General features: G+C 38.5%; 3 protein-coding genes across 3 annotated transcripts; 2 read left to right on the top strand and 1 right to left on the bottom strand.

Annotated features, from left to right (window-relative positions):
• The first annotated feature begins 23,018 nt into the window (after positions 1–23,018).
• On the top strand, positions 23,019–82,880 carry si:ch211-246m6.5 (von Willebrand factor D and EGF domain-containing protein). The gene is made up of 35 exons (XM_066656490.1): positions 23,019–23,082; positions 31,334–31,518; positions 33,001–33,229; positions 33,909–33,974; positions 34,336–34,568; positions 36,499–36,588; positions 36,856–36,997; positions 37,161–37,378; positions 38,229–38,302; positions 39,516–39,789; positions 42,357–42,559; positions 44,156–44,443; positions 44,700–45,079; positions 45,332–45,463; positions 52,477–52,613; positions 54,912–55,073; positions 57,418–57,522; positions 61,646–61,760; positions 62,402–62,655; positions 65,695–65,914; positions 69,154–69,291; positions 69,730–69,888; positions 72,010–72,174; positions 72,712–73,271; positions 73,470–73,674; positions 74,723–74,818; positions 75,012–75,107; positions 76,662–76,757; positions 76,907–77,002; positions 77,139–77,234; positions 77,349–77,444; positions 78,079–78,174; positions 78,769–78,864; positions 81,937–82,034; positions 82,357–82,880. The coding sequence occupies exons 1-35, from the start codon at positions 23,019–23,021 to the stop codon at positions 82,375–82,377; spliced, it is 5,685 nt and encodes a 1,894-aa protein (XP_066512587.1). The 3' UTR covers positions 82,378–82,880.
• Positions 82,881–88,619: 5,739 nt separating this feature from the next.
• Positions 88,620–100,906, top strand: si:ch211-246m6.4 (transcription factor 15). The gene is made up of 4 exons (XM_066656489.1): positions 88,620–88,712; positions 92,280–92,479; positions 93,360–93,771; positions 100,819–100,906. Exons 1-4 carry the CDS (start codon positions 88,620–88,622, stop codon positions 100,852–100,854), a joined length of 741 nt encoding a protein of 246 aa, XP_066512586.1. The 3' UTR covers positions 100,855–100,906.
• Positions 100,907–104,896: 3,990 nt separating this feature from the next.
• On the bottom strand, positions 104,897–114,646 carry bzw1a (basic leucine zipper and W2 domains 1a). Its single transcript, XM_066657952.1, has 12 exons — positions 114,562–114,646; positions 111,217–111,289; positions 110,963–111,139; positions 110,624–110,718; positions 109,164–109,229; positions 108,551–108,686; positions 108,283–108,392; positions 107,963–108,133; positions 107,554–107,700; positions 106,886–107,024; positions 106,428–106,550; positions 104,897–105,910 (listed from the first exon to the last, which is right to left on the bottom strand). The coding sequence occupies exons 2-12, from the start codon at positions 111,278–111,280 to the stop codon at positions 105,879–105,881; spliced, it is 1,260 nt and encodes a 419-aa protein (XP_066514049.1). The 5' UTR covers positions 111,281–111,289; positions 114,562–114,646; the 3' UTR covers positions 104,897–105,878.
• Positions 114,647–119,774: the final 5,128 nt, after the last annotated feature.

Raw genomic sequence — 119,774 nt, 5'->3', positions numbered from 1 at the left:
AAGGCTAATAAATGTATAAGTGTGTTTATCAGTGTAATAACATGCCGATGCTGGGTTTCACTGACAGTTAGCGATGTTGTGCATACAGTCATGGCTGAATGTACCAGACACACAAATCACTGTAATCTCTCTTTCTTTTCTGTTAAGGTTTGCGGTCTAGGTTTGATCTCTGTCCTCTCTGTCATAAACGGTATTGGTTTCATTTATGACTGCTGTTGTGAGGAACAAAATGGGTATATATACTTTTTTTTCATTTCTATATCTAAACCCAGTGCTTAATTTGTAAATCATGATGTAAAGAAACACAGGAGTGATCCAGGAAGTGCACATGGAGGTTAAAGAATCTAGAACACATCTAGAAAAAAACAAAATAATAATAATAATAATATGTAAATTCAGTTGTTGATGTTTTTTTTTTCAGTAACATCAGATCTTAGTGTGGTATCAGTAAAAAACAGCTGTAAACATCCATCCATCCATTATCTGTAACCGCTTATCCAATTTAGGGTCGCGGGGGGTCCAGAGCCTACCTGGAATCATTGGGCGCAAGGCGGGAATACACCCTGGAGGGAACGCCAGTCCTTCACAGGGCAACACAGACACATTCACTCACACACTCACACCTACGGACACTTTGGAGTCGCCAATCCACCTACAGCTGTAAACAGTGTATTCATTTTGGTTTGTACCTCTCAGTAAGAGATTTTAGCAGATTAATTAGCTGCATCCGTTCTCACTGAATCAGAATGAGGAGAACCCGTTTGGAGAACTGAAAAGAAGATTCTGGTTGGCTACAGAGTTTGACTCTCCAGTTCACACGGTTTAAGGAGAGTGCATTTCTTTTAATAAGTGACTGAATTAAATCATTCAGTTGTTGTTGAGAACGGTGCCAGATCCAGGCATGCACTTAAAATTTCAGACTTCAGCACCCGCTATAGTGGACAGCCAACGGCCGCGTGCCGCGTGGTCCCGGGGGCGGGGCGAGAAACCACCCGCGTCTGGCGGCGGATAAGGGGCACAGCTGTTGCTACTTTCCCAGGCTGAGGCGGCGGCATTAAAAACAGGCAATACACGCCAACTGCATTGAGTTGCGCTGATCTAAGTGATATTTCTCTCTCTCGCGCTCTCTCTCTCTCTCTCTCTCTCTCTCTCTCTCTCTCTCTCTCTCTCTCTCTCTCTCTCTGTGCTCAGTCATTTTAAGTTTTGTTGTTAACCTTTGTTGTTTGTTGTTTTTCAACGTTAAAACTCTATCTCTCTATTTTTCTATTGAGTTATAGACAGTTTTTAAAAAGTGAAAAAAAGCTTTTAAAATTTGTAATAACTGAAGCTTTAAAATAAGTTTGATGTGTAAAGGCCATTGCTTTGAATTACTTCAGCACTGTAATGTCTGGGATTGATTTTTTTTTCACACTTATTTCCTTCCCTTTCACACTTCAGTAGGTATAGGGGGATAGCCATATCTTTATCACTAATGATTTTTCAGAGATTCTGGGTCAGGTTCAGATCTCTACTGTGGGCTGGTTATTTGATTATTCCTGTATTAATAGCTTCAAGGAACAGCATTTTGCAATGTGTCAAGGGGTAATGTCGTAAATAAGCTTTTCTGGTTGATTGGGAGATATTCTCAGAAGGAAATGCATGTTGCTGAAGGCTGATAAAGCTTCTGATAAATATAGTGCAGATGAATATGTTTTAATCATTTCTAATAAAAAATTTGATTTTTGGGACTTTAATACTTAAACTTTCAAATGGTCTTCAGAGACATCTCCATTTCACCCAAGCCCAGATGGGAACCGAGCAGAGATGGATCATAAACCACACTCCAGGACGGTTTATGACCCAAGGTCTCATAGGGTCAAGAGAGGAATCTTTGGTGATAGCAGAGAGACACACAGACTCAGCCTTGATTAAATGTCCTCTCACACATCTTGAAAAACTCTTAAAACCAAAATAATCACACATTCCTTGTTCCTTAGTTTACCTGGTGAACAAGTTGCCTATGAGTACAACTGTGTGAAATGAATTCCATTTAGACAATCAAAACCGGTGGAATAAATTTATATGTGTTTAAAGTCATCTTTTTATATGAACTTATATAGGAACCAAGGTAGCCACATGCACTGTGTGTTATTTAGTTAAGCATGATGTAAAACATGGTTTGTCTGAATGATATTACTTTGTGTTCACATATAATCTCTTATTTTGCAAATGTATGATTCAGAATCCTGGGATATTCATTCAACAGGAACCATTCTTAAGTCTTTGTCTTGTCAAGTGTCAGGAAACATCCAATCAGGAGCAAGAGATGCTCCTATCCTCAGTCCCTGAGGAAGAATCACACCTTCAAGGTGGGTTTCCTAAAATCTGGTATAAACCACTGGCGAGAAAAAAAACTCACTCAGGAGAAATTGAACTCAGAACAGGAGAGAAGAACAGAAAGACAGAACAAGAAGAAATGGAGAAGCAAGTTTTTTTTTAGTCAGTTAGATTTCAGGGAGAATTCCCAGTTAAGGGAGAGCACCAGTTCTCATTAGAGCTCTCAGTTCAGAGTTCAGCTCTTCAGCTCTCTTCAGTCTTTTTCAGAAGCTTTCCAGACTCTGTTATGGCTCTCTCTTAAACAGTCTTGTGCTCCTCAAGCAGAACATAGAAAGAAAATGTAAAGAGAGGAGAAAAGAGGAGGGGTGGAATGAAGAGAATTCACTTCCAGCCTGGAAGCTCAGCTAAGAGAGCCCAGAACTTCCAACCACAAGTTTATTTTTATTTCTAGTAGAAAAACTATAGTTTAAACAGGAGCTATAGTTTATTCCAGCAAAGCCCAATGCCACACCCAGAGCAGGAAGAAGACCTCAGACCTCTGACCCTCAAAGTGGTGACAGGAGCTTCAGGATCAGCGACGGAGAAGAAGGCCATATGCTCCCTCAGAATGATCTTCTGAGCAAAGGCCCAGGAGAGACCTGCATGGACATGTGTTTCTCACGAGGAGGCAGATCAGCGATGACTGAGAATCCCCACAGAGACCTTCAGAACGCCACCAAGTCCGATGGAGTGGTCACCGTATCTTAGACCGTGTCTCTGGCCAAAAGGGAGAAGAGGAAACGGCCGCTGCTGCAATGCTACAAGACCTGTGTCTACAATGGTCCTGAAAGCCCCACACTGGAAAGCACCGCGCGTCAGTCACATACTCCCAACTATTTCAAGTCCACCTCCAGGGATACGTAAAATCACATGGTTTAATTTCTTTCATAGATCCAGAGAGCCTTTCTAGAATTTAGGGTAATTATCATAGAGAAATTTCCTCATATATTAATCTCCCTGCTCCCTCATGTATCGCTGTAATCGATTTCATTATATGAATGTATAATCAATTTTCATTATTTGATATTACAATTAATAAACCAGTTGTGTGATAAAACCAATCTTTGGTTATGTGTTTGTGTGTGTGCACTTTTCTTGTACAGATTTATTGCTTTTAGTTAAGATTCAATTTTGGAGCCAAGAACCTACAGCGGATCAATGAGCATAATTCATTAATAATAATTAATTCTAGCTAATTCTGCTGTATAATACGTAAAGTCATCTAACATGATGACCTACATGTCCAAGCTAAAATGGGACAGGGAAAGACACTACATATTATTTATGACTCCCAAACATGGAGCTCAACAAATGAATTAAATCATTAATTATTCATCAAATAATAATTAACACGTTACATCTAAACAATGTTTAGAACAATGTTAAATTGTTCTTTAAATCGGACCTATTCTATATAATAGTGCCTGGCCAATAAATGCACTGCAGTTGTGGTGGTACAAGTGGATGAGACACAGAAGTGCTGTTAGAGTTAAACTCAGGTTCCACTCACTTCAGGTTCCACTCTGTTAGACACCGCTTTCTCATTGGCCGACCTTGTAGATGTAAAGTCAGAGACAGTAGCTCATACGTTTCAACACAGTTTGTGTTGATCATTCTCTAGTCCTTCCTCAGTGGAAACAGGACACAGTTGGCTGGATGTTTATGGTTGATGGATGATTCCCAGTCCAGCAGTGTCACGTCAGTGTTACTGAAGTACTAATAATGATCCACCATTCAAACAATACTTGTTCTGTGGTAGAGGTGTTGTGATTCTTATCATTGAAGAAGCTAATGAAGCATGGAAGAGATGGACTACAGACTAATTTTAGAACTACACAGTGCACCTATATAATTAGTGAAGCTGAGATAATGGACATTAAGTGTAGAAATTAGTAGCTCATCTTAATGTTATGACAGATTAATATATACATAGATTTGTATACGTTTATAAAATTATATTGAATTATATAATTTCTTAATAAATATAATACATTTGCTTAATTTGTTTACAAATCTTTCCACTGTTCCCAGGTCAGAACCAGGCCTGAGGACTGCTGCCATACAATTTTCAGCTATGTCCTGTAAAGACTAAAATGTATTGCCTGACCCACAGTCAATCCCTTCTCCTGCCTTCTGGTCAGTCATAGCACAAGTTTTCTTTTTTACCCCATGATGTCACCAATTTGCACTCTCCACGAAGTTTTCTGGGTACACATGGGCCAAACCTTGCTTAAATATACACTTGTTTTTATGCAAACTATTTCTTTATAAATCACAGTCTCTGCATGAGATGTGTCATGAGATGAGTATAAATAAGGCCTGTAACAAACAACAGTTTGGAACTTTCTGTTTTGATCTGTTTAAACCAGACTTTGCAAATCTGATTGTGGCAATTGATTTCTGAGATAATGCTGGTCTTCTCTGATATGCTACATGACAAACTTTGATCTTGATGCAATGATAGTGACGTTCAAGATGGCGGCCATGTTGGGCCATAGCCTAAAAGATAGGCCCCCTCACCCATTACTTGCTAGGGTATTCAGGATTGTCATTTTCTTTTTGATTTTTGAAGTAAAAGTGTGTCCTGCAACTTTTGACTCACTTTGTACTGTGTCCTATACAACACCAAGAAAGTATGTTCCTGTATATTACTTAAATATACACTTCTTTTTACACAAACTATTTCTTTATAGATCACAGTCTCTGCATGAGATGTGTCGCACTATTGTGAGTAAGCACTCTTTATAAATAAGGCCCCACGTCTCAAAAACCGTGTAGAGTCAAGCCAAGCCGAGTCAAGTTGGTACCATGCAGTGGAAAAGCACCCATATTTATATCTGGTTCAATCCTCGGTTGGAAGTCCTTTTTTTATGCTCATCCTTGTGTCCTTTCCTTGTTTTGTTTCTTTGAATTTGGCTCCTCCCCTTGAATAGACATCCATTAAGATTTTGAAGTACACCTATGGTTTCTTCCCCCAGCTCAGTTTGTCTCTTTAATGTTCCTGTTCTTGCCTCTTTTTCTTGAAGGTGAGTTGCGATAGCATGAATTATGGACAACATTCTGGTCACGCCAGCCATTATCAGTGAAACAGACACCAGAGAAGTTTTCTTTCATTTCTTTTGTGAATGGTTACTGTGTGTAAGAGTTTAAGGTGAAAACAGACCAACAGGGAAGTCACCAATTTCTTATAGGAGCCTGAAGGATAGATAAACCTGTAGAGACAAGCACACACAGACAACATCTGCCTTATCTACATTTTCATCAATTTGCCATAGCATTAAAATAACCTACTTACCTAAATATTTTTTGTTTGTGGACTATACTCAATCCAGCAGTGACATTGAGATGTTAAAAAACTCTTACAGCACTGATGGGTCTGATCCACTAGTACCAGCTCAACATACACTAACACATCACCACCATGTCAATGTCACTGCAGTGCTAAGAATGATCCACCAAGTTGTCCACCACAAGTATGGTTCTGGCCATTGAAGAACAGGGTAAAAAAGAGCTGACAATATATGTAGAGCGACAAGTAGACTGCCCTGTGATTGTACAACTACAAAGTTGATCTATATGGTCAGTGAAGCTGATGTAATGAACAGTGATTGTAGAAACAAGAGGGTCAAGCTTAATGCTAAGTCTAACCGTGGTATATGGCGCAGCTATATTCTTTGTCCTGGTCCTGGTGTACCACTGCCCTGTGTGTCCTAAAGTTTATACTACCATAACATAATCACAATCTTTAAGAAACAGACTGTTTCTAAATTTTTTGTTGGATGTAGATTTGGGAAATTAACATTTGCTACAAGGCATCATTCAGACTATCACTTTTGGCAAAAAAAAAACAAGCTGGGTTTGAAAAACAAAGAAAGATTTTGAACATGTTGAACATATGAAGGAAATTCAAATAATGTTAAGATTTCTAAAAATCTTATGGGTTTGTCTCATATAGACAATGTATGATCATGTAGATTCATTATACTTTAAACTCCAAAACTCTCAAAACTCCTGAGACTGTGGTTTGATTAAAGATCAACAATGTGCAAAAAATGCAAAGATTTCCAAAGAATCCATACATTTTAGAACAATGCACTTCAATACACAATTGCAAGGATGTTAGATTTTATAAAGCGATCCTAATATTCAGGAAAAAAAGAGAAAAGTCCCTGTTGAATTGTATAATTTAGAATTGCTCTGTGGACTCGTTCCTTCTATAGCCCTGGCAGTCCAAGCCTCAGCTCCTGCACCATTCATGGGGCCCGTCCTGGGAATTTGTGTTTTTGAAGTAACATTTGAGAGAACTCCAAATTTCAAGCCAATTTGGTCCACTCAGATGTTTTTTTTTTTCAGGTGATTTTAGAGTTTCCTTTTTTAATCTGTTCCCTGTTCATTCAGTGGTAGGCTTTTAATAAAATATTTTTTTATTAAAAGAGAAATTTAGCCCATATTACATTTACTGCAATAAAAAAAGTAAAAATATCAAATAAAAGTCTTACACTCAAGTCATTTTACAGTGATGACTGATGTAATGTTAATCTTGAGTTTATATCTGTTTCGTTTGTTATTTTAGGTAATATTGTCATTTCATTTACAAACATTCATTCATTCATTCATTCATCCATTGTCTGTAACCGTTTGTCCAGTGTAGGGTCGCGGAGGGTTCGGAGCCTACCCGGAATCACTGGACGCAAGGCAGGAACACAGCCTGGAGGGGGTCATTTACAAACATAAATAACACAAACATTATTCATAAATGATGTAATATGTGTCTTAATGTCATCATAATTTCTAAAATTTCTTTCTAGATTTTGTTCAGCATAATTTCTTATAACATTTCTTAAGCAAATCCTATCGCTGGGGAGATGATCAGATTGAATATTTTATTGTTTCATTAACGATGACACAAATATTGCTGTCTAAGCTGGAATAAACACTTTTGTACAGGAGAATATTGCAGAAAGACTTGCTTCCTACAGAACATGCTTACAGGCTAATCACCACCAAGAAGCTGATTTATGAAATTATGAAATGTATTAAATTATTTCAACATTACTGAACATTTCTCAATAGTGATCTAGCAAAACAATTGCCTCTAAGATTTTGCCTGTTTTCACTTTATTAGTCAAAATCTGCTTCAGCTCTGTTGATCATTCTGTAGAGAACTGGCATCAAATATAATATAAATGTAGCAGAAATATTAACTATGATTTGTTGACTTTACAATGAAAAATTTTCAAAGTAATGAACATATTTTAATCTTAATTGAGTTTGTCTAAGAAGCTCTAGGTTTATGGCTCTCAATGAAAGATTGAACAGAGAGAAAATACTTTACACTTTTAATTCCAGAACATTTTATAAGAAACCCCTTCCTTCTAATTTCACACACTTGCCACTTTATTTTAAACACTTAAAATATTTCTCCCTCTTGTTTGCCCTCTGTGAGTTGTTCCCATGCTGCAGAACTTTAACTGGAGAACTTCAAAAGACCCCCAGTCTGCCAGTAATACCTGTACAGGTGTGACCATATAGAAGTTACAGGTTGTGTGAATTCAAAGCTTTTAATTACCAGAGAGTTAACTACTCGAAAATAGCTCTTTAACTCTTTAAAAATATCAGATGCACAATTGTTTTACTCTCAACTGCAATTACACCATAATGAATGAACATTCTCTCTCTCTCTCTCTCTCTCTCTCTCTCTCTCTGGGCTGTTAGTAGGATCTTCAAACACTTTTGCCACTTTTTTCATATATATATATATATATATATATATATATATATATATATATATATATATATATATATATATAATTTTGCTTTGAAATATCCATTTAATTCACTTGTAGCAGTAATAGGAGACATTCCAGGTCAAAACTTCAAGTCCAACACATTCAGCTGGTGCACAAAGTGAATGATGTGGTGTATTTGAGGCTTTAAAGTTCTCATTAGAATTGCTAGAAAGCTAAAATCTAAGTTAAAACCATTTGTCTTGATGGATTTGAAACCTTTTAGACTTTCTGCAAAAGCTGCATTCAATCATGTCCCGAACTGGGTACAAGAAGTCTAAAGAAGAATAATGAAGGGATGAAAAGATGGAAACAGAAGCAAAAAGCCTTTCTTCAACCAATGAAACTATCCATTTGTCTTTGTTTACACTCTACCTGACTACCTGCTTTGCTTTCAAGTGTAACCTCAGCATTCATTTCTGCAGAAAAGGCAGAGTCCCAAAGATAGCATCTTAAACAAAGACTGCTGAACACTGTGCCACACACAGCATCCCAAACACGGAATCCTGAACACTGTGTCCCGATCACAGCGTCCCAAAAACAGCATCCAAAACACAATGTCCTAAAGAGTCCTGAACCCAGTGTTCCAAATGCAATGTTCCAAACAAAACATTCTAAAGAGTCCACAGTGTCCCAGTCTCTGCATCCCAAACACAGTCTGAGACACTCTGCATCCCAAATTACAACATTCCAAACACAGAGTCCCAATCATAGCATCCCAAACACAGCAGCCCAACAGAGTCTCATATATGACACACCATACAGAGCCCCAAACATAGTATCCCAAACACAGACTACCAAACACACAGACCCCAACCAAAGAGTACCAAACAAAATGTCATTAAAAACCTTCCCAAAAGCAATGTGCTGAGTGAACCTTCACCAACAATGTTCCAAACACAGCACCAAACTGTGACCTAAATGGCTCCCTAAATCTTCATTGGTATTGTGCTATACAGTAATGTAAAAACGGTGTGGTTGGTGTTGTACAGTGGTAATGCCATTGGCTCCCAAGTCAGAGGCCTGTGTTCATTTCCAGGTCTAGGCAACCAGTCTGTGCTACACCATAAAGAGTCCTTGGGCAAGACTCCTAACTGTGGCCTACGTGTAATACCAATAACCATGTAAGTCACTCTGGGTAAGAGCATCTGCCAAAGTGGCATAAATATAAGTAGCGATAGAATCTAGAGGTGGGGAATATGGTCAATAATGCTATCAAGAAAACTTTTTCTATTGATCAATCTCAATATTTATCACAATATTAACATTTTGACACATGAGTGGCACGGTGGCGCAGCAGGTAGTGTCGCAGTCACACAGCTCCAGGGACCTGGAGGTTGTGGGTTCGATTCCTGCTCCAGGTGACTGTCTGTGAGGAGTTGGTGTGTTCTCCCCGTGTCCACGTGGGTGTGCTCCGGTTTCCTCTCACAGTCCAAAAACACATTGGTAGGTGGATTGGCGACTCAAAAGTGTCCGTAGAGTGTGTGTCTGTGTTGCCCTGTGAAGGACTGGCGCCCCCTCCAGGGTGTATTCCTGCCTTGTGCCCAATGATTCCAAGTAGGCTCTGGACCCACCGCAACCCTGAATTCAATAAGCGGTTACAGATAATGAATGAATGAATGAACATTTTGACACACTGTGACAAAAATGTAGGCTGAATACACCAAATGTTCATTACTATACAATATTTAAATGTATATATATGCATATAGTATGCACATTACTAAATTTCACAAGGAAAGATTTAACTAGAACAATAAAATTTTCTTACCACAAAAAAGTATAATATCTATGTCTACGCACCTGATAGCGTGCAGCTGGCTGTGCTAATAGAGAGAATAGAAATGAAGGTTTATTGAGCTCTATTACCCAAAGCTTATCATCATTATAGAGCAAAACTTAATCACGAAACAAATCAATATTGTTTTATCACCCAGCACTAATAGAAACACAAGTGAATTCAGACAGTGTCACCATTGCTTAGAAACAAAGAAATTTGCAATGTATTCTGGTCCACGTTCAGTCCCTGTAGCATACTTCTGTATTTATAAATTACGAGCACATTGTGGGAGATTGGAGTGCCCCCAATGACATGTTTGAATTTGACTTGGTTTTGGACACACAGAGAAAAATGGTGATGCACTAATATTGTCCTGAAATCTAAATAGGGAGCCATTTTGGACACAGCCTAAATATTTCAAACGTTTTAGTATTCTTATTAAAAAATCAGCCCTCTGCCAAGTCTTGTCATGTTTCTGTCTGTGATACTGTGTTTTGGGGCTTCATGTCTTCTTGTCTGTCTTTAATGCATTGTGATAGACATTTCTCCAAAACAGTAACTTTACAGCAGAATGAAAAAAAATGTAAATAGGTTTTATTCTTCAATCTAGATACATGTTTTTCTTTGGACAGTGACAATATAGCGTCTTTGAGTTCTTGAAAAGCTCTATTTTATTATTATTATTATTATTATTATTATTATTATTGAATTTGGATTCAATTTAGGCTTTCCTCCCACTGTGTCTTGTGACTTAATTCACACTCTGTACCCAATTACTATTGACTTGACTCAGACTTTCTGAGTGAATATTGACTAAACCCAGACTTGATTCCCACTGACTTGTAAATCCACCCTGACAGGGGCTCAACTAAGATTTACATTGTAGTGACCCAGACTCGACTGGAACTTGATCCCCGGTGACTCGATTCAAACACAATTTGCACTGACTTGTGACTCAATTCATACTCGATTCTCAATGACTCATGACCTGCCTTGGATTAACTTGAATTATGAACATCATTTAGCCCCACCTCAGAGAGTCTGCTGGTAGGGCTGTTTGTCTTTGTCTGGTTTTCTCTGACTGACCACCAGTATGATTTCCTGTGCTTTTGGCCACAGCTGGAGAATATCACACTGGAAGAGTGAAAAACATCTGGAGGACCTATCGGGACATCCTGCAGAGTATGAGATCAAAGCTTGTGAAGGGTGTATGTGTATGTGTGTGTGTATCTTTTCTGTCCCACAGAGTTGCTCTTGGCTAGGATACACAGACACAGAGACACACACACAGAGCCCATTGTCCTGATGAGTCAGTGGGTTTTCCTCATTTAGCAGCATGGAACAGACATTTAAAATCTCATTAAAGACTTTCCCATAGAGATACACACATAGATAGATAACCCCTGAAAGGTTTTTTCTTAAGTGATGGTTATTAATGAAGTTTTCCCCTTTGCTGCAGTAACACTCTTTATATGTCTGGGATGGGTAGAGCGTTTCTGGGAAAATTTACACTTAATGATGGAATATTGCTGTTAGGGTTAGATGGCATTAAGCCACATACACTTTAATTGGGTACGGTAGTGATTGGAGGTTTGTTTCTGGATCACAAACACCATTCGAATTCATCCCAAATGTACTGGATGGTTCTGGGTGTATTAGATGGATTGGACACAGCTTCATTGCTTCACAAACTGCTAGCAGGCTTTACACTGTTCTTGTGGACTTTTGGCATTGGGCACCATGAACTGATGGGTCATGTGATGCAGCTACAGAATTTCCCTTTTATATTCATGTTTTCACTTAGGTTCACAATGTGTGCACCTTTAAGTATCTGATTACACTACCTAGAAGAGACATCTGAAAAAGTCATGTGTGTGTTGTGGGCATTGTCACAATAAAGAAATGTCTGAAGTGATGATCAAACCTGTAACTCAATGATAAAACATAAAAATAAAACCTAAAAATATCAATGTTCAGAACAGAGAGAGCGACATCACTGACACACACAAAACCCTTTAATCTCTTAGTTTTCTGCTTATTTTTGACTTAATTCCAGCTGTCAACAGCTGCGTCTCATTTGTGAAATGTTGCACTGAGGTGTGCTGACCTTATCCAGGAAAAGGTTTTAACCTTTTTGAGAGAGAGAGAAAGTGAAGGAGAGTGTGCAGATTTTCAGTTACCCACCTTCAAGTTTTAATACACTTTAAATTTCAACTTTTCACTATAAACTTAGGAGTGGGATCATTTTATTAGTTAAATAATTGAATATATCTTAAAGGAACACTAGGTAGTAATTTACATTAAAATTACAGCTTCAAAATCAGTGATGCTCATTATAATAGGGAGAATAGAGCTATGTACATTTGGAGGTGGCATGAACTAGTCAAGCATCAGCAGTGTGCTTTTTTTACCAACATATATTCATAATTTTCTCTGAGGGGCTTATAGAGGACGATGTCTGGTTCTATTCACTACCACTGCCAATGTCAGCAATGTTGGCTCAGTTTCTGTGTAGAACCAAACCACTCTGAATTAGTTTAAATAATCAATCACATAATAATAATAATAATAATAATAATAATAATAATAATAATAATAATAATAATAATATAAAGTTAAAGACAACAACTGGAGTTCCAGTTTATCAATTGGAATTGAATCCCTCTTTAATGGTTTCTAATGTTGTCACCTCTAACATTTTTAACTATAATTTTGACAATTTTATATAAATGCAGATATACCTCTTCCTCAATTAACTTAGTGATGTTGAATGTGTGTGAATAATTAGACATTATTTCCGCCTTTTATTGGTTCCTGCTGAGGTCTGCACAGTTTGAGCAGTGGTTAATTGGTCTTTTTCTCTATTGATTATTGGAGGTTTGTGCTGAGGATGCTGGGATATTGCATCTCTCAAACAGTGAATGTCAGACAAGCACTGTCTCACTTCTAAGGACTCTGAGAACTCAAGAGAATGTGAGAAAACACACTGTGGAGTCTCCTATGGCTTTATCATCCAGCATTCCTTCTGAACAGAAGGAGATTTGTAGAGAGTTTGCCCCCTATTGCTGCACTAACAGAATCAACTCATCTGGAAATGCTTTACGCTATATGTAGGAACATTGCTGTGAGGGTTTGATGGTATTCAGCAAGCCAGGTACGGATATTGGAAGATTGTTCTGGATTCCAAATTATACCAAAGCTATTGTATGTAGGCCCATCACTGCAGATATTACATTTCTACAGCTCCACAGTCCAATGCACAATGCTGGGGCGCTTGATTTTCTCTGGAATACACTTCGCAACAAGCATTATGACATTAAGCTCAGATGAGTGTGCTTTAGGCAGCAAAGGCTTTTCTATGGAGATTATAGAATGAGTGCACCAAATCGTTGAATTCATTTTTATACTGCTAGCTTTATCTTAGAATACTATGTTATAAAGGAAATTCAGATCCAGATTTTGAGTGCACACAGAGTTTAGCAAAGCTAGCAGAAGGTTAGCGATCCTCATGAGGGTCAGGGACTTCTGCTGAACCTCTGACCTCGCCAGCCAAACCAGAAACAAAACCTGTTTACCCTGTTCTGCTTCTGAGATTTATTCAGATTTACTAAGATTTCCTCAAGCGTCTTCTGGCTAAAGCTCAGGTTTAGCAGAGAAGCCTCTCTGCTAACACCCTTGCTAGTTCCTTAGTGCTAAGGGAATATTGTCCAGGCCAAAGGCTTTGACATTACGACCTCAGTTCCACACTCATGCCAAATGTTTTGGAGTGTGGACCTTTAAATAATTTATACATTTTTATGTCCAAAGACATTAGGCAATACACGTCCTGTTGTGTTGTAAATGTAATGTGTTGTAAAACATTTAATGGTTAACAGATATTCCACATAATATCACTCATCTCTATGGCGGTGTTGACAGCAGGCCTCAAAGATACACTGTACACTTTCAACTTACATTTGATTACAGATTAACAGTTAATAGAAGCAGAGGAAAAAATAGAAGGGGATCCTCTGGACCAGCTAAGCTTGAGCCTGAGACTCTATGCCCAATGTTGAGAATCCTGTTGAGAATAAGGGGTATAAAGCAAATAATTACATCTGCAGAAAGATTCACTCATTTCCTCTAAAAGGTTTTTGAACTTTGGCTAAATTTACATCACACTTAAACTAAGGTAAAATTTGTAGCTTTAAGTATATTCAGGTATTATATGGTGTACGAATAATAATGTGGAATTTCGGATGAAAATAAAAATAACATTGAAATGAATTCTTCAGAGTGTGAGGATCAAAGGTTCAGACATTAGGCCAAAGATCTGACACTGACCAGACTACTCAGACCCCAGATAAACACACAGGGCATTAGAGCAGGATCTACAGGATAACTGCTCCATATGAACATGTTGAGAGTCCAGGAAGAGAGAGAGAGAGAGAGAGAGAGAGAGAGAGAGAGAGAGAGAGAGAGAGAGAGAGAGAGAGAGAGAGAGAGAGAGAGAGAGAGAGAAACTGTGAAAACAATGTCAGATGGAGATAAAGTCTGGAGAGAAATAGATTTCCAGTGAGAGAAGGAAAGTGAAAGAGAGAAAGTTACAGACAGAAAGAAAGTCTGCCAGAAGGGTTTAATGTCTGGTCTGTGGAGCAGTGGAACTGTGTTCTCTGGAGTGATTGGAGCTCTATCCAGTATCTTTGGGATGAGATGGAGTTGTTTTTCTGATCCAGAACGCACATGAGTGTTCTAATATCTACTGTAAAGCCTTCCCTGGATAGTAGATATGGTCATTGTCCCAAAGAGGAACAAACTTGTGATACATACCCTTTATTATGGAGGAATGCTGGATTAGCAAGTGACCAGAAATCATTGAGCATATATAGTGATACGGTTGGTTCTTTCAATGGTGAACAGTAATTATTCTAAATAGCTTCAAGCACTTTAATGATGACTTTATAATGCAATAGTGAGTCACATTTGTTCAAAGCTTCTTTACAATAAAGGAGTGAGATTAGCCTAGAAGCCCAGAATGTGACCTTTAGCTTCCTTTTAATTATTGCAATTTTGTTGTTTTAATTAGGAAATCATTTTCACAAAGAGAAGGCCAAAGTCTACTTCAGTATCAGGGGATTTTAAAAGCCCTTAGAGCTGAACCCCTGGGAGTCCTGAAAACAATGGTGTTTAGGTAATTTGCATTTAAAAAATAGGCTACATAAATATAAATAAAACACTTTAAATACTATCAAGCCTCTGTTTAGGTATCAAGAGAATTAACTGTTTCTGAGATATATATATATCTCAGAATGAATCTGCTTTTCCAGTTCAGGGTTGTGGTGTGTCATGAGCCTACCCAGAATCACTGGGCGCAAGCAAAAACACACTCTGGAGGGGGCACCAGTCCTTTGCAGGGTCACACTCACTCACACGTTCACACCTATGGACACTTTTGAGTAGCTAAACCACCTACCAAGTTGTGTTTTTTGGACCATGGGAGCTAAATGGAGCACCCAGAGGAAACCCACGCAGACACGGTGAGAACACACCAAACTCCTTTCAGACAGTCACTTGGGCTCAAACCCACAACCCCAGGACCCAGGAGCTGTGTGAAAGCGACACTACCTGTTACACCATGTGCCGACTTTTTTTTTGTATTATTATTATTATTATTATTATTATTATTATTATTATTATATTCAGTTTTATGTTCATGAGCGACTTGCATAATAACATTATCTGTTACCAGTATTATTAATTTATTTTAAATATTATGAGCTGCATTTAACTCAGTTTGCTTTTCTGCTTTTGCACTGAGAAGCTAATTACACAACCAGAGGGGGAGGCATGGCTCAAAATCAGGGCGTGGCTGAACTAGAACACCTTGTTGATCTGAGATGCTGGTGCTGTAGTGTGACCTCTGGTGTTAAAATGTCAGATAGTGCACATTTAATTAATAACAATTAACCACAAGATTAAAACAACAAAAAGTGAATTGGATAACTGACCGTAAAGATTTGAGAAACTTTGACATAAGTCCAAACTGTGATTGCCATCAATGTTACTATATAGCACCCATGACCCTGTTTGTGAATCTTTGGTTGATTTTCTTTAGAACACTTATGGTAAATAACCAATCACATATCAAAAACACACCAAAAGACTAGCAGTTTTGAATATGCTCTGACCAAAACATAAAGATCATCACTGTTTAGCTCTGGTCAAAGTCGTCCAGCTCCTTACGCCCAATCACTGGACACTCAAAATATATTTTAAACAAGTCAGTTAATTCGGGCCAAAAAAATTACATCAGTGGATGTCAATAATGCGTTTTAAACAAGTCAGTTAATCCAGGGCCTGTTAATAACGTCAATGGAGTTCTTCCAATATGCATTTTAAGTTATTTTGGGACCAATAAATAACGTCAGTGGACCTATGTTAAACAAGTCAGTTTGGGACCAATCGCTGGACGTTTGAAATGCGTTCAAAACAAGTCATTTATTTTGGGACCAATTACACAGCAAATTCACCAGTGTTAAATCAACACTATTAGTGTTACATTTTTACACTAATGGTGTTGATTTAACACTGGTGAAAGCTGTGTACCCAGCTAACAGGGAACGTTCCACAACTTTGGCTAATATTATGCAAAGGTTATCCTAATGTTAGAAGCAAACATTCTTACAGTGACGTCAATGTTCTATAAACGTTACTTGACCTTAATAAAAGTTCTCCTAATGTTAGTCTGAAACGATCCATGTGAAAGTTACATGAACGTTCTTTTATATAAATAATCTAAAGGAGTATATGTGTGGTATTCTTTAGACACATATTAGGAAAGAGTCACCTGTTTTACATCAATGTTTGAGATTAAGGCACACCATTGAAAGATGTGGATCCATTGATTGTGTTCAACAATATGAACATTTTTTTGTCTTATATTTAATTCAATAATATATTTAAGATAATCTATTACTTTTTCTATTTTATTTACTTTATCTTTTATTTTTCCTAACTTTTCCAAACTGAAATTTCATAACAAATGCACAAAAAAACTGCTGTAAGGAGAACATTTTTCCCACAGTACAGTTTGCATACTGCTGCCAAGGTTACAGAGATGGATATATATATATATATATATATATATATATATATATTTTTTTTTTTTTTTTTTTTTTTGGTCAAAATATACCTTGTCAGGAAAGTTATGAAAAAATATTAGTGACAGTATAGATATTCAGATCTTTCACTGAGCCAAATTTGATTCAACATATACCTATAAATAATGTGCAACTATTTGTATAACCATCCCTGGCACGCATTCAGTGCCTTTGTCAAAGCCACTTCAGCCAGGGATGTTCCTGCTGGTCCCAGGGATTGAACCAGCAACCTTCCTGTAACAAGCCTGGTCCTCTAACCCCTAGGCCAAGGCTGCCCCTTATTATACAGGAGTTAATGAGCAGACTTTCTGGATTACGGGGATATAAGCAATTATACTTTAAAATGACTAAGGAAAAATAGTAGAAAGAAAAAGTTTTCCACTTCCACTTTCTTACTTCAGAAAAACACAAAAAAAAAAAAGAACACAAAGAGCTACCTGATTATATTCTTGCTAAGTAATGTCATTGCATTGCTCTTTAAACTTCTGCTGTACAGTGCAAACTTATCACAAAAGAGTAATTTAGTCATGAATAAAGAAGTAATAAAAAGCCACAGACACCCCTTACACACGGATTACTTGTAAGTCAAAATCTGCAGTATAAAGTAAAAAAAAGCTTTGTGTTTTAGCTGCCCTGAATGGCTTGGGTAGACTGGAACAATTCTTTACATGAACTGATAAATAAGAAAAAATACTTAAAGGCTAAGCACCACTTAATGGACCTTCATGAATATTTCACATTATTTTAGTTACTGACATATATAAGTATGAATTAAAATGAAAATAGCTTACTTAATGAGCTACAGATAACGGAGTGAGCGGATGGTCGTTTCCAAAGTGCCGGTTTAAAGTTGACAAATTTAGTCAATTTTCTGGATTTTTTGGGATCTTTGGGCCATTTGTGCACAGATGTCCCACTGTTCATTGAATTATTGCAGCCAAAAACAACACACCTTTTCGTCATTTTGCATTAAATTAAGTGCAACTTCTAGAGTTGTTGTCCACCATCTACGTCACATGCAAGACTCCTATTAGTTTCCGAACAACGTTGGGGGGACCAACGGTCTTTTAAACCTTATTCCTTGAATTAGTGAGAAATAACATGTTTTCTGACTATCAATAAACACAAGTTAGGAACTCAAATTCCACTGTATTTATTTGTTTGACACTTTCATATAGCTGGTGCTTAGCCTTTAATAAACCTGTTTGTGTATTTTGCAGGGGGAACATACAGAGACCCCTAAAATGTTTGGATTTTTGACTTCACTTAAATGTGATAATGATAAAAATAAACTAATTTTAAATTCATTTATTTAAATTAATCTTACATTGATTATGTCTCAGTATGTCATTATATTATATTGAATTAGACCACCATAGTAAATCAGAATTATTTGGAGAAAGGTTTTTTTCATTTTTTAACAAATGGAAATGTTTGAGTCCTCTTAAGGGGGGTCAACATAACTCCATACTGAGAAAAATTAATGGAATATTAAAAGGAACATCATTTAAAAACATCTCAAGTTTTGACACTGCAGACAAGGGTTGACAAATAAATCACTTTAACATCATTCCGTATTTAGACACTAAAAGCTGTGTCACATATTGGACTGATACGGGACGTGTTGTTTTCAGTATATTTGAGATTGGACAGTTAAAACGGCTGATTTGTTTCAGACAGGCAAATACTCTCCTTCAGCTGGAGACAGGGCAGATACCACGGCTCCTAAACAGAAAAGGCACTTCTCATTGGTCATCACCTTAATTTAGCCAATTAGCAGCCAGAGGTAGCTGTCCATCATTACTGCGGTAGCCAATGGAGTCACAGTCCCGCCTACAGGAGGTTGTTTTGCTGTGGCCCTGAGAACAACAGGTCAAGTCCTGACCTCCCCCTCCCTTTCTCTCTCTCTCACACGCATGCTCATGGAACACAGCTGACAGAAGGCGGGGAGGGGGACCCTTCAAACAAACTCCCATAGCTTGAAATCTTTTCCGAATAAATATGAACCAAACATATCGTAGCGACAAGGACAGTCAGGGGATCGAGTTGGTGTAAAAAATTTCAGTTTGAACAAGAATTGATGGAGTAATGAGGAGTTAAAAACATTAGAAATTTGTTAAATTCTTCTTTCTGGACAAGTGCCCTTTTTGGGACCTAAAAATGCGTCGGGCAGGGTTTCTAAATAAGCAGAAGTGTCTGGGATTTTGCTGTCTGCAGGCTTTCTACTGTCCCATTTCTTGCCATAAGCCCTAAATCCTTCATTAAAGTGTTAAATTTTATGACGTTGTTGAAAGGTGAGCAGAAGGCGTGAGGGTTGAAGTGTTCAAGGTGTCAGAGAGTTGAGGGCTGCATTGGGTTGCACTAAAGCCGCTTCATTCCTGTAGGTCCTCCATCCACCGCTGTGCAGCTCAGTGTTTTACTCAGTGTGTTGAAAGTTGTTGAGCTAATATTTATCATAGTCTCTTCTTTATGTTTGTAGAATGTTTCTGTGACCCAGCCTTTTGGTTTCTACTATATTTTTAACAAACAGAAAGTCAGGTTGTCTGTCCCTATAACCACACGAATACACATCTCACTGTTACTGACTTTCTGATGACTAAATTACATCTGCACAGCTTTTGTTTAAATTTACACAAAAACGGCAAAGTCTTTGGATTATTAAAGCACTATGAACCTATGGGAATGATTGAGAGGAAAGCTGCGTCTTTACCAGTGATAAGAAGCTGATTCTGAACAAAAGTTGAGCGCGTTGTAGTGCATATTTATTCAATGACATGTATACACATCAGTATATATTTGATCATTTATTTTTTGACATTTTAGGGGAAGCTGAGCTTCCCTTGCAGTCTTAGAGCAATCGCCTCTGATCTTAATATAGCGTTAGTTTTACTCATTCTGGTAAAGTACAATTATTTAAATATGTTAAGTACATTAGCTTTTCAGTGAAGACAAGTAGAGTAGAGGAGTATAATAGTTAACAATTCAGCAATAGGTCTGGGTTGCGGTTAAATGTAAGCCACCTTGCTAACAATGCAAATGTAAGCCAAATATCAGAAGAATAGCTGGTCTGGAAAGTAAAATCATACAAAATCATCATTTGCACAGGCCACATTTGTGTTATTCAAAATATGTGAAAATCATCAGATGAATGGTACTTTAGTCTGAAATTGTGCGTATTGATGTATTGTACTCTATTATTACTTGTACTTAGAAAATCAACTATACGTATAATTTGATCAGGTGCATCAAAACATTTACATATGATACAGTATTTTGTTAGACTGACAATTTTTTTCCTACACAGGTATCCAACTAACATGGTTCAAGTTCCCAAAGATTTAACTGTGAAATATGGATGTTGTGGGGAACACTAATGTAAATATGTATTTTATTGCAGTGATCTGATTATTAATTAAAGCATACGTGTTTTGACTCAATACTATTCATCTTTCAATACACCTTGCATATGTCATTCAAGCAAAAGGTAGGAAATGTGTCACTTTGTACAGATCATAATGACTGGCATATTAGATCACACATATATTAGTATATTACTGCAAAACCGTTATTAATATTCTTATGTCTAATATGGTTTCCTTATTCTAGCTTATTTGCACTACACTATTGTCTATGAATATATTTTATTGGAATATTATAATGAAGCTTTAATCTATTGTGTGTTTTCTGCTTGGTTTTTACAGATGTCTGATGAGGTTGATGGAGTCTATATTCTAACAAAAGTCTGTATTGGATTTACAGCTGTACTCCCTAAAGCACACATCGCCACACTGATGTTGAGATAAGAGAGGACTTCAACCAAGCTTGCAGGTTGTTATTTGACTTAAATAAATATGTAACAATTATTGCATCAATGTGGCTTCTGTGCTTTCATTCAATCATCCATTCATTCATTGTCTTTAACCTCTTGTCCAGTTCAACGTTGTTGTGGGTACAAAACATTTACATATTTATGTCCTACCTGGAGTCACTCTGCACAAGGTGGAAACACACCCTAGACAGGGCACCACACACACACATATTCACTCACACACTCACGCCAATCCACCTGCCAACGAGTCTTTGGACTGTGGGAGGACACCAGGTGCATGCAAAGGAAACCCATGTAGGCACAGTGAGAACACACCTAAGTCCTGAGGAGGGCCACCAGTTAAAATAGATACTTAATAGGTATGGGATAATGATTAAAGCTTTTTTTTTCATGATATATAGGCATTGACTTCAGGGATTCAACTTGTTTGCTTGATCTAAAATTCTGACCCCCCCCTCATTAAGCATGAGGCAGTAAACTTGCCACACCAGCTGTAATAGACACAGTCAACGGAAATTCAATATTATGTCTTAGTCTGTCATGCCATTTCTATTTATGTTTCTTGGTAGGTTGAACCTACAACATTATATCCAATAATTCAGGTATAAGATCAGGACTGGCTTCCTCAGGAAACACCAGTTTCACCAGAGTGTGGAGAAAGCTGAGTTGTGGTTTGCTGTCATACTGCAGAAGGTGAGGCCTTCTTCACAACCTGCTGTATGTGTTATGCCTTCAAAATCGAATACCCTGCACACCTGAAAACACAATGACATTTCTCCAGAGATGCATTTTAAACATGGAGTGGCAGAGTGTGACTCGAGTGATCAACCTCCTGTACTAAACCATAGAAAGTTTACCTTTGCCAAACTCATACAACACTTTGGCCTGTGCGTGAAAATGTACATTGTAACCTGTGGTATATGGCTGCCAGCACACTATTTTCAAGTTTCATTCTTAGAGAAAATGTGTACTGAAAACACAAGCAATATTTTTCTTTCCACTGACATATTGTTATTAATTAAATGTATTGGTTTAAACAGATACAAAAAAGTCATACCTGATATATATTTTAAAATGTCAGGTGCTTATTTCCTTTTCAGGTAGATTTTTATTCATTTAAAAATTGCTATGTTTTTGACATTTTGCCTTTTTACTTTGAACTAATTGTTTTGTACACTGCTGAATATGGAAGCATATCCATATTAAAATGAAAATGAAAATGTAATGTGCAAAATGGCAATATAATCCTAAGTTAAACTTCCGTTTCATACGTGCAAGTTTGAGTTCAAAATTCCAATTCAATAATTCCATTTACATTTGCAATTTCTTAGACTTCTATTGACATTCCATTTTTAACTGATGCTACATTGTGCTTGTTTACAACTAAATAAACAGCATAGAAATTCACTATGAATATTTGTGTGAATAATTCTGGTACACTTTAGTCCCTACAGGGTCCAGAATGGTTTGTCACTGGGATGGTACGTATAAAGCTCATGTTGGTATCTTTTGGAAAGGGTACTCTATGGTACCAAAATTTAATGATACATTTAGCCCCTTAGGGCTTAGGTTTCTAGTATATTAAATATGGCTACATAAAATAACGTACACTGAAAGGTACTGCATTGTACCTAAGAGGGGTACAGCCCCAGTGACAAGTTTTGTACTCTCTGTACTTTGTTCAAATCTGTGCTTCATTTTTTTAGTATGTAAATTGTTTTGTTTCATTTACAAGCGTAATTAATACAGAATATTAAATTTTTATATTTTCAGTAAGTATATATTACAAAAATTTTCAGATATGTTTATAAATATTTTGCTTTACCTATTGGTGATTTCTAATGTTTTTTCAGCAAGTACACAGAAGTCAACAAACTTAACTAAACAATGTTAGGATCGAAATAAGCTCTCTCTCTCTCTCTCGCTGTGTGGACTCAGTGTGGAGTTCAGCTCAACATCTCTCTCTCTCTCTCTCTCTCTCTCTCTCTCTCTCTCTCTCTCTCTCTCTGTGTGTGTGTGTGCGTGCGTGCGTGCGTGTGTGTGTGTGTGTGTTTAAACCCGGTGCTGACTACAATGTGTGACATGAGCGGATGAAGAGCGCGTGCTGGAGTTTCTGAGCGCTCGTGAACATGTTTTTGCGCACTTTTTCACTCTGCGTCTGTTTCCTGCCGCTAAAGTTGCTCGCAACCTCAGGTGAGTTTAGAAGCTTTTCTGAAGTCGAGTTGTTTATTTTAAATGACGTTTCTGGAGTTTAAACACTGGACATAAAAACATTTGCACAGACATTTTTTGCTTGTTTTTTTTTTTCATGTTAAATTGAGCAGTTAAACAGTAATTGTGCATTAAAATAATTCCCTGGCACTTTTTTCTGCTAGTGCTCGGGTACACAAACTTTTGCACAAACACTTTGTTTTGAGAGTTTTGATTGAAAAAAAGTTTGGCTTGTGGGTTCATGTACATGTTTTTTTTTCGTTGCTATAGCAACATTGGTCTGTTTAGGCGTGTTTCTACTATTCCAACTGTTTCCCAAAAAACTTTGCCTTGTTTTGACTGGTGACTGGAGCCAAACGTGTTTGTAATCAGTGAGTTTTTCCCCACCTGTTTTCCGGAAAGCCACGCCCGGCCAGACTTATGACTGGCCAATAGAGTCCTGCCTTCTGTGCGGTGACTGGCCAGAGTTGTGTGGACCATTTCACAATCCAATAATGTGATGAGTGCAGTGCAGATGTACAGAAAAAACATGAGTTTCATTTCACAGAGTCCAACTCTGGGTGAGTGTATTGTGTAATATCCTCTAATATCCAGCATTTATCAGCACTGAAACTGAAACATACACACCATGACTTCTGTGGTATATTCATTTATTAATTTATGTATTTGTCCATTCATTCATTTATTTTCTGTAACTGCTTCTTCAGGGTCAGTTCCAGGTCACAGTGTTTCCAGAGCTTACCTTGAATTGTTGGCAGGAACACATCTTGAATAGGGCATCACACTCTCACACTCATAGCTGTCAACAGGTGTGTTTGGACTATGGGAGGAAACCTACATAGACACGGGGAGAACAGATTAATATCCTCACAGACAATTACCTACCTAACAGCTAGTAGTCTTTCTTGCTTTTTCTGCCTCCTTTATTGTTGTTTATTGTTTATGTTGGCAGTATGTAACATAATATCAGTTGTCTTAATATATATTTACAATCAATATCCATTATTATTATTATTAAATAAATGCATACTGGTAGACTGCTTGCGAATACTGCTGCTTATGAATTACAAGCCAATCACAGCCCAGTAGGCGGGGTTTGCCTGAAAATGGGTAGGGAATAAAGCCCAAACCCAGAGCAGCTGTATGAGAAATCTGAGTGAGGCTTCGTCTACACCAGCTGGAGTGTGTGTGTGTGTGTGTGTGTGTGTGTGTGTGTGTGTGTGTGTTTGCGTGTACGCATGTGTAAGGTTCTCATAGAGCTAATGGAGCATTACCCCCTCTCCCTCCTGTCCAGATGTTTTCAGAAAGCATTAGCTTCTCCCAGGAAGCCCCCCGGGGGGCTCTAATTATGATGTTGTGATGTGTCTGGTGCCATCACTGTGGAGGTCAGACTGATTAGCAGGAATAAAACAACACCCCTGACCTTTACCCCTCTCACAGGGGTCATGCTCACTATAGAGCCAAAGTTTTTGGAAACTTGCTTGTCTATTTGCTTGTCTGAAATGAGTTTGTTTCTCTTTGTTGCTGTAACATCCTCTCCTAGGAAGGCTCAGCATTTTAGTACATTGCTGTGAGGATTTGATGGCATTCAGCTCCATGATTTCAATCAATATTCATTATTATTATTATTATTAATGAAATGCACACTGGTAGACTGCTGGTGAATACTACTGCTTATGAATTACAAGCCAATCACAACCCAGTAGGCGGGGTTTCCCTGAAAACCAAAGCCCAAACCCAGGCTTCGTCTGAAGTCAGGAACTGATTTTGGATGATTAGTTCTGGATCTCAGAGAATACCACGGAATGCAACAAAAACATATTATATACGCCAGTTAACTATATTGCCTTGTTATTGTTGAATTAGGAAACAGGACGGTATACTTCCACACAGGTGTCAGGGGGCTCATTTTGTGGAGAGACAGATCATCATGCACCTCTAAACCCACTGTTTCGTACAGTTTCTATAATGGCAAATGGTATTTTAAAAAAATCCACATTATCTAAAATGTAACAATACATTTATGTGAAATTGTGCTTGCTGGTTTAAAACGCTACATTTATCAACATTGTAGGATGAGCATACTGTTACTTTTTTGGCTCTGTCATATGTTGAGAGGACATATACAATTATAAACAGAGTTTCCGCATATAGAAGTTTAATAGAAATGTAGGAAATCTGGTTTCACCAAAGCAGGATTTTCTAATTTATAGGGGATTGGTGGCAGGTTTTAGCACAGTTCAGTCATTTATATTGATTAAAAATAAGTTAATGAATGAATAAATTAATTAAAGCCATGGGCCAATGGAACCTTGAACAATGATGCTGCCAGTGTGTGAGAAAGCTATTACATGCTGTTAGCAGGCTAATACATTGGTGTATGTAGCTGCCTGTTAGCTACATTAATCTTATGTGTAAAATGTGCCTATGTGTAAAACTAATGAAATACAATTCAGATATATTTTGGATAAAGGGGGAAATTTGATGCTTTTGGCTGAACTGTGTCTTTATGAGAATGAGAAGCTTGTAACTGCTGTGTGAGTTTGTGTTTGTTTGGTCTCGGCTGATCTTACCAAAGGGACGGAAGTCTTTATTAAAGGGTTTTACAGCTGTGTGTGTGTGTGTGTGTGTGTGTGTGAGTCACACACACATTCTTACAACCCTCAATCAAGGGAGGTGGGGGGAGTGAGTGTGTGTGACTGTGTGTGTGTGTGTGATGGGTGTGTGGGGGGCAGGATGTCAGGATGAGGATCAGTGTTTTTCTGGCCTTGTAGTGTCTCAGGGTTGAACTAGAATCCTTCAGTCTGAGATGCATTAAAGCTGCACTTTATTTATCAGACTTAAGAGTGACCTCCTTAATCACACAACCCCAAATACCCCCATAACCCCACATACAGTGCTTGCATCAAAAACATTTGTACAAATGTTAAACTATGATTTTAAAAAAAGACATTATTTGTTTTAGGCAAATTAACATATTAACCTTTGTGACAGATTGCAGTAAATCACTGCAACAGCTGATAATTGTAAATATACATAGATTTTTTTTTGTAAAAAATACTAACAAGTAATATTCAAACATTGTATGTTATATACAACACAATTTAAACAGCCTTGGCAAAATTATGAAACATGTAATTTCTTGGCAGATTTAAAAGCTGTTTTGAAGCTGAATCTTAACTATAAGCTAAACTACACAGGCCTGTCTTTAGTGTGGAGTTATAAATCATAGATTCGGTTCTAAGACAGCTGAGTCTGAAGGGGTTAAAATGATTGAAATACACTGGTGTGTTAACGTCAGATAAAATCAGTGGCCTATATTGATAAAGATGTAAACCTGAGGGGCTTTAGGTGAGACAATCGCTTCTTTCCCTGTTTCTCTCGGTTTCTCTCTTTCTCTCTCTCTCTCTCATTCTCTTTCTCTTTACCCCTCTACTGATGCATTTTTAAACACAGTGGGGGATTAAAGGAGTGAGATGGAGAGAGAGATTAGTGCTGTTTCTCCCTCCTTCTCTTTAATCACTCCTTCATAGGGCCCAGAGGCGTCCTGTCCAAACACATTTTACAACACCTCACTGGCCTCCACTCTCTAATCCTGAAGATGTGTTTTTACCTAACACACACACACACACACACACACACACACACACACACCACAGACAGGCGTAATGATTTATTTGAAAGAATAAATATGTTGTAAGGGGAAAAAAATTACACCGTAGATCTTATAACCACAATGTCTAGGTAGTTTACAGCCAAGCCCCACTCTTAACAATGTAGTTTTAAAGTAGAAATACTTAGCCATGTCATTGACTGATTATTTTGCTCATATTCTAGCAGATTAACAACAACACTCTTGAGGTGTTGTTTATTGTTTAGTCTTTTATGACCAAGAATCACTAAGAATCACTTTAAAATGCATTATAAGACAGGTTAAAAACTGTGATGTAATCCCATGGGACCCGGACTGAACTGGACACGAACTACGCTGGGAGAAATGTTATAACATCCTTATGTTGTATAGTTTCTGCCCTAACTGCAAATTGAACACTTGTCTACTGTACAGAGGGGAGCAGTGTTATCCACTTTGCTATACAACATACAATTGTTTTACAATTTAAAGGAGTAATGAGTCACCACTGATAGTAGCAAACAATATTTATGAATATTGATTCTTTATTATTTTAAGTGTGAGTTTGTCTCATGTGAGACAAAAAACCATTTACATTGTAGTTTATTCTCCATAGAATGGGTCTACCAAATACACTTCTAAGTGTCAGTACAATGACTGCTTTTGGCACTGGAAAAAATACTGATTGCTCCTTTAAGTATAATACCTGAATTCTAAATATACAGGAAGGTGTGAGTTTGCAAGTGCATTGGTGTGTGTGTGAGATTGCAAGTGTCTTTATTGGTGTGTGTGTGTGTGTGTGTGTGTGTGCACATGCATTTTAGAGATGAACAGCTGTAATACAGGTATGTGGATTATCTTCTTTTTGGTTTTAACATTGGGGTAAGTTTTAAGTTAGGCTTGTAATACTATGAATAAATTGTGGGGCCTCAACAAAATGAATGGACTCAAGAGCTCCACAACGTATGAAAATTGTATGTGTGTGTGAGAGAGCGAGAGAGAGAGAGAGAGCGAGAGAGAGAGAGCGAGAGAGAGAGAGAGAGAGAGAGAGAGAGAGAGAGAGAGAGAGAGAGAGAGAGAGAGAAACAGCTCAATATGATCCTAACACATTGTTTAGTTACTTCAGCTGTAAACCCTCCATGTGTTGGAATGCTTCTGTGTAGGTCCCCCTTCTCTTCAGTAAACATGTTAAATGCTCAGTTTGAGTGTTTTATGGCCTCTTTTGAGCCCTGTCCTTTGTTCTGTGGCCGAGAACAAGGCTATTTGTCTGGCCTTTGACCCCAGTGGCTTCTGGCTAAATGCAGAGGGAGTTTATTCACAGCATGTTGAGAACCAGAGACACAGAGACTGGGATTAAAAGAGTCATCAGTGTTTTTCTTCAATGCTCAGTCTTTTTTGCTTTCATTAATACTGCTGGCAATTTTTGCCATACTTTTTGGCACACTTTTTCATTCTATCAGATTCAGTGGATTAGTACTGAAATGTGACTTATCAAATTAATGGAAAATGTCTCTTGTGAAGATAAACCCTGAGAAGTGAGGTGAATATATCTAATATAATATATAAGTAATTCTATGTAATTTACTTTATATATTCTTGTTATTTGTTGTCGTTTCAAATTAGCGCATAAGTGTGCCAGCGGAAAATGATGGCAAGGAAGATCATATGGATATATGGAAGAAAACATACACATGCATAATGAGATATAACCAGTGTCTTTGTTCCTCTGGCAGATTGCTAAATAAAAATGAAATGATCAGTTGTATATAAAAATAAATCAAATACTCAACCAATGTAGTAAAACAATTTTACTGGATAAAATAATTTAAAGCAAGTTGAAACCAGTCTAGTAATATAAGTGAATAAGTGAAAAGTCTCATTCATTCATTCTTTATCTATGACCACTTTTCCAATTCAGGGTCGCGGTGGGTCCAGAGCCTACATGGAATCATTGGGCGCAAGGCGGGAATACACCCTGGAGGGGGCGCCAGTCCTTCACAGGGTAACACACACTCACACACTCTTTTTTGAGTCACCAATCCACCTACCAACATGGGGAGAACACATCAACTCCTCACAGACTTTCACCCAGAGAGGGAAACGAACCCACAACCTCCAGGCCCCTGGAGCTGTGTGACTGCTGCGCCATCGTGCCAGCCTCATAATATACAACATTCTCATAATGAGAAGCATTAGATTGTTTAGTTAGATTTAAGATAATTTCACTTTCAATTTTTAGAGTGTAAACGTATAAATCACTTTTTTGGGAAATGATTTAAAATATTTTTACAATAAAGCTACTCACACTATACACCCATGCTTGTTGGAGTGCAGTTGTGTTTACCTAAAGTTACATTAACTTCTGCAGAAGGAGAGGTGAATATTTGTACATTTTCATAGCAGAATTTTTTTAAAACAGAACATCAAAATGAGAAAATCCTGGAGTTGAAATGAGGTGTCTGAAATCTATGCAACTATTAAAATCTACAATTGATATAGAATATACATTTATGTTCCCAAACCATAGGTACTAAAAATATACTCTTAAGGGTACTACCTCAGTGACAGTGAAAGGAGAGTGTATAAAGCATCTAAAATTCATGGGTCAGTACATGGATTTATGAAATAACTAAAGTTGTTAGAAAGACCACCCACAAAACTCCTACATAATCCACACTCTATAAATCCCCCTCTCTCTCACATCACACCACCACCCAGTTGCCTCCCTCTCTTCCATGACAGCTTTCATCTGCTGAGTGACAGTGGGATCCAGCTTCTGTGCCCATAGAAAATCCACCTATAACTCCTTCTCAGCCTTCACAGAGAGAGACCTACCCTTTATAAGAGATCAACAGAGCAACACCTGATCCAGATCAGATAGAAGAGGAATGAAGAGCACAAGGACAAAGATATATAGAAGTTAAAAACAAACAAATAAAAAAAGAAAAATAATTTTATAAAACACGGGAAAGGTTATATAGGAAAGGTTTTAGCTCTGAAAGTGTCTGAACTATTTCAGTGATTGGGACGAGCCCTAAGGCCTGAGAAGTGTTCGGACTCGCTGACCTCTGTGTGTGATATTTTTACCCTCTATATTTAACCCTGGCATGTTTTATCATAAAACTGACAGACTTTTCTGAGTCTTTCTCATGGCACAATTTCTGACCTTTTTCTCTCATTTTATTTTTTCCTCCTTCATTTCTCTTTTTTCGCCCCCTGTGATCGCTGACCTGCGTCTTTGCCGGAAGGTCCATTTAAAAAAAAACTTTCCATGAATATTAAAGTGTGTAACGTGTGGGGTAGTGTCCCAGGTGATATGAGGTCACTGCTCAGCCTCTACCTTTTGTATAATGAATATAAATACATTTAAGGGCCCAGATGCTATGATTTTCAAGTATTTTTTTCCCCAGAGACCTCCATTGTTTTGTTTTCCTACCTCGATTTATATTGATTTCCTATTAGACGTTTAAGACTATAAGACATAAAAATGTAACAATGAAATGACGGTATTATAATAATATTTGGGCGGCTGTCAAACAGCTCCAGGGTCCTGGGGTGGTGGGTTCAAGCCCTGACTTGAGTTACTGTCTGTAAAGGGTTTGGTGTGTTCTCCTTTGATGTGCATGGTTTTCTTCCGGGTTCTCCGGGTCCCTCCCACAGTTCAAAAACACGTTAGCTTTTCAAAGGGTGTGAGTGTGTGTGATTATGGTGCCCTGTGATGGACTGGCACCCCATTCAGAGTGTGTGCAAATACAGAGTGTGTTCCTTACCAGCACCCAGTGATTCTTGGTAGGCACCTGGTTACAGTGTTTATGGATAATGACAGAATGAATCTTAGTAAACATCTACAAAGGCACTGCTCTTGACTGGTTCAGTTCCTACCTATCTGACCAGAACCATGTTCTTGCTGTTTATATCTCCTTCACATCAACTGTCACCCTCAGTGTCCCTCAAGGCTCTGTACTTGGACTCTTGCTGTTTATAATTTACATTCTCCCCCACTGCAAAATCATCCATAGATTTAATATGGATTTTCACAGTTACATGGACAACACCCAAATTAATGTAAGGACTATTAGTCTATTATTAACCAATCTTTTCATAAATTAATATTGTGTCTCTCAGAAAGTAGATATTGGCTGAATAATATCTTATTAATATCTGAAAAAAACTTATAAAAGTTTAAACAGCAATAAAGCTGAAGTAATTCTTATTGGTTCAAAGGCTTCTCCTAAAAGAATCAATTCACTCACACTTTCTATTGGAAATGTTGTTGTGTCTCCTTCCAGTGCAGTTCATAACCTGGGGGTCATCCATGATTCTACATTTAAACTTCATTTAAATGTTAACTTCCTCGTTAAACTCAAAAATTAAATTAAACCCCTTAAATAATTGCCCACATAAATATTTGTTTACATGTTTTTTTTGTTATGTTGTCTATCTATTGTTATATTGTTCATATTAAATCTAACTTGTAAACGTCTGTCTTTTTGAAAAGTAATGTAATGTAATAAATGTATTATTATTATTATTATTATTATTTATTTATTTATTAATATTTCTATAATTACAGTGTGTTTAAACATTCTGTGTATCATACAGCTCCAGAGTGTTATCCCGGAGGACACAGAACATTGAGGAACCCTTACAGAAGTGTAGATTTTGACTCCACAGAACTTCAGAACACAGCCATTCAGGACCTGATCTGTGACCACTCACTTCAACCAGGATGGTACAGATTCAGCATCAACAACAAACCTGCCGAGATGCCCACCAGCTGTGTGGAGGTGAGGGACACAACCTGCTCACCTCTGACCACTTATAGATTGGCAATGTTTTGTTTGACCATTAAATTATTAATCAGAATTGTCCACAGTGAAAAAAAAAAAAACAGAAAAACAGATGTCCAAAAACCCATAAGTTAATGATGATTAAGATATAAAAAAATTATAGAGAGTGGGTTTTATTTGTTTGATGTAAAGCGATCCATCGTAGAAAAACAAAAACCCACAAATTATTCACTGTGGTGATGAATAGTTGGTATATCTCTACAAAAAAAAAAAGTAAAAAAAGAAAAAAGGTAGATATTTTGGAGTAGCTGCACATGAGCCTAAAGTAAAGATCACATTGCCCAATGGCATAGGACTGTTGTTTTGGGGGCAGTGTAATATGTCCACAAACGTTTGACCATAGTGTGCTCTAAATTGATCTGATGTTGTGTCAGTGTATTGTACTTGTTTTACCTGTATTTGTTTTAGATTATCTACCTATATATCGTTGCTGTCCAAAGTAGAACATTTATCATCATTATTGTGGCTTTTCCGTATACTACATTATTTGAACACAGCGGCTGTCCACATTGTGGGAAAATTTCATGAAGAATGGACCAATAGAAATACTCAAAACTTACTTGGAATAAAATTATTTTTTACACTGACATCCATTACAGTTAAATTGTTTTCCTTCCTCTCCTAAATTACTGTTTTGGAGATGCATGTTTGTTTTGGGGGCGGTACGGTGGCGCAGCAGGTAGTGTCGCAGTCACACAGCTCCAGGGACCTGGAGGCTGTGGGTTCAATTCCCGCTCCGGGTGACTGTCTGTGAGGAGTTGGCGTGTTCTCCCCGTGTCCGCGTGGGTTTCCTCCGGGTGCTCCGGTTTCCTCCCACAGTCCAAAAACACATGTTCCAGATGGATTGGTAACTCAAAAAAAAAAAAAGTGTCCATAGGTGTCAGTGTGTGAGTGAATGTGTGTGTGTCTGTGTTGCCCTGTGAAGGACTGGTGCCCCCTCCAGGGTGTATTCCCGCTTTGCGCCCAATGATTCCAGGTAGGCTCTGGACCCACTGCGACCCTGAACTGGATAAGCGGTTACAGATAATGAATGTTTGTTTTGGACATCAATAGTATAAAATATAGCTAGTTTTAATGTTTTGCAAGATTATTGTCTGATCCATTCATTCCAGTGCATCACACACTATCACACCACCACCACGTCAATGTCACTGCAGCGCTGAGAATGAGCCACCACCCAAATCATACCTGCTCTGTGGTGGCCTTGTGTGGGTCCTGACCATTGAAAAACAGGGTGAAATGGGGGAATAGAAAGTATGCAGAGAATCAGATTGACTCACTCTCTAATTGTAGAACTACATATTGCTCCTGTATGGTCAGTGAAGCTGATAAAATGGACCATGCGTGTGTGTTCATGGTGAGTGTTCCTAATCCAGTGATCATTCAGTGTATATAATAATATTTATAATCTCTCTGTAGATAAACCGGTGTGGTACTCAGGCTCCAGTGTGGCTCTCACTGAAAGATGTCTCACTGCCAGCTGTAGGAGAGGTGAGGCAGATATCAGCTTGTGCAAACTGGCAGTTTTTCCTTGGCGGAATTAAAGACTGCTGTCTGTTCCGCATTCCCATCACTGTACGCAATTGTGGACACTTCCTTCTCTACTTCCTGCAGCCCACACAAGGGTGCATGGGATACTGTGCACAAGGTAACTTAATTTTTATTGTCTTCATCTTTTTTTTTTTTTGCAAAATCCATAAACATGTTCTAATATTCAGACTTGTTCCACCTAGAGATAGGGTTTTATTTTATGCTGCAACTGTGAAATTCTGTTGCTTCTGTTCAACTAGTACAGCAGTTGCATTCTGGGACTTCCAGATCCATCTTAAATAATACAGAAATTTTATTCTAGTTCATTCATTCCACATTACATGGGACAACAGTTACATTCGGGTGCCTTAGTTCCTGCTTACGTGATATAGCAGGTAACCTCTGGTGCATCTGTTCCACATCAAACAGTCTCAAACAGCCTCTACCAGAGAAAACCTATTTTAACATGGTCACCCTATGAATGGAAGCCACTTTTTGGATCATTAACTGATTCATTCAGATATTAGAATGCTAATAATAATAAAATAAATTAAAACTTTCTCTTTTCTTTTTTTGTGAAAATATACTGTTTGTTTTTCTTCTGCAACAGATTTTCTGTCTTCTTGTTTTTCCATTAAGGCTCAGTCATATTCCAGGATTTCCCTTTCCTCATTCCCGTTGAGGGATGCATCAGAAAATGAACTGTTTCTGTGATAAATTAAGGATGTTAGCATGTATATGAAGCTGATGAGAGATGCCTGGAGTTAATTATTTCTGGTTCTTTTTTGTTATTTCAGTGGTTTCAGAGTTTTCTTCTAAAGTCTGTCTCCCCGGAGAGGTGCGAGTCAGTGGAGTCTGTAAAGGTAGAAAACAACAATAACACAAATGAGATTTCTCCTTTAATCCTGAGGAGTCTCAACTCTATTCATAAAGACAGAGATAGTTTATAAGAGTGAGTTTGCGTGCTTATTTATTTGTGTAGAAAACAAGGTTTGAATACCCCCCTAGTCTAGCACTATATTGCAAAAGGTGCTTTATAATAAAAACATGGCAATAGCCTTAGCAACTTCCTTAGCAATCTGGATGCTTACCACATTATTGTTGTTATTATTATTATTATTCACATTTGTGTATATGACATGCAGCTAAATAAAAAAAGAGCATTTTAAACGCATTGTAATAATTTAGAGTCATATTTATTTGTTGAATGCCTTTTTTCTTTAGCTGTTGTCCCTGCATTGTCCTCAAGGCCAGTGGTTAGTGCTGAGCTTGTGGGGAGCAGCATCCATTTGCGATGTTCGTACAGTGCTGAGACAAGGGGCAAGGGGCTTGGGTACGAGGTGGTGTGGGGACGGTATTCTTCCAACAACATGAAGGTGGAGGTGAGAAGAGAGAAGACCACTCAGCTTTATGCTCATGTGGAGATGGACGGACTTCATTTCAGACTTGGAGAAAAGGTACCAGAAATGGGTTGCTATTAATAAAGAAACTCTAAGCAATATTTTTACCTAAAAATTACAGTTTTAAAATAATTGTGACTCCTCACTGACCTGTCATTGCTACTCTGGGCTCAGTACTGCAGAAACTGCACTATGTAGCTTTTGGAGGAGGGTAGGAAACCACCCACCCATTGATTTCATTACAGTGCTGTATAAATGAATTACACTAGGGGGAGACCCAGCAGCAAAAAATGCAAATCTTTCCTAGTGTTCCTTTACAAATTCACCCCATTATTGTTAATACCTCTTTTCCAAAGCACCCAGGACAGTCTGTGAAATGCAGATATCCAAGGCTGTTGTTAATGTATGGCTAAACTTTTACAATTGTCAGGTTGTTCAGGTTATTCAAGGTGATGATAGTCTGTGTTGTTGTTAACACAAGTTGTTGTAAAGCCATTGCTAGGCCATTGCTTTGCTAATCCAGGTTGTTGCTATGTTATCCCCAGAGTGTACTATAATATTGTAGGTAGTATTCCAGTTGGTAGTATTCCAGGTGAAGTGCTTCCAAGCCATTAATATGTTACTACTGTAGGTTGCTGTGCCGTTGTAAACCACATGGCAACATTTGTAACATTTACATTCTAAAAGCATATGTTGCCTTCTAGATGACATCTTTTTCATGACATCAATTAGTGTGTTTGGCAGTTTCTAAGACAAACTCATTAAGAATTTACATAATTAAGCGTTCTTTCTGTATTAATAAAAACCCCTAAACGTGTTTTCAGAATCAAAAAGTTCAGGATACGCATTTGTGTTATAGTGCATTCTATTAGCATTTTATATTCAGTTCCAATGCATTTTAAGAAACATGTTTCCTTGTGGAACCGAGTGAACAGTCTGTCATATGGATGCAGTTATGTGTGTTTAAAATGTGTTAGTAGTCGAGGCCCAGTCTGACAGAGAAGTTGTGCAGACCTGATGTGGGTTATGGGGTCAAACATGTTCTACAGCTGGACTCAGTCAGCATGTTATCTCTACACACACACACACACACACATGTTAACTCTGCACAGAGCTGTAAAATGTACTGTACATTCAACACAAGATATACCACATGCAGAGCAGTCTGCAGATAATTAGACTCTGACTAAGTTTCCATAACAATGACTGAGTTTAAAGAGCTCTTAACCTATAATTTTCTTTGATTTAAGTTTTCCCCTGAAGCCCAATTTCAGTATTTTATTTGCTTGTTGCAAAAATGGTCATTTATTTATTTAATTTCATATTCCAACTTCTATACTGTAAAATGAAACAGACTGGGTCTGTTTATCTAATCTAACCATGAACAATATGGACTATGACAACATATTCAATTTTGGTTACCATAAATGGACTGACTGGAAGAGTGAACTATGTGTTTAAACATGTGAACAGTGTTTACAGACTGGGTCAAAACCTATATTTTAAGTCAGAAAATATTTTTTTTCATGATTTAGGCTATTTAAAATGTCCTAGCACTTCCAAATTTCCCACTTGTTTCAACAATGAACAGTGAGCGAAGAATAATTAAAATAACATTACAGCATGCTTTACTGCAGCTTCTAATCAGATTGTCCAGTGTGCTGGGGTACACTCTGAACATTGTGACACTGTCCAATTACTTATGGCGTGCCCTGTTTCAATAAGGCATCTTCATAATTACCCCAAAAATTCATCCCTTAATCTTCTTATCCCTTAGCTTTCTCCTCAGCCGAAGTTGTTTCAGTAGCTGCTAGTTTCAAATCCTGCTGCTATGCTAGCTGTGCTAATCAATAGCCACACATCCCTATGAAATTAATTAGTGTTCATAAGCTATAAAACTTTCCCCACTGCTCTATAGGTTCCCCGGCTTCTGTATATATTTGCAGTGTCTGTTTGTAAGCTGTGATTGATATGGTTTGATTGACAGTTCTTCTGCAGCGTCTCTACATTTCTTCTAAACTCCTCCAGTGTCCAGTCACCTTCCAAAGAGAGCCTTGGATTCTTTGCTGGGATTAAGGTGAATCTATTTTTATTTCGTGCTTCAGCATTCAGCATAATCTGCTGTCCTTCAAAGTTACAGAGTTCCTCTAAGTGTGATAAGCTGATTTAACAGAATTAGCATTTAGAACAAGATCAGTTGTGATATAAAGGTTTCCTGCATACAGATGGCTATGCCATCGCAAGAAATCAAATTCACTTCCACTACAGAGCCCTTGATATTTATTTTCAATTACTTACATTTAATTTATATCCATAAATATAAATATGGTATTTTTGTTTGCAGTTTGTTCCAGATTTCCTGCAGATCCGTGAAGATGGTAAAGAACACACTCTCACTGTACACAGTACAGTTCCAATCTCCTGTTTTGGGTCAGAACCAAACCACCGCTGCAAATTAAGATTAGAACTCGGTGTAAATGAGCCAGGTGTGTGCCCAGCAGCTCAAATATTTCTCTCTCTCTCTTGATTTTTCCTCAATATGATTCTATTCACACTAAGTGTCTGTCTCACTTGCTCTGTTTTTCTCACTATGATTCTTTTCACACTATGTGTCTGTTCTCTCATGTTCTCTCATTTTCATGTTTTCAGACAGTTTAGTAGCTGCAGCTCCAAATGTGGCTTTGTCATCATGTTACCTCGAGTTGGTTTCACAGCCATGCCGTGATGGTGTTTGTGCTAACGGTAGCGTTATTGTTACCGCCGTAACGGACTTCACTCGGGATGGTAACCGTATGAGCTTCGTGACCGCACGACCAACTGGAACCAGCCCCAGGCTTTGGAGAAGATACACACCAACACCCGTAAAGGTCAGTGTAACAAAAGGCCTTTAGTATATAGCAGCAACATATTACTATGAACAAACAGCCACAGTCTGAATTATGAGCTGGACATTGCAAAATGCCCTATGGTATCATACAATCACATCATATTATTTCTGTGCAATATAAAAATTTGTGATATCATAAATGTCCAAACATTTGTAGACACCCCTTATATGTGACATCAGCTTTTGTAGGTGCACCCAGTGCTGCTGAAGATGTTAGATTTGAGTGAGACTGTGCTGTCTGGACTGGAACTTCAGCCAAAAACAATAAAATGCAGCCTATCTCAATGTGTAATGTGCATCTGGATGTTTGTGGACACATGTTTTTTGATGAAGATTTTAGAACACGTGTCCACAATGGGATGTCCTTGAAGTTGTATTATAAGCTGTGTTGCAAACATTTGGACATGTGTGATGTAAACCTTCAGAATGAATGCATACTTTTCAATTCACTTTGAAGCTTAGTGAATAGTTTCCTTTTTCTTCTTTCTTTTTTTTTTTAACACAGGATCGTATAGTCTGTAATAAACTCATGTTTATACACACACACACACACACACACACACACACACACACACACACACACACACACACACATACTCACACATTTTTGTGTAACTTTTTGAGGCCCCCTGAGACCACCATCTGTGTTTTGGTGTAAATATTAGCAGCAGAGGGTCCTTTAATCATGATGGAAAACTATGGTGCCTTATGATCAAGCTTCAGATTTATTACACTAGATTGCTGTTAGACAATCTCTCTCTCTCTCTCTCTCTCTCTCTCTCTCTCTCTCTCTCTCTCTCTCTCTCTCTCTCTCTCTTTCTGTCTTCTAGATCACAGTTCAGGATGTTCCAACCAGCAGTTGTTATTCTCTCACAGATCCTCATATCATAACATTTGATGGCAGGTAACACACACACACACGCGCGCGCATGCACACATTACCTCCTGTTAATGCAAGGTGATTTTTCAAGGTGTATTTGGTCAATACATTTTATTACTTTTTGTAAACAGTAATGCTTATGAGCACTAGCTGTTCAGATGGTTGATTATCCTTTCTTTTCTTTTTTCCTCTGTATTTTAATTGATTTACTCAAGTTGGAGGTCATTATACTATGATCCTGACATTTCTCTCTCTCTCTGCCCTTTATGTGAGAATGAAGAAACCCCCTAATGTCTATTTAAGTAGATTTTAAAGGTCACTTTTAAAGAGGCTGCTGTTAACATGTCTTTTATTCCTTATCAGTTCACGTCGTGTCCCGTAATGGCGCTCATCCAGATCAAAGGAAACTGCAGCTCATTTGCGTGTAACCTTTAACGAACACACTTTTAATGCAAATATTTACGCTTTTTGATTGTTTTACTTGTTAACTAAATGAATGTTGAGATGCTGCATTTAGCCCATTCATATTGTCATTAAATCATGAGATTGTCCAAATATATATGGAATGTGAATACACAGTGTTATATGGAGCATGTTAAGAGTCGAATGCTCCAGGGCCATATCAGTATTATTTTAACTTTTTACATTTTATTATCATTTTATTATTTCTCTATTTTTTTGACTGTGGGAGGAAACCGGAGCACCCGGAGGAAATCCACGCGGACACGGGGAGAACACACCAACTCCTCACAGTCACCTGTGTGACTGCGACACTACCTGCTGCGCCACCATGCCGCATATAAATGCATTTGTTATTATTATTATATTATTATCAATAAACTGAATCCTGGTTCGTATCATATTAAACTCTTTAAATGAGTCAACTTTTTTTTTCTTCGATTTATTTCTGATTTATTTCTCTATCCCACCCAACAATAACAAACCTGACAAACTCAAAAATAATAACAGGGACACACATTTTATCTGGTAATTTTTAACATTGTACTAATGAATTACAATGCTCAAATTTTGTTTCTGGCATAATTTGAACACAGTATTGATCAAAATAATACTTTTTCAACATTTGAACATGCTTGGATAAGGACACTAACTGCTCAATCCTATTATTGCAAATAGATAGCTGGCTAGCATTTAAGTTTTTTGGGATAGGGCATTCCAGAGTTGGTTTATTTTGTTTATTTGGACTGTGGTAATATATTTTGTTACATTTTTTCAGACACTTTGAGAACCAGGGGATGGGGACGTTTGTCTTGCTGGCAACAGTACGAGGGTTTGAGGTTCACACGCGGCAGTGGGATTGTGGGAGTCGTCTCTACACTGTGTCCTGTACCTGTGGCATCGCAGCGAAAGAGGGCGACCTCATCGTCACCTTTGATATGTGCCATGGGCAGCTGCAGGAGACACGCCCTCAGCTGTCCATCAGGTCTTTTAGACACACCCCCAACAACCATGTCAGGATTCACGAGACACATCAGGGCAAGAAAATCACGGTAAGAGCACACAAAGTTCCCTATGTAAAGTTTTAAGGGTGGACAATTTTACAAAACATATCATACATCTGGAGGCCCTTATTTTAAATACTAATATTCATAATATTTAGTATACAAACATAGTCAATAATGACAGGTTTTACTGAAGAATGGCAGCACAGAAACTAAATTATTTTTTTTATAACAATTAAAAACAACAATAGTTCCTACTACTACTACTAATAGTAATAATTTTTTATTCATTTATATACTTTTAAAAAGCGTATGAAGTGCTTTACAATAAAATAGTAAAAGAGGCAGCAAATAAAAGCAAGACAAAGAAAAAAATTGAATGGCTACAAAAATTGAAAAAAGGAAGCAGTTACATTATTATGGACAGTAACAATATTAATAGTATTACAAATAATAATAGCAATAATAGAACAAACATTTTTTCTTTATAGTTCAATAGCAATAGTGTATTAATTCAAATACTGATTGTTGACCTGAGGGCAGCTGAAACTGATTTATTCTTTTTGTTTTATTATTATTTTTTTATATTTATTTTTTTAATTGTCTGTTAGGAAGACTGGCTCTTGTTCTCACTCCTACTGAGCGAAAAATAATTTGGCTCTTCATTCGAAGCTAATTGCTTTGTGTTATTGAAAATTCAGCCAGATTTTGAGTATAAATAAAGTAAATGTAGTACAAAGTGTTTGGACGGCCTACTTTCAAACTTCACAGGTATCTAGAGACATTAGGCATTATTATAAAAAGCAAAGCTGCAGTTGGAGTGACTTAATACAAAGATATTTTCAGTTTAACACTTCAGTAACATTTTGAAATAAACTTGTGTCAAGGGAAAAGTCTGAGATGTTTCTTTACTTGAGCCAAATTTAGAAGTGAAGAACATGAAGAACTCGGGTTTCACATGAATCTTCCATTCTCCCACATGGTGTAAATGCTTCTGCTTACACTTAATCTAATAATTTTTGACTTGTATAGTAGCCTGCAGATGTTATATTATGAATGATCTTTTTATAAATGAATAAACTGTTTCCAAAATAGTTAGTAATTCAATGATAAATTATGTTCAATTACAAAAAAACACAACTTTTAACATTTTTCCTTATCCCCAAATTTAGAAAAGGCCAGTGTTTACCAGCGTTTATCCATCACATTTCATTTAATCAGCATGTATTTAATCTTTGGAGACTAATGACATTAAATAATGCAGTTTTAATATCAGAACTTTTTGCCATTAATTTTGTCAAATGTGTCTTCAGCTGCACAAAATGCACCACATTTTCATCATTGTATTATACTTCTTGATTATTAAACACAAAGATTTCTCCAGAGTCCCTGAAACCTTTGATTATACATGATGGGAAGTTAAAATCCCCTAAAATACCGGCAACCCTGTTTTGCACTGAAGCATATGGGTTATTCCGTCATGTACATTTAGAGTTATGAAACATCCTCAGTCAAAGAATGCTGTGTTGCTGTTTTAATCTTAATTTTCATCTTAACCCTTTAAAGCCAAACGTATAAAATATGATACATGATTTTGGAGGTGGCTCTTTCATCATCTACTGAAAGGAAATACAGAAACAAACTTCTATCCTTTTGGGACAAGTGTTCTGAGTTCTCTACTGAATTATGAATGAATTGGAAGCATTTCCATGCATTTACCAAACCATTACAAAAATTGTTGCTATCATCATGAAAACACAGGAGAAAATCTCAAGATTACTATATAATTTGTATGATGTTACTTGAAGTAAAACTAAGCATTTTTGTTACATTTCATAGATGTAGTGTATTCTACCTGCCAAATACTCATTAATTATAAATATTCAGAAAAGTTAATCTGTTCTTTACAGCACCAAAACACATTTAAGTTTACCATGTATTTTTATGAAACTAAAATGTATTTTTAGTTTTCCAAAAACCTTTGTGTGCAAAATGTGTTGGCTCAGTTGTTCACATAGATTTTGGGAGACAGATTCAGAGGAAGATTATGATGATACAGATGAGTGTGAGAGGTCTGCTAAATGACCTCATAACTCAAGCCAAGTTTCAGACAGTTACAGAAACAACTGTAGTTCCTCTAAATATGGAAACACTGTTGTGCAGATAAACAATAAAAAATAGCCTTTGTGGTTTTGGTGTTTTTATTATCACCAGTATATGAAATGTAAAAAGGTCAGAATGAAGAACAGAGTACTAATATGTCTAGGACATATTAAAAAAAATATATTTTATTATTATCATCTCATGTGTCAAGCTTTAAAGAGTTATTTTAAATAAATTTGAAGAATTCCAAAATGATTTTAGACTGCAAGTTCAATTATTTTTGAAAATGCTAAAGGCATCAAGGTGGGAACAAGTGAATATTTATAAAAACAATAAAGCTAAGAATGTAAAATATTAAATATAGTGACTTTGCATTGTTTAAGTGCACGTACAGGTCAACTTAAATGTGCAAATCATTGCTTTCTGTTTTTATTTGCATTTTAGCAAAGAATGTATAGCTAGAAGTGCTGCTAAAATATTTTTGATCAGTTTCTATTATTTCTTCTTCTCAGATCCTGTTTTCATCTGGAGCATTTGTGCGAGCTGATGTAGCTGACTGGGGCATGAGTGTTTCTGTCAGAGTTCCAAGTCGAGACTTTAACAAAACCAAGGGACTGTGCGGCACCTTTGACAAGAACACACACAATGATTTCCACAGTCCAGAGGGGAATATCTACAAGAACAGGGAACTAGAACACTTCATTCAGGATTGGAGGTAAAAAAAAAAAAAAAACATGACTCATTGCCAACATAAAAACCCTTACCCTTAAATCAGGTTATTTATTTGCACGCTTAAATTGTAAACCTGTTGTTTTATGCCACCCCAAATAATCAGTGAATTTGGTTACTTTACAGTGTACCTACTGTATACTCTCTTTATATTCTGAAACACAGAACACTCAGTGGATTAGGAAAACATACCTTGTATCTATACTCAGAGTACATTTTATCAGCTCCACTGACCTAACAGGAGCACCTTTTAGTTCTACAGATAAAGGCTGCTGTCAGCCTGCTTCTCTGCATACTTTCTTATCCCCGTTTCACCCTGTTCTTCAATGGTCAGAATCCCCACAGGATCACCACAGAGATAGTGTGATAGTATGTGTGTTGTGCTGATTCTAGTGGCTCAGACACAGCAGGGCTGCTAGAGTTGTAAAGCCTTCAGTGTTACTTTGTAACTGAGAACAGTGTCGTGTGGGTGGCATCCTGTGTCCACCGATGAAAGACTAGAGGACAACCAACACAAACTGTGCAGCAACAGTTGACCTGCTGTCTCTGACTTTATATCTACAAAGGTGGACCAATGAGGTAGGTGTGTCCAGCAGAGTTTACAGTGTGCATTGCTGTGTCTGATTCACATGCAGAGAATGATCCTCTATGACCCTAATTATATCTGCACTGTGGTGGTCCTTACCATTGAAGAGCAGGGTAAAATGGGGATAAGAAGGTATGCAGGAAACAGGTGTACTACAGGCTGTAATTGTAAAACTACAAAGTGCTCCTTTATGGACAGTGGACCTGATAAAATGGACAACGAGTGTAGATACAAGGCAGTTTTTCCTAATCCAGTGATCATTCAGTGTATTAGATATGTAATATATAATGAATCTAAATACATAACACATCCCATGCCAAGAGACTGCCAAAGGGTATAAAGCCCCCAGCATTTGGCAATGGAGCAGTGAAACTGAGTGATTGTGCTACATACAGTACTTCTGAGATGAGGTGGAGACTATGTAATACAGATCTAATCGTCCAACATCAGCACCTGACCTCACCATTTTTCTCATGACTGATATCAAGTCCTCACAGTAATATTCCATTATCTAATGTACAGCTTTTCCTGAAGAGCAGAGGCTGTTACTGCAGTAAAAAGAGAACAAACTCTCAATTAATTCCCTTCAGTGTAAATGAGCAGGTGCAATTATTTCTGCTCACGTATTCCACACTTTTTCAGGGGATATTGCTGACCCAGTGAAAAAGTGTACAGTAGACAAGGCCAAAGATTTTATGTCAATCTCAGTTTTTTTCCCTAATCCCTGAGAAGCCACGAATGACACTGAGCTGAGGGAACGGAGAGAGAGAGAGAGAGCTGTTAAGATTCAGATTTGTGTTCTTATCTCCTCACGTAACCTTGAGTTACTTGCAGATAAAAGAGGCGAGAGGGAGGGGGAGGGTTTGGAAGACAAATTGAAGGGCTAACCTTTATCAAATCCTAAATCCTCTCTAGATTGCATGTCTTGAGGGCTTAATTCCAAAGGCTAATGCAGAAGCTCATTTCCTGGGGGCTGTATTTCTCCGGCTGTCTCAGGTTGGAGCCTGGGGAGAGTTTGTTTGACCGGACACCTGAGCTCTCAGAGGCCGCAGAGATCTCAAGAAGTTTTTGCGCCTGTCAGAAAGAATACACATCCCCAGACGACCAGGAAACAGAAAATTCTCGCTGCCTCTCTCAGGACCACGTCGACCAGACCTCACTCTTCCCCTTCAGAGATGCCACAGCAGAGTTTACCATCCTTAAGCTGGACACTTCAACACATATCACTACCGAGGAGCTAAGGATGGACTCATTATTTGAGCCTATAGCTCCTCACTACAACAGGTGATGCTCTACCTATAGACGTGTTAAATTAAGTTTCTTTATGTATGGTGTTAGGCCAAATAATAAATTCTAGGTTTCCAGATTCCAGATTGAATAGAGGTCTTTATATATTCCCATAGGGAAATTCAGCTGTGAACTAGACTGCTTAATATGGACCTAACACTAATTATAAGATGTATTCATATATGTTATCATGTAGCAAAGATTTCATATTTTACAACCTATCTCTCTGTTAACTTTCTACCTACCATCACAGAAACAAGAGGCAGGACCCAGTTCTGAGTCCATCTGCTGATGAGATGTTGCAATATTTTTTTCCGGGTGGGAGCAGGGGTCCACTGCCAAGTTCTGCAAGCCTCTCATGGCCAGACGGGCTGAGACAGAGTATAGTAAGCCCCTTATGGCCAACACCCGGAGGCCTGGGCTCCTCAGATGCATTAGAAGTGTGTGAGGCGGCATTGGCAAACTCTTCAGTGGGTGCTGTTTGCCGGACATTGCTGGGCCGGAAGCTGGATGAGGCAGTGAAGCTGTGTGTCCTGGACCTGCAGCTGAAGGATGACTTGGAGTGGGAGAACGCTCTTCTGTCCTTCATTGAGAACGAGTGTGAGAGACGCTGGCTTGAGAACAGAGCCTCTGGTAAGATACAAAATTTCTTAAGATTCTCAAAGTACACATGTATGATGATCACATGATGCTTCTTACATTTAGAAGCAGAAACAGCACAAATTACAAAAATAATTTGTGGCATATGTCCAAAATTGAGTATAATAGATTTTTCACTAAACTATTACATTAAGACATATTGCATATACGCAGCTATTTCTAATTTGTATCTTAATACAAACATAAATTCAGAGACAAACTGTAATGCTTCTGTACCTTTCTCAGTGTCTGCAGCAGCAGAGGAAGTTGCCATGGCCCTACGGTGTCCAAATTTGTGTAACGGAAATGGGAAGTGTACAGAGTGGGGGTGCCAGTGCGATTCGGGACACATCCACTATGACTGCAGCCTCCCTATCAGTAAGACTTCATTAATAAACTTTCCAATTTGCTGAAATAAGACCTTCTTATCTTTTGGGATGGCCCAAGTACATAGGACATTGTTGTGAATATTTTTTGGTAGCGACACAAACATTAATAAGGTCAGGACGTTGGATGATTTGAGTTGCAATTCCAACCTAATAATTCAACATCACTACCGGATCTCACAAATACTCATGTGGTATACAAAGGATGTAGTTTCTTCACACCAGGGAAAAGGATTCCACCCCTCTGGATTTATACCCCTCTGGCAGAGATTTGGCATAGTGAACTTATGCTCATGTGTCTGATCTACAATGTCCCATTTCATTTCAATTTGTAGTTGTCTATAGAGATCATACAAACAATATCCAGTTGGATGCAGGGACAAGAAAAAAACTGCTGCACTATGTAAGGTTGATCAGTAGATTCAAGTAGACACCAAACGTAAGGCTTTTGGTTAAAAAAAAAAAACAGAAACAGAAAAAGGATTTAAATTAGTGATGTAAAGAATTGATCTTGTTAATATTGCATTAATTTTGTACCCAAAAACACTTATATTTTGGGATGCTATGTATAAAAAACCAAACCAGTAGATTTAAAAGTCACAAAATCTGGATGTGTGCCAAGCAGATAGTCGCATATTCTGTTTTTGGCAGGACATACCAAACCTCAAATTACATTTACTGCATTTCTGAGAATGCAAACAATGTGCAGAAATTTGAGTAATTCGAAGGCTCACCCCATTACAGAGACCCTGTGCTGATAATCAGTTTTGGATCAGAGCTTCCAAAGACAGTCTTCAGGGAACTGAGCTTTTCCAAGCAAACGCTTAGATCTAATTACAGCAGGAGCAATTAGCTAATTAAAGAGAAAGCTGATTGAAGCAGGTGTGTTTAAAGCTGGATCTGAGCCACTGTGGGATATTCTTGAGTTGCAAAGCATCAGATTCATTGCCATATGAAACAGTACAAGAACGGATACAATGGGGGTGTGTTCCCCAGTCAGCTGTCCCTCATTACACAGTTTCCTGTGAAATGGAATTAAAGTGCAGTCATTATTAGTATAAATACTGTAAAATATGTATAGAAACTACAGTAACCTTTCCCAATGCTTAATGCCCATAATATAGTCTAAATATATGTGTCTTAAGAGTACCTAAGTCTATTTTAGGGACTATATACTTTAAGTGAAGAGCTTTAAGAGGTGGATCTCTGGTTCCATTCACAAGCACCGTGAACAAATCAGACTTTTTAGAACCGAGTACTTCACAAAAACCAAGCCCAATCTTAAATCACATTGTTTACTTATTCATTATTTATGCAAATAATTAAAATGTCTTGTTGGACCTTACCTTTAATGACTTGGAACAGAAAAGTTATTTCCAAAATGTATACTTAGTTGCCGAATTACAGCACATTTTCTGCTTTAAAACCATTAACATACAGAGTTCTAACAAATTAGCGCTGACCTGCTGTAATGTTCTCTCTCTAAATGAGACAGCTCGGATGAACAGGAGCGGTGAATCCTGAACACTCCCTTAACGCAGGTGTTTTGCTCTAAATTTATCTGCTTTCTTTTGTGTCTAATTCTGGGACAGTATGTTTTTTTAAAGCTTGTTGGAAGCCAAAATGTGTTTAATTAAACGGGCACAGGGATTCTTTTTCACCGCAGCTGCTTTTCACAGATGGCTTTAGATCAAATTATTTTTTCTTTTGGCCCTGTTCTTTTAATCAAGCCCAATATCTCTGCTATCTTACCTCATATGCCTAAAATATTGTTCTTAAATACATTTTCCATTGGATCGCGTTATCTCCGGTCCCTAAACTCATTTCTTGTAACTCGTGTCTGAGCCTGTAGAGATTGGACAGATGGTGTATTTTTAGTTTTTTTTTTTTTTTTTTTTTTTTTTTTTTTTTGAGAATTTGTGTTGAATTTCACCTCTTTGTCACAAAGTTTTGGAAGTCCTAGAGTGGGATTTTATCTTCAAATATGGCTTTTAGCTCTAACAGCCACATCTTGTCACTGAGACTTTCATATTTTCCTATGCTACCAGAGTTCAAGACAGGGATAGGGATTTGAGTTAAGAGTCTGAAGTGTCGACTCAACACTTCACTTAGACTTGAGATTCAGAACTTGAGTGTAATAAGTATTCTTAGATTTACCCAGTTTCCCCAACATACAGTCAACCAGCTGCATTTGTGGTATGTGGTATGGTTTTTGGAGCAATTAGCATGATGCTAACTTTTGAGGGGTACAAACTGGAGTTTAGAGAATGGCTTTTTTGTGTAAATAAAATACATGTTTTTCTTCATTAGATTCATATTTCATTACTATCCTTGCTGTAGTTTAAACAATTGTATTTCATTGTTAGGCTTGGCTTAGATCCCAAAAGAAAAGCATCTAATCAGAGCTGTTTTCTCTGTGGTATCTAGGCAGATTACAACTAATATCCACTCCCATTGGTCTCCAATTGCTTAGGACGTCAAATTTTACTTATGAGATTGCCTATAAACACATTTAGCATAGAGAAAGGAGAGGAAGCCTTAACTATGAGATTAGGAAGTATTAAACAGATATGTAATAAGTGGGTATTCATGTAATATTAGGTTTAATTCATGATGTTCATGAGTTACTGCAGTTTTCACATTAGATGATAGTAGCAGTTGTTACTTATTGTTATGGATTTCTTATCCTCTTTGATCGACTAAGAATAAGATGATTCAACTAGGTCAAAATTCAAAAGTACTGAAATAAAGTTTTGAAAAGGTGGTGAAAAAATGGTGAAAATTACTGGATGTATATTCATGTATGTTTTTCTATTAATAATAATAATAATAATACATTGTATTTGTAATGTACTTATTCACTTATTGGTGGAGAGAAGTCAAGTTACAGTAATTGATTTTCTCACCCATTTGAGCTGTATAATGCAAATGGAATGCACTTCTTCCTCCATCAAAAAAGAACATCTTTTAAAATTCTCAGGTATACTATAGGTCTTGGGAAAATCTTGAGAAAAGAGCACTACTTCTTTTAAATCTCATTCCACGTGTCTCACCTCCTTTTGGGTACCATTACTCCTAGCCACCCAATAGACTAAACAAATTCTGGCCACTTGTATACACAGTCTTGTGCTTTCTCTCTTTACCCAATGCTAATGAGCATAGGGGAGGGTGGGGAAAATGTCAAATTATAAATTGAGAGCTTTGTTTTATGGCAGAGCTCCTGCTTCATTACTGTGGCCTAGTATATTGACCACATAATGAAAGCTGCCTCACTAAACCTATGGTGGAGCTCATGATCCCACTTTCACTCCATTGTGTACAAGACCCAAAGATGCACTCTGGGTAGGTCCTCACCCCCTACCTGGAGGAAGCATGTCATCTTTTTTCAAGGAGATTACCACAGCCTCAGACTTGGAGATGCTGTTCTGCATATGACCCCTTCACACACAGCTACAATACATTCCAATGCACACTGGGGGCCTACATATAAAATATAGAAAAAAACCACCATCTGCAAATAGCAGAGATGCCATCTCCCGATCCCACAGACAGAAACTGTGATGTCCTTGTCTGTACCTTGCCATGCTGTCCTTGTATATGTTGAACAGAAGTAAAGATAAGGTGCAACCCTGGCAGAGTCCATTACCAGCAAGGAACAAGCTTAACAGCCAGAATGTGAACACAGCTCACATTCCGTTCAGGACTGAATAGCTTGCAGCCTTGAAAAAGGTCTCCCTATTGAGCTTCCTCTACCATTACATTTTTTTCCATCTTTGTTTATCATGGCATTAACACTGCAGAACTCAAGAGGTGGATATGAGCCTTACATAACCTTGAATTTCCAGGGTGTTCCAAATATGTGGAAGATGGCTTTTCCCCCAGTTTATTTCTAACCTCAGTGTCAAAATCCACTTTATGTATGTCACAGAAGAACTTAGACATATATTACCTCAAGAAATTTTTACATTGTACATTCTCTTGGTGTCTGTGACCATCAGGATCAAGAGAAAATTAAACTGATATTCACTCCTGTGTGTGGTTTTTGCTATGCACTTTGTAACAAAAATTGCACATTTAATATATACAAAGAACTTCTTACAAATTCTTGATTATATCATTTTTCCATGAACATTATTTTGTAATGAGGCATTTTGATATTTTGACATACAAATACCAGTTTTATCATCATCATTTTGGGATGCTGTGTAAAGTGTAAATAAATATATAAGAAGACAAAATGTCTTTATATATTAAATGCAATTATTTGCAAATCTCAGACATATTCACAATAGAACATAACTGTTAAAAGTGAGACATTTTGACATTTTATGTTAAATATTAATTCATTTAGGACTCATCCCATCGCGTTTTAAAGTCTGGTAAGAGACATATTGCTCAATTTTTGGGAGAGTTTAAAAAGCTCTTTAATATCAACACTGGTAGCCACAGTCTGCCTGTTAGCTCTCAGGTAGCTTAACTATATAAATCTTTTGTAGTCATATATATAGCTCCACAATCACAAAGCAAAAAAAAGTATATGGAAAGAAAACAATAGAGGACACTGGGAAATGTTACCATTGTTCAGTAAATAATTTTGGGATGGTCAAATAATAACACACCTGCATAAGAAAAGAGAAAATATCTGAACAGATTGGAATTTTAGATAAGTAGATCCCATAACAACCACGCTAGGCCCTGGTACCAATTACTAAAATAGTCCACATCAGATTAACAACACATGGCTCTCATCTTTGAATCAAGCTCCACACTCACTTCAGATCTGAAGAAGTCCACAGTTGTTGGTGAGTCTGTGGGTCTGAAAGGATGTCAGTTTCTCAGAACAATGGAGTGACCCCACCAGAGTTCAGTACTCACCACTGTATGTGTGAAAAGTGTTTTTTTAAGAAAATAATAATAATAATAATAATAATAATAATAATAATAATAATAAACACTCTGAAACGGAACTGTGGATGTATGGCTGAAGATTTCATTGGTAAATGTAAAGAGAATCTTCAGAAAAGGAAGGAAGCTGGAATAAACTGGAAAAAAAAAATTGATAGTTTAAATACTGAAAATGTGATGTTCCACAAAAATGAAGAACCAAGACTGAAAATAAGTATCTTTATTATTTTCAATAATATGTATATTATTTTTAATTAGCTGGCTTGGTGTGTAGCCTTAACTCTTCTCTTTCCTAACATAGCTTTTATGAGTGCATTAAAAACCATGCCATCTGGAGTTAGCCTGGAGAGAGAGAGGGAGAGTGCTCATTTACTTCAATATCACTCACCTTCTTCTATCCCCTGGAAAAGCAACCAGTAACTTTGCTTTCAGCTATTTTGAATCTATTTTGAATCAGTGTGAATTTATTATAGAGCAGAGGCTTGTGCTTTGCAAATGAAGTGAAAAGATTTCACGGTTAATGGTGGCACAGTATTAACTAATTCCTAATGCAAAATTTACTTACATTTACTTAATAAAATCTGCCTTAAAAAGTTATTAATTTAAACTAATGTTTACAGAGATTCAGCCAGCGCTGAGTAAACTAGAATGTGATAGACGTTCTGCAACAGAATATAAATGCACAAGTACACAATAGCATATTGACATGTAACACATTTACTTCAGTGTGTGGATTTATTTTAGGGGAGATTTTATGTCCTTGAAAATGTCCCAGAGTTTTTCACATATTGCCATGCTTCACCTCTGTAATTTTCTTTCAGCGAAGAACTATGAGATTCGGTATGGCAGTCCATGGAAAGTTTGGTAACCTTTTGGGTTCTGACTAAACCTGACCCATACGCCATGTCCTGTCTCATGTCATAAACAGCATTTTGGTCAAATCTTTCCTTTTAACTTTTCTAGACCACTAGTTCATGTTTGACAATTTGGACAAATATGCTCAAAGCCATAGAAAAGCAGATAGAAACTGCAAATAAGCATATGTTCTCCGTGTCCAATGACAAGCATCAGCTAAAAGGTGTATAAGTACCTCCAGCATCAGTAAGTGGAGTAGTTTATCATTGTCGTGGCCCTCTGCAATTATGCTGAGAACCCCAAGAGGTTGGAGACCTCCTCTGATATAGTGAAAACCCTTCCCAGAAGTTTAGAGACTGTTACTGCAACAAAACCCATCCTTTCATCTATCCATCCATTTGTCCATACATCCATCCATCCATCCATCTTTCTGTCCGTCTGTCGAATTGTATTCAGAGTCACTGCTGTGTGTGTGTGAGTGTGTGTATTCCAAGTTCTGGTGTATTTCTGGACTCAGGTCATGCCACAAGAAACAAATGACATTTAACACGAAGCGTGAAGAAGCAGTGAGTTTCAGAATCGACCTTATCATAGTGTGTGTGTGTGTGTATGTGTCTGTGTGTGTGTGTATTACCCTGTACTTTCTTTGCTGAGGTCAGATCCCCTCCAAGTAATCAGATTCGTGACACTGTGGGCACATTGTGAAGTGGCATTCAGAAAGAATGGTATTCCACACACATAAATCTTATTTACATGTAAAAACGTTACCTTTCGGTTACTGAGTTTAGGTGTAAATTTAACATGATGTAAGACTGTATGTGACTGTAGATGGGCTCATGTGCTTTTTTGAAAAATGACCAGCATTAAATGTCTTGTGTTTTGGGCTTAAGCTGTTTGAGAAACAGCTTAAATTAGATTTAAAGGAATACATTGTTTCAATTTGTTCTTTACTGTTACAAGTCAAGATAAAGTCACCAATTGTGATCAATTCACCAGCATTCAAATGTTTAATTCAATACCAAATGTTTATACCTTAACAATCATATGAAGGTTAATGAGATGAAAGCTTCATTTCTCTCATATCCTCATTAAGCCACATTCATTTCTAGGGCCTTACACTAATTTCTTAGATATGGGACACCCACTTGAATCACTCATACTCATTTTTGAGATAAGCCACATCCATGTCCAGCATCTCATTTAAAAATAAGAGTTTAATGCCATTTAATGTTTGTGTGTATCTAGGCCAGCCAATCGAGCTGACAGACGTGGAGAATGGAGGAGTGTGTGATGTCCGAGCTCTTGACTGTGACACCGTGAGAGTTTTTGGACTTGGATTTATTGACTCTCCCAAACTGACCTGCATCCTCAGAAAACTCACGGTCAGAATGTGTGTGTGTGTGTGTGTGTGTGTGTGTGTGTGTGTGTGTGTGTGCGTGTGCGTGTGTGTGTGTGAGTTTTGACTACAAATGTCTTAAAGGGAGCATATTATGAAAAAATAACTTTTTCAGTGCATGTGGACGTTAATTTGGGGATCTGAAGCTCCTAATAACCCACTCAGTATTTTGTCGTTTCTGCCAAGTCAGTAAACATTGAATAATATGTACTGATTTGCTCCATTTTACATCAAGTACAGAGACTTTAGAGTTGTTCTGGCTCCTTGTCTAAGTATGTCTAATCACACTGCTAGACCAACATATATGTGACAATGCAATGGGGCGGTTAAGCGGAGCAAAGATTTACTGAATGAATATGGTGAAATGAAGCGTGGAGAAAGAAGAGAAATACGTGAAAATGACTAGAAACACTGCTCCTCGCTCTTCACTCCTGGGTTCTCACACTGTTCTCACATTCATGATTAAAGGAACAGATACTAAAACCGATCGTTCTGAGCAGGGCTGTTCAGACAGGAGAGAATGGTGCTGTGTTGTTTGTTCCTTGTGGTATTTTGACCAAACTGGGTAACCTTATGTAAAATGGGTAGGATATGTGATATATTTAAATGTTTCCTATAAATTGTTTAAAACTCATATGAGATATGGATTGTTTCATAATCCATGTGAACCCGTTTATGCTCTATATAGCGAGTCCCCCCCCACATTGAAGTGGCTGTGTTTGACATAGGTTTAGTACAGAAGTGCTGATGCATCGTGGCTGCTATGTGTCAATGTAATGGATTTTTCATAACGTGAAACAGACAATGACAGATTGCCCTTTCAGCTACTTTAAACATATAATTTATAACTTATAAAACACCCGGATAGGAGTTTTTATGTTTACCATAGGACATAATAGCAGTGATTTTTAAAGATCCCTTTCCTTTCTTACAGCTTAGACATGGAATTCCGTATTTGGGCATAGCCACATGTTTCAGTGGTCTATCCCCTATGCAGTCTTTTATAATATTCCATTAGAGAGAGTTTATGGGTGGTGACGCGAGTGTGTTTATTATCTACCTGCCATCTGTCCCCATTCATAATTAACACACTGAGATGATGAAGAGGAGGAGGAGGAGGTGGAGGAGGAAGAGAGGACGTCTCAGGAGAGAGGGTTATAGTGAGAAAATATTAGAAAATAATTGTTAATTAAACGTAAGCATGCTCAAGGTCCGGTCACTTATAGCCTGAGGCATGATAATCACTATCTGTCCTTTAATATAATGTAAAATACAGTACTCTCTCTCTGTCTCGTTCTCTCTCTCGATTGCCAAAGGAAGACTATTCAATGTACTTATTTATTTCATCATTTTTATGAATAAAACTTGTATGAATAGTAACAAAAGGCCATAGATTACCACAGGCATTGTCATTTGTTTAGACAGTAGGAATACACTCATCTTTAATGTATTCCCTTATGATTATTAGATTAGAACATACTGGAGAGGAATGGTGATCAAGGCGCAGACTTTTCACATTCAGGCTCCAGTGAACAAACCATTAAAATATAATCCGTCATCACTGCTTCCTCATGTTAGCATTACAAGGGCAAAGACATAGTTATGTGCTCTCATACATGCGATCAGACATTTTCACCACCAAAACTGAAAAGGAACATCTACGATTGTGGGGAAACACAGCTCTAAGCTCTGCATCTTTAAAGGTGGAACGATGTGCTTGAGGGGAAAAAACGAGTTGTTTGTACATGGCTTAAGTTTAGCTTGTCTGTGAGTAATTCGAGTTAGTTTTGTAGCATTTTCGTTAATGCAGTTAGCCATCTCCTAAGTTTGGAGACATTTCCAACTTAAGTTATCCGTAACAACAAAAATAAGTCAATATTACCCACCTATGGAGTGGGAATAGTTATCTATTATATATAATAAGTTATCTCCGTTGTCTAATGGAATGATGTGGACTGAGACAGCTCTCTGCATGAATGTAAACACAGAATGAAAGTATTACAAAATTAAATAACTCAAGTTACAAATAAGATTTTGTGGTAATTCAAACAGTTAATAAAGTTAAACTTAAAACAACAGTCGTTTTTCCTCAAATGTACCACTCCACTTTTAAGAAATAAAAACAAACAAGAGAAAACAGCACTTCCCCAAAATTGTTGACATTGTTTTTAATATATGTATAAAAAATGCAATGATTGACTGATTGCTTGATTCACTCTTAACGGCTATGCTATGATATACTATATTAACTATATTAATATTACACCTGTACTGTGTTTCTAAGCATATTAATGGAGAGTGGATTGGTGAAGATGAGCAGATTACTAAAGCCTCCTTCCTGAGCTCCAAGGCCATTGACTGCTCCGTCCCACGCCTCAGCACTGCCACCATCCACTCTATGAACTTCCTCGCGGACCAGCAGCCTTACGCCAGATGGGAGATCAAAGTAGGTTGGACTTTAAAGGGACACTGGACAATGTACCTTTTTAAACAGGAATAGCACTGTTTTTTTCTAATAATACAGTACAGAAAAGTACAGAATCAGAATAATTTGACAGTGGTGGTAAATGAAACCAGGCCTCCACTTTTAAAAACATCTCACAGAAAGTTACCATATGAAATGGTTATGAACACACTGCTGACAAAGTAGTTTATTTAACTCCAGGTCCAGATATTATTGGCTTGGTGGAGAGATTTCAGCCGGGGCAGATGTTTATACCTACATAAACATCTATAAAGACATATTCCCACAAGCACAAGGCTGCTGTAGTCAGCTTTACCCTAGAAAATATTATATTTGACACACTAAAACAAAAATCCTTTATAGATGTTAATGTAGGCCTATGTCTGCTGCCTTGAGGGGCTCATGTCACAAAACAATAAACAACAAAACAGCTTAGAGGTGGCCACTGATGCTATTACTAGTCATGTGACGGACTTACCAGAAAGGCTGGCTTTTTCCGCTTAAATAAATTCATTTTCCATGCTATTTTTACAAAGTCGCATAGCAGAGTTCGATGGGAGTTTAAAAGGTAGTTTGGAGAACACCTTCCAAACATTTTCAGGTGAAAAATGCTCGCTAAGCCTTTCTTTATCACTTGCAGTGTGTGATTAAAGGGGAAAGAGTGTGGGTTTTGATGGGGAAATAAACGGAGGGCTATAAAAGTTAGAGTGGCTCTGATTTAAGGTGGACGACGCAGAGGACGAGTCCCCCTCCCCTTAAGAGCCTGAAGCATTCAATTCCTGCAGCAATGCGCTAGTCTCCTTCACAGCGGCAGCTTTATTGGCGACAACTCTTTGAGGGAAATTTCAACAAAATATGTGTGTGAGAGAGGGGATGGTGTTTTAAAATATGACATCATCACCAGAGCGATGAGGCGGGAAATAAGGAGTTTTCCCGTTCGGAATGACACAGATCAGAGTTATGGATCGGGACATAGTTTAAGTACATCATTGACTTTAGTGAAAGAAAAAAAAAGTTGTTACAAAGTTAATCTTTTAAAGGGGCAGAGTCAAATTCTGAAGAAATCTAAATGAAATTAATACCATCACTATATCAGTTGTAAATATGCATCCTTTCCTTGTATATTTGTCCTGCAGTAATATTTGGAGTGGAAGTTCCACCTTTATAGATAAAAAACAGTTTCTTATTATGTATCTTGGACAGGGGAAGAGGTCATATTGGACGATTAATTCTGGATCACAAATCAAATTCAGATGTATCTGATAGAGCTCCATCACCGCAGAGAACATTTCCTCAGAAAATGAAATGTGTAATTTCACATAACACAATTCCTCCACTCTGCAGTCCAGTGCTGGGGGATTTTAAACCGACAAACTCTTGATATTGGGCATGGTGACCTTAGGGCAGAGATCATCAAATCCAGACGTTTGATCCAGGTTCCAGGCCAAGATTTTACTGTGGCCCGTCACTATGACACTAGACCTGGTCGGATGCATTAGCAGTTGTAGCTATAATGTCATACCAACCGGCCATTTTAAAATGTTTTTAAGGGTTTAAATTACAGCTCTCCAAATGTGTGTGTGTGTGTGTGTGTGTGTGTGAGAGAGAGAGAGAGAGAGAGAGAGAGAGTATGAGTGTTTCCGAGCGTGTGATTGTATTGCATGGTTTCTTGGGGTGGTCTCTGCTGTGCTCAGCAGATTATTGAGGCTCAGGAGAAGGATGCTGATTTTGATGGTGATGTGGTGATGATAATGATGATGATTCAGAAATTAATTTCAGCCAAAAGCCCTGACTTTAACTTCTCCTTCAACACACTCCACACAACTTAGCTAGCGTGCACACACTCACACAAACACACACACACACACACACACACACACACACACACACACACACACACACACAAAATCACAGACAAATACTCACTCGTTCCACATGCCTTTCCACACACACGTTCTAAGAGGTGTAAGGAAAGCCTTTATAAATATAAACCATATGTGCAAATGGACTTGGATAATGAGTAAATGCCTATTTTAAGGTTCACCCACTGTGGACAGAGTATGTATAATCAGCATTGAACAGAATGAGAAGAAATTTGACACTCTGGAGCCCAGTGGCAAGAGTAAGCCCAAAGGGTATAACGCCCCCCAGCATTGGGCAATGGGGCAGTGGGACTATGCTCTCCAGAATGATGGAGCACAATTAAATTAATTTGCCTCTAATTGGAGTGAGAGCAAATGATCCAACATAAGTATCTCCCTCATACTGTCGTGCTTGCTCTCTCTCGTTGATTCACTCTCTCTCTCTCTCTCTCTCTCTCTCTCAGGTGTCTAATGATGGTATAGTTGTCAGTAATGTGAAGGTTTTGACACTGTACGATGGTGTGTGTCAGGAGTGTGTTCCATCTTCTTCTGGACTCTGTAAGTTAAAGGTAATATCATACACATGCACATGAACTCAGAGACAGGCACATACAACTCCCATACTCTGAATTACTGGTGGGCGATATGGCAAAAATACATTATCACCATATTTTTGCAGGATCACAATCACACTCCAGGTATTTCTTCCATCTTCTGCCTGAAATTACATACTCAAATCTTGAGACGTGAATAAACTAGAGGCAATTTTATGAAGTAATGTTACTTGAAAGCCTTCAGAATTTTTAAAGATATTGAAATGAACCTTTAGTGGTCAAAATATGAACAAAACAACAAAATATTTTAGGCACTTTTCTAAGTTTAATTTGGAATCTTCTTTGAAATCTTCCTTTGGAATCTTCAAAGACCCCAACCTCTCCATAAGGAGAATTATTAATTTTACTGCAGAAAAAAAATATATATTATCTAAGCTGAATGGCAACATTTTACCTTCCTTGACAAACTAATCTCATGTCCTTCTCTAAATGGCTTTACACCCTCACCAAACAGGAAAAAAGCTCTGACTCACCTAGATTTATTCTGATATTTAGTCTTGTTTCTAACACAGTACTCTTCCCCTTTAAGGCCAGACGTGTTGGAAAGACGGAGCTTTTCCTGATTGGCTGTAGACTGAGGCCGCCTCCCTCACTCCCCTCCTGTGTTTAATTGGTCTCAGTAGGGAAAGGGCAGACAGTGAAAGGGATCTATGCTTTGAAAGCTTATTTATTGTTGCTTATTTTGATTGCCGTTGCCATATAAAACTGTGTGTGTCGTCTCTCGCGGTGTGCGTCTGTTAGGCATCAAAGCATGGTTGCTTCCCCGCCTCCTTGGTTGAGCATCGCCCCTGATTGGTCTATAGACTCGTTAAAGCTGAGAGCCCAATATTTAAACTATTTTTTTTTATTATTTGTTGTACTTTATTTTGAACTGTTGTTTTTCTTTCTTTTTGCAAGTACTCTTTAAACAAACATGATGATAACTAATGAGTGGACTGACACAAATTTGGTCTTGTTTTGAAGGGGACAACCTACGTAAGAGCTGGTATCTTTTGTGTGTGTTTGTGGGCTCTTCAGGCTTCGTGGCGCCACAGTTTTTTTTTTTTTTTTTTTTTTTTTTTTTTGCGAGGAAGAGATTTCATGTATGGAATAGTGAATTCTTTTGGTTTTAATTCATTTTAGAGTACATTATCCATGTCCCGAGAGTCTGCCCATTCGACTGATGTGTAATATGTACACAGTACGTAAACAACTTATAAGAACTGCAGCGGATTGTATGTGCATTAGCACGATCCAACGATCTCCCTGTTATGGGATCTAAAATCATCATATCGCACACCCCTACTCTGAATACTTTACACTTGTGGGAATGTAGCATTCTAATAGTAATAATAACCTAATAATAGCATTTCCATATTCCAGACATTGAAAGTATAGACTATATACAATTTGAAGAAGTAATTCATAATATGTTATGTTTCTATTTATGATGCTGAATTGTGAAATTCTGTCATTCATACTTTTAGGATTATTTAACATGGGAAAGATATATGCTAAATGATACATACAAATTTAAATAAGCTTTCCTTCTTTTTATTATTTTTATTTTTTATTTAAACTGATTTGAACATGGGCGGCACGGTGGTGCAACAGGTAATGTCGCAGTCACACAGCTCCAGGGACCTGGAGGTTCTGTGTTTGAGTCCCGCTCCGGGCGACTGTCTGTGAGGAGTTTTCCCTGTGTCCACGTGGGTTTCCTCTGAGTGCTCCGGTTTCCTCCCACAGTCCAAAAACACACGTTGCAGGTGGATTGGCGACTCGAAAGTGTCCGTAGGTGAAGGACTGGCGCCCCCTCCAGTGTGTATCCCCGCCTTGTGCCCAATGATTCCAATTAGGCTCTGGACCCACCGCGACCCTGAACTGGTTTTAGATAATGAATGAATGAATGAATGAATGAACATGCAAGGGACCTGCTCAAAAGGTCAATCCCATTATGAATCAAACATTAGTGGTCAGTAATCTGAAAACCAGCTTCCAATGAGGCATGGGTATTTTCTGTTCAGAGGTTTCCTAACTATCAATAAGACACAGTGAAAAGGAACACCACAGACAAACTTCTCGTGAAGTGAGTGTGGTTTGGAGCTGTGAAGTAGCAGGAAGGCTGTAAAAGCAACTTAACAGTGAACACTGGAAAATGATTAACTCAACAGGTAGGCAAACGCAGTTTATAATACTAGTCAAATGTTAAAATCCTCCAGAATGGAAAATATGATGTTAAAATGTAGTAAAACACTCAACTTTGAAAATCTTCCCAATCTCATTCATATAACAATGCTTTTCCACCCATTATTTTCTGACAGTTGTGTGGGACTATTACTACATTTACTAGGAATTTGATGTCCACACACAGCATAGGTCACACGTGTTAATCTTGTGCCACTCTGTGAGCTAAACCTGGTGCAATTAAACCTTCAAACCCTCTTCAACATGGTAACTCAGTCAATGATTCAGTCAGGTTTATATGGCAAAAGCCTCTTCTAGTCAAGAATCCTGTTTAAATTGACCAAAGCAATGGTCACAAAATTCACAATTTAATGTTTTTCGGAAATCTTTCATCTCCGTCCATTTGTACCAGAGTCACCTCAAAACTGACAGCAATTCATCTCTGACCATCTTTATTGTCCACCATTTTAACTGCATCTTTCTATCTATACATTCATCTCCATCCAGCTGTCCTGCTGCAAATTCCCCCATCCATCTGTGATTGCATTAATCCCACCATCCGTGCATTCATCTGCTCATTTCACCATCTATCTAATCATCTATCCATCAATCTACCCATCCATGAACACTCTGTCCATTTCATCATGGACCTTATGATTATTTATTACTGCTATTACATTGTACCATTATACCATGATTATATAACTATTTATATCATATTATATTTATATTATATAAAATTATTAAATATAACTGTGCAAATGTCCAACTTAACCTAGACTTTAATTTATGTATACAACATTAGATATAAGATAATCCATCTTTCTAAACTAAAACTTTCTAAAAGTTTCTCTACCCATAAGATAATCAGCAATTAAAGATTTCATCTATGAGAAAAAAATAGCCTCACACTCATTTCAGACAGTAACACACTATCCACAGCTGGTTGTACCCATCCCTCCACTGTAAGAAGAACATTTGTAAACACGTTATGGGTCTGAAAGGACATGGCGCTGTATATTATTGTGAAAATTAAACAGACATGAAAGCCAAAAAGTCAATGGACTGCTCAGATCAACATTCAGAGCTGAACTTAATGCTGGATGTGTGGTGTGTGTGTGTGTGTGTGTGTGTGTGTGTGTTCGTGTATATATATATACATATATATATATATATATATATATATATATATGTGTGTGTGTGTGTGTTTAGTTTTGTGTAGATGTGGAAAACAGAACAGAATGTTGTTCATGTCACGACACGAGAACAGAAATAAGATCTTGCTTGACCCAACAACACCCCCCCCCCCCCACTCTCTCCTGAGCTTTCTTATAAAATTTTATGATGAGGAAAGAGCATTGGAGCAAAGTATTTTTTTACTTTATCACAAAACCGTCTGTGGACGTCTTCTTATCCAGCATTTCTTCTGTAATGAAGGTTGTTCATCAGAAACTTGTTCCTGTTTGCGCAGGAAAACTCTCTACTGTTTTGGGATGGTTTTACACTAAATGTTGGAACATTGTTGTGAGGATTTGATGACATTAAGCCATGAGAGCACTAGTGATTTCAGGTAGATTTTGGATGATAAATTCTGGATCACTAATCAAACTCATCCCAAAATTATTCGATGGAGCACTTTCACTTCAGAGGACACAGTTTGACTGCTCACCGTCTCAGTGCTGGGGGCTTTACTCCCTTTTAACTTTAGATTATATAGTGGGTGAGGTGTCTAAGGACCTTTGAACATATAGTGTACCATGTACCTGAAACTATGGGCCTTGTAGCTCCTGTACAAAACTAAAACAACAAACTTCAGAAACGTTTCTCAGCTGAGTGACTACATTAATATTTTTGTGCTCTCTCTCTCTCTCTCTCTCTCTCTCTCTCTCTCTCTCTCTTTCTCTCACCCTCTCAGAACCAGACGTGCAATATAGAGGGCATGTGTTTTTCGGATGGAGAAACAAACCCATCCAGTCCCTGTCTCCTGTGTAACTCCACAGCTTCCAAATACACCTGGACAATTAATCAAGGTTTCTCAAACTTTCCTGTTTGTCCAAACACATCTAGCAACTAGTGTATTAAGCTTGAGGTTAAATTCAAATATAGATTGTAGTTCTGACCTGTTGCAACAGAATAAGCTGGCCATTCCTAAGCCCAGTTTCTATTATTTATCAGTTTAAAGTAACACTACGTAAGGTTTTGCTATTTTTATCTCATGGACTTGCACTTGCATGCTGCATAGTATATTTCGTTTTTACAACACTGTCCTGAAATCAAGGGGATGGGGAAGGGACTGAAGGGAGGTGTGGTATTTTTCTACCCTCCTCCAAATATTACATACTGTAGTTTCTGCAGTGCTGTGTTATTAATAGCAACAACAAAGTCTACACTCTCCTTATTACAGGTCAGTGAAACATCACAATAATTTTGAAGCTGTAATGTTAAGGTAAAGTTACTACCTAGTGTTTCTTTAAAATATTCTATTCAATGTGGCATACCTTCGCACAGGTCATATTTTAAGTTTAATATTTATTGACAAAGATTTATTGGCTTAGTAAATGAATGTAATATGTTGTGATTTTATAATTATTATTGTTACATTATTATGATATGTTCTGAGAAAAAAAAAAGACTGATACAAATGTCAGATTCGTCCATGCTCTTTTCCCAGACAATCGTGCTCCTGTTTTCCTGCCTCCGGGGGGTGCTCTGCGGGCATTTTTGGGTGAGAGGTTTGTGTTTCCACTGGAGGGGACGGACCCCGAAGGCTCAGAGTTGCTGTTTGAGCTGGTGTCTGGACCCCCAGGGGCCTCAGTCACCCCTGGGGGTTCTCTCACCTGGAGAGTGGAGTTTCCAGAGAAAACACACACTTTCACATTCACCATCATGGATGAGTGTGATGCCCACAGCACACACACTGTACAGGTGAGAGAGAAAGAGAGATAATCCTACATCATCCTGCTTACATAAGCCCTTATAGATGTTAATTTGTAGGTTTATGTCAGTTGTCATGAAAGGCTTAGGTCTTATGTAGCTTTTAAATATGATGATTTGATTTTATGGTCTTAATTTGACAGTGTTCCACATTCCAAGTAACTTCTGTGCTGAAAATACCCCTCCTGCTCCATACAAAAAAAATTGGACAGACATTGATTTTGACATATTCTTCCACTCTTTATGCTGATAATAAGCATGTGTTTCTGCCTCCTGGAGCTTATTAAAGTCTGTGTGTGTGTCTCAGAGCATCACTGATTAGCTCCAGCTTCATCCCTAATCATCTGGAGCTGGACGGATGCTAACGAGCCGAGCTCCTGAATCACTAATGAGCTTAAAACGTAAAGAATCTCATCACAGAGAAAAAGAGGTGAAGCTTCGTGATTAAGGTCTGATTCACTCTCTGAACCTGGACCCAGGTTAAAGAGCCTCTTCAGAACATTTATACAGCAAAAATAGAAAACTAGATTAATTAAAAATGCAGCAAACATATTGAGTAAGAATGTTCTAAAGGTCAAACAGTTTTTCTTTGGGTCACTAGAGGTTCAGGAGCTTATTACTTTAAACTTCACCTTACTTACAACTTTATTTTTCATAATGTGATGAAATTATGCATAGTTTTAGAATCAGCTGAGGAAGGTCAGACAGCTTTTAAGAACTGTAATTTATTACTTCACACATAACTACATTTAGATAAAATAATTTAACTATTTTAATGTCAAGCATTAATGGGTAAATACAAACCCAATTTCTAGAAAAGTTTGGACACTTAAAAAAAACAAACTAAAATATCATTTGCTAATTTGATTTGTTGAAATATTTTGTTTAAAGTAACACTACTTAAGATTTAATCCTGGGGCTCCCCTAGTAGTGTAGTGTAATTGTCTTCAATGCCACACTTAAAGGCAATGTTTAATCCAGTACACTTTTTGTAACATCCAGAGGATGTTTCCATTTGGTAGTTCTCCGGTCTGTTTGCACACTGGAAAAAGGTCAGTGTTTGTATGCAGCTCTCGCTTGTCCGAACTTGCTCAGGCATTCAGCACGGCTGAGAAAATCTGGAGGAATTTGGATGGTGGAAAGACCTCAGAACCTTGTGGGTGTTGATCTAACAAAAAAGCTACAAAATTAAAAAGCTTGAGGTGCAAATGAGTTTCTGTGGTAATTCAAACAATGAATATATACTTGAAAGTTAAACTCCAACAACAAACAATCAACAGTCAGCTTCTTACTCAAATATACTGTTCTATGTTAAAAGTTGCAGAGCTCTTGAATGAACAGAAACTAGAGGGAGGAGTTTGTTTGCTTTGAAAACAGTAATTCTCCAGAAACATCTATGTTGCCTTTAATTGTTAAATATAAAGAAATTTTGAAACTGATGTCTGCATCACACCCAAAAAAAAAAAAAAAGCTGGGACAGATGCATGTTTACCATTATCTTTTTACATCATCTTTTTTATTATACTTTTTAATCTTTTGAGACTATACTAAGAACTGAAGTTTTACAAGTGGAATTTTTGGCCATTCTTGCTGTATACACGACTGAACTGCTCAAAAGTCTATGGTCATTGGTGTCTCCTCTTCATGATGTGCCATACATCAATAGGAGACAGATCTGAACAGCAAGCAGGCCAGTCAAGCACACACACTTTGTCTATGAAGACATGCTGTAACTCGTGCTTGGTGGCAGCTTACTTCTCTCCAAAATACCAATAATATTCTCCACATCAATAGTACCTTCACATATATGCAGATCACCCGTGCTATGGGCACTGATGTATCCCCATGCCATCACAGATGGTGTTTTCGCACTTTTCGTTGGTAACAGTCTGGATGGTCTTCAGCACGTTCAGCTTTGAGTCCAACATTAGTTCTTTTCAAAAACAAGCTGAAAGTTGGACTTGTCTGACCAGGAAACATGCCTACACTATCTTTCTGCCTATCACAGACAAATTGCGGTATAATTAACATATGGCATCCTCGTTGCATAACACAGTTTCACGTAGCATTTCTTTGATGCAGTAGCCGATTGTGTTACATGACAATAATAATTTTTTACGTACTCCCCAGCCAATGTGGCTATGTCCATCACAGTAGCACAATGGTTTCCCAAAGAATACAGCCTAAAGGGCTCAAAGGCCACATTCAGCAGCAGTTTCCGGCCTTGGCCATCGAGAAACTTTTCCTTGAAACTTTTCATGATGCTATAAACTGTAGATGGTGAATGACCTAAATTCTTTGCAATCTTGCACTGAGAAACATTATTTTTGAACTGCCTGACAATTTTCTAACAATTTGTCACAAAGTGGTGTCCACCCTTTTATTGCAAATCCTGAGTCATTAATGAATGCTTCTTTTATATCTTTCATATTCACCTGCTTAAAGTATTCTGCTACAGAACAGTGTGACATGAATTTTTCACTATTATTTTGCCCTTGTTCCAACATTTTTTGGAGTCTGTTAATACTTAATGTGATTATGTTTAAAGAGCACAATGAAGTTGGTCAGTGAAAACACTCTAAATCTTTTTCTTTGTACATTTGTCCATTAAAAAGTTTCAAAAGAATTGAAAAATAAGAGATTCATATATTAATTGCATTTTATGAATGTCCCAGCAATATCTGGATATGGTGTTTGTAACAATAGTAACCTCTTTTTTCTCTAGTGGAATAATCAGCTGGCACAGTTTGCTGTTTTTCCAGGTTTAACTTTGCCAACAAAGGAATCACAGTTAAGAGTAAAATACGAGTTGTTTTACCATGTCTCATATCACTGTAGAAATGATGCAAGGCTTATTTCTTGAAGGTTTTTTTTTTCTGAGTGCAGGGAGCTTATTTAGAAGATTCTGGATCTGTAAAAATCTGTTTGATCACAGTAACAATACATGCACACAATGATTATTACACTATTATTCTTATTTTTTTTTTCTGAAAATGGACACAAACACAAAAAATTATATGTGTGTTGTAGGTGATTGTGATGCCCTGCGAGTGTGTGAACGGAGGTTCGTGTGTGACAAATGTGGACCGTCCTCTAGGCAGCGGGGAGTATGTGTGTGTGTGCCCTCCAGGATTTTATGGAAACATGTGTGAGGAGAAGGCAGACTTGTGTGAGTCAAATCCTTGTGGAGCCGGAGTGTGTGTGAACACTGTGGGAGGATTCAGGTGCAAATGTCCCTCTGGACTCAGAGGTATGTAAAAATATAATAAAAACAACAAACTATGTAAAAAATTAAAAAGTGATCATTGTGTGGAATTAACAGTGGAAAGTGTTTCTGATAAAGCGGACAGTAAGTGGAAGTGGTAGGAGGTATTTCTGATAGTGGCCAGAGACCTTTCAGTTGTCTCTTCAGTGTTTAATATTTTTTTCTCTCTAGTTTTTCGTGTTATGACGAAGGCTGGTGTGAGTTTAATAATGTGGCTCAGTGGGGGCTGAATACCTCACTTTTCCAGACTGTTATTTCAGCTTTTTAATCATGTTATTTTTGTGTTTTTCACTCAAGAAGAAAAATAAAGTGAATTTCTCAAGCATTTTAATGCTGTTTTTCATTCTCAGTGAGTGACATGGCTAAGCACATGTTTGTACGCTGTGTTTTCTGTTTTATAAAAGAAAAAAGCTCCAGAAAGCTCCATAATAACAACAACAACAACAACAACAACAACAACATAAAACAGCAAAAGCACAAGACATGAGCACTTTGCTGTGGGCAGTCTCACTTCATAAAAATGGCATAGGTTTTTTGAGTGTGTCTGGGACAGTCTAAACTGTCTCTCGTCTCGTTCTACCCACAAGGGTCGTTTTTTTTTCCAAACTTCAGTCTGAGACCACTTTCTAGTTAACAAACATCTTTTAAAGAGATGTTTTTGTCAAAACTGATAATTATGCCATTTTCAGTCTGACACTGGAGCTATGAGGATAATTATAAGGTTTGTTTAAGTGAATGGCAAGAATGTACCATAAAAAATGGACTGTGGCTTATGTTAATCTTTTTTTTGTATTTTACAGGATGTGCATGTGTTTATGTATGCGCATAATTTATGACTGCTGTACACAACCATTTCAAAAGGTTATTTCTGCTACTGCCTATTTAAGACTGATTAATCTACATTTCTTTAACAAATTAGGTGCTTAATAATGCAGTATATTGGAATGTGAAATTCTCTGGAGTTATTGTGTTACTCTAGTATTTTTGTGGACTTTGCTACGGTTTTGGATCAGCAGCTGTTTTACACATTTCACACAAACTCTGTCCTTGGCTTTCCCTCAGAGGAGAATAACACACTCCCAGTCACTAAAACACAGAAAAAAAACCCACAACTTGCTGCTAGCACAAACAGAGGAACAAAACAGTTTGAACAGACCAAGACATGATGATCATCTTGTGCATTGTAAATGCATTTTGTGCTCTTTACTTGTTTTATGGACAGTGACAGATTGAAGATGATGCAGTTGTTACTACATAGAGAGATTGATACAAATCCCAAAAGTGCCTGTTTTTCCCTGTGTGTCAGAGAAGTGTATTTTTGCAGAATGGAATTTTGGACACGCTGTATACATCTGAATAAGAGCAGAAAAGTGTTAGAGCTGGAGCAGATTTCAGATTTTCCTGAATATTGGCTCATTGTCTTTGGCCATACTGCCTGTTTTCTGGCCTGTTTATTACAGATTTCATATTAAAAATGTATGATGATTTTTACAACCACATATCCCCCCCAAAAATCTGAGACAATTTGTAAAATTTAATTAAACTAATGGGCAGCAAGGCAGCACAGTAGGTAGTGTCGCAGTCACACAGCTCCGGGGTTCCGGGGTTCTGGGGTTGTGGGTTCAAGTCAGACTCCGGCTGACTGTGGGGAGTTTTGTGTTTTCTCCCCGTAGCCATGTGGGTTTCCTCCAGTTTCCTCCCAAGGTCCAAAAACATGTTGTTAACACATGCTGCGACCCTGAACTGAATGAATTAATTAAAACAATCATTTGTGAATTGTTTGCTCTCCTGAACAAATTTACCTAACCCAATTATAAAACTATTTGGGTATGTTGCAATCATCAAATTATAAATGGGCTAATATTTACAAAATATAATCAAGTAGGTAATAGGATATACTCTTTACCTACTTGATTAAATTTTGTAAATATAAGCCAATTTATTATTTAATGCCTGCAACATACCGTATTTTCCGCACTATAAGGCGCACCGGATTATAAGGCGCACCTTCATTGAATGACCTATTTTAAAACTTTGTCCATATATAAAGCGCACCGGATTATAAGGCGCATACAATAGACGCTACAGTAGAGGCTGGGGGTTACGTTATGCATCAATTAGATGGAGCTGCGCTAAAGGGAATGTCAACAAAACAGTCAGATAGGTCAGTTCAACTTTATTAATAGATTACAACCCAGCGTAGTTTAAGGTAAAACATGTAGTGCAATGTTAATATACCCCACATAGTGGGGGGGGGGACTTTTCCTCGATTCAATAATAATAATAATCACAATATAGTAACACTCGAAATAGTGCAAAGCGATAACAATATATCAATAACTCAACGTTGCTCAAACGTTAAAATCACACAACACACAAAATAAACACGTAAAGCTCACTTTACTAAGTTATTCCTCTATTCCCGTGTTCTTCTGCGTGACTGATCGCCTTGAGTTTAAACTCTGCGTCATATGCGTGTCTCTTAATAGGAGCCATTTTGGGGTCTTTACATAAAAAACAAATGGAAATGAAATATATATACCGGTATATATCCAGCATGCAGCGCGCGCGGAAGAAAATGAAGTAGGCGGCTGCTTACCGTAGTTGCGAGACCTGTTGTGGCTCAATATAAAACTAAGGAGTGTCCAACAAAAGGCCACAGCCATGAGGTGTCATCGTTCAAAACCAACTGCTAAACTTAGTTAGTGAATTGTCAAACTGTTAAAAAGGAACATGTCTCATTGTAAGATTGCAAAGAATTTTGTGGAAAAATTAGAAATCTCAGTTCATGTAAAGCAAAGACACCACTGTTGAATGCGAGTGACCTTTGAGACTTGAGATTGAAGAAATCATGCTCACTGAGAAATCACTATGAAGAATTTAGCATTATGGACTCTGGAGATCTTTCACATGACACAGTCCACTGTTGCAACAAAAAGAAAAAATATTACACAAGGAAAAAGAGATACCTTTGAAAGTTTTTTTTTTTTTCAGAAATCCTGCCTAGTTAACTGGGCCCAAGCCCATCTCAGATGGCCCTGAGGAATCTTGGAATATTGTGCTGTAGTCAAATAAGTCCACATTTTAGCTTGTTTTTGTAAAAAACTGATTTTGAATTCTCCATATCAAAATTCCCTAACTTGATTGATATGAAGTAGTAAATGAAACTGTCAAACAGTCAAAAATGCAAACCAGAGCCCCCACATAATTTTTGTGTGTTGCAGGGTTGACATGTCATGAAGATGTGAATGAGTGTGAGGCAGCAGTGTGTTTCTCTGGTGTCCGCTGTACAAATTCTTTTGGCTCGTTTGCCTGTGGCAGCTGTCCTTTAGGTACACATGGAGACGGCATCACCTGCACAGGTAAAACACTGTTACATTATGTACAAATGTAAGATACCTGCATGTGTGAAAAAAAACTCATAAAACAATTCACATGAGCAAATTACACGCACAGATATAAACATAGGTAAATCACCTGTACAAGTAAAAACACAGGTAAATTTTCCATACAGGTAAAGTCTCATTACAAAGATTATAGTCCATATAATCTGTCCAGCAATGCATTCTGTTATTATATACTACAGATAAATCACCTGTACATGTAAATTATACACTGCTAATTTTCACATTGATTTCCTTTTAAATTGTTGTGGATGTGTGTTGTTTTGTGTGTGTGTTCAGCATGTAGAGAGAGAGAAAGATTATTTCAGTGATGTTTAACAGTGCAGTTATACTGTTATAATAAATCTCTCTCTCTCTCTCTCTCTCTCTCTCTCTCTCTCTCTCTCTCGCCCTCAGTACAAGATGTCAACAGTACCGTTGTTCCAGGTCTGTCCAAACTGTCCCTTAATTCTCCATCACACACTGGACAGACTCAAAACAGTCAAGACAATCAACACACTCAACGCACCGACCCTGCACTGACTATCCCAGTGTCCAACAAACAACAGAAATCTGGTGAGTCTCACCACCTCCAGTACTATCCAAGCCCTCCATTCATATCAGTTGCCTTCAGTTGTAGATTAGGACTGAATTGTTTATGTTTACACTCTATTGGACAGTTAAAATCTGAGCCACAATAACACATATCCATAGAGTGCAATTTAGGGGAAACTATGTAAAGTAAAGCACATGACTTCAAAGATGAGTCAAAGATCATCATATTTAGCCATGCTGTACAGAAGTTGAACAGTATTCTATGGAGTGATAGAGCAAAAACACACAGCAGTAACATTTTCTTCAGTTACAAAGCATAACTAAGGGGATTAAGTTAAGAAAATTTTAAGGTGGCTTGACAAAGTTGTTGGCCAATGTCATTGTGCTAAGCTAATGCCTGGTTATCCCTGATGGTTGCTAATGTTTTGCTAAGCCATTGCTAGGTTATCCCAAGAGGTTGCTGAGGTGTTGTAAGGGTGGTTGCTAATCTGTTGTGGGGCTATTACTAAGCTATCCAATGTTCTAATTCACTGCTAGACTTTGCTGTATTATCTCATTGCTAATTTGTTTCTAGTCAGGGTTTATTTTAATAAGTGATGTTTATGTTTATAGACCATATTGCAGTATTGTAACTTTGGAAAAAAATCATAATGTGTGTGTTTGTGGATTTGGATCTATTTTTTTTTTTTAAAATCTATTTATTTTTTATTTATGAAAACTCTGGATCCTAACCAATATGAATAATTTAATAAATGAACACCACTCACTGTAAAATGAGTGATTATCTCTGACTCACTGACATTAACATGGTCTTTAGTAATAAATGACTATCTCTGAACAAAGGTTTTGACTAATAGGCCAATATTGATCATTTCTCACCCTGTACGTGTGTGTGTGTGGGGGGGGGGGGGGGGGGTAAGGGGTTGGATCAGGCTTGAGCCAGCAGCATTGTGGGTATTTAGAGGTCAAGGTGAAGGATTGAGAAACAGTGTGGGGTCACTCACACACAAACGTACACACACACACACACTCTTATCCCACCAAAGTTTTGTGGCCAAGCCAGTGCTTATGCAGTTCTTCTTCTGAAATTAAGGTTATTTGGATTTTGTTCCACTTTTTTGAAATAACTGGTCTCTTCACTTCCAATTCTGCTTTACATTAGATTCTAGAAAATTGCTATGAGGATTTGATAGTATTCAGCCACATAATAATTAATGAGGCCATGTATTGATTTTGGAGGATGAGTTCTTGGCCTCAGATCATCTCATTAGATTGCCCTCTATCTTTCCACAGAACCCATAGTTCCATGCTAAAAATGTATACCATTCAGACACAACTCTTCACAATGGGCATTTTAACATTAGTTTCATGTGCAGATGCAACAGAGCATCCCATCCGTTTTACACAGTAATAAGCAGGTTTTGTGTGACACCTCACTGATGGCTCTGAAATTACACTCATTTTTTATGCTTGTTATCCTCGTTATAGAGTGTTAATGGTGTAATTGGCTGTGAATGTGTGTTGTGCCTCCAGCTCTTTTTTGGAGATGGTTTTGTAATTAGCAGCTGCCTCTGGAACTTTAGCTTGATGTGCTCTGTGTGTGTCACTTCCTGATGTTTACCTTCAGCGTCGGTAGTCTGTGTGAATAGAAGCAGGTTTAAAGTCATAGTTTAGCAAAATTAATTTAATTTCCTTCTATTAGAACCTTAGTGAGGTCAGATACTGATGTTTGATGATTAGTTCACTATCATAAATCATTCCTTAGTATTGGCCGAATTACCATCACTCAAGAGAAAACAGTTCCACCGCTCCATAGCCCACTGCTGTTAGCAATGTGATAACTGCATTCCTAATATCTTAAAGAGTGTTGGATTATTAAGAAATTTCTTGCAAAATCGATTATCATTATTTACGCATAGATAACATTATTGTTATTGGTAGAGTGACTTCCATTACTTATTAGCAACTTGTTGCGCCAGTGTAAAACTAAAGCTAGCATAAGACACTAAACGTGTCAGCTGATTAGCAACATTTGGAATAAAGAAGAAGAAAATTGTGAATTCTATGAATTTTATTGTGTTGCTACTTTTATTGTGTTGCTAACTGCTACTTCATTGTTGAGAATCCTTATTCCCTGTCCAGGAATGCCCGATGGGCGTAACATGTCCAGCTGTATGAGCCGACCTTGTTTTCCCAGTGTTCAGTGCATCGATCTGAGGCCGCCCTACGTGGGTTTTGTGTGTGGCAGATGTCCGCCAGGTTACCACGGCAATGGACGCACATGCACCAGACAAATAAAACACACAGGTGAGAGGTTCAACATCTGTCCAAAGTTGTTGCTGGAAACTGAGGTAAACAAAGGATTAATTCATTAGTGATTTTCTACAATGACCTGAAGTTTAACAACAAGAGAGAGAGAGACAGAAAGAGAGGGTGGGAGGAAAGAAAGATTATAACATGAGAATTGCTATAAATTGAGTTGAACTTATTAATTACTTCATTAACTGTGAATGAGAGAAAATAAATAAGAAAAGAAAGAAAGAAAATGAAGAAGTACGAAATAATATCACATGGAATGAAAAATGTAATATCACTGAACAACTAAGCAACAAATAACATGAAGAACGAATTAATACAAAGAAAGAAAGGAATAAGAAATGAATAATGGAAGGAAGCAAGGGAGAAAATGTACAAAGAAAAAATCAATAGAAATAAGAAATAAGAAAAGAATCAAAGAAAAAAAGAAAGTAAGACCCCACTCTCTTTGACTTTAATTATGTGAGAATTCTTCCTTTAAGGTTTCCTTTAATGTTAATTCACTTATATATTTTTTCCACTCATTAGCTCCTCATCTAAACCACCTCAGAGACTCCAGTGGCTCTCTAAAATCTCCCACATCTCCAAAATCTCCTCATCTTCACCTTCACCTGGCCTCTGATGCTTTTGCCCAAATTTACCAGCGTCCATCCACAGCTGTTAAGACCACAGTCAAACAGATAAAAGAAAACAAGCCCCTCTCACTGACACCTGCACCAGTCACAGCGAGGAGAGACACACGCCGACACACATCTTTCAGCAGGAGCACAATTACGTCACACACTCCAACACATACATATACAGACGCTCACACACACGGCAACGCCTTGCCCCCTGACAACACCAAGATATTTACAGGTGGGTTTGTAGGCGTTACACCCAAAGTGACCCCGAAAGTGACCCTAAAAATGACCCCACCTCGCCAGCAGCTGCCAGAGAGACTGAGCCTAGTCACTTCACCTCGCTCAAGGCCAATGACTGCCGCACTCACTGCCGTGACCTTTACCCACTCAGAGACAGAGTTTTCTGCAGATGGAGATTTGGGTGTCCATCTGGAAGAGGTGGGAGACCCTCAGCCACTAAAGCAGGCAAGTTGAAAACAGAAATATATAACCCTAAAATTGTTATTTTTTTATTATTATACGAATAGACCCACTACAGATGAGTGATATAAATCCTTTAATCTACACCTGTATCTTTTTCATAGTTTTAGGAGACACAGTGCATCCAACAGTAAAGGAAGGTTCAGTCATTTTAAATATCCCTGTGTCTGAACACTTCTACAGACTGCTTTCACCACAGTGGGGCGACAGACCACTGCCCAGCACAGTGTCCAGCACAGCCAGAGTGCCACATCTGCACAACTGAAGGACAGGAGGGTTACCTGTGGTGATGTCACATGTTTTCCAGGTGTCCAGTGTGTTGGGGAGGGGTCATACAGATGTGGCAGGTGTCCATTGGGCTATACAGGAGACGGGATCTCATGCAGAGGTAAACACATCTATTTGTACACTGCAGGAATTAAAGTAATATTTCTGTAAAAAATTTCCGTCTACTTAAATGTAATGGAAAATGAGTAGAAACAGTGTTTCTAATAAAGAATCCATTGGAGCAGTTATTGGATTGGAAGGAAAGCTTGGGTGGCTGCTAGAAGTGTGCTTGTTAGGACAAATGAGACACTGTCCCTGTGTGGGTCCTGATGTCTGAGTGCACTTATGGTTACACTGTACTGAACAAATGGTACCATCGATCAAATTCTCAAAACATAAAAAATAAAACAAATCCTCTAAGAGAATAGGGGTGTTACCATGATGTCCAGCTAAATCTATATAGTGCTTTTCCACTGCATGCTACCTACGTAACTCGATTCTTCTCTTCTCTGCTTTTTTGCTTTGCCATTAGGCAAATTTAGTACCTGGTACCTGGTAACAGGTACTTTTTTTAGTTCAATGCGATCTGAGTAGGGACTAAAATGTGAGGTGTAAACCGTGTAGTGTGCTAATAGGTCAGAGAGACAAAATATGCAGATCTCCATCACAAACTAGCCATTTGTAAAATCGCATTTGTTTTTGCTAGACAAATCAGCAACACTTAAAATTACACTGTGGTGTTTAGAAAAGGTACAAATGTACTTTGGAGTACTTTGAATGGTGCAACAGCGAATGGAATATCTATATTAATTTCTCTGAACTGATGCATGGAACGTCTGTTCAGTCCCAAAACAAAAAGAAGACATTAATAGAAACGTAATAACATTTAACGTTTCTGCTGGCCTTGTTGTGGTTCCCAAGTCCATGGTTCCCATTGATGGTGCTTTGTGATGTAACCAGCTACATTTCAAGTGGAAGCCATTATAACTGAAAACCTACCAAGTCCCAAAATGCCTGTAGAGTGAAGTAGAATGTGTACCATGCAGTGGAAAAGCATCACAATTGTGGCTGGAATCACTGTGCCAGGTTTAAATGTTATTGACAATGGCCTTTGTGATATGTGTGTGTGTGTGTGTGTGTGTGTGTGTGTGTTTGTGTTTGTCTGTAAGCTGTGTGTAGGCACCATTGTGCCAGGAACATGGAGTGTGCAGCACCCAACATCTGCCGCTGCAAGAAAGGATTCACAGGCCTTGACTGCCAGACAGGTAAACACACACAAACAAACACACACATACACACACTCACACATCTGAAGTCCAGCAAGGATACACTGACCTCTCTCTTTAGTGATGTGTGTCTCTAACCTCCACACACACAACATTACTGAGATTAGGGACACAAACATGACATTTTGTAACAAAACTCAATAATGATCATTTGACCACCCCCCACCCTCAGCTATCTGCAACCCTGAGTGTGAGAACGGAGGACAGTGTATAGCTCCTGGAGTGTGTGAGTGCAAAGAGGGATATCATGGAGAGACATGTGAGAGAGGTAAGATATTGTGTGAAAACACTTCCACACTTACCTTATACTGTCACTGAAGGACCTCTGGTTTGTTGAGCTGCCACAGATCTAGCCCCTCAGGCTTTGGAAATCTCTTAAATTCAAAATGGGGAAACCACTGGCAAGAAAAACTCTGACTTGGAGGACCAGTGTGGCCTAGCCCTTGGGGAACCAATGGCAAAAAACAGGGAGACAACTCACCAGCGGTAGGATGTGCACCGGCTTTGAACAGTTGGTAGAGCAGCTGTCTGTGATGCAGTCCAGACCCAGTAAACATCCCATCTCTGACAACTCGATGGTTGTTCTGCATAATGTGAGACACTCACTTGCTTAAGGGCAAGGCTTCCCTGCTCCCCCAGGATACGTTTGAGATTCCACAGGAGGATTCAAGGCATTCCTTCACTTCACTTTCTCTCACCAGCGGAGGTCCTTTAGAGTTTGAGAGTTAGTGAAACACCGTTCAGAATCGAAAAAAGGATTTGTGATCCAATACTCCAAGACCAGTACCTAACCTTACTAAAAATATTCATGCATCTGAATGCCATCAAATCCTCACAGCAATAATTCATCATCTAGTGTGAAGTCCCAAAAGAGCAGAGAGTCTACCTGCAACAAAAAGGAACCCACTCTTGAATAATTGCCTTCATTTCAGAAGTGTTGCGTGAGCAGGTGTCCAAATACTTTTGGCATTTGCTGACCAAGTGTGAGAGGGTGGAGGCCGATCTGAGGCAGGTTTGATGTACGACTGTGTTTTATGTTTTCCGCTGTTGTCTTTATTGTTTTGTTCCCTATATTTTTTTCTGAAGCTCTGTGAAATATGAGCGGTCAGCACCAGCCTGCTGTGGCTAATGCGTTTTGTGATGATGAGTTACACACCATAGATACCATAGACACACACACACACACACACACAGAGGCAGTGTTCTGATGAAGTGCTCCGTTTTGAGTGTGTGTGTGGTTGAGAGTTATGAGGTGCAGTGTGATGCATGGCTGCATTTTGTCTCTCTTTTTCTCTCGTTCTCTCTCTGTGTGTGTTTGGATGTGTGTGTACACAAATGTCCTGCAATAAACCAAGAGACAAACACTTCTAAATATCAAAATGTTCCTGACTTTGTAAAGTGCTTTGACTAAGGCCCAATATTTTATTTTTCAAACTTAAAGAGCAATGCCATTCTCCTTTTTCTCCTTTACTCCTTAAGTAAGGCATTATCTTAGATTTTAGAGCATTGCTTTGAGGCCACATCATCATTTGTGAGGTCATGTTGAATGTTATTTCTGGATCACAAACTCCACTCCACTCCAGCTCACCCCAGAGATATTAGATAGCGCTCCATAACTTAGCTCATCGCAGGACTGGCAGACCCTTGCTGTCAAACAAGCATCCCTGATGGTGTATACTGCCCTGCCACCTGTCAGCTCACATGCACATAAACATCTTGGAAAACTCACATAAACCCCTATATGTGCCCTGACATAGCCATCGTCACAATATATTTGGCCTCATGTTCTGACATGTTCACATGTGTTTGTCTGTGTGTGTAGCTCTCTGTACCTCCCCGTGTCTGTTTGGTGGATCCTGTGTGGGGCGGGACACATGCTCCTGTCCTTACGGCTTTGTTGGACCCAGATGTGAGACCAGTGAGTCCAAACAACCATAAGTATTCATGGATCCATTACAATTAGGAGAAAAATAGATTTAGGCTCAATCTAAGAATATATATATATATATATATATATATATATATATCCCCAAGTTTCTGTTTGATGTGTAACATATTTGTTTGCAGTGGTGTGTAACCGTCACTGTCAGAATGGAGGAAAGTGTGTATCACCAGATGAGTGCGAGTGTCAGCCAGGCTGGACAGGACCATCCTGTGACACAGGTGTGTGTGTATGTGTGTGTTTATTTGTCCTTTGCTCTGGCTGACACTGTGAAGGTGGAGGTCACGCTTTAAACCTGAAACATTTTTGTCCACTCCATTTCTACATCACTGTGTATGTGTTTGTTTGTTTCTGCAGCTCTGTGTAACCCAGTGTGTTTGAATGGAGGTGTGTGTGTCCGACCAAATTCCTGTTCCTGTGAACATGGTTTCTATGGAACATGGTGTCAAAATGGTAATTCACACATAAGCGCATGTGCCCACACACACGTACACACATACACACACACACTTTTCTCATATATATTATTTATTTTGTTAGTGGCTGACTTTCTCTCTCTTTCCTTAGCTGTTTGTAGCACCCCCTGTAAGAATGGAGGTGTGTGTGTACGTAATGGTGTGTGTTCATGTTCAGAGGGATACTCTGGCACACACTGTGAGAAAAGTAAGGATAATTTTTTATCCGTAATACTACTTACTAAACTACTAGTGTAATAATAATAATTATTCTAATACAATATTTTAATTGTAATAAGCATTGTTTGGGGCGCCACGGTGGGGCAGCAGGTAGTGTCGCAGTCACACAGCTCCAGGGACCTGGAGGTTGTGGGTTCGATTCCCGCTCCGGGTGACTATCTGTGAGGAGTTGGTGTGTTCTCCCCGTGTCTGCGTGGGTTTCCTCCGGGTGCTCCGGTTTCCTCCCACAGTCCAAAAACACATGTTGGTAGGTGGATTGGCGACTCGAAATTGTCCGTAGGTGTGAGTGTGTGTGTCTGTGTTGCCCTGTGAAGGTCCCTGTGGTGCCCCCTCCAGGGTGTATTCCCACCTTGCGCCCAATGATTCCAGGTAGGCTCTGGACCCACCGCGACCCTGAACTGGATAAGCGGTTACAGATAATGAATGAACGAATAAGCATTGTTTGAAGAAAATGCACAGCTTATGTAATTCCCAGGTATTGGTAATTTGTTTGTTAGTGGTCCCTGTGTTATTCCTTGTGTTCCCAAATGGTCCCAGGTGGTTGCTAGTGTTACTAATCGTGTTGAAAATAATACTAATTATAAATGCTCTGTTTACTGCAGGTGTATGTGAACCAATGTGTATGAATGGAGGCAGGTGTGTGGGTCCAGGCATGTGTGACTGTGTCTCAGGTTGGAGAGGGAGGCGCTGTGATAAACGTGAGTATGAAATTCGCATACCTCCAGAAGCTTAACAATAAGAAAAATATCTGGATAATTTGGAGAATAGTATGTATCAGATTGTCTTTCCCATATGTTGTTTATTAGGGGGACTTTTTTATTACTTATTAGGTCTGACCATTACCTTGTTCATACAGGCAGTTCAAATCTGATCTACTCTTCATTTCTGATATAAGCAGGACAGATGTTCTGCAATCCAATCAGCAATAAAAAAATAAACTAATTTGATTCAAGCCACATTTTGTTTAAAATCTGATCTGAACATGATACAGTTTGACCAGTCACATTGGTAGGCAGAGCTTTTTACCTTCCCACACTTGGCATACGCACACATAGATTGTTACTACTACAGCCAATGCAGCTATGAGTCTGATCAACACAGATCTGATTTCTTCCTTTGTAACCTGCAATGTTGAGACTCTTTTTAAAATAATGACTTAAAAACATATCCAATTTATCTGCCTTGTGAACAAAGCCTAGTTGTTTACCAAACTAATATTTTTTCATTTATATCAAAGCATTTTATCAGTTTCGATATTTACTTTTTTAATTGTATGAGGATTTGTGTTTCAGCGACATGCCTTCAGAAGTGTCTAAATGGAGGAGAGTGTGTGGCACCAAACACCTGCCACTGTAGTCCAGGTTGGCAGGGAACATTGTGTCAAACACGTGAGTAAAACATATTCTTACACACACACATTATATAGAAGTTACTACTTTTTATATTTGATATAAAAAAATCCACTTACATAAGTAGAAAATTCAAAGAAAAATCATTACAACTGGAGTTTAAAAATGGTCTAAAAGCTACAGTAAACCTGGAACCCTTATCCGCCATGCAAGCCCAAATATAAACAGCACCTAATGGCAATGTTCACAATTGAAATAAAAAACAAAATACTGTTTATAAAATTCTGAAGAGGTTTCCTCACTAAGCTCTCCAGTCTGTTTGTGCACTGGAAACAAGTCTAATGTGTTTATGAAGCCCCAGTGTCAGTAACCAACTAAAAAAAAACAAAGAGGCTCAGTCAGGTATGCTAGGCTTCTTTTCTCTCTGCAAAGAGTCGCTCCTTAGGTGGGTAATAATGACTTATTTTTGCTCTTTCAAATTACTCAGGTAGAATCCCACTTGTAAATTCGGGAGGCTGCTAACTTTATGAAAGTAAAGTGCTAAAAAACTAAACAACTCTAGTTACTAATTAGTTTCTATGGTAATTCAAACAGTGAATTAAAACATACAGACAAGTTAAACTTCAGCCACATAAAAAAAAAAATTTTTTTCCTACACACATACTGTTTCACCTTAACTAAGCCTCTGAACATAAACAAGAGAGAACAGCACTTCCCCACAACCATAGATGTTCCCCTTAAAGCTTTCATCTTTGAGAGAAAGCGGAAAATAATGCTTCAAACTCACTTCAGATCTAAACTTAGCCTCAGCAGTTTATGCCCATCTTTCCACTGTGAAAAGAACTACCCAACACAATGGATCTTAAAGAATGTGGAGATGTCGAGAAGCCCACACTAAGAAAAAGAAATGGACACAAAAGTAAAAGATTTGCAGATCGCACAGAGAAGCTGTTGGTGTTCTCTAAACATAGTTTTTTCTACTCTGTATACTTTGTTGACAAAGGCAAACTGGAAAAATCTAGTAAAATCTATATGTTTTCTACCTGAAAAACTAATCTCTGTGGCTCAGTTTATCTGTGATAGTACTCATCTAGAATCAAGACAGTTTAAGGAATACAATGTAAGAATTGATGAGTGATACCCCTACCTGCTGCTGGGTATAATTCATGTTTACGGTACTGTCGCGAAATCAAGCCTCACACACATCTCTCTCTCCCTTGCACGCTCGCTCACTCACTTAAACACGACAGGCTCTCGCACACACTCTTCCTGCCTCTCTCTCACAGACAAGCACCTCTCTAACATTCTCTCTCTTTTACCCACTCACTCATCAAGTGATGTTTACAAAAGTAGCAAACGGCTCTGGGGCTCCAGCTGATTTTGAGCAGGGGGAATATGTGTAATCAAAAAAAAAATAATGTTGATTACATGATAAAACCCATATATTGCTCATATTACACACTGGGCCATGTTATTACAACCATAAAGTTAACTTGGGTGGTACACAGGCTGTTATAACCACAGCAACTGACAGTAAAGCACTTATTACTAGAATCGATGTCCAGTGCTAAAAACTGAGCTAATCCAGCTAAAGTAAGCAGGTGCAAGCACTCATCCTAGTTCATCAGTAACTCTCAAAACCGCATTATAACACTGTCCTCAACAAAGCTTGGGTTCCACCAACACGATGTGTAATTTCAGTCATTTAATCCACATAGCAACCGGTGAAAAGCATTTATTGCAATACGCAATACGGAGCTAGATACTTCTTGTAGCATAGGCAACCATCGACCTGTAAGCTATGTGCTGTGAAGCATTACCCATTTCTTAAGTTTTCTGCTCAGTGATTCAGAAGTTGCTTAGTGCAGTAAACCAGCAGAGGATCCCCCGTAGCCGCAACAAAGGCTCTTTTGTCCCTATTACAGCCCCGTGGAACATTACAATCATTTAGAAGCTGTAATTTTAAGGTTGGGGCGGCACGGAGACACAGCAGGTAGTGTCGCAGTCACACAGCTCAAGGAACCTGGAGGTTGTGGGTTCGATTCCCGCTCCCGCTCCGGGTGACTGTCTGTGAGGAGTTGGTCTGTTCTCCCTGTGTCTGCGTGGGTTTCCTCCAGGTGCTCTGATTTTCTCCCACGGTCCAAAAACACACGTTGGTAGGTGGATTGGTGACTCAAAAGTGTCCGTAGGTGTGAGTGAATGTCCCTCCAGGGTGTATTCCTGCCTTGCGCCCAATGATTCCAGGTAGGCTCTGGACCCCCATGACACTGAACTGGATAAGCTCTTACAGATAATGAATGAATGAATTTTAAGGTAGAAACACTACATAGTGTTCCTTTAAGACTACAGGACCTGAGGTTAGTCTCTACTGCTCTGCTTAGACTTAATTATAAACCCAATCACTAATTGAGTGAGTTCCTTGACCCTGCAAATAACACAGCAGGAGTAACAGAGACAGTATACAGTTCATTATAATGAATAGGGTTTGTTTATATTTTAATCCACCTCATTTCTTGTCTGTTTAGAAAAATGTGCTAAAAAGCTCATTTGAAACAGCAGCAAATATGAAGGCCATTAGTTCACCTTCCAAATCTGTATACATTTGTGTTGTGTGGGTGTGCATGTCCTGTAATTGCTAGCATTGTTAGTATAGGGTGTGGGGTTTCTTGGACACAAAGCTTGAACACCTTCCCCCTCCATTAATGATCTGCCATAAATATTACAAATAACCAGCATTTATTTATTCATTCACTGCTCTCTTTCTTTTTCATCCCTCTATTTACTCGATTCCATTAAGCTCCTAATGGGCTTCAGTGAATCTCTCAGTGTGTACAGTTGTAAATCCTTTAATTTCAAACAAATAATCTCTCACAAGGACAAGCAATCCCCTACAACTTCCAGTCAAACTTCCATTTTAATAACACCCAACTTGTGCAGCATAGTTTCTGATATAGTGGCCAGGTGTACAACGCATGACTCTTCCAGTTGGGTGTTAATTAATAAATAATATGAAATGCATTTCTATTCAAATTCTTTAAACCTGATCTCCACTGTGAAGATAATGTAGTGTTGTTCTGATTATGTTTGCTCTTATTGTGTGCTGTTTTACAGCAATCTGTGAGCAGAAGTGTGTGTTTGGTAGTCGATGCATTAGGCCCAATGTGTGCGCCTGCAGGACGGGATACACAGGCTTACTGTGTGATAGAAAGGTAAAGCAATTCTGCTCTCTCTTTCCTTCCTACACACACACACACACACACAAAAATACATATACAAACATGCCACACAAACACTCTCAATCACATTTTGAAATATGCAATTAGAAGTAAAATAGGCTAGATAGGAATTTTTCTTGTATATATATTTTGCTGTATTTGGAGGAAAACAAAAACTTTATTTCTTCATAGACAACTATGTAGTGTACTGTTCTTTAATAATTTATTTTAATGTATTTTAGTAATTGTATTTTGATTATGTGGACCTCACAGTCACGTAACAAGCCTAAATAAAGACCTCCTTTCTTCCCCCTAGCTTCCCATTCGTCAAGGGTGACAGAGGGGACAAAGCCTGTAGTGAAGACACTGGCCACACCTTGTTGCTTAGCAACTGCAACTAGATATGACAACTCACCTGTAAATACCTGCAGCCTATTTACAAATATTAATTTATGTATAAGTATATATGTTTTTGTACATTACTTTTACATCCGGTGAGGTTTACTGTTTATGTGTAAACAGCTAGTGTAAGCAGAAGTAAAATGTTCTGTAAGATTTTTTAGAAAAGCAGTGAGATATCTCTCCTGAGAAGAACACACACAATGGAGACAATTTAAATTAGCCATTCACTTGTAGTATAAAATCACACACAAAACACACGTTACAAAATGGTCTTCAACATGTTACATGTGTTTCCACATTTCCACTAGAAAGACCTTTAAAACCACTGAGTTTGGAAAATTAATTAAGTTCACATTTGGACCCAATCCTTGTTGTCCTCTGTTATCTTGGAATTAAACTTATTTTTTAACATTTTATTTTAAAACAATCATCTAATGTTTACACTGTGTCAAAAGCTTATGATGTGCAGACCAATAGAAATGCTCCAAAGTGACCTTGAACAAAGTTGTGTTGCATTAACCCTCTTCCAAAGATACACAGATTTGAAAACAAAGAAAAGTATAAACATTGATCCAGTGTGTATTTAAAAGGTTTCAGACAATTAATACATGTATCTCTATCCCCACACACAAACACACAGAGTGTAATGAGTGTAGGTAATGGAGGATTAATTGAAGCAGTTTCTGTAGGATTATCTGGGATTAAAACAAACATAGACATAAACTGAGCAACAAGACATTTCAAATGTTTAAGATATTTAAGTTATTGTTTTCTGTTCTTTAAATGTATGTGTTTATATTTATGTACCTTTTTTGGACCTGTATCTCTTAATAAACTACAGAATACATTCATTCATTATCTGTAACCGCTTATCCAGTTCAGGGTCACGGTGGGTCCAGAGCCTACCTGGAATCATTGGGCGCAAGGTGGGAATACACCCTGGAGGGGGCACCAGTCCTTCACAGGGCAACACACACACACACACCTATGGACACTTTTGAGTCGCCAATCCACCTACCAACGTGTGATTTTGGACTGTGGGAGGAAACCGGAGCACCCGGAGGAAACCCACGCGGACACAGGCAGAACACACCAACTCCTCACAAACAGTCACCCGGAGCAGGAATTGAACCCACAACCTCCAGGTCCCTAGAGCTGTGTGACTGCGAAACTACCTGCTGCGTCACCGTGCCACCCCTACAGAATACAATACACCAGAAATAAAGACAAGACATATTTAAACATTGGTGGAACATCTTAGAATATCCAGTATCAGTTAGCACAGGAACCTAAACATGCTTTTCCACTGCCTGGTACCTTCTCGACTACTAGGCTCAGTTCTATTGCTTTTGCTTGCAGAGCACTGATTGGCCAGAGAGACTTGTCAATTATGATGAAATGCAGATCTCCAGCACCAACGAATCTGTAAGCTCATAAAATTGTCATGATCTTTTGATGAGATTTAAACTCTACTTGGGTTGTTGGCCAATGAAAAACTCCAGTGAGACACGGACATGCAACAAGGAATTAAAAAATCTACTACTATGTGAAATGGGGTTTTGCCATGTCACCAGAGCTGTACCTAATGGAAAGGAAACAGGGACCAGGGCTAAAAAGCATGTTGAGGCATGCCAAGCCAAGTTAAGTAGGTACTATGCAAAGGAAAAGCACCTGAAGTGTGTACCACCCTGTTCGTTATTTATTTGATCATGTATTTGAGTAAATGTAATTAGTTCCTATCCACCACTGACTATAACCGTATGATGAAGATGTGCTCAGATGTGATTTGGACCGTCCACTCTGTCAACAACGAATGTATGTTTAGCTGTCTGACTAAACTCTTAAAAATAAAGGTGTTACTGATGATTATGTGAGTGAATCCACAGAAGAACCACTTTTGGTTCTATAAAGAACCATATTTTTTGGTTGAAAGGTGTGAATGTGAAGAACCATTCAACGGTTTAAAAACCCATCACTCAATCTTAAGGTTCTTTTCCCATTTAGATTTTATTAGCAAAAGTGGTCCTCCATTGGCATCACTCAAATAACTCTTTGTAGCACGTTTATTTTTGAGTGTGGAAGACAGTAAAAGTTCTCCAGATCTACACTATATTTGAAGCTACAGCTGGGTCTGGACACACACATTCAGAGGAGAACACACCTCATTCTCTATATTTAGTAACACACAGGCAGATGATGGTTTTCCTAGCATTCTTCATCACTGAATCACAGGTTTAAAGGCTTAAAGGCTTAACGTCATCTTTGTATATTAAAGGGCTCATATCATGGAATTTGTTTTGCTTTTTTGAAATTAAGTTTGACGTAGTATGTAAACATTGTTAAAGCTTCACATATGGTTCACACCCCAGTCCATAGAGACAATGTATGGAAAATAAGCTGCAAAAAACACGTTTTCAGTTTGGTTTGTTTGTGATGTAAAAATCATAATATTTTAGAATTGGTTCCTGTGTGTTTCCTTGTTTGAGTCTTGTTTCCTTGGTTTTGGTTAGGTTTAGTCCTAACGTGTTTTTACGTTTATTGATTAAGATCAACGACTCACTGAAATATACTGATTAAGATCCCTGGGGTTAATATTTTTAGATCACTGAGATCCAGTGATTTAGGTTTTTTTTTATTTTAGATCACTGAGGTTCAGGTGATTTAGTGCAACGATTTAGATCAGTGAGATGTATAGATTTAATCCCTGAGATAGAATCATTTAGAGTTTGGACCATAGATCATTGAGTGTTACTTATTTATATAAGGTTCAGTGCTTTAGATCACTGAGATTTACCCATTTAGATCACTTCCAGTTCCATGCACACATTTTTAGTGCTTGTTGGAGAAAACTACAGACATGTGACTGAAAGGAAGCTGTGACAGTGGCCTCATGCTGAAGCATGTTAAGCAGAGTTACAGAGTTTGGGTTGATTTCCTACTGATCTGAGATGAGTTTTTCTTTTCCTGCTGTGAACAAAAAAGTAAAGGTTACATTCACAGAAACTAACGGAGTAATCTCAGGCCAGATTTCCCAGCCAACTGCTGTATTGGAACTAGTGGTTTCTGTCTGTTCTGAAGCTCACACACTCACTAAGAGATCTGCTGTTTTATTTAAGGCTGATTTGTTCTGATGTCTTCCAGCAGGACGCCCGCCTCCGACAGCCCTCTACCCAGCAGGCCTTGCTGCTGCGACCAAGCTATCAGTGAGAGAGAGAGAGAGAGAGAGAGAGAAAATAAGGAACAAGGACAGCTAAAGAGATAATATGCACTCCAGACAAAGTTATAAAGGATTTATTTTGTTGTAATTTAAGTTGATCAGCAGATACAGGGTTGCTGTCTTTAAGTTTGCTTCTTTAGTTTAGGCTTTGCAGCTAATACTGCCAACAATACACAGAAATTCATACCCATCCAATTAGCATTAGCATCTCCTAAATCAGCTTTATCATCCTCTACCACATGATTCTACCAAGCTGGAAGGCTGAAACCCAGCACAAGCATCCTTTAATACAATCGCCACCAACACAACTCGCTTGAAGGGGAACATTCATTCATTCATTCATTCATTCATTCATATTTTTTAAACATGTCATCCTGACCAAGGCTGCGATGAATCCAGAGTCTACCCAGAATCATTGGCCACAAAACAGTAACACACACTGTACAAGGCACCACTCCAATATATAGCTTCAAACACACATCCATTTGACCAAAAACATGGTTTTGGACTCTGGGAGGAAACACAAACAGACACACGGGGAACACATACTTTGGAAGACATGATCTGTGAGAATTCCTTCTATCTATGAACGCATGCACTCAAACTAAGAGCACTTCAGCCATGAGTGTTGAGGATGCTGATTATGCTGCATCAGCTCAACATGCTTGGAGGAGAACAATCCTATTTCTAGCTTGTGATCTTTGCAGCAGAGTAATACTAAGATCCCAAACATGTCTTGGCTGATTTTGTTTATGTTTTTTTTTTTTTCTGGAACTATCGCTTTAAGTTTCAGAGCTTCAAGCGAAACGGTGTGTTCCTTATTCTTAAAAGGCAGTTGGATCCTTAGAATGACTGTGCAGGTGAACCAGAAGAGAGAGAGAGGAAGAAAGACAGAGAGAGATCCTAATTTACAGCAGCCATTACTACTGTAAAATTGAACTCTTTGCAAGGGAATGCTTAATAAAACCTGTGAGGTTAAAAAAATGTTCCATATTTATAAGTCTAGTGCTTCAGTATCTGCTTAAATCTATTGTAGAATATATATATATATATATATATATATATATATATATATATATACACACACACACACACACACACATATACATGGTTAATTTATCAGTAGATGAGTGATAACTCATCGAGCAACAAGGACAAGGAACTTCACTCGACTGGAGTCAGAAGGGTGAAAAGATCATCTTCAGACTGAGAATGAGGAGAACGAGGGAAAAATTGCTTTTTGGCTTCATATCAGATCATCCTTCACACGGCAGGACGTACTGTAATGCCTTCTGGCATCTAATCCCCTCATCGCAACCTCAAAACATCTTCATTTGCTCCTTCATCTACATCTTCCACACCAGTTCCTTTATTTTACAGTGTTGCAGTGCTCACGTTTTCCTTCCTCATATATGTCTAAAGCTAATGTACAAACTCTTTATTAAGTATGTTAAAGAAACAGTACACAGTATATTTTACAGCCTCAGAATCATTGTGATGCTTCACTGGTCTGTAATAGGGAGAAAAGAGCCTCTGTCACTGCCACTCTGGACTCAGCCCTCTAGCAACTGCACTATGTAACTTGTGGAGGAGGGAAGGAATCCACTTGCTGCTCTGTCTGGTTTGTGTACATTCAGATTCTCCCACTCATTTAAGGTGGAATGATATGTTTGATGAAAAAAATGACTGTTGTTTTACGTGGCTGAATTTGAACTTGTTTAAGTCATCAGTCATTCTCTGTAAGTGCTTATCCAGTTCAGGGTTGCGGTGGGTCCAGAGCCTACCTGGAATCATTGGGCGCAAGGCAGGAATACACCCTGGAGGGGGCGCTAGTCCTTCACAGGGCAATACACACACATTCACTCACACACTCAGACCTACGGATACTTTTGAGTCGCCAATCCACCTACCAACGTGTGTTTTTGGACTGTGAGAGGAAACCGGAGCACCTGGAGGGAACCCACATAGACACGGGGAGAACACACCAACTCCTCACAGACAGTCACCCGGAGCGGGAATCAAACCCACAACCTCCAGGTCCCTGGAGCTGTGTGACTGTGACACTACCTGCTGCGCCACCGTGCCCCCTTGAACTTGTTTAAGCGCATTCATAATTAAAAATGTTTAGCTTTGTAGCACGGTCTGTGTTTACTTTCATGTAGTTAGCGCCCTCCCGAATTTGTAGTTAGTTCCACCTTAAAAATGAGTCAATATTACTCACCTATGGGGCAAGAAGAGAGCAATATCCTCATCTCGATTCATGCTTTTCAAAATGTACAAGTCTCTTCATTGTCTAAACTGTTTCTTTGTCAAGACCCATTTTTTCCATTTTTCTGACACTGGGGCTTTGTAAATGCATTATAATTGTTTCCAGCGTGCAAACTGGAGAGCAAACAAAAGATGACAATGAATCCTCAGAATTTGATAAAAAGTGTTTTTGTTTTGTTTTGGTTTGGTTTGATTTGAACTAAAATCGTATCCTTTTTAAACCAAAGACACATACAAACAATTAACTGGACTTCTGTGATGTAAAATTGCCAATGATTAAGCTCATTGAGATCCCCTGCTTTGTACCATTGAGATTGATTGATTAATTTAGATCATTAAGGTCCAATGGTTTAGATCACTGAAGTCCATCATTTAGATCCTGTAGGTATATTCATTTAGATGTTTATAATCAAACCATTTTAGATCACTAAAGTTTACTGATTTAGCTAAATGAGGTCCAACAATGTAGATCACTGAGGTCCACTGACTTAGATCATTAAGGTAAAGTGATTTAATCCTCTTTTCCACTGCAGGGCTTAACAGGTCTCAGCAAAGTGTGTAACCGTTCCAGTAGCATTTCCACTGGTTTAGCACAGAACACTTAAAACCTCTGCTCAGCCCAGTTTCTTTGGCACAGTTAGCTACATGTGCTGATAGCTGATGAATTGCTCTGGTGAGTTTGCTCAATGACAATGGGATTCGCTGACTGGTTCCATACTGAGGATGCTCTATCGAGCTCACAACAGTTTTTTAGGCACTTCCTCATCAGCCCAAAAACAGAAACCGTAAGCAGACTCATGAATTCAGACCAGAGTGGAATGGCAGGGCGTGGATATGGTAACCATTTGGCCCCGCAGTATTAAGAAGGCCTTAGATCACAGAGGTCCAATAACTTAGATCACCAAGGTCCAATGATTCAAGATCAGTAGCTGAGTGTTTACAGTTATAATCAGGGAAACAGCTGCTCCTCAATGATCATCCTTAAGGTTCAGCTGTGGCTTTAATTAGCAACCAGTGGGAACCAGCAGGGATTAATGACAAGGGTTAGAAACAGGCCAGAACCATGCTCCACTGAGATCAAAGACCTTCTTTCCTTCTTTTTCTCTATTGTCTTTTCACTAATCTTTTTCCTTATTCTCTCTCTAAAGAGAAGCTAATCTCACATTTCTAAAAGTCACTCTGTTGAAGTGCTATTTAGAATGAATGTAACATCTAGAGAGGGTACTGGTGTCTGACTTTGAAAAGTAATTAAAGCATTTTTTAGCTCTGTGTGTGTGTGTGTGTGTGTGTGCGGGCTAAAGATCTTTTGGCTAAAACCCATTACATCAGAACACAGAGGAATAGAATAGAAGAGGATGTTGTCCAGAGGGGAAAGAAGTGTGTGTGTGTGTGTGTGTGTGTTTTATCCAATCATTAATTTAGTGTGAACTCAAGCTGAAGTGAATTATAATTTCCCCAGCAGAGGCCAAGCAGCTCTTTTAGAAACCACTGGACCACTGTCCTGGGACCGGGGCTTTACTTTAACAGATGCATTTGGAATACTGCAGCATTTGGCTGGCAACCCCACTCAGAATGTAGTGAAAGAACTAGACCTCTGTGGTCTAATTAAGAATAACATAAATGAAGTGAATCAGTGTATGACACTGACTCAGAACTTTGGACATTGGTGAACCAAATAAGTGGGACAGTAGTCTCATATCATTGGATTTAGGGATATACGTGTATGAAAATCAGTGATCTAAATAAGTGGACTCCAGTATTCTCACATCTTTGACACTTGGTAACCCTTATCTATGGACCTCATTGATCTAAATGAGAAAAGGGGATGGCAGCATATGATTTGACCTCAGAACGTTAGTAAACAAAATGAGAAAAGCGAAATGACCTCAGATTGTTGGATCGCAGTGATCTAAATTAGTATGCTGTTTCTCTGTGCTGGGACCTGACAGGAATTCTCACCTGTACACACACCTGCTGAACTCCTGCTCCCTGTGGAGTGTTGATTCGCACACACACACATTTTGATGGAGATGGTGTGATGATTTACTCCGATGACAGGATCACGACAAACCTGCCACAAAAAAAGGAGAAGTGGGTAAGAGAGATGTTAGAGAGAGAGGGATAAAGAAGTTTAAAGAGAAAGAGAGAGATGTACAGTCTTAAAAATTGGTAGGACTGATGAAGTAAATAAGAGGAAAAAATAACAGGAGAGAGAGAACACATTCAGTCATGTGAAAGATGATATTAGTATTTAATGCAACATAAATTTTATTTTCCGGTATTTTCCATATAAAAATATATAATACATAACATAATAACACACTTTATACAAATCTACTTAGATTTCAGACTAAAACAACTGTAATATCTTAAAGCCTCGAAATGAGACCAGTGCAACACTGCCACCTGGTGGTCAAAAAAAAAATGTCTTTCGACAAATAGATTAGTATTTGGGGTTTAGTATTATTAAGTCATTATTGGAGGTTATTAAGATTTTAGTCTGCATTATAACATGCAAATTACCAAATACCTGTCCTGAGAGAGAGAGAGAGAGAGAGAGAGAGAGAGAGAGAGAGAGAGAGCCAGCTTCAGTGCATAAAGAGGAAAACACATCATCATGTAGCAATTTTGCATATCCAGTGGCCTTGAGGCTTCCATTGATGAAGAATGGCCCCACTATCTTTGTACCCCATATACCACACCATACCATCAAGATGTGCAGCACCTGAAACTACGGATACTGGAAGCCTGTGCTAGTATTTCTCCTGCGGTGCTGCTATCAGTGTGTGAAGAGCAGGAGAAAAGGGTTGCATTGACAATCCAACACAATGGGCAGCACTTTGAACACATTTTATAAGTGGTCAGAAACCAAGCACACCATTGTTTTTCTTGTGAAATTCCCAATAAGTTTGATGTGTCACATGACCATCTTCCCATTGAAAAAACAAAAGTTGGATCCAAAATGGCCGACTTCAAAATGACTGCCATGGTCACCACCCGTCTTTCCAAGTTTCAACCCTCCCATATACTAATGTGCCACAAACAGGAAGTTAATATCACCAACCATTCCCATTTTATTAAGGTGTATCCATATAAATGGCCCACCCTATAGATAGATAGATAGATAGATAGATAGATAGATAGATAGGCACTGAAAAACTGAAATAGGAAGACTGAGAAAAATGGGCATATACAGAGATTGATTGATTGATTGAAAATGATTTAAATATTCTATTTTATTGTATTTTATTTTTCTGGTGATTATGTTAATTTTTTTAAAGATATATTCAATGTGTGTTCGTGTGTGTGTCTGTGATAACAAACAAAAAACTGCGGATGTGGGACAAAATAGGAAAACTCGTTCACCTGCACAGAGGTCAGTGGTCACTTGTTAGTTATAATAACCTTTAGTCCTCGTGTGCGTGTGTGTGTGTGTGTGTGTGTGTGTTTATAAATACTCTCCTGCTCCATGTGGAGTGTGTGACAGGTGGTGTCCAAAAATAAGACGAGAGAAAGTGGAAAAGAGTAATTACACAGTGATAATGTCTATGATAAAGTCTAAAAGCTGGTAGACACACGACATTTCTTCTGAACTGAAAAGTATTCAGTTTCTGCTCTTCTAGGAAGGCTTTACACCTGCGATAGAGCATTGCTGTGAGGATTTGACGACGTTCAGTCGTTTTAACATTAGTTATGTCAGGTCCTAATATTGTTTACAAGTTCTGGATCCCAACAACTACTCAAGTTATTAGATGGGGCTTCATAACTCCTGAAAACACAGCTTGCCTGCTGCTCAGTACAATGTTTTGGGGGCTTTATACCTCCCTGAAGGGATTTTGGTTTTACACTGGACTCATGTGCAGCTGCTCAAAAATGTTGCTCCCATTGTGTTGGGCAGTGCTTTAGTACAGCGGGTAAATAGTGATAAATAATAATTATTACTTTATTGAGAAAACACTGACACTCCGGAGCAGCTGTAAGTTTTTGCTAGAGGCGTTTATCACCCCCAGCGAAGGGTGGAGCAGTGGAACTGTGTTCTCTGGACTGACGGTGCTCCATGAAATTAATTCCTCTGAAATTAGCGGATATGTATTTGTGGTCCAGATCTAATCATAAACAATAGAACCTGGCCTCTATAACGTTTATGTGGCTAAATGCCATCAAATTCACACAGCAATGTTCTAAAATCTATTGAAAAACACTCTTACCACAGCACAATGTGGAAAAACAATCCACATTAATTCCTTTGTAACGCAGTTGCCCCTTTCCCCAAGAAATATATTCACCACAAGATGGTGTCGTGCCCCAGAGCTCCCCCTCAGCTAAAGCAGTGAAAGTGTTTCGGTGGTCAGAGGAACCCCCAAGGCAACAGATCGGAAACAGCTGCCGCCGGCTGCTATTTTCACTCCAAAATAAAGAGCTATGGAAAGCCAACGGCCCCCAGGACCACCCTCCAAACCTCCACCCTCCAAACAGCCCTCCACACAGCCCCCAGACCTCCACCCATCAGCATGAAGTCCACCGGGCCAAGAGACCACCAGCCCACTAGCCTGTAAGTTACTTTTATAACTTTGCTCGTATAGCTGCAGTAATAACCAAGACATTAATGCTATTCTAGTCAACATACGTAATATTTCTAATTATGAAATTGTTCAAATGAAACGATAAGTTTTGTTTAAAACTGTTTGCTTATGTTAAGTAACTTAATCCCGAAAGAGTGTCTTATTCATTCAGACCATTTTGGTATTATAATTTAAGGTGCAACCCTTGCAATGACATTAAATGCTCTGTAGCTGCTGCACATAAGTTTGATGTCGCCATTACCAGTGCCAAGTATTGACTAGAAGGGTATAAAGCTCTTAGTAAGAGGCTGAGGAGCAGTATATTCTCTGGAATGATGGAGCTCCATCCACTACCTTTAGGATGAGTTAGAGTAGAGTAGTGTATGTGATCCTGACCTAGTTATCCAAAATCAGTGCCTGAGCTCACTACTGATTATGTTTCAGAATGCAATCAAATCAAAATTCTGAATGTGATAACTGAATAACTCAGAAGTGAGAGGGTGGACATTTGGTTATGCAGTTAGTAATGTGGTAAAGGGTGGAGTGTCAATTTAAAGGAACACTACTTTAAAAATTACAACTTCAAAATCACTGTTATGCTTCACTGTACTGTAATAGGGAGAATAGAGCCTCTGTTTTTGCTACTCTGGGCTCAGCACTGCAGAAACTGCACTATGTCAGTTTTGGAGGAGGGTAAAGGAAACCATGCCCAACCCCTCTCCCACTTGATTTCAGGACAGTACTGTTGTTGGATCTTGGCAGTTAAGGCTTGGAGATGTCTAAGGGTAGTTAATATGTATTCACGTGATAATGTTTATTAAAGTATATTATTGTGTATTAATGTATACTACTGTATATTTTTGTAATTAGCTCCTCCCCCTCAGAGCCAGAAGAGTTGGACAGTGGCAGTGAGAGCTCGGAGAAGTCAGTGGGGGAGTGTATGAGGCGACCCCCTCGAGGTGTGCGAAAGCTTGGGGGTGTCAGTAAGCAGCGGCAGGCGGCAAATGCTCGGGAACGTGATCGGACACACAGTGTGAACTCGGCCTTCAGTGCGCTGAGGACCCTCATCCCCACAGAGCCAGCTGACAGGAAGCTGTCCAAGATCGAGACACTGCGGCTGGCCTCCAGCTACATTGCACACCTTGCTAATGTCCTGCTGCTGGGAGAGGGCGCTAGCGAAGGGACACCCTGCTTGCAGTTCCGCAGTGTCCTGCAGGGCGGTGCCACACGCACAGCTCTCAGACCTATCTGCACATTCTGCCTCGGTAACCAGCGGAAGATGGTAAGAAGTTTTGATTTGGTTGATGACTGCTAAATATAACTGTGTTTTGGGGGTGGGGTGGTTATCTTGGTGCATTTTTTAGAGTTCACTTCCTTTTTATTGGTGAAATGGTACGATCATGTTGTGTACAAGGTGGAAATAATAAGTCCAACAAATGGAAATGGTAAAAATTAAAGCATGGGGCATATTAAATACTTTTCTACATTTTGCTTCATACATAATGCTGGAAAAAAAGATTTTATATTTGCAATATTCTGCTTTAATGGGAGTAAAAGGTGGAATGTAATTGAAGTCTTCTAAGATAAGCCATGTTTCTTCTATTACAGCCATCTTACATTTATGGTTAGTACGGTGTAATCATAGTGAGAGGAATTTCTGCACCCAGCCATTAGTGAATGTTTGTGAGCTTCAATGGATTTATAGTTGCAATTTATGCACTTATACTGCAAACACATTGTGTAGTATCTAACTACAAGGTTGTAGGCAGCAGTGCAGAGTCCAGGCAGCACTCCAGATTTGACATATGGATCAATATTGTTAAAAGATGTCAATTCATCCAAGTCCCTGGTTTCCTTTCTGAGTTGGTATGGAATTGTCTCACTTCGCTCATGCTTCTCCAGTTATAGTGCAGTTATTGTTGCCTGAATGTAAAACTAATGTAAGTACTTTGCTATTTTCACTGAAGCGCTTACTGTAACATTACCTCCAAAATGACGTATTGGCGAATATCACAGATAATAATAAAGTACACCTAACAAAGACTAATAGATGACTATGATCAATTTTTGTTATAGCAAAATTATTAAAACATCACAGTCCAGTGAAATGATCTTTGGGCTAGCCTCCCCACCTAGTTTTTGGTGGAGGTAATCGTCAATAGGTTACATCAGCTAGACCACAGTTGCAAGGCTTGCTTTTTATCAGACATGTATTTTGTTATTCACTAAACCTACAGAGCTACAATATGTTATTTGCAGTCAGTTTTACTGTACATACAATTGGTGTATGTTCCGAAGTGGAAAAGTTTGTTTGGTGGAAAGTGGAAAGAAAATGTCTGTAGCTGATTTAGGGTTGAAGATTAATTGTATATGATTTTATTCACTGTTTGATTTACCACAGAAACTCTTTTGTAACTCAAGTTGTTTAGCTTTATAGAAGCTTTGGCATGACTGTACTGTTCTTTCATTCATTATCTGTAACCGCTTATTCAGTTCAGGTGGGTCCAGAGCCTACCTGGAATCATTGGGCACAAGGTGGGAATACACCCTGGAGGCAACACACACTCTCTTACATTCACTCACACCTACGGACAATTTGAGTCACCAATCCACCTACCTACGTGTGTTTTTGGACTGTCGGAGGAAACCAGAGCACCCGGAGGAAACCCATGCGGACACAAGGAGAACACTCCTCATAGACGGTCACCCGGAGCGGGAATCAAACCCACAACCTCCAGATCCCTGGGGCTGTGTGACTGTGACACTACCTGGTGTGCCACCGTGCCACAATGTACTTTCATGCAGTTAACAATAATCCAAATTAAGAGTCAGTTCTGCCTTAAGTAATGCGTAGAAACAGCAAAATTCAGTCAATAATGCCCACATATAGAGCAAGAAATAATCAACATCTGCGTCTCATTTCAAGTTTTTCAATGTTCGCCAGTCTCTCCACTGTTCAAATGCCTCCATATACTGTTTCTCGGCCATGGCTGTGAGAGGGACAGTGCCTAAGTCATTTAGGACTGAGACATTTTCTTTGTTTCCTACTTACCAAGCCATGACTACATATAAACACTGGACATTTTTCAGTGCACAAACAAACCAGGGAGATGGCAAATGGTGAGCAAAACATGTTCTTTGCCTGCTGCTAGCCTACCTAGACACAGCTTTTGATGTTGGCATTGTTGAAAATGTTACAGTAGCTACAGGCTATTAATATGTTCAATATCAATATCAATATGTTGTTATATACTTATCCTACCATACTGAGCAATTTTGGCCATTTGCTGTGAAAACACACCTGATCCAACTCCTCAAGGATTGGAAATCAGGAGCTGAAACAGATGTTGAGGCTTAGAATAACTGAGAGGGTGTAGAGCAGTTGGTCCATGGGAATGGTGCTGAATGATAAATACATTCATAAAGATAATACAATTTCAACAAATGCAGTTTAAGTTCGTCTATTGTTTTTACTTTGACTATTCAGGTTATCAGTATATGATTTAGGGCCGGTTGTGGTACTGCATAAAAATTGCAACTTGGGAATCTAAGGGAAACTGTCTAGACTTGTTCTCATCTAAAGCATTGAGAGCCTCTTGACATGTTTCTCAGTTCCTGCTCTAACACACCTTACCTAGTATGTGTGATGAATGGAGTCAGGTATTTCAAATCAAGGGACAGTAATAGAGTTTATTTGTTGTACTACTATTTACTACTACAGAAAGATTGTTATAAAATTAACAGTAATATTTTCAACATGGGTAGTGTTGCTGTCACACAGTTTCTGGGGTTGTGGGTTCAAGTCCCACTCCGGGTGACCATCTGCGAGCAGTTTGTTGTGTTCTCCCCATGTCCGTGTGGGTTTCCTCTGAGTGTTCTAGTGCCCTGTGAAGGACTGGGACCACCTCCAGAGTGTGTACCAAGTGACCTTGTACCAAGTGACACCAAGTGAGTAGGCTCTAGATCCACTGTGACCTTGAACAGGATAATGAATGTTTCACAACACTTTTACTTTGTAAAGTGTGACAATCAAATATATGGATAGTTAAATAGTTATGCCAATGCCTGTATCTGTACTTTGCAGTTATACAATTACAGACTGTAGTCCATAGATTGCGGTGCAAACATTGTTATGCAGTGAAACTGACATGGTGGCGGTAGGGTTTGTTGCACTAGTGAGTGGATCAGACACAGCAGTGCTGCTGAAATTTTTTAAAACCTCAGTGTCACTGTTTTACTGTGATTAGTGCACCAATCAAAAATATTCTGCCAACAGCATCCTAAGGACCATGCAAAAGGACTAGAGTATGACTATTCCAAACTGTGCAGTTCCATATTAGCCACTGTCTCTGACTTTGTATGTACAAGGTGAACCAATTATGCAGATGAGTCTAATAGAGTGGACAGTGAGTGAGCACTATCGTCATAAATTTTTTCTTCTTAATTTTGGCTTAGTCCATTTGAGAATCAAGTCATGCATCAAGGCAAGCAAAGAAGCCCAGTCACCTCTGTCCCCCTCAATGTCCTCTAACTTCTACTGGGCAATCCCCAGGAATTCCCAAGCCAGCTGGGAGATATAATTCTTCCAGCAAGTCCTCAATCTGCCAATCTTATTTTGGCCACTTATATCTGCAATCTCATTACCCAAAGCTCATGACCATAGATGATGTTGAGGATATTAGATCAACTGGTAAATGAAGTGCTTTGCTTTATGACTTATAGTGACTGAATAACTGCAGATGCTACACATAAACCAGTGTCAATCTCATCACCTACGCCTGTAGACTACAGTGTGGGTGGTTCACACTTGGTTGCAAACACTTCAAGTGCATTCTAGAGGCTTTTATATGAAGAGAGGCCAGAAGGATATTATCGTCTACAAATAGCACAAATGACATCTCTTGAGTCCCTCAACAGAAGGCTAAGCCTTGCCACCCTGTCCATAAACACCAGGGAAAGGAGTGGAGACAAGGCACAACCCTGACAGAGTCTAATGCACAATGAACAGTCACAACTTCCTGCCGAGAACCCAGCTCACACTCTAAGAGTACAAGGAATGAACAGAGTGAACCTGGAACCCAATACTATCAGAACAACCCCACAGAATTTCTCTGAGAGCAGAATTGAATGTCTTCTCCAGATCCACAGAACAAATCTATAATGGAGTGTCAAACTCCCATGCCCTTAAATTATCTGCCAGAAGGTGAAGAGTTCATCAGCTGTCCCACGGCCAGGACACAATCCACAATATATGTCCTGAATCTGAGCTTTGACTACTGACAGATTCTCTTTTCCAGAATATTGGCATTGACTTTACCAGGGAGGCTGAGAAGTGTCCTAATAATTGGCACACTCAACTCAGTCCACCTTTTTAAAAAATGGGAAATCACCACTCTGGTTTGCCAGTTTACAAATTCTGTTCCTGATGTCCATGTCATATGGTATGTCAGCCAAGACAGCCCTCTCAGTACAAAGGGCTTTCATCAATTCAAAGTCAAATCTCAAATCTCATCCACACCATGTACTCCTTTCAAGGCCTGACAGCACCCTCAGTAGGGTTTAGAGTTGCACCATCATTGCTGAGCACAACCTAGGCAGTATCCCCCCCTTCCCGTCCTGAGCTGTAAAATTGTTTTCGAGGACCTCTGTTAAGATGCCCAGAAGTCATTCTTCATTGCCTCTACAAACTCCTCCCACACTCTAGATTTAGCCTCTGGACCTGCCAAATCTGCAATCTTTTTGGCCTGCTGGTAATCATCCACTGAATCAGGAGTTTCTCAAGCCAGCCAAGTTCAAAAAAGTCTGCTTCTGCTTGACTGCTTCCCTGACCACTGGAGAAGCTCTCTTGGCAGTCTGATATATAACCCTTCTAGACAGTCTTCTGACAGTCTTTCCCAGCAAACACTCATTATACGTTTTTACCTACCAGTACTATCTTACAGTTTCCCTGGCATTTGACCCAATTCAGTACCAAATGGAGATCAATAGATGGTCAGTCCCTCTTTTTTTCCCCTCTTCATATGTCCAAAATATATAACCTCAAGTCAAAAGACACAGCCACAAAATCAATCACTGAACTTTCGCCCAAAGTGCTCTGGTCCCAAAAACACTTGAGCAATGAAGTCCCCAGGTAAAACAACGAAGCCTCTCCAGAATTCTACCCACTAACTCCAAGAGCACTAAATACTCTGAATTGCTATTGGGCGCATATGCACAGTCAAAGTCTTCTTTTATACAAAACCAAGCTGCATTTAGTTGACCCTTTCATTTATTGGGATAAATTTCAGATGTATGACTAGTGAGTATTCCCACACCTGCTCAGCACCTCACACCCTGTGCAACTCCAGAGAAGCAAAGAGGCCAACCCCAACTGAGGAATTTGTTTCCAGAGCCCACACAGCGTGTAGAGGTGAGCCCAAATATCAGGGTCAGTTTTCATTGCAAAGGTCCACAGTGCCATGGGCCCCTTCACCTCTGCCCTGTGCCCAATGGGGACTGCATCACACCCTTACTCTAGACCTTGTGGATAGTCGGTCCACATGGCCTCTCTAGGCACTTGTTGTTAGACACAACCACCAGGCCTGACACTACGGATGGTTCCTGGTGGCTGTCTTCTAAGAAGGATAAAAGCTTCTCTTATTACAATTGTCATTAGTTTTTCTTTTTGGATCGTGTTTGTTCGGACCTTCACTCCACACCTGTTTATCATTGGAGACCCTACTGGGAGCACACAGCTTCAGATGACATAGCCTTGGAATTCATTAGATCACAGAAGCCCTGTTGAAAACCAGAGTGAAATTCTACTAAGAAAGTATGCATCGCAACAGATGGACTAAAACCTTTAATTGTAGAACTATGAAGTGCAACTATATGGTCAGTAAATCTGAAAAATAGACTATAACAAAGATGACATTGTAATTTTATTGCTGATTGGTATATGAACAAACATTTGAAGAATTCAGCTAGTTTGAGTTTTACACAACCACAGTGTGTGTAATCTCCACATAAAAAAATAAAATTAAATTGGATGCTTGGGAGCAGATGCAGATGAGCCTACAATGCCTAAAGCCAACAGTCTGCCAGAGAGGGATAAAGCCCCAGAGATCCTCAAAGCTATGTTCTTGCATTTGGGCTAGCATACAGTGAATGAGAATATACTGTATGCATACAATAGAAAACCTATTATATGCCAGTTTTCCTGTTGAAATGATTTTCCTTCATTTGCTATTGAAGCACTGACCATTTTCTCGGTGTTGTCCAAAACACACTGCTGATTTCATGCCACATTTACTGTTCAGCTTGTCTTTAATCCAACCCAGTGGATCTCTATCAGCTCAGTGCCCATGAAATCAACAGCAAGATATAGTGATTATAGTGGAAATTGAGATAAAATTGAAGTTAAGACTTCACTATTACAGCCATGTTACACTCATTTTAGAACCAGAATACTACCTGTGAACATCATTCTGCATTGGCTGGACATGAGGTGGGTACTGAGAAAATGACCATGTAAGGAAGTCCATCATGCTCATGTAAGAAAGTGCAGCTCAGATAGCAATGAATGTTTGGCCCAAATGTGGCCCAAATATGACACATCTGCAGTTTCCTATGGCTTACTGGCAATCCAAAGCTACACCTTATATGGGTCAGGTGTCAGAGGTGTGTTGTGGACAAATGTGTTTCCCACACAACATGTACTGTAACACAAGTCAAACCTGGCTCATGATGTATGGCCCACATCAGGCCCAAACAACACGTGCTGTAAGAACCAAAAATGACACAGATTAGGCCCAAACGTGTCTTCTTTCTGGAGGATCTATGATGGTTTTCTCTGTTGAAAAAATAAACTGTTTAAAATCTTAATCACCAATTTCTTACCCTGTAAAGGAAATAAATGTTTCTATGATAGTCCATTCACCTTACTGCACACCAGCAATCCTTGCCTTTATAGAGCTGTGAGGAAAAGGCTGCCTTCAGCCTTGACAGTGCTATTAGTGAAGTAAGTTACTAATATCATATAATAAGCCGTAGATCACAAATCAATCTCAAAGGCAATACATGAAAGTGCATCACGAACATAGTTACACTGCTTCACAGCCCAATGATGTGCATATTTAAGCCTCTCTGATGGACTCCTCTCTCCTCTGATTGGGCATTGTGACATTAGGTTTAGGCGTGTCGTTACTCCAGAGCACCTGAGTTCTGTGGGATGTCTTTGTCCATAATAATAGGTAAACCTTAATGGAGATGTTTTCAAGATACATTTGGACACATATCTTATAATTCACTCTCTATTTAATTGATGTTAAATTTGTGTTGCTTTCCATAGATGCGAGCCGTGGAGAAGCAAAGCCCACGGACCTGAGAACAAAGATGCCAAAACCAATCCAAACGTTTACATGTAAAGACATTTTCCCTTGTATAGAATTTAAAAAAGCAGATGTATATTTTTCTAAAGCGTCTGAGGACTGAAGAAATCAAACAAGAAGGTACAGTTCTTTGTTTTCTTTTTTTTTTTATTTTGGTTTGGGAAATGCACTTTTTTTTCTCCCTCACCCATTTACAGACATGTATGAATGTGCGTGCTGGTGTCTTTGGCCTTGTTTTGGTGAAATGTAACGAGAGAAAGCTGAAGTGTAAAGCAGCACCTGGCAGAGAGTTATTTCAGTGTCAGATATAGTGAGCTTCCACGAGCCTCTCCTTAAAAAACAAGCCCCATGTCTGTCCTAACCCGGGTCACATGACAGAAATCGAGACCTGCAGCGGTTGCTGTCAGTACACAGTAACTCCCCAAGGCCCTCCCCCTCCCACTTTTGTACCCATATCATGGGCTACATTCACATTAAACGAGCAATCACATTGTTGCAGCACATCACAGCCTTTTGCTTTGTAGTCTTTCACTGAATCACCAAAGGTTGGGTTTTTAATATTTATAATATAATAATGTATCGGCTGTTTCATGATTTGAAGAAGAATTACTGGAGGAAATGTTGAAGTGGCACAAACGCTGTCTTTTATAGGTACTGTTATTAAGTTCGATTTACAGAATAAGAGTCAATTTCACATTTAATATCATTTTTAAATCCTTTTTTACATATATCCAGATGCTTCTATTTATTTTTATAAATGCATGTGTAATGTCACAATAATAGGATGTAAGCTTATGTAGACTTGCATAAACACATGCATCACTTTCAGGGTTTTCCATTTAAGTATATCATGCATAATTTTACATATCGAATATTATTATGCATATCATTGAATTATACATATTTTATAATTAAAAAAAAGCCCTTGATAGACATGACAAATAAGTCAATGTGAAAATTTTGCCAATAATTGGAGTCCTAAAAGCCCAAAACTAAACAGGTACTTGTAATCTGAATGTAATTTAAATAACGAAATCAAAGCATCTGTATGATGTAAAATCCATAGTTTAGCATCTTTAGATTTCCACTAACTCGAGGATCTTTTATCCAAAACAACAGCACTTTTTAATAATACACTGAATAAAGCATTTCTACCAAATGGCAGAAATGTAAATATGTATATGATTTCCTGCTCTCCTTTACCAGATTCAGCTAAACAGAGGGATTAACAGGACTCCCTGGTAAAGCTAAATCTCTCAGATTAAAGAGCCACAATACTTTTCATGGCTTATTTACTCTCAACTTTAGTTTTTCGGTCTAAAATGTTATTATTGCCTGTTGTTAGCCTCTTGTTTAATGTGGCTCTTGGCTGGCTATATTTGGGTTGATGGTAAATTTGTTTTGTTCTGTTCTCTCTCAAAGAATCTTTTATGCTGCCCCTGCCAGAAACCCCAGCACTGACCATTGATAGCTAGCAGAGTCTCTTTTTTTATTTGTTTTGTTATGGTAACTAGCATGAACATGCAGGTTGACCAGCACAAACCAGTTCAGAATACCAGATGTATTTCTTTATTTACATACTGCATTACTAATATTGGTACTGATATTCTCATTACACAGCAAGACCATGCAAGGTAATCAGCATAAACCAGTAATTTATGCTGGTCTTTTCAGTATGATGAATAACTGAGACATCCTGCCATTAGAGAGTGTGTGTGAGCAGGGAAATGAGTAACCTTTGCTGGACACACACACAGGGTCGAGACCTTCAGTGATATTAAAGAGAAGGAACGGCACTCCTTTGGCTTGTCAAATGATTTTACTGTTATACATCTATCGTCCATATTCCATAACATTATGACAAGATGCTTGTTTTTACATTGACTGACCATTTTCTCAGCTGCTCTGAACATACAGGAGCACTTTGCAGTTCTATCATTGCAGACTGTAGTCCATATGTTGCTTTACATATATTCTTTGGCCCATTTCACCATGTTTTTCCATGGTCAGGACCCCCAAGACCACCATGATTTGGGTGCTGGCTGATTCTCGGCAATGCCCTGACACTATGCTGGAGTGTGTTGAGTTGGCACAAGTGGATCAGACACGGAGATGCAGTGCTACTGGATTTTAAAAAAAGAAAAAAAAAACTGTCTATGCACTGTTCAATATTAGACACACCTACATTTTTGGTCCACATTGTAGTTAGAGACTGTAGCTCATCTGTTTGTCGGTCGTCCAGGACATTTGCTGCCCACAGAACACTTTTGGCTAGATAGTTTTTGGTTGGTCGGCTATTCTCAGTCCAGCAGTGATACAGAGGGATTTAGAAACTCCAGCAACACCCATAGAATGTGTGCATTAGTGTGTTAATCTAACTGCAGCGCTGAGTGATCCACCACTCAAATCATACCTGCTCTACAGTGGCCCTGAACATTGAAGAACAGGATGTAAGGGGACAAAGTATGCAGAAAAACAGATGGGCTACAGTCTGTAATTGTAAAAGTACAGTGTACTCCCATATGTTCAGAGCGGCTGAAAGAATACAATGGGTTTGGAAACCAGGAGGTGGTCATAATATTATGGTTTATCAGTGTAAAAAAACAGTTTTGAGTTTGAATTCAGTCTTTGGGGATTGTTATGGTCATTTCAGACAAGAATGTTTACTTTTATTTGCATGAATTGCACAAATATCTATTAGTACTGGCGCACACACACACACACACAGTACTGTGCAAACTCAGAGACCACCCTTCATTTATATTATTTCTAGTCGTAACAGCTTTGTTTTTAATATTGGTTTTTAAATCAAACAATGCTGCTGCTGCTGTTTCTCTGAAAGCCTTGACCACGTCACAGAAATGTATAATGACTAAGTTATTCCAATATCTTTGAGGAATTCTAAAGGATTTCTCCTGAAAAGAACGGAAGCTGGATACTTAATACATGATTAGGTTTTAAAGACTGTTTAGTGCACTTTATTGTTGCTAAAAATGAATAATGTATTTCACAGGCATTTTGACTGAACATTAAAAGGGTGGTCTTTGACTTTCACAAAATACTTGACAATGTCATTGAATTTAAAACTTGCAATTCCTTCCCAATGAAAGTGTTTACTTCTGACAGTGTTTTGGGGGTAATTACTGATGTTTTAGTGTTTATAACATTGGTGCTGAATCAGGATGAAAAATATCATTTCTGATAATTGTGTGAAATTCATAACCTCGAAGGTAGAAATCAACAAGTCAGAGCCTCAGGATATGTCCCAATTATTGGCCTGAACTTTAAAGTTCATTTTGAAGAGCATAATTCAAATGCAATAAGAGTGCAAGACTGCAAATCTCTAATGGGACACAGCTTAAATGTAATTAAAACCCCACCCCACCTCCCTGCCCCTCACGAGATGTGGCCTACCTCTATTCAAAAACAAAAAAAAAGGAAAAAGAAAAAATAATTTAAAAAAAATTAGCTCACATACAACTCTGTCCAAATACTTGAAATTGTCCTTTGCACACAGCAAAATGTCAAAGCTGCTATGAAAACGCTGATGTTTTATTTTCTTTGATTTTGTACAACGACTGAATACCATCTGTACTCATGGTTTTAAAAAAAAAATGTATTAAATTATTTTCAAAGACTTTTGTATAATCTGTTTAAAATTGTGTTGTCTGTCAGTGGTTCATGAACTCAGGGTTGGAAAAAGACACTGATGCCACCTGGTGGTGTTTAAAGAAAGAGCTCATATTCATCTGAACATACAATATGTACTGATAATTAAAAATACATTTTAAGTTATAACCCATTTCTGCGTTAAAATTAACTAGAACAATTAAAGTCTGCAGCTGTAACTTCACTCTCAAAAATCATGTGTAACATCAGATCAGATGTCGTGTGTTAGTCATTTAAACCAGAGCTGAGTGTAAATGTTAGTGCACCCCATTACGTGTATTAAAATGAGTTAAGGTGTTTTCACTGCAGAAGTTTCCATTTAATAAATAAAACTTCAGGTGTCCCACATCAAACTTGTGCACATCAAAGAAAACAGTCACACAAAATAGGCTACTTCTAACTTTATTTCTTAAAAAAAGTCAATTAGGTAATCATCAGATTAAAGAAAACTCGGTGATGAATCGATAAAGTTGGTGATACGTCAGAGAGGAGAAAAGGCCAGCGATCATTTAAGGGTCATTTAAGGTGGCGTCTAGCGAGTTACTGAGCAGCTTTAAAGCCAACAGCGACATAGGTAGCAGCTAGAAGCAGCTGATGGTCCTCAGACAGGGCTCTGACCTTTGGCAACAACTGTAGGATCAGGAGACAAGTTCTCAGAATTTTAGCCCAATTCACATGATTTTTTTCCCCCTCCTTTTAAGTGTAGCGTAAAAGGGGTAGATGTCTTAAGTCACTTGAGGGTTTTAATATCCTCTACATTGATAAAATCATTAATGACTTAAGTGCCTTTTAAACTGGAATGTGATTCAGAATTATAAAGAAATGGCAAATTACTTATTTTAGCTACACTTGAAATGAGGATTTTAATTTAGTCCAACTGTCCCAAATAAGGGCTCAATAAAGGGCATTCTTAAGCAAAACCATACAGTGGCTAAACATTATGGAATGTCATCTTTCAAAAGAAACCGTGGAATAACCAAAAAAAAAAAAAAAAATTTAAAGATGTCCAAACACATCCACGCTCAGTTCCATGAGTAAATTATTACAAAAAGGGATTTGATGATTTGCAACTTGTGCTGTTTTTCCTTTTTCTCCTTTAAAGTGTAAACCTTGAGATTAGATAGAAAAATCCTGTTAAAATTAACCATTTTGTTTTTGTTACAAAGCCCTTAAATGACATCTAAATGTTATGGTTGAAAAACAGGAGGTAGAATCAAAAGAAAAGAAGAATTTATATAGGAGAAAAAAAAAAAAGAAAAGAAAAACTTAGAAAGACGAGCACTTCTGTAACAAAAACATTCTGCGGCTCCTGTGTTGGACTCCAGGCTGCTGCAGCTCCCAGACTCGATTCTTAATCTCCCTCCTCTTCATCAGATTCAGATTCTAAACACAAAATAAGGGCTTTCAAATTCTGCTCTTAAATGAGCAGTTAGGCATCTTTCACAACCCAAAAGTAGCAAGCAACATTCATGAAAAAGTGCTTTCTGAATTTTAACAAGAATCAAACTGCTTTACAGTCCCTAAAAAATATATATCATATAGCAGTTTATGTTCCACAGAGCAAGCCCCAAACAAGGGGGCAACCATGTTTATGAAGGACAATCAGAGCAGAAAAATCTTACATGAGGGGTGTGCAAGGCAAAAAAATTAAGCCATGAATAAATGCATGACCCTCTACAGACAATAACCCTTATATTCTCGACCTCTAAACTATATCAATTAACTCACTTCTATATGGAATATTTCTCCTGCTAAAATCATTAGCAATAACTGCAAGTAATCCTGAGAGACTGATGGAAAAACCACATACACCTTACTTTAATGGCTAAATGTAAGATTCTAGCCCTTCAATTTCAGAAATTCATTCTCATTGTAAACAGAAGCTGAATGTTTTGTTCACCTTCTTCTGCATTCTTCAGCCACTCCACAAACTTTTTCATCTGCTCCAGGAAGACGCTCTTTCCTTTGGCCAGGTGACCCTCAGTATACCACTTCAGAATGGCCTCCTCACTCAGAACATCAGCTTTAAAAATAAACAGGGACAATGTAGCAAGAGGAATTAAAGCTGTATGTTACAGTTATAACTGAAACAAAAGCCACTGTTTGCCTGAGGAACTAAATGGCTTTTATGGTCGCAGGCTAACATGAGACCATACTGCTGAACACATCTGCTGATCTTCAAGTTTACACTTAATGTATTAAAGTATTTTATACTCCTAGAACTGACAGTGATGAACAACTCATTTATTTAAAATAAATAAATAAAGTCTGCATACGTCTATTATGAAGTGTTACATAGGTTTCCACAGTTTGATTTGCATAAAGTGAAGAATTGAAGCATTAATTGTGGAAATTTACCTTTGTAGAGCAGCACCACAATTTTCTGGAAGGCCTTCATGAAGTGGATGTTGTCATAGCAGTACTCTTGGATCTTCAGAAGCAGGGTGAGCTCAGACAGGCCCTGGGATGTGAATGCGTTCAACAGGGGGCTGTATTGCTGTGGACAGAAAGGCACATTTAAATGTCTACCAACTACTCACTGAGGCACAATTCATTGACACCATAAATTTGTGGAACAAGAACAATCACAAAAATGTAGCAAACAATATTAATTAGCTAGATCATGTTCCTCTGAAGTACAATACTTTGTAGTCTCCAAACCCAATAGTTTAAGTGTAAAATAGTAGTAAAAGAATTTATGACACATCTAGGTCATTAAGTGTTAGTGTATCAATGTTAAGATGCATCATTTGGTGAAAATGACTGGTTGAGCCTTTAACCTTAACTCTACACACATCCCTCTTTGCATTTAACCTTCGGTGAGGTTGGTAAGATTCTAATTTCAATACAAAACACCCAATAATTCATGTCACACAGGAAGGTCACTCAATTATTGTGAAAGTGTAAAATTATGTTCTAAAGGAATATATCTAGATTTTTACTAGAATTTCAAACAGAATTCACATTTATGAGGACTACCCAAATGCAGAATAAAGCCAAGTGTGTGGTCTGTGTAAAGTGTGCACCTTCAAGTGTTTGATGGCTTGTTCAGTGACGAGCTCCTCTTTCTTGTTCCACTCAACAGAGCTCATGACACTTGTCCACACAATGCCTATCATCGTCTGCTCCGAGATGTTGGTCTTCTTCATCTCCTCGCGGACGTACGCAATTATCTGCATCACAGCAATGCAGTTTGTCACTACATATTTATAAAAAATTCTTTAGGTCTGATAAATTCTCTTCAGCTTATGCCAATTAAGAATATTCTAATGTATTGATAATTTTGCTGTTACATAATTTTTAACAGATTGTCTCCTTACAGTATCTTAACTTGAAGCAATTTGAGCTCCATTAGTATAAATATTGTGTGGCTCGTAAACTTTACAACTGTCAAAAGTAACTCCATTAAGTGTTCAGTGTGGTATATTGATGTACATCTTTGAGGGACTCTCCACGGGACATCTGCTCCTGAAGCTCTTTCTGGAGCTCCTTTCGAGCGCCGATGGACTGCTGGTTTCGGGCAAAGTCAGATAGCTCCTTCAGCCCCGCATCCGTGAAGTATTTGGAGAAGTGCTCGCAGCTCCGCTTGTTGGCCGGAAACAGCTCCTGGCATTCACAGAAGACAGGACAAAAATTAATATAATACTATAATCTACAGACATGCATTCTAAAATCCTATGATATCTGAGAATCTAAGTAGTGGTCAGTAATTTAATTCTTGCTTAATTTTGTTTTATGCTTTATATACACCGTACCATCAGCCTGTTGTCCATGCCAACTTTTCGGAGACTGCCAGCGACAGAGTTGATGTCCTTCTCGTTGATCCATGATTTAAACAGTTTGACAGCAAAGGCAGCAGAAACACCTGAACCACAAGTTAAATTCATTGTCATTAACACAATTATCAAGAGTTTGTGAATATTAAAAAAAAAAGTCTTGAACAGACCAAATTCATTTATGCACACAAGTTAAGCCCTGGCTGAAAAGGCACTAAAGGCATGAACAGCCAAAGATGTGGTTTACCTTCTTTGACCAGGTTCTCGTTGAAGAGGCTGTTGAGGATGGATGCTGAAATGTTGCCATTGGCCAGCAGGATGCCGGTCAGCATGGCCAGCTTGTTACGCTCTGACTCTGTGAAACCTTTTAAAAACAGCAGCAGCTGCAGGGCACATAATACAAGATATTAGCAGTCCTTTTATATTCAAGCCTATAAATAAAGTGATCTTACTTAAAACCATTTAGTTTGTGATTTTGCAGAGCTCAAACTCAGACGCTGTGAAAGTTTACTTTTGCACTTAAACTGAGCAAAATCACGTCTGTGAAAAATCCCAAATCAAGGGGTTATGTAGAAATCTTCATATTTGATTTTACCAAAATAAATTTTAAATTTGATGGCATAGTATGAATATAACGTAATATGAATATAAGGTTATGTAATTATACAACTTATTAGCCAATCACATCAGCCTAAATCTGTGATTTGAGTGCTGGTTTCAACACCTAAACCAGATTAACATTGTTTTCTTTAAGACCTTATTTTCTTAAAGACTTCAGGAAACTAAAGTTGGAGGATCCGGCTTGGAGAGGACATTTAATACCCAACACGCTCAGAGTTGAAACTCCACCCTGTACTCACCTTCTTGATCTCCTCCTCGAACCCTTTCTCCAGGTACTTGTACCGCCTGATCAGCTTGTTAAAAACCTGCACACAAGCCAGTTCAGACACGTTCAATTCAGAAAACAAAAGGAGTCTGTCACTAAGGCACATTTAGAACGGCACACATTACTAAGTATCTTGCATAATAAACTGGAGAAACATGGGCTTTAACATTTAAACTGATCAATTAAACCAAATTTCAGGAAGGCCAAAAACATTATAAAATTACTACAGACTTTATAGATGCACAGAGAAAGCTGAGATTTCAAATTCATGGAATTGCCGTAGAAATTGTAATACTGTATACACCATGCAATAACAATAAAAAGATGATTTTAAATAAACAGCCTGATGTATATTGTGTTTCACACTACTGTGCAAATGGAAAATAGAAACTGGACATTTAATATTTATTTCAAGTCTAAAACCATGAGGACTTAAATCAACATTCCTTAATATTTACAATTAAAAAGGTATTCAGTGATTAACAATTTTTCTGAATAATATCCACAGCCATCATTTTGTATGAATCTTTCAAAAAAATATGGCTCTGATGTAAGAATGTGTCACTCAAATCCCAATATATGCACACCAGATGATGCCTTCACACAAGGTCAAATCATGAGTCATTCAATGCAAAACTGACAGACCCATGACAGATTTTGACTTAAATTTTTCACACAAAGGTGTGCATGGTCCTCTCCTAAAAACTTGATTTGTTTTTTCCCTAAAGGGTTTCGCAGAGAACTGAGATTCCTTGACGTTACCACGCTGTCCAACTGAAAACAGTTCAGAGCCCATGTGGCTATATTCATTCCAGCAACTTTACATTTTCTCACTAAATGCTGTCCAATGGTTTAAAGGTCATGCACATTCAGTGGTTTATGGCCTTTCTATACTCAGCGAGATTTCTCCAAATTACCTGAACCTTACAATATTATGTAAGGTAAAATACCTAAATATTTTGCAATACTGTTCTTAAAACACTGGAATTTTTTTAATTGTGATAATATTCTTGTTAAAAATGGTGATCAACAACCCATCTTTGCTGGCAATAAATGAGCCATTACTTGATTTTTATAATCCCTTTTAATACTCATCATTACACCCTCAACTGTTGCCAATTAACCTGTGGATTGTGGACCCATTTTTATTATTATTATTTTATAGCGCAACTTGAGTGTACCATAAACTTTTAAAACTCATTTTACCTCTCAAATTTGAGTTGCAGGCATCAAAATCAAGCATTGTTTATTTACTAACTGCAATTCAGTTAGTCTGGCAAAACATTAAAACACATTCCTGTCATTTTCTCAGTTAAATAAGGATTCAGGAAAATTAATTAATCACAGTTTCATGTTGTTACTGTATTGTACTCAATCTTCTAATGTTTCAAGCAATGGGGTTTGTGTATGTGAACTGACTGGTAAAATACATACCTGAGCATAAGCTTGCATTGTCTCCAGGTCCTCATTTGCAGTGAAGAGACAGTACTCAGTACGGGTCATGTCATCGGATAGGGTCCCACCTGGGGCTAAAACACAAGAACAAACAAACATTGGTTTTGTTAAACTGTGACAACATACCACTCATAAATGGAAGAGGGGAGGATTTAAATAAATTCTCTTCCCTGTGAACATTTATTGGGCTAAATATGTGAAAATGCAGAGTTTCTTCAAGTGTTCACATACACAGTAAAGAACACAACAGATCAGCACTAGAACCATATTAAAACCATTAAAAGTAATCCAATGTTTTCTTTTTGAAAGCAGTCTTACCAAGCATGCCGCCAGCCACCAGGATGTCGAAGAGTGTCTCTGCATACCGGCGATAGTCGAGCTTCGCACCAGAGGCATCAAGGAACTTAGCAACCGCGTCCAAATCTGTGCCAGTTTGGTTCAAGCCTTGCACAATACTTTCTTGAAACTGAGAAGGATCAAATCTCTCCTTTTCATCTAAGAAACATAAGGGGGAAGATATAAGAGCTGCAGTGGTTTGTCTGAGTTCATTAGATCTGAGACACTATTCTCACCTCTTTTCCGAGTCTTAAAACGCTGGCCGGTTAGCGTTGGCTTTTGCTGCTTTTGATTATTCATAAAAGACACCTATTAACAAGACAAAGAGGGAAGGTTAAGTATCACCACAAAGAAAATTGTTACAAATGTGGTCTCAAACTATGCCTGTTTATGTAAAATTTTACTTACACTTTAAATTTGGTGCTGTATTTCAAACTAGTATATTAGAAGTCAATTTCAGCTTTGAAAAGATGCCAACTAAACATGAATTGAAAAATCAGTACAAGCAGCTAACTACAGCAGCATATAAATAATCTGTTTAAGGTAGAGTGAATATTGAGAACATCCAACTTAAGTTGCATATTTGTTACTATAAATGTGGAATGAAAAATTATGTACTCTTGACTATGCTATTCGTGAATTTTTAGAAATTCAGATGTATCTGCAGTGCTATGTAATGTGGACATTCATTCCATTTTAAGTAGTTTATTTGTTTTAGGAGAAAAATTTCACAAACAATTTATACACAGATGATTTAAATGAGGACTTTATGACATTTAACAGGTAAATCACGAACCTCAAAGGCTGTTTCCACTCTAATAAACATTTTTTGTTATGACCCCACAACAGACTCTGACATTTAGTTTTTGGTCAAGGTAAAATAAACAATTCTCTCCTGCCGTAGCCAAATTTCTCTTTACCAAAATTCTTAACTAATATTTCAGGCTCATTCTATTGATCAAATTATATAAAATATGCTTTATTTTTAAAACACTCTCCTAGCAGTCAAATTTCCCAAGAACAAGTTTACTCTTAATATGAAAGTTTAATGTGCATGAATTTAGTACAGATTTTAAAAATCTTACATTTTTTGTTGTATTTTGAGCATATTTTATTTGCCAGCTTCACTGGAAAACACTAAAAAAAAAATGTAGTTTCTGGGTGTGTCCAATCTATTTTGGTTTTGTTTATGGCTCAGTGGAATGGTTTAAAATTATCACCTTGCAGCAAGACATGTCACTTTGCAGTCCTTTGTTCTGAAATGTGTATTCTTCTGAGCTAAATCCAAGCTATGAGATATACAATTATTGTTCAACTCCAAGTCTAAAAAGAGATTTTTTTTCTCGACTTCAGAATCAAACACTTGAAAATCTGCAGGGTCATACAGCCATTTGTAAGGTTTACACTGAAGAGAAAGCTTGCTCCTTTCTTTGAGGAACACTGACTTGGAGCCAGTTTTTACATATAATTTAGGTAAATGTAATAGAGAGATGTGTGCTTGGAACTAGTAGGTTGCTGTTTTGATTCCCACTACCTGCAAGAAAAACTGGGGCTGGGAAGTTAAGGTACAGCACAGTCCTCCTGCCTCAATTCAGACATGAGGTGCCCTTGAGCATAGAACCTAATCCCAAACTACTTTCTGGGTGCTTAGGATGCCTGCCCACAACTTCAGTGTTAGTCCCCTTTCACCATTTTCCCCCTCAAATAGCTATGATGTGAGGGTAATGTGTTTGGGTGTGTTGCACTGGTACATCAGACAGCAGGGCTGCTGGAGTTTTAAAAAATACCTCAGTCTCTTTGCTGGACTGTGCATTATTCACCATTCAAAAATATTGAGCAAATGGTCCAGTGGACTGCCTGCTGTCACCACTAATTTCCAGCAGTAAAGCCAACTCTGATCTACACATACCAGCGTAACGTGTCCTTAAAAGGCCGATTTATACTTGTGTGGACTCCACGCAAGAGGCCTACGCCATTGTGAGCATTTATAATTCTGCGTTGATGTCTGCGTCACTCTGCAATTACACCGTCACATTACTAGGGCTTAACCTCAAACATCTTCCTCTACATTATGTAGTGGCGTAGTAGAATTACTTTTATAAATCTTTAAAGTGCACTATTAAGGTAGGAGGTCATTGTTTGAGAGAGAGCAGTGTTTACATGAGGTGCCAGGAAAGTAACTGATACAAAGCTGAGATGTTTTTCACACGTAGTTTAGCTTCTCGTTTACTTATATTTTCCCCCTCTGAGAGCTCTATTTTTCCTTTGTTCAATATTTTTATTCATCCCTGAAGCCCACACCATGTCTGAGGAAATCTCTTGTCATGAAGGTGCTGCTGTCTGCATCTGTGGAGGAGTTCATGATCCTGTACTTATTCAGTTCAGCATAAACATTGTCCGTCCGTCATCTGACCAATCCCAGTTGTTGTGGTCTGCGTTGACGCGACACAGTTACCTTTCTGGAGAGGTGAACGTCAGGCTATGGCATTGGGTTTGCGTCAACGTGTTGCCTATGGCACTGGGTCGACGCAGAAGTATAAACTGGGCATTATCCACCACAACTGCTACATCAGTGCCACCTCAGTGCTGAGAACGTTTCACCACCTAAATAATACCTTCTCTGTGGCAATTGTGTGGTGTTCCTGAGCATTGTAGGACAGAATGAAGGGGTGGGGTAAAGTTTGCAAAACAACATCTGGACTAAATTCTCAAAAGGACACCTATACGATCAATGCAGCTGAGGAAATGTAAAACGGCCCTAGAACATTACTGCTATTTTTCTTGGCCTGGCAAGATATTTCGTGTCTTATCTTATGGTAGGCTATTTATTTCATTTCTCCCAAAACGTTGATGCAACTAAGCAAATAAATAAAAATTTGTGATTTTTTAAACCACCTTCTATGAGAGCATTAGCTGCATTCTTATATTTAATACTTTATTAACTTAACAAATTAGTGTATGTACTGAACCTAATATTTCCTATCCTTCTGTAAACTGATATATTCGCTATTTTGTTAGAACTCAGGACAATCATATAGATACATTCCTAACGTGTTTATATTTATTGCATTTACTTTAATTATGTACTAATAAGAGCAAACATGTATCCAGATTTTTTCCCCTCAATTTCATAGCGATTTTAAAAATACTTAGTTACATTATAGTGGTTTATTTTTCAGTATTGCTCCAATTATCTCTCATTATTAATGTGTAACCTCTGCTACTGAGAACTTACTCAACTTATGCTAAGCTACTGCCTCGAAATGAAAGCAAAATATACATTTAATTTGACGTTACCAATAAATAACAGTGTTAAATACTTTAATAAAGCACGTTTAAAGCATTATACTTAATAGTTCTTAATATTACAAGTCTGTATTTCCGCCTATTTTGTTAAACCCACTCAACACGTTCGTTAGCATGGCTGGGCTCATGAAGCCTAACCTTAGCAAAGATGCTAAACAATTGAGATTTATTACAAAATAAACAGCCATCCGACGACGACAGCTAGCATAAAAAGAGCACAAACATTTGAAAATTTAAATGTGTTGCTTTGAATTCGAAAAACTGGTTTAACTCACCGAAATTAATTCAGATAACAAACGGCTTCAGTCAACAGCGAACAAAGCAGCCGATTCCTCACAGAGACAGAGGCCTACCGCGCCTGCGCACTTCCCTTTTTACGGTGCTCAGTGACTCATTTAAATTGGCTCGTCCCATGAAGGAAGAGTCGACTCTGCCAAGCGACTCCCTGACAACATTAGTTATCTTAGTTGGTGAGAATTTATTCTTAAAAAAGGCACGACTATGTAAGGTGAAAGAGATAAATATCATAATACAAAAATACTCTAACAAATTTCCGCTCTTTTTGAAGTCGTGGTCACAACTTTTGTAACACCTTAATCCTATTTACTAATCCATAGTCACATTTTAGCATGACTTAATACCGAATAAGCTCGTTCCCGTGTCTTGATAAGATCTGGGTGCACCTGTAATAAGTTATAGTACCTTCTCTTAATAAGATGTGGCCATGTGGTCATAAATATCACAATATAGTCCCATGCATGTACTTTAATATTTGTGATGACAACTTAATTATTTTCAGGTGCCTTGTTCAAACACCTTAATGAGTCATGTTCAATAACATTCAGGGCAAAGTTGTGAAGACCACATACTTGTTTAATATTTCTTTCTTTAAAATTTATTTAAGATATTTTCTATTTCTTTAAAATTAAGACAATAATAATAATAATAATAATAATAATAATAATAATAATAATAATAATAATAATAATAATAATAATTAAACATTTTGGGCAGCACGGTGGTGCAGCAGGTAGTGTTGCAGTCACATAGCTCCTGGGACCTGGTGGTTGTGGGTTCAAGTCCCACTCTGGGTGACTGACTGTGAGGAGTTTGGTGTGTTCTCCCCGTGTCTTTTTGGATTTCCTCCAGGTGCTCCAGTTTCCTCCCACGGTGCAAAAATGCACATTGGTAGATGGGTTGGCTACTCAAAGTGTCCATAGGTGTGAGTGAATGTATGAGTGTATTTCGCCCTGTGAAGGACTGGTGCCCCTTCCAGGGTGTGTTCCTGCCTTGCGTCCAATGATTCCAGGTAGGCTCTGGACCCACTGCAACCCTGAACTGGATAAGCGGTTACAGATAATGAATGAATTAATTAAACATTTCAAGCACTTTTCTATACACCCAAGGACACAGTATAATATAAAATAAAAAGTTTAAACAAAAAAACATGATTATATGTTTGTAATATATCTTAAAATACTGGACCAATTCTCATATTTATGCTCTTTGATTTTCACGGCTATTTGTAAAAATATCTGCTGAAGCTTAGACATTAGGCTCACATATTACATTTAATTTAATATCACGTGTCACTTCTAAGATTTCACCCACTACAACACATATGTATAGTTATAAATGGGGGGCAGAACCGACTCAAAGACTCGATTCCTTTGCATATGAGGTAGTTCGCGCAGGCGCAGTTCGAGTCGATATGTGGCCGTGCTTTGCTCTTAATCAACTAAAATGCAATAATATTGGTGAGGTAAACATAATTTATACCGCGAATAAAAACATATCATTAATAAAATCATATGAATAAAGAAAACAAAGTTAGGTAATTAGACTACTTTGGCCTACGATTCCTTTTGGACCGGACCAACACATTTTGGCTGTCGAGTGGGAAACAGAGATAAATATTTTATTTTTATATACATTTTAAGTATTTGTTCCACATATGTATCAACGTAATGACTTTTCTAAATATTTATAAATATATTTCTGAATAATGTACGTATAACATACTTTTAAAATCTGTTTGTTTAAGCCTTTTGTTGAGAGATTCCCCTCTCGAAGGGCAGTTGGTTTGTGGCTATGATGGCGATAGGCCCAAAATATTGTGGCGTGCAAGCAGGAGCAAGAGTATCGCACAAACCTTGCATTGTTTCTTGGAACATTTATTGCTCTCTTAGTGCAAAAGAATACAAGCATCAGTCTGTTTTTCCTTTTCTTGATGCTCACAGAACCGCTTGGGTCTATACATCTCCAACACCCCACAAAAACGGTAACACACTCAATAAACACATGTAACTACATAGAACAAGACCTACCTTAACACTAAACCAGACCCACCAAATGACATGAAATAAAACAGCACACATAAACAAATATTAGCAATTATAGTCAACTATCTATACGCAAGCAGTTCTGGGTATTCCAGGTAATGACATACCCACACACCCCCCCACAAACACAGTGGCGGATGTCACATAGCCCCCCCCCCCCCCCCCCCCCCCCCCCACACACACACACACAATGGTCAGACGTCCCCGGCGACCAACCAAACACAAACACAACCCCAAAAAGAAAAAGAAGGAAGAGAGAGTTCAAAAGTCCACCTTAAAGTCCATAAGACGGCATGGTGGCCTCTGTGTCCGTTGAGGCCGAGCGGAAACAGTTTGTGGCGAAACAGGATTTGAAGGAAGCACTGGAGAGCTGATGTTGGTCAGTGGTGGTGGGGTCTTTGCGGCATGTCCAGTGCCCGGCAGTTTAGGTGTGTACGGGGCAAGACGGTCGCGATGAACGACCAGTCGCCATCTGCCCCAACGGAACCTGTATACCACCTCCCCCAGTCTCGACAGAACAGTACGGGGCCCCACCCACTCAGACTGTAGCCTTGGGCAGAGTCCCTTCTTGCGCCGTGGGTTAAAAAGCCACACTTCCCCACCCACAGCCAGCGGCTCGCCCATGCAACGCGAGTCATATGCACGTTTTTGTTTAGCGCTGGCCTCTGCTTGACTTTCCCTGGTCAATTTGTGGACCACATGCAGTGTACAGAGTAAGTCAGCTACGAATTTTGGACCAGGTCCGTAACCCCATCCTCGTTTGGCGGCGCGCCAAAAACCAAGTCTACAGGAGTGCGTAGTTCGCGGCCGAACATTAATAGTGCTGCCGTAAAACCCGTGGTCTCCTGAACCGCTGAGCGACATGCCAATAATACGGCTGGCAGTTTCGTATCCCAATCCTGCTGGTGCCTACTCGTGACCATCACAAGTTGCGTAGCTAAGGTTCGATTGAACCGCTCCACCTGTCTGTCACACTGAGGATGAAGCGGGGTGGTTCTTGTTTTGCGCACACCCAGAACCCGGCAAACCTCGCTCACGACTTCCGATTCAAAGTTCCGTCCCTGATCGCTGTGCAGCTCTTCAGGGACCCCGAACCGACAAAAGAATTCATTCACCAGTTTATCGGCCGTAGTGACAGCGCTTTGGTCAGGCACCGTGTATGCTTCCGGCCACTGTGAAGTAATCCATCGCAACTAAAACAAAACGGTTACCCACGTCAGAGACCGGAAATGGCCCCAAAACATCGACCGGCACCCTTTCCATCAGACTACCGGATTGTAGTGGTATTAGAAGTGCCCTTGCTGGATTGGCCGGACCCTTTTTCGCAGCGCAAACGTCGCAACAATGTACAAACATTTCCACATCCGCACGGCAACCCAGCCAATAAAAACGCTGGCGCAATCTTCGTAGTGTTTTTGTGGTGCCAAAATGCCCCGAGCCTGGTGCGCCGTGAACAGCTCGCAAAACCATGTCGCGTAACTCGCGCGGGACCACACTTTGGGTAATGCTGCGCCGGTCCGCCGGATCCTCCCAAACCCGACACAGAGTGCTTCGCACCAGCTTCAAGCTCCCCCAATTTGACCGTAACGCCTTAGCAACGGGACCGAGGGCCACGACATCAGCCCAGTCAGGCACCGATGCCAAGTCCAATGCTCGAATTGCCCACCCAACCTCCGGATCCACCCTTTGCGCGACAACAAATTGCAGACAGACAGTCACCCGGAGGAAACCCACGCAGACACAGGGAGAACACACCACACTCCTCACAGACAGTCACCCGGAGCGGGAAACGAACCCACAACCTCCAGGTCCCTGGAGCTGTGTGACTGTGACACCTACCTGCCCCACTTGGAGCATCTAGGCAGTGTAAAACAGATATGAGGTCACCGATATTTGCTTTAAGACCCGACTCACTGATTACCCAACCACCGTCTAGTCTTAACAATTTCTGAATAAAAAAAAAAATGGCAAATGGGAAAACAATTAGATTGTTATTCTTCAAAAAATTATTTAATAATTATAGGCCTTTGTTCAAATTCTAACTAAAACATGGATTCATTTATGAATAAATCAAACATTTCTAATGACTGCATAATTCAGCAGGTCTCCTGAAAAACAACCTGGCACTTATGGCTAAATTCTAATTTAAATTGACCAAAATAAAGAAATTTATACCAAATAAGTAGCCTAGGGTTCAATGAGCCGAATGCTAATGCTAGTGCTATTAATGTTAGCCTCTTCAGACTGACTCATGTTCATATATTCTAGGGTGATCGGATCTGAGATGGTAAAAAAGAGGACACGAGAGGACAAGAGGGCATCCGAGAACTTACATTTACGTTTCGGCATAGCTGCTCGAGATGAGGGTAGGTCCATGAGCATTGCCTGACGTAAACAAGGACTACTGACGTGCAGACTGACTAATTAAATGTTTACAGAGAAGGTTATCGACCAATAACGGTAGCGCTACAGTCAGACCGTCCAAACCGAAGATTTTAGACTACTTCACCACGCCCCCTTCTCACTCAATCGGAGTAGAGGAGGGCGGGACTAGTTTGTGAACGAAACTTCTCGAAGTTCTATGTAAGCTCTAGAAAAACATAATCCCGGACGTTTGTGAAATTCCGGCCGGACATTTTTTTTAAGTCTAAAAGAGAGGTCCGGGTTAAAGAGGACGTCTGGTCAGCCTAATATATTCACACTGAATAGAAAAAAATGGGGTATTTAAGTTGTAACAGTGTGTAATTTTGAATATCCGTGTAAGTCTCAGCAGAAACAGATATTTCAAAAATGTATAAATTAGCCAATAAGATAAAGTAAACTGTAACGTAGCGATAGCTAATTTTCTAAATTACTCTTGGGGCTAGCATACATATTTAACTGAATAAAAAGGCCAGTAAGAAGGTGACGAATGAACTAATGTCAAGTTTGGGACAGTTTCTTATTATTGTAAGTGTAAAACATATCCTTTAATTTACATTTGTTTTATTAAATAGCACATATTTCTGTATAGCAATGTTCACTGTACCACAAATAAATAAATAAATAAACAAATAACGTTTTAAAAAGTCATGACAAATTTCTCAGCTAGGAAAAATTTATTTCAGTATTTTAAAATATTTATTAACGTTTTTTTAATATCATCG

The sequence above is a fragment of the Hoplias malabaricus genome, chromosome Y (genome assembly GCF_029633855.1).
Source record: "Hoplias malabaricus isolate fHopMal1 chromosome Y, fHopMal1.hap1, whole genome shotgun sequence".
Classification (NCBI taxonomy): Eukaryota; Metazoa; Chordata; class Actinopteri; order Characiformes; family Erythrinidae; genus Hoplias; species Hoplias malabaricus.
This window is presented reverse-complemented; position numbering and strand designations above follow the sequence as displayed.

Excerpts from the sequence above, each read along its gene's own strand:
- si:ch211-246m6.5 (XM_066656490.1), top strand. The coding sequence starts at position 23,019 with ATGTTTTTGCGCACTTTTTCACTCTGCGTCTGTTTCCTGCCGCTAAAG. Across the intron at positions 78,175-78,768 it reads AGGGAGGCGCTGTGATAAAC|CGACATGCCTTCAGAAGTGT; the intron begins GTGAGTATGAAA and ends TTTGTGTTTCAG. Across the intron at positions 82,035-82,356 it reads GCTTACTGTGTGATAGAAAG|CTTCCCATTCGTCAAGGGTG; the intron begins GTAAAGCAATTC and ends TCTTCCCCCTAG.
- si:ch211-246m6.4 (XM_066656489.1), top strand. The coding sequence starts at position 88,620 with ATGGGATTCGCTGACTGGTTCCATACTGAGGATGCTCTATCGAGCTCA. Across the intron at positions 92,480-93,359 it reads GACCACCAGCCCACTAGCCT|CTCCTCCCCCTCAGAGCCAG; the intron begins GTAAGTTACTTT and ends TTTTGTAATTAG. Across the intron at positions 93,772-100,818 it reads TCGGTAACCAGCGGAAGATG|ATGCGAGCCGTGGAGAAGCA; the intron begins GTAAGAAGTTTT and ends TGCTTTCCATAG.
- bzw1a (XM_066657952.1), bottom strand. The coding sequence starts at position 111,280 with ATGAATAATCAAAAGCAGCAAAAGCCAACGCTAACCGGCCAGCGTTTT. Across the intron at positions 111,140-111,216 it reads TTTTAAGACTCGGAAAAGAG|ATGAAAAGGAGAGATTTGAT; the intron begins GTGAGAATAGTG and ends TATGTTTCTTAG. Across the intron at positions 107,701-107,962 it reads GTGGAGAGTCCCTCAAAGAT|ATAATTGCGTACGTCCGCGA; the intron begins GTACATCAATAT and ends GCTGTGATGCAG.